The 143,324-nt window shown below is 48.6% G+C and overlaps 3 protein-coding genes across 3 annotated transcripts; all 3 read left to right on the forward strand.

Annotated features, from left to right (window-relative positions):
• The first annotated feature begins 29,106 nt into the window (after positions 1-29,106).
• LOC119399281 (WW domain-binding protein 2) lies at positions 29,107-118,861 on the forward strand. Its single transcript, XM_037666098.1, has 6 exons — positions 29,107-29,366; positions 49,052-49,154; positions 65,399-65,537; positions 90,819-90,911; positions 108,163-108,312; positions 118,581-118,861. Exons 1-6 carry the CDS (start codon positions 29,311-29,313, stop codon positions 118,844-118,846), a joined length of 807 nt encoding a protein of 268 aa, XP_037522026.1. The 5' UTR covers positions 29,107-29,310; the 3' UTR covers positions 118,847-118,861.
• On the forward strand, positions 109,905-110,716 carry LOC125759231 (tigger transposable element-derived protein 4-like). Its single transcript, XM_049417636.1, has one exon. The coding sequence runs from the start codon at positions 110,067-110,069 to the stop codon at positions 110,610-110,612; it is 546 nt and encodes a 181-aa protein (XP_049273593.1). The 5' UTR covers positions 109,905-110,066; the 3' UTR covers positions 110,613-110,716.
• A 17,894-nt stretch (positions 118,862-136,755) lies between the features above and the next one.
• Positions 136,756-138,300, forward strand: LOC119400574 (tigger transposable element-derived protein 6-like). The gene has a single exon (XM_037667636.1). The coding sequence runs from the start codon at positions 136,756-136,758 to the stop codon at positions 138,298-138,300; it is 1,545 nt and encodes a 514-aa protein (XP_037523564.1).
• The last annotated feature ends 5,024 nt before the right edge of the window (positions 138,301-143,324 follow it).

Here is a 143,324-nt window from a genome sequence, read left to right on the forward strand (position 1 = left end):
TGTATGGCTGGGTGAACGGAATTTAGGTGCAGTCTGAAGTTTTCAATTTCAGATGTCTTCACGACACAAAAGCAATCGTCCACGTAGCGAAGAAAGAGCTTGGGTCGCGGCGAGAAGGAGCCAAGTGCTTCCCTTTCTATATGTTCCATGGTCAGGTTTGCCATTGTGACAGAGATGGAGGCTCCCATTGCGGTTCCACTGTTTTGCCTGAAAATTGTTCCTTTGTAGGAAAAATACGTGCTGGACAGGCAGAATTCCAGTAGGCGGCAGAGTTCGTCAATAGTGAGCGGGGTCCTTTGACTCAAGCCATCGTCACCCTCAAGAGCAGCACGTGCACAGGATACAGATAAGGGTACCGGCACATTGGTGAACAAAGATGCGACGTCGAACGAGACCAGGCTCTCGTCTTCGTCGATGCTCACCTCTGATGCTAGCTGCACGAAGTGGCTGGAGTCGCGGACATGAGTTGGGGTCTTCCGGGTGAGAGGGGCGATGATTCGGTGCAGGAAGCTTGAAAGGGCTCGGCATGGAGAGGAAGTGAAGTCGACAATCGGTCGGAGGGGGGCGCCAGGCTTGTGAATTTTGGGTAGTCCGTAGAAACCCGGTGCGGAGCCGTTGCGGCAGATTAGACTTAGGTAGAGTGCTTTTAATTGTGGGTGGTGCTTGAAAATTTCGGAGAGTAGCTTGTTTAGCTGAGTCTGAGTTTGCTTCGTCGGATCCTTCTTTAGCTGCGTATATGCGTCACCCTCTAAAAGGGCCGAAACCTTCTGGTCATAGTTCCGGCTGTCCAACAGCACCGTTGAGTTGCCCTTGTCGGCGGGGAGAATGCTCTGATCTTGTCGGAGTTCCCGAAGGGCTTTGCTCTCTTCTGCGGTCAAGTTCTTTTTCTCTTGTGACGGAAATTTCGAAAGGATTCCAATTGATTTTAGTCTAATTTCTTCTCTGGCGCTTGGCCTCACACTCTGGACGGCTTCCTCTACAGCTGCGACGACTTTCGATAAACGGGGCGTCGTTGACACGTTATACCCGTGTCCCTTTGCCAGAACAGACGTTTCCAGATTAGTGAGTGGGCGGGATGACAAATTGGTGACAAACCTGTGATTTGGGTTGCCTTGGGGCGAACCCCGGTCCAACAGGTGAGAAAGTTTCCTATCCTGCGTGGTCCGATGCCTGTCTGCAGACGACGCCGCCACGGAGTCCGCGAATGCGTCGATCGGAGGCATCAATCCAGGGATGCGGTGCTGAAGTTTATGCTTGGCGAAGAACAGGTCCAATTCCTTTTTCCGTAGAGAGGCGCTGATTTCGTGCAGGCGGGCGTTGACCAGCCGTTGTTCTGCTCTCATGACGATTTCCATACCTTCGGGGGTCGAGACAGGGCGTTTCAGGTGTAGGCTTTGAGGGACGACTTGCCTATCTTTGCAGGTGCGATTGAAGTCCAGATGAGTTTTGAAGACTGATATTCCCTCCTTGATGCGTATGTAGCGCTTGACTAGCTGCATGGTATCGCGGCCGAAGTCCTGGCTGATTGAATTGAAGGTAAACATTAGACAGAAGTTTGTCTGGTTGGGTAAGTAAACTGAGATAACTGATATTTATTCTCCAACCAAAGTTACGAAAACACGTAAAAACCCGACGTTTCGGAACCAGCTCGGTTCCTTCCTCAGGGGGGACTGCGGCGGCTTGGCAGCGGCCTCTTTAAGGCACTCTCGCGGCGGTTAACGACCCCACGCATTACCGCGGAGCGTAGCCCATGCGCATACACCGGGGGGAGAGTTCCGAGGGAACGGTTGATATTTTGAGTGGTCCTCAATATGTGCCACGACTCCAGTAGCAACCTCCTCCTCCACTTGGTTTCCCTTTCGAGGATGGCGGTTCCGTTGAAGTCTATTCTGTGGTCGAACGTCTCCGCGTGCTCGGCGACGGCGCTGCGTTCTTTGTTGAGTTTACGGACGTCGTTGACGTGTTGCCTAATTCGTTCGGGGAAGTTTTTGGCCTCGCCGATGTATGACGAGGGGCAGTCGGCGCACGGTATTTTGTAAACGACGCCGGGCGCCCTGTCCTTTGTTGGTCGGTCTTTCGGGCGGGGAAGGAAGCGGCCCAGCGTGCATGAAGGCACGTGCGCGATGTGCACGCCTTCTTTTCTAAAAATCCGGGCCAACGCCTCGCTGGCTCGCTACTGGAACGCCTCGGTACTGGAATTCTGCCTGTCCAGCACGTATTTTTCCTACAAAGGAACAATTTTCAGGCAAAACAGTGGAACCGCAATGGGAGCCTCCATCTCTGTCACAATGGCAAACCTGACCATGGAACATATAGAAAGGGAAGCACTTGGCTCCTTCTCGCCGCGACCCAAGCTCTTTCTTCGCTACGTGGACGATTGCTTTTGTGTCGTGAAGACATCTGAAATTGAAAACTTCAGACTGCACCTAAATTCCGTTCACCCAGCCATACAGTTCACGGTCGAGTGTGATCGCGACCGCACCCTCCCCTTTCTCGACGTCCAGGTGGCAAGAAGGGGCAGTGACTTGGAGTTCTCCGTTTACAGGAAGCCGACGCACACCGGCCGATACCTTCAATACGATTCGTCCCATCCCTCCACCCACAAGGCCTCCGTTGTGTCCACATTACTTCAGAGAGCCAAAAAGATATGTTCCACTGACACGGAACGCCGGAAAGAAGAGGCCCGCGTAATTGCGGACCTCAGAAAAAACGGTTATCCCAGAAATTTCATTCGATCTGTCGCCCGCCGCGCAGAGCAAAAGAGGTTACGCGACTCCCAGCCAGCATTGACGAACAGCTCTCCAAAATGCGTGTCGGTCCCATACGTCCAGGGAGCCAGCGAGGCGTTGGCCCGGATTTTTAGAAAAGAAGGCGTGCACATCGCGCACGTGCCTTCATGCACGCTGGGCCGCTTCCTTCCCGGCCGAAAGACCGACCAACAAAGGACAGGGCGCCCGGCGTCGTTTACAAAATACCGTGCGCCGACTGCCCCTCGTCATACATCGGCGAGACCAAAAACTTCCCCGAACGAATTAGGCAACACGTCAACGACGTCCGTAAACTCAACAAAGAACGCAGCGTCGTCGCCGAGCACGCGGAGACATTCGACCACAGAATAGACTTCAACGGAACCGCCATCCTCGAAAGGGAAACCAAGTGGAGGAGGAGGTTGCTACTGGAGTCGTGGCACATACAGAGGACCACTCAAAATATCAACCGTTCCCTCGGAACTCTCCCCCCGGTGTATGCGCATGGGCTACGCTCCGCGGTAATGCGTGGGGTCGTTAACCGCCGCGAGAGTGCCTTAAAGAGGCCGCTGCCAAGCCGCCGCAGTCCCCCCAGAGGAAGGAACCGAGCTGGTTCCGAAACATCGGGTTTTTACGTGTTTTCGTAACTTTGGTTGGAGAATAAATATCAGTTATCTCAGTTTACTTACCCAACCAGACAGACTTCTGTCTAATGTTTACCTTCAATGTGTACCCGCCACGGTGAAAAAAAAAGAGCTTGTGCCCAACAGAACAGGAAAAAGTGCCGCTCCGCTGGGGAATCTCGCAGCTTGCCTGCGCCAAAGTGAGCGCACGTCCGTGAGCATCGTGGAGCTGTTGTACAGTGCCACCGCAACGCGAAAATGGACATCAGAAGCTTCTTTAAAAGGAAAGCTGATACTGACGTTGCGCCATGTTTGATGAAGAAGATACAACTTTCCGAGCTGGACCACGATCCCGAATCCGAAGATATTTCTACCACTTCCTCCGAACTTGAGGAGCCTCCAACATCAAGGCACCATCTCGACATCGGCTGCGCCCTCAAATCCTCTCTCGCAGGTAAGCTACATCACAGCAAATAGTACGGCTCCAGTCTTTGCCATACGAAACTTTTGGGCACACCGACAGTTCGGGGAAAAAAGTCATTAGAAGTTGATTCATAGCCGATTTCTTTTTTTTTCTTACTCTTTGAGGACAAGCACCTTGTTCTGCGTGGTCCCAGCTTTAACATGTCCCACTATGCTGGCCCGTTAACCTGCAGCATGCATGCCTTTTGTGTTAATTATTTAGCGTGCTTCTTGTTTTGACCCTTCAGTCGGTAAACCAGATTTAGGCTAGCTTCATAAAAGCTGGCCTAATAATTTTAACATTGCCCAGATGGGCCTGTCGGGCATCATACCGGGAAGCCAGATGTTGCACTGATGAAGATGTTGTACTCATCACAAGGAAACTGCAGCATGCACCGTTTTAGTTTAAAATAAAAGTTCCGTAGGAGTATGGCGTCCTTGTTCATGTAGGAAGGCTCATTCGTCACATTGCAGAATAGTGCACCGTCATTGGATGATGAGTTAACCGGGAATTCAAAGGGGTGCGACAAGTACCGCTGTACTTAGTTTCGAAGATGTGCGGGCAGTTTCTCATAATTAGACGTCATCTAAGAAATTTCCAATTGACTCTGCTTTTTGTTCCGGTCGACAAAGGACACCTTTTTTCGGTAACTCTTAAAATTACCGACAATAATATTGGCCATCTTTGTGGCCAAAATATAACAACGGGTCTCAAATCAGGCCAAACAATCTCCACCCGGTCTCTGTCAATCACCCAAGATCGTGTCCGAAGGCTAATGGATGGAAGTTGCTGTGCCAGTTCTCAAAAAAGGGGCGTACAATTTCGTAACTTTAACTTATTTGCAAATGTATTGACAGACGTAATGGATGGATGGTGGAACTTTATTAAATATAGTCCTGAGAGACGCGACTAGCGCGCAGTGGGCTTCTCCCACGTTGGGACGGGCAGGCTTAGCCTGATGCTATAAAAATTTGACTATCGGTTTCAACAAGGTGTGGGATGCCGTGTCGATAGAAGGACGCATCCCAACATAAACGTAACAACTGTTTATTAGTGAAGCAGCAGCGGGGTGAGCATACAGACGCTGCGCTCAGTCGGGTAGCGAAGGAAGGAAGGGGCACTTCCGAGCTTGGCAGCTTGGTTTTATAGCCACCGTCGGTGACGTAACCCTCCAGTGACGCTGCGGTGGCGCTGTCCCTTATCAGAGGCGTGGTGTAGCATGCAGCCGTGTCACGCCGGGCTAGATAGTGACGAGGCGGAGGCTGCGCCAGTTTGTGCGCAGTGTGTTGCCACATCACCCCCCCGCGGAGTGCAGAGCCCTCAGGGTCTGTAGAAATCTGGGAGGCGTACCAGACGTCCAGAGCGTGTCGTGACCGGAGCGGGCTGCGACGTCGGCGGCTGTGGATAGACGCCTGTGGGTGGAGTGGCGCTGCCCGGATCGTTCGCAGCGATGTATGCGGGCTTGAGCCGGTCAATCGAGACGCGGACGTCGTTCCCGTTCAGGCGCAGAGTGAAGTTTTTGTCGTCGCGATGGACGACCAGGTAGAGTCCACTGTAGGGTGGCTGGAAAGGCCTGCGGACGGTGTCGTCGCGGAGGAAAGCGTGCGTGCACGATGCTAGCTCCTTGAAGACGAAAGGTGTAGGCTTGCAGTGGTGGGCTGCAGGTGACGGGCGTAAGGCGGCGATGGTGCGTCGAAGCCGGGCGACGAAGTCGGTGGGATCTGACGTCGTAGTGCTGGATGGCAGTGCAGCGAGAAATTCCCCTGGGAGACGGAGTGGTTCCCCGTAGACGAGTTCTGCTGGTGTAGCCTGGATGTCCGGTTTGAAGGTGGCGCGAATGCCGAAGATGACGGCTGGGATGGCCTCGAGCCAGGTTGAGTGCGGGTGGCACATAATGGCTGCTTTGAATTGTCGGTGGAACCGCTCGATCATTCCGTTGGCGCAGGGGTGGTAACTGGTGGTCCTCAAGCGTTCGAAACCGATGGTCAGCCCGAGGAGCCTGAAAAGGTGCGACTCGAACTGTCGTCCTTGGTCAGTGGTTACGCGGCAAGGGGAGCCGAAACGGGCAATCCAGCCGGTGAAGAAGGCCGAGGCGACGTCTTCCGCGGTGATTCCCTCGAGGGGCCATGCCTCGGGCCATCGAGTGTACCGATCGATGGCGGTGAGGCAGTAGCGATAGGGTCCAGCCGGAGAAAAGGGTCCTATGATGTCGAGGTGGACGTGCTCAAACCGACCAGAGGGCCGAGGAAATGTTCCGAGTGGTGACGTGACGTGCCTGGTTACTTTAGCGCGTTGGCATTGAATGCAGGAGCGCGCCCAGGTGCGACAATCCCGCTGCATAGAGGGCCAGACGTAGCGGTCAGCCACGAGGCGTGTCGAGGCGCGTATGCCGGGATGGCTGAGGTTGTGGAGCTGGTTGAAAAGGCCACGGCGATGAGACAGGGGCACATAGGGCCCGCTTCGTCCTGTCGACATGTCGCAACAGATTGTGGTTGTCGACCCTGGGATGGGGACTTGTTGCAGCTGAAGTGAGGACCTGCCCTTGAGAAGTTGCTGCAGTTCGGCGTCTGTAGTCTGAGCCTCGGCGAGGACGTTCGCTGTTATCTGCACAGAGCTGATGGCTGCTACACGTGAAAGCGCGTCGGCGACCACGTTGTCTTTCCCGCTGACATGTTGGATGTCGGTGGTGAACTGTGAAATGAACGAGAGTTGGTTCTGCTGTACAGGCGGGAGTTTGTCGCGACGTTGAGAGAAGGCGTAGGTAAGAGGCTTGTGGTCGGTATAGATGGTGCAGTTCTGCGCTTCGAGGATATGGCGAAAGTGTTGCACTGCTTCGTATATCGCCAGAAGTTCTCTGTAGTAGGCTGGCAAACTTGTCGGGGCGGTGGTCGTGGTTTCGTCAGTGGAACTGGCGGTTGAAGGGGTCGTTTTCCGAGCTTCGAGCTTCTTGGAGAAGAACGCCAAGGGATGCCAGGTGTTGTCCACACGTTGCATGAGGGCGGCGCCGATGGCGAAGCTAGATGCGTCCGTGAAGAGTCCCAAGGGAGCGTCTGGCACGGGATGGGTGAGAAGCGTGGCGGTGCAGAGGGCGGCTTTGCAATCTTCGAAAGCTTTCGCTAACGTCGGTGTCCACGTGACGGGTTGGTTCCCTCGTAGGCCAGCCAAAGCATCATGGAGGGAAGCCTGGTAGTCGGCTGCATGTGGCAAGAAACGCCTGTAGAAGTTCAGCATGCCAAGGAAACGGCGAAGGTCTTTAGCGGTGGTGGGTTGAGGGTAACTTTGCAGGTCCGAGATGCGTTGGGGCAAGGGCCGAGTTCCCTCAGATGAAACTTCGTGGCCGAGGAAGCGGACGACGGAAGCGCCTAGCGTGCTTTTTTGGATATTGACGAGTAGACCGTGCTCATCGAGGCGTTGGAAGAGCAGACGAAGGTGCCTGTGGTGTTCTTCGGCGTCGCGGGAAAATACCAGTATGTCGTCAAGGTACACGAAGCAGAAGTCGAGGCCGCGGACGACTTCGTCGATGAAGCGCTGAAAGGTTTGTCCAGCGTTCCTCAGGCCGAAGCTCATGAAGGGAAACTCGAACAAGCCAAAAGGAGTGATGATTGCCGTTTTCGGGACGTCATCCGGATTGACGGGTATCTGTGTGTACGCCTTCACCAAGTCTAGCACGGAGAACACGTGGCAGCCATAAATGCGATGGGCGAAGTCCTGTATGTGGTGGACGGGGTACCTGTCCGGGATGGTGCGCGCGTTGAGGGCACGGTAGTCCCCACAGGGCCGCCAGCCTTCGGTCTTCTTCGGAACAAGGTGGAGTGGCGAGGCCCATGGACTGTCGGAGCGGCGGGCTATTCCTTCGCGGAGCATGGCCTCGAACTCTGCTTTGGCTATGCGCATGCGGTCCGGGGCAAGGCGACGGGCGCGGCAGAAAACCGGAGGGCCTGATGTGGTGCGGATGTAGTGCACGGTGGTGTGCTGCACTTTGCGTGGCAGTCCGCTGGGGCGCGTCAATCCAGGAAATTCGGCGAGGATGGCGTGGTACGGCGAATGATTGTCAACACTGAGTACCTTGATGCTTGGCTGTTGGGCGGTCGTTCGCTGGCCTGGTGTGGAATGTCCCGTTGTCGCGTCGATGAGGAGGTCGTTGCGGCAGTCTGGAAGGAGGTTGTAGTGGGCCAGAAAGTCTGAGCCGATGATTGGCTCGGCGACGTCGGCGATGACAAAATTCCAGCAAAGGTCACGGCGTAAGTTTCTGAGCTGGATGTGCAGGCGGAGCGAGCCGTACGTCTTGATTGTGGAGCGGTTTGCCGCACTGAGCTCGAAAGACGTAGGCGGACGAGGACCTTGAAGATGGGATCGCGGGTAGCAGCAAATGTCGGAGCCGCTGTCGACAAGGAACCGCTGCTTCGTGATTTGGTCGGTGACGAAGATGCGACGGCCTCCGGGTTGGCAGCTTGCGGCCGTCTCTACGAGCTGCCGTTGGCGTTTTCCGCATGCCCAGCGCAACACGGTGGTCGACATTGCCGGGCTCTGTCCCCGAAACGTTGGTGGTAGTAACACGGGCCATTATCGGGTTGCCGCGACGAAGTGATGTTAAGGTCGCGGCTTTGCGAGTGGCGGCGCTGGTGCATCGGAAGACGTTCCCCCAGGCGTTGTTGAATGGAGGTGAGCTGTCGATCGATGTCGTCGATACGGCGTGCAAGCTCCGCAGTGTTCAGCGATGCGGCGACAGCCTGGGTGGTGGGCGACAGCTGCGGCAAGGAGACCTCGACGACGCGATCAGCGATCTCCGCAAGTTCGTCGAGGGGTAGCCTAACCTGAGCCTGCAGAATTGCCTGGACGTACGGCGGGAGTCGTTGGAGCCAAAGCGCTCGCAGGAAGGAATCCTGGACTTGCAGCTTGCCCGCGAGCGCACGCATGTGGCGCAGGAGCTGCGAAGGTTTGCGCTCGGCAAGCTCTGCGGACTGAAGTTGTCGCACCTTCTGTTCTTCCGAGAGCGACAGGCGGCGGATGAGTGTGGTCTTCAGATGTTCGTAGAGGCTGGCCGTTGGTGGGTTGGCCAGTATATCCCGGACCTCGCTGGCATAACGCGCGTCCAGGTGGGCGACGACGTAATTGTAGCGGGTCCGGTCTTGCGTGATGCCCGCCAGGGAGAACTGGGCCTCGACCTGGGCGAACCAGACCTCGGGCGAGTCCGCCCAAAACGGTGGAAGCTTGAGAGCGACACGCCAAGTGTCGTATGAGGCAGCGTGCGGGGTGCCTTCTGCAGGGGCTCTGACATCCTCAGCGGCGCCGGCAGGTACGGCCAGGGGTGCGGAGACGTTGCCGGGATGTTGCTGCTGCAGGGCCTGCAGTTGATGTTGAAGTTCTTGAACGTGTTGGCGAAGAGCGGCAAGCGCTTCCAGGTCGGCCATGGCGGTGCGGTGCGTTCGTTTTCCGGGTCACCAGATGTGGGATGCCGTGTCGATAGAAGGACGCATCCCAACATAAACGTAACAACTGTTTATTAGTGAAGCAGCAGCGGGGTGAGCATACCGACGCTGCGCTCAGTCGGGTAGCGAAGGAAGGAAGGGACACTTCCGAGCTTGGCAGCTTGGTTTTATAGCCACCGTCGGTGACGTAACCCTCCGGTGACGCTGCGGTGGCGCTGTCCCTTATCAGAGGCGTGGTGTAGCATGCAGCCGTGTCACGCCGGGCTAGATAGTGACGAGGCGGAGGCTGCGCCAGTTTGTGCGCAGTGTGTTGCCACAAAGGCATATCTAGCATTGAATTTTGTAGTGACGATCACATAGAAAAAGCTGATAAAATATTTCCACAACTTCGGTTGAATGACGTTCGCTAAATTTATGGATGGTCCTCGGTTAATTGCGACATATCATGTGGAGCGCCACTAGCCTAGCAGTAAACATGTACCAACCGTATGTGTTTAAATGACGCTTTGATAGCGGCGCCACGTAGGGATATAAGCAGTTTATGTATACAGTAACAGTTTTAAGTAAAACGTAGTAAATATTCTTGGGAGAATGATACGGCGATTACATACTGAGGCCAGCTAATGTAACACTTATCGTTCCCGTTTTCCTTGTTGCAGACAATGACTTAAAACGGAAACTTCTGACTAGCCCTTGGACGCCTCCAGATACGTACAATTTCAAAGCGGATGCTGCAGACCTGAAGCAAGCCAGGGCGTTTCGACCAGCGTGGCTATCGCAGTATCCGTGGCTGGCGTATTCCAGTGTGCTTAAAGGTGCGCTCTGCCGCCAATGTGTCGTTTTCAAGCCAGTAACCGGGAAAGGACGACAAGGAGCTTTTATCGTCACTGCTTTCACCAAGTACAAAAAGCTTCACGAGTCCGCCAAGGAGCATGAAAAGTGCGAATGGCACAAGGACGCAACCGAAAGGAGCGATAACTTTCTTCGCCTCCTCAACAAGGCAACCGATGTCGCACTGCAGCTCGACACAGCCGCAAAGGAAGAAGCGGAATGCAATAAGCAGAAACTTGTCTCGATTACAGCGGCTGTGCTCTTCTGCGGCATGCACGATTTGCCTCTGCGAGGGAAACAAGCACAAAGCGGGATTTTTCAGGACCTTCTCAGGTTTCGCGTCGACGCTGGGGACCACGCGCTACAAGCACATCTCGACAATAGCGCCAAAAACGGAAAGTACACATCAGCAAGTATTCAAAACGAGCTGATAAAAATCAGTGAGGACCTCCTTCGGAGAGACATTGTAAGTGCGTGCAACAAATCCGGGCAGTATTCGCTGCTGGCAGATGAATCTGCGGACATATCAGGCACAGAACAGCTCACGATTGGTATCCGGTTTGTAGACACAGGTCTCAAGGCTGTACGAGAAGAATTTGTTGGCATGATTCCGTTGGAAAGCATGAACGCAGAAACCATTTCTGCCACAATTCTCAAAGCTGTTGACTACTTTGGCCTCAATCCTGATAACATCGTAGGCCAGGGGTACGATGGCTGCTCTTCAATGGCGGGCAACATATCTGGCGTACAGGCTAGAATCAAAGAAAAACACCCTTGAGCCATGCATTTTCACTGTGCTTCGCATCGGCTAAACTTGGTTGTGAACAAGGCAAGCACGGTGGCGGACATCAGAAATGCGGTGGCATCCATCAAAGCGACAATCAAGTTCTTTCGAGAAAGCCCCCTCAGGAGGAAGAATGCCCCTTCGCTGCCCTTGCTTTGTGAAACCAGGTGGAGCTCCTAATATAAAAGCATTCGTATATTTCGCCAACACTTCGTTGAAGTTATGGAGGCCCTGACAACACTGTCATCGTCTGCGAACAGGCAAACGCGGGAAACTGCACACCAACTATCGTGCAGTCTATGCTCGCCTTCATTTTTGGTTTGCCTGACCATTATCGCAAGATATTCTGCTCTCCTTGAACCGGTGACAAACATGCTGCAAAGCCCCCAGATGGACATTTTAAAGGTGCAGCAGCATATGCGGCTCCTGTCTGAAACAATTGGTGAGCACAGGGCAAAAGCGGAAGAAGTGTTTAGGGACCTTTATTCTGCGACCGAGGAGACCGCAGAACAGCTTGGTGCAGAAGTCAGTGTGCCGCGAATGGTTGCGCGCCAAATGCACAGGCCGAACGCTCTGGGAACTCCGGAAGAATACCACCGCCGTAACATCTTCATTCCTTACTTGGACTCTCTGCTCTCAGCGCTGGATGAAAAATTTGGAGACCGTAATACTCCCGCATTTGCGCTACTCTTATTACACCCAAACGCGCTGAGGAAGCTTTCCAATGAAGGTTTTAAGAAGCAGCTCTGCGAGCCTGTTAATAAATACTTCGACTTCGACAACTTCGACTGCGAAGTGGAACTGTGGCGTCGGTCATGGATGAAAACAGACTTCAACCAGAGTCCTTCAATGCTTTTCTGGTCACGAAACTCCGCCCGCAGTTTCATACAGGGACAGAAGCGGCCGCTAGGGTCGCCGCGGTCAACGCGGAGGCATTCGTGAGCGCGCGCTGCGCTCGGCTGAATGCTGTGCCGGTTGGAGGCAATGGTCTAACGGTGCATCAAACCGCAATATTTCAACTACCATTCATACTTCACCTGACATACGATGTGTTAGTCGCATACGCGTGTAAAAAACTTATTTCGAGTCTTTTTTTTTTTTTTAATATCAAGGCTGCGATGCATACAGTCGTGCAGACGCGGCAATATTAGCTGTACATGTTGTTCCAGCGAGGTTCCTTACCTCAGGCAGTGGAGCACGGGATATTTACCTAGACTTGTCCCACTGCACAAGCCTTACAAACCCACCAACTCGTAAACTGAAGTTTCGTGGCGGGAGTTGAGCCAACGCCGATCGCGCTATTTAAATCAGGTCGTCTACGCCGCGGGAGTTTAACACAGCCGCATTACAAAAAAGAAAAGCGCTACATTCCTGTGTTTACAGTTTATAAAAGCTAACTTCATTCCACTGCACCCTACCTCACAAAGCTTCGGCAACACTTGAAATCGGGAGTGACGAAGCTTTCGCAAGGTATAGCGTCCGTCTGCCGGGTGAACACCAGCTGATCTCTAGGACCTAACCTAGCCTTAACTCAGAGTTTGTAACCACGTTTTGTTCATTTTCTACGAGTAACTTTGACAATTTCATGTTACGTGGACATTGCACGAGCGAAAGTGTGCAGCACTTCACATTGTGCAGCGTCGAAAAGGCACTCGCGGGTATCTCCAATCTTCGCGCTCGTGGTACCTTCACAAATCAAAACGCGCGTTACTTTGACTGCTTAGATGGACTATGTCTGCACCGCGTGATGCAACGATTTTCTTAATGAAGACTGCACAAGGGAGACGTGATTACGTGAAACGAAACCGAGTTTCGCTAATCTAGAGAAAATAAGCACATATGTGGTCACAAGCAGAGCTCTGTTGCGCTTTCGAATTATTCAAAACGTGGAAATGTAACACGGGGCAAAATACCCAAAAACGTGTCAAGCTGAGGAAACACTAACGCCCCTTGAGTCTATACTTCACTATATATGCTTATTTTAATGCACATGTTTGAGAACATCCCACTGTCGAGCCACTGACATTATAGAGTAAACGAAGCAAGAATGCTACGATTGAAAGAGAAAGATAGAAGTACTCTTATTGCAAAAATACCTCAGAAAACAGAAAGCTATGAGCGTCATTTTCCTAGCGTGCTGCACGGCCGATACATGGAGGGACCAAGCTAATGCAAAAAACAAGGAAAACTCTGAAGTACAATATAAAAATAAAAAAATAGCTTAGTTGACATTCAGTCAATAAAAATGAAAAAAAAAAACGCTTTTTTAACAACGGCAAACAAGGAAAGAATGCAAAGCATTTAATAAGCTGGAAATAACCTAAAGAACTATTCTAAAAAGACAGGGCGTGCAAACACGGACGCAAGAAAGAAGTCACGACACCACAAACGCCTGGTATCGTTACTTCTTCCTTGTGTCCGTGTTTGCACGCCATGTCTTTTTAGAATGAATACTTAACAACTAGCTCGGCTCTCTGTTATTCTAAAAAACTAGCAAGGTGCGAAAGAAACGGCCCGCAACTTTGCCTTCTCGCGTCGCAAAGACACATTTTCTCCATTCACTATGAAGTCGTCCGTTCGAATAACGTCGATGGCGTCAAAATGTTTCTCGCACATTCTAACCCGTTCAACATCGAAGGGAAATCCGGCAGCTTCCTGTCGCGGTATTGCACGTTTCTATTCATCCCTCTCATCGCCGTCCATCGGCAAACTAAACAACGACAGCTTTCCGCTCGTACCTCGTAGCCGGAGCGACAACCCGGTACACAGCAAGTCTTCGGCACCGTCGCTCACGTACACTATCCATGCCCTCGCACACATTTCTCACACCTGTCGGTCACACAAATTCAGAAAAGGGGAAAACTGAACGCCGATGCCACCGGATTCCTCGGGCCCCCAGCTCTCCCTACATAGCGAAGCTCTCCTCAATGCCCACTGCGCGCTCCTAGCGCCGCCGCGCGGCCGCAGCGGCAACATAGCAAGCTCTGACACGGCCGGGCTAGACCGCGCGCGCGCGCTCGCTTCTTACGGCCTTCGCATCGGGTGTAGTACATGCCTCTCGCCGCTGCTTTGAGGGGGGCGCTGCGACCCTGACCCTCGGAGGCGGAGAGGACTTGAAAGCGATGGAAAGAAGCCGGCTCTGAGTAACTACCGAAAAGGAAAAAACGAAATTTTTATGATAATTCAAGGGGAAGCTACTGTTTGAAGCAAGGTCGGGCTGCCTGAAGCGTAGTTATAAAGCGAGATTTAGTAACAAGAAGAACAATGTATGGCGGGGAACTAAGGAAACGATGGAACATATTTGAATGTGGCTATTCACCCAGACTTGGGCACGAGTTACATAAGCCTGTTTTAGGGACAACAATAAAGCTGAACGTCCGCGAGAAATAAGTAAGAGACTTAAGTATTGGTGGCAGAAAAGTAGAGATAAAGAACAAAAATAAATAATGGGGGAAAAATAAGGTCATTCTGCCTTAAAGGCAACGTACCGTAAATATTTTTTGGTATAATAACTAGATTTAATCAATGTAGATAAGGTATTAGGCCGAAACAAGGAAGCTTTTTTTTTTTTTTTTTCTTCGACCTGGTGGCAGCTCCCTCCGCCGCTCCGTGCAGCGCGCGCAACGCCGGCACGTGAGTTCGGGCGCGCTTCTTCACTCACCGCGCGTTGAAAAACAGGTTGCCTAATCGTTGAAGACGCACAAATGGTTTATTCTGACTTCTTATATGTGTATCGAGCTTAAGCTTATCGAAAAACGTATAAATGCTAGAGCCGAAAGTACAGCTCTCCGCCATCAAACGTGTAGACGTTCTGAGGTTTGGAAATAAATATTTATTCCTCGTAAGCACTCGCAAATAGTTGAACGCTTTCAAATGAAAACTTTGCCGGACTTCACAAATGTCTCGTTCACAACCTAAAATGCTTCCTAGTCGGCTTGTGTGCGTAGGTGGAAGGCTTGTCGTTTGCGTCAGTCAGTTGGTTTAAATGATTGACGAGGAGAATACTTAGGAATTTTTCGGCTATGAGATCTACGGATCGTCGGGAGTGGCTGTCGTCAACGCCTTCAGGGCAGCTTAAGATGGGAGCGCGTTGCAAGTAGGGCAGGACTGCTGTTTCCAAAACTTCTAGTACATTCCTGCGTGTCAGGTGTTCAGAGGCCTTATCGAAAAAGACCACTATCTTGACCAAAAGAGCTATAGAAACTCAGTCCTCGGGTTGCGTAGTTCGTTCCTGTCTTGTGCTCGCAGTAGCGTGTACAGCTGATGCTGCCTGTTGCTGGTCGTCAGCAGCGATGCGCAAGAGTCAAATCCGAGGTCTGTATAATAATAATCAGTGACGAGGAGAGTCTGAAAACTGCGAGCGATTTGAGCGGTTGCGCGTTTTAGCGGTGCGATTAGAGCGGTTGTGCGTTGTTAGCAGTGCGGTTTGAGCGAATATGCGTATGCGACTTTGTGTTATGAGTTTTGCGTTGTAACCAAGTTATTGATAATTAAATGTAAACTTCTTTTTCCCTTTTAACTGTGTGTCGTGCGTTGCGTTTTCTACTGTGTCTTATTTTACGGCCCAGCCATCCTGACGCTAACAAAAGGAACGCAAAAGAGCTCGGGGTCCCCGGAATTAATGTTCCAGGTGGTGTTAACACCAGGTACCACTCTCGGGGCGTGCCGTCTGAAGGGGTTATTCAGCAGCAAGAGTCTTCTCGTGTTTTTTTTTACTTTCTTTCTCCCTATACGCAGTTATTTTCAACCATTAGAGATACAACTCACGTACGTGTTTCAAAGAGCTGTCAAGCTGCATACCGCAGCTTTTAGCCCTGAAAACCACTCCAAATGTATTTGGAAAAATAAAGAAATAGAAAATAGCTAGCAAAGAGAAGGCGACCTCTTAATTGCGGCCTCATTGTCCAACGAGACCAAGGGCCAAAGGTATTTGGTGCTCTCTGCTTGCAGAACAGGTGCAGCGTTGTTTATCTCTCTCTCTCTGGTCGTTGCCAGTGCTTCATGCCTCCTGCATTATGCCTCATGATGGTTAGCGCAAACGCAACACGGACGAAAAGAAGAAAAAACGACGACACAAGCGCTATCTAACAACTGAATGTTTATTGGAAAAATCACAACTATATATGTCTAAGAAAGACAACTGCGTGAGCTGCCCTTCTATCGCTTTGATTGATGAGGAATTGTCTTTCCTGGAAAGGGCGTAGTTTTGTTAGCACACACGTTTTTATCTGTCAATTTTCTTTGGCAAATGTGCGGGTTTGTTGTTTTTTCTCTTTCTTATACATATATATTTGTGATTTTTCCAATAAACATTCAGTTGTTAGATAGCGCTTGTGTCGTCGTTTTTTCTTCTTTTCGTCCGTGTTGCGTTTGCGCTAACCATCATGAGCATTTTCCAACTCGCCCAATTCGCTACCCTCCTGCATTATGCCTCGTTAGCCGATTCTTCCGCAGTTTTACTGAGTTTAAGCTTGTATTATCCACGAGCACATGCATGCCTACATTATGCGGCGAGCCGTCTGATAACATTAGTTTTTTTTAAAAGGAGACGATCCTCCCTCTACCCCCGACTTCTTGAATAATCCCCCTCCCTTTTCTCCGTCGAGAACCCCAATGCCGCGGTTTCACATCGAGCAACACTCTTGTGCCGTGTGCGCGGCGCAGGAGATGCACGGTCAGGGTCGCAGCGCCCCTACCGCCGCCGGGCGGCGAAAACATACTGAGAAACTCTCCCATTGCTTTCGCGACGGGTGAGAAGGCCGTAAGGAAAGAAGCGCGCGTGCGGTCTAGCCCGGCCGTGGCTCTGAGCACGGCCACCTGGATCGGGGCGCGCGGCGTGTTGCTCCGGCCGTCCCATTCGGACGAGGAGGCGTAATTGCAGAAAGGGGCGTGACCGCTCCTTTCGCCGCACCGCGGGCGCGCGCCTACTACCCCTCCATCCTCAGGACGCAAGCGTAAACCTGCTTAATTTTTAAAAAATTTTGCCCCTTTCTTTTCCTTCCTTTTTTGCCGCAAAATTTTGCCGATATACTGTTTTCTTCCATAAGCCACAGTTGGGTGTGTAATATTTCACTCAGTTTTTTGCTATAGTTCAGCTCCTCAACATTGTGAACATGTGCAGTGAATTAAGGTCTAGATAATTTCTCACTGTGCCGTCTACTTTCTATACATTGCTTTGAAGGTAAACTTTAATTAAACATGTGTTACTGTTTTCTGATTTCATGGCTCTGGAATCTTTCAGGCACTTCCTCGAGTGCGGATGAGGCCCGCAAGATCGCCAACATCATCAAGGGCCAGAAGAAGCACTTGTAGTTTTGATTATGAGAATATATTTGAACATTTCTCATTCATCCACTGTGATTATCATTGCAGGGGCGCTGCCACAGTGTGGGCCTTCTGCATGACGACAAGACACCCATAAAACACTTGCGCAAGACTAATTCTAATGGGGCTGAGAAGTGGGCAAATACAAAACTAATACAATGCCAGCAGGCAAATACAGAACCAATAGGCCAATGGCTAATAGAGAACCGGTCCAGTAGGCTGATATAGAACAATAGACCAATAGCCAAATACAGTTCCAATAGACCTATAGAACCAATAGACCAATAGGTGTCAATAACCCAATAGGCTATTGGTTTTTTATTGGGAATTTTTGCAAGAAGTTGTTGACTTCTTGGTTGCCGCGGTTTCACATCGTCTTGTGCCGTGTGCGCGGCGCAGGAGATGCACGGTCATCGCAGCGCCCCTACCGCCGCCGGGCGGCGAAACATACTGTATACGGGTGAGAAGGCCGTAAGGAAAGAAGCGCGCGTGCGGTCTAGCAGCACGGCCACCTGGATCGGGGCGCGCGGCGGTGTTGCTCCGGCCGTCCCATTCGGACGGAGGAGGCGTAATTGCAGAAAGGGGCGTTCCTTTCGCCGCATACTAATTCCTTTGCGCTCTATGCGGGAAGGTTTGCGGCGCCTTGAAGATATCGCTGTAGAGTAACCGTGGGTTACCATAGCACTTCCCCCACCCTCAAGAAAGCGCATAAAAGGATGGATGGCGGCTATCGCTATATTCTTTATTTTTGTGTGTGTGTGTGCGCGCCAGTTCTTGTCGTGATGATGGTGACCGAAGCGAAAACACCCGTGAGTCACTTTTCAAGAAAATTGTTTTGGTGTTCTTAAGTGCAGCATATCAGTAAAAAAGTATACATGCGGAGGAAAGCACGAGGTTTATTAAAAACTCCTTTTTTTTCTGAGTGCTTCCAGAATAGGGGAAACGATCCGAAGGTTGGTTCCGCTGCTTAAAGGAGGTTGGCGGATTTCCCTTAGGATGCTGCGGTCTTGAGTGCGCCAGCTTTACCAGCTAGAAGGAATGCCACTTTGGCGTCGAGGCAACGTAAGGTTTGTTGGTGTTGACATACAGTTAGGCACGCAGCACTACAGCACGTTTCTGAAAAACACGGTAAATTACACATGGAATCCCAACGCAGACTAAAAAACAAATTACTTGCCTGAAGTCAACGTGGTATGACAATGTGAAAATGCATATGAAAACATATATGCTAGTCGATGCTAGTCGCAGAAAGCCTTATCAGCAGCCGCTCAGCCAACGAACCGGTAGATTAGTTCGAATCTTAAAGGGCAAACTGCATGCACGCAATAATGGAGGCGGAAACTAGGGGACCCTTAAGCTTCGCCTTTAAGAGTTAAATGCGACAGCGATATCTGCGCGCATACACACACGCACACGAACGTGCAGACACACACACCGCCGCCGACACCGGAATTACTGCGAAACGGGCTCTTTCATGCTGTCGCGTTAAAACGACAAGCGATACCAAAACGAGAGAAAGTGGCCATTGCGCGACCGACCCTTAGCTAATTCGCAGGCGACAAGCGTCACTCATCGCTTTCGCGTTCAAATTCGCCTACATGCGGCCTGCGCTTATATAAGAACGTCTCATTCACATCAATGTCGTATCGTGGGAACTTCAGAATGCCAAGAGACGTGCCCACAACAAAATGTTGCCTATCATCGGCAAGGTGAAAACGACTACAGCATTATCATTACCGCAATTTAGTTTTCCAGCAACGTGATGCTCTTAAGACAGCGCTCGACCGCAGAAGATAGTTATGCAGTGCCGACGACGACGAAATGCATTTCCTTTAGAAAGAAGCATGGCGCGCGCCGGTCCAGGCGGCCGTGGGAGAAACGAGCGCCAAAACAAAGAATGAGAAGCACGGCAAATCACGTACTCGGCACAATACATGTGTCATGGCACTTATGTAGCGGCCGTGGTCATGGCATATGAACGCGCAGCGCCACATCCCAGGTGAAAATTTCCTGCTGGTTTTCTGCTGGTTTGTGCTGGTTTCTGGTGGAACCAGCAGGACAGCTGCTGGTTTCCTGTTGGTTGTACTGGTTCCAGCAGGATGCTTACTGGTCCTCTGCTGGTTCCAGCAGGGTGCTTGCTGGTTTTATGCTGGTCCCAGCAAGCATCCTGCTGACTGTACTGGTTCCAGCAGGGTGCCTACTGGTTTTGTGTACTGGTTCCAGCAAGATACTGGTTTTCTCCTAGGATGTTGCTGGAACCACCAGGTAACCTGCTGGTTTTCAGTTGGCTTGAACTGGTTCTAGCAATGCACATATGAAATCAGTGTGAATTAACAGCTGCAAATCCTCTTTCAAGCATCGTTTTCAGCTAGAAATCGCTCTGGCTTGGAATTTTCATTCCAAGCTGGCTGGAAATAAGAACCATTCCTAGCTTGTAAGGGCATTTTCAGAGTCGGGAAGTCATATTTCCAGCTGGAAATTTTTCCAGTTTCAGTTGGGAAATAATGTGCTAGCAGAAAATTTTCCTCTCTTGAAGTACAAAAACAACTCCAGCTGCATTACAGTGCGCTATAAACAAGTGACGTACATAGCATGGTGTGCATTCATAAGATCATAATCTTCATCATACTGTACAGAGTGCACATTTTACAACAGAGATCTAAAGTGCCCCGTACGACAGGGTTACAAAAAATATCGCCGGAAAAAAAAAACGCACTTTTATTCGACCTTTCCTGTAGATGTGCGTCCGACCGATCATATTGCTAATGTAAACGTCCAACTAAAGTTTGGTCATACATAACAGTTGCGCAAACAGGTAGTGTTCACGGCATAGCGGTTACTTCCCTGCGAAAAGGAGCTTCTTGTTATGAACATTCACCATATCCTCAGCTGCCACGATCGGACAGCAGCGAACTGAAGCGAACACCGCCGTAAAGAACGCGGCATTGCTAAGTGAGGTCATTTTTGTTGACATCTCAGTAGCATTAGTCTCGTATCTTTTCTTGATGTTTTCCGACGCTATTGCTAAATAGTGACCAACTTTATAATATAAATACTACATTGTGAAAAAGTTGAATTTTTTATTTACGTGTAACAGCATTACAATGGTGGCCAATACACTGTATAAATTATCATGACATCGCGTAGCGCCGTAGCTTCGTACAGCACATGACGGCTAGTCGTGATGCCTTCTTTGCATGTGTGTGCTCGCTAGTGCAGCGAAGTAGCGAGTTTACTAGCAGAACCTGTGCGGCATTAACATGTAATAGTTGTTCAGTTTCATCTGTGGAAAGTGTAACGAGTCAATAGCAGCATATCCGAGTGGTTTTTGGTGCTGTACTATGCGGCGTCTTGACAGTGCCGATCGAGGGACACCGATTTCCTCAGCTCTCATTCTTCCATTTGTCGGTAAGTGTTGCACTTATATATTTCAAATATGTAGCGAACGTTTGTCGCGACCGCTTCTGTGCTTTATTATAGCGCAGTGTCATTGCACCTTGGTGTAGTCCGCGATGTATATATATGCGCGAAGCACACATACCGGTTTGTGTAAGCAGTCTGTCTCCGTGCAACAAAAAGAATTAACATTGTTGCGCATATGGACGAAAACAACGAAGACCAGTGATCGTGCTTGCCGCTCCGGGTTAGAAAGGGAGAATACGAAGTGAAAATCTCTAACTAGCCGGCCGCTCCTGAGCTCACCTTCACGACGTAATAAACGGCCCCTTCTAGCCTTAACGGTCGCAAGCGTAACAATATGTTTAAATCTACTTTGTTGAGGGAATTAATGGCTATGCAAAAGTTAGATGTCTGCAGTCATGATCTGCATGGGCAATCAAACCTTTTATTTTGTTACAGATTGCCTGCGCGTCACTCGGGTGCCTTCAACACAAACACCACTGAGTGGATCAAGGCCTACTGCGGATCTCTGTCCAAAAAGATTCAAAATGTCAATCGCAAACTGAAGCCGGCAAAATGAACTATTTCAAGTGTATACAAAGATTTTTCAGATGAAATATATTACTTCAAATGGACCTTTTTGTGTTATACGTGTTCTTAATGGAATTTTGAAAAAGCTACATCAATGGAACTACAAGCTCTTGAGGGGAGCCAATTGCGCTGGAACCAGCAGCTATTGGTTCCGTGGCCTGCTGGTTCCATCACCTACTGGTTCCATCGCCTGCTGGTTCCATCACCTACTGGTTCCATCACCTACTGGTTCCATCGCCTACTGGTTCCATCACCTACTGGTTCCATCACCTACTGGTTCCAGTAGCTGCTGGGAATGTGCTAATAAACCATCACTACTGGAACCAGTAGCGAACCAGCAGGAAATTTTCACCTGGGATGAAGTCTCCTAAGAACGCTGCTTGGCTCTATCTCGACCGTAATATGCTACAGAAAACAACACTCACTGCGTAAAGCCCGATTAACAATACATAACAGCGTACCTTGATTCCAGTCACCACGTGCACGATGTCCAGTGTGCATTTTTCCAAACACATCTGCGGCTGTCTACGGCGCGGCCAGCGCGGCATCATCCACAAAGGGGTGGGAGGAGAGCGCCGCGTCGCGGCGCGCGGCTGAACTACCTCAATTACATTTTTTCAAAGGGGCGCGCGCCGAATGGGACGGCCGGAGCAACACCGCCGCGCGCCCCGATCCAGGTGGCCGTGCTCTGAGCTCACCCCATAGCGTTACGGAGGAGTTTCGTGACCAGAAAAGCATTGAAGGACTCTGCTTCAACGGAGACCTGATCGATCTTCTTGCATTCGCTGAGGGGATCTATCCCGCCATCAGTCGTGCTCTTCAAACGGCCATAACTTTCCCCTCGACAACGTGTTGTCCCGAACGTTCTTTCAGCACGATGCGGCGTGTGAAGACATGGCTTCGTTCGACGATGTCGGATGACCGCCTTTCTGGACTCTGCATGCTTTCGCTGCATCGTGAAAAAATTGAAAAGGAGGGACAAAGAGCTTTCGCGGAGAAAGTTGTAGACCAGTTTGCTATTCGTGCGCCTAGACGCATGCCGCTCGCATTTACAGACACCGAGTGACTGTAAGGACATTTCAGGCATGTACTAAATTTCGGTAATTCTGCCTCGCAACATCGTTTAACTGTATAGAAGACGCGAAAAGTTTATAGAAGAGGAAACTTTGAATTTCCTAGCAATTTCTGACTGCAATCGGTTGCATAGTACATGTTGTAGCCGGAAAATCTAAATTCAAGGCTGTCTGCCTAAGCAGCGGTAACATTCAGCTTTGTGCTTCGTGGTCTCAAAACTTTTGAAAATTCTATCTTGATGTCGGAGTTTTTTTTTTTTTTTTTTGTCAGTGTGATGCGTGAGCGTTAATAAATATTCTGAAACTTTTGTAACCCTTAGGAACAGAAAGATTTCTCCATTCTTCTGCGTGATGTCTTTTGGACGCTATGGAGTTTCACTGTTGTTATTTCAGCTCCCCCCCCCCCCCCCCGCGTCAACGTAACGGGTTCCCCCCCCCCCCCCAGAAAAATTCCTGCCGACGCCCATGGCTGTGTTTTCATGCGTGAAGCGGTGTGTTAGCGTAGCGTTGTCTGTGCAACTGGCCCGATTAATAATAGTTAACATGTCCACCTGTTTGTACATGGTTTTTACTAGGCACGCCCTACCAATAATGCATAACGAATAAAGTTTCTCCGTTCGCTGGCACAAGGGTCACTCGACAGATTCGCAGCTCGAAGCAAAGTTTGTAGGCCGTGGTCGCCCGGTGCTTCGACTTGCAATGACGAGACACCTGTATCCACGTTCTTTTTCAGCTCATTGCTGCCGTACTTCAGCGCAGAGAGCCATAAAGAAGAAAAAAAATTCGGCAGATCCCACGTACCGTGGGAATCGATGTTGTGCGAAGCATGCGCAGGAAGGTGACTGTGTCGCAATGTTTCATATTGAGCGAAACATTACGGAATGACGCTAGAGAAATGTGCAAATGGTGTACGTACACACATATTTTGAAGAGTCGCACACGTATTATATAAGCAGTTGTTTACAGTTGCTTAACGATGCGAACAGCAACATAGGTGTTACCAACACCAAACACAGTAAGCTGATATGTAGTGCTTACATTCTTCAATACTAGATAGCGCGAATTCGAATACGACAGTGAAGGAACACAGATGCACAGGACAGGCGCTACTCACAAATAAGCTTTATTCAGAAAAGTTTCCCTAGATATATACACAGCCGAGTGGCACGCGCAGGCGCACTGTACGTACGTTACAGTCACAGTTGCAATTGTTAGAGTTGCATTACAGTTGTTACGTTTATACCTATTCGTTCTGATGGAGAACGAACACACGTTTCACGGACCCGTGTGCATGTGTGGAAGGGGTTCTTGGCAGTTCTTGAACAAGGTTATCATCGCTGTGATCAGTGAACTGGAGAGCACTTGTTATCGGATCTGTTCGTGATCGCGGCTACGAACGGTCTAAATGTAGTGAAGTGCGAGGTATAGTAGAGCTGGTGGAAACCGCGAATGGCTTTTACGAAGAAATGATCTATTATGCCTTCTGTCCTGGGCGTGTCACCAAGGTCTTGTGATGCCCTGTCCACATCCAAACCGTCTTTCATGCCGTGTAAAGCTGTATTCTCACGACGGACGTGATCGCGGACGGATCAGTCACGTGACACGTGACGTGATTCGGATCTCTCCGCAGCCAGCATTCACACGACAGGGGAGAATTCACGCTACAAGCGAGGATTTCGGCATTGATCCCCGAGGATCCCAACTGTGATTTGGGCCTCCGTCGTTTCACGAATCGCTCCGCGCGGACCGAAGCGGGGACGCGGAAACGGCTGACGTATGGTGACGTAGTACGCAATCCGCAGGCTCGAATCGCGATTTCGTCCGTCGTGTGAATACAGCTTAAGGAACCAGACGTTGTTTGGTTTTCATAAATCAACGCTGAAGTCACCGGTAATCAGCAGAGACATGGTCCTCTAGGCAGAGTTATTGTAGGAACCATTGACTCCGGTTTTTGCGCAATCCACATGGTCGACGTTGTGGACCACGTGGACGAGTGGATGGCAGCCCAGCGTCTTCCAGGGGTGCTCTGTCTTCAGCTCCCTCACTTTCCTTGCGTCGGCCGCTGTGGTGTAGTGGTTACGGTGCTCGGCTGCTGACCCGAAGGTCGCGGGTTCGATCCCTGCCGCGGCGGTCGCATCTCGATGAAGGCGAAATCCTAGAGGCCCGTTTACTGTGCGATGTCAGTGCAGGGTAGGGAATACCAGATGTGTAAAATTTCCGGAGCCTTCACTATGGCGTCTCTGACAATTATATCGCGGTTTTAGGACGTAAAACCCGAACAATTATTCGTTCGCGGTTACTGCGTTGATTGAGATTATGTTATCACCTGTGGCACATACCCACATACCATAAACTCTGGTATGCGGGTATGTGCCACACGTGTCTGAGGGAAAGGGTTTCATGACGTACGCGACAGGTACTTTCAGGGTGTTGGTACTTTGCGTTATTCACGCCATCACCAGTGAATCGTGTTCGTCGTACACTCATCCTATGCTATGCAATTATTGGTACATTACAACCTATGGAGACGACCGGGAGAGCTCCCAGACGTAGGCGGCTAGATAGATACGTAGATAGAAACGCCCAAAGTGCCTGAGGTTCGCTAAGAAATGCTTCGCATTTAAAATGTCGATTGCAGCATGCAACAAAGCAGAAAACTGGGCGAGTTGGTATGTATTCATCGTCACAGCATAGTGCGTACTTACAACGGGGACAAAGGGAGAAGAACACGACAACACAAGCGCTAACTTTCAACTAAAGTTTATTCAAGAAAAAACGGAAGAGAAGAAAATAACACAAAATACCGCGCATGCGTCACTGCGCAGAAAACATAACTAAATTATAAGCCACATATAACATCAAAGCCTAACAACATGGTAGTTGATAACCAATCTGTTCACCGTTGAGTTCTAGGAACAGTCAAGCCTGCAGCATTAACCACACCTACAGCCACGTACCTTGCGCCTCGGGAGTCGTATATAGCATCCCGTTATCATGTGGCCGCGTTTATGTTGGCCAGAAGGGCATGTCTGAATCTGCGCCTCAATGACCATAGGAATGCAGTTAGAGGTCCTACATTTTCGACACACCTTGGCATGCATTGCAGGGACTGCGGGTGCTCCGCGGATTTCACAGGCACCACAGTTTTATTCCGTCACAAGGACAAGACTACAAGCGAGATCTGTGAGGCCTTCCAAATCAAAAAAGAAGGACATAGATGTGTAAGCCAGACGTCATTGGCACTAACAGATAAAGAACTGTCTTTTCTTGGCCACACTGATTAGCGTCTTGCAACGGTGAACAGATTGGTTATCAACTACCATGTTGTTAGGCTTTGATATTATGTGTGGCTTATAATTTAGTTATGTTTTCTGCGCAGTGACGCATGCGCGGTATTTTGTGTTATTTTCTTCTCTTCCGTGTTTCCTTGAATAAACTTTAGTTGAAAGTTAGCGCTTGTGTTGTCGTGTTCTTCTCCCTTTGTCCACGTTGTAAGTGCGCGCTATCCTGTGACGATGCAGCATGCAGCGGCGAATGTGAGTGAGGCGTCACCCGAAAGCTTCAATCAAAACTAATGATACACGGCACACGAAATTTTGTCGCCGTTAAAAAGAGGGAAAAAAAACTTCGGCTGCGCCTAGTTGCTACATAAATTTCAGTGCTTGTCTCATCTCTTCTTTGCCGTCCGTCCTGGTTTGCAGTGAAGTTTTCAGCTTGAAAGAAAAAAGGGCTGTCACATGAAGTGGAGTGGCACGTGGCAACAGAAAACGCACACAACGGGACACTATGACAACTACGAGATACACGACGTAAACCAAGTTTCAGGGGCTTTACACGACGCGCAGACCGGCGCAATCCGCCGCGATGTCACCAATCACACACTACACTCGCGTGCTCGAGTTGCTCGCGTACTCTCGAGTGTTGATACGGTGGCGCCATCTAGTAAACCAGCCTGCAAACGCTCCTTTCCGCGCACAGTAAATTGCATAAATAGCCGTCGCATTCTTGCGTAAAAGTATTCAAAGTAAACAAAAAGCAATATACGCGCGTTTTTAATTGTGCGAATGCTTCTTTAGGATTGATATGTGATGGCATGAATGACAACGTTCCAAGATGTCAGCGTTCTTGTGGTTAGCAGTCTCGCTACGGTCCCTAGAATATTCTAGGGACCGTAGTATGCCGTAGTCTCGCGGCCCAGCTTAGGAGTTACGGAGTCGCCCTCTATCGGACGCGCCTCGATTGCGTGCTAGGCAGGATGCCACCGGCGCGCGCCCCATAGGTTTTGCTGTCGGCGCTCTACAAAATCACCTCGCGGAAGCCCTCCGGGACATTTCTGCAGGTACTTTCGAAAAGAAATATATTCTTTCCTGTCAAAGGAATAATTTTCGACGAACAGAAAGCACAAGATAGTCTACAGTCGCTGTATCTCTGCAGAAAACCGAGCACCCGCTTCACGCGGTCACCGCGTTGGAGACCCCTGAACCGGCTTCTTGCGTGAAAGGTAGTCAGTCGCCGAGTGCAAAATACGTGAAATATCTCGTTAGAGTAGACTGCCTGTATAATCAAACGGAGCATAACAGAAAGAAGCCTCAAGCCAGCGATCGCACGGGTTCGCGACGACTGACGGTGCCTCTGCATGTATGAGCGTCTGCATGTATGCTCGTACTGATGGTTTCGCTTTTGCTGCGAGCACGTTTTGGCACCGAGCTGTGAACTTTAGGCCTCAGAATATCAGAATTTGTGAGTACACAAACAACTACTGTTGCGCGGACGCTATCAGAGCAGTTGAAAAACAATTTCGTTACAAATATATATACGGCTTCGGTGCGCATGGCAACTTTGTGATGTGCCGTCCCGACGATTCAGTTTTTTTTTCGGTCTAAATTCGTGTACGTTTCAATGTCATTTGACAGTTGTCTCGCACTGCGTATTGATCGGCCTTCTCAGCGGGAAAATGCCGCTGCTTCTGTTTCTTTAATTCGTTTCGTATCGTTCTCACACAAAACGTACGTGAGCAAATGCGACGCCTTTTTTTAATGCTCCTTAATTATCGTTCCCTTTGCATTCCAGTGAACTTGCCGCTCTCTGTAATCAACATATTCATAGACCAAAGCTTCACCACTTCGAGATTGCTGGTGGAAGGAGACGCAGCCTACGAGATCGAGCAGGTAGTAGCATGCAACGTCAAGGAAAACACAGAAAATACAGTAACGTTCGCCGGACTTGTTCTGCAAACGTCGGCTGTAAACTAGGACCCACGTGAACTTGAAATAGCGGTGAATGAAATAGAAGTTATTGCAGCAACCAGCAGGCGCGCAGAACAAGATAGTAAATATTTGACGAGTACCCCGGTAATTTTGGCAGCAGTGTCATGTTTAACGCCAACAGAGTGGCATATATCTTTCCCATGTAAATAAATGAGGCTCCAAGAAAATACATGGGGTTGGAGAGGCCCAACGTCAGTTTGAGAGTGACACAAATAAATTTGGGACATAGTGTTTGCGTCAGGGCAACGCAAGCTTGACTGAAAAAAATGTTATTGCCAACATAAATGCAGCCCACAGCCGCAGCATTTGACTCTCTCGCTATGTACGTCCACCAGCAAACGTCGCGTAGCTTATGAAGGCGAAAGCCAGATCGATGCCTCTTCAAACGGGAAGATTGACCGTCGCGGCGTCAAGACGAGTGACGCAAAAAATAATCGTCCCGTGATGAGGTCAACATATGACGTCATCATGACGTCACAGACCTCCTAAATTTGTAACTTCATTACAGGGGCGGCGCCAGTGGGGGGTTTGGGGGGCTCCAGCCCACCCAAAATTTCCGCCTGCCCCCCCTTTGCCCCCCCAGGAGCAAGCATAGTCAAAATACAATGCATATGTTCCCAGCCTCTCTGCCCCCCCCCCTGAAGGAACCCACTTGTCGTGGGTGCCCCCCCCCCCCCACTAAAAAAATCCTGGCGCCGCCCCTGCTTCATTATGACATCACCATGACGTCCCATAACGTGATGTCACATGGTGACGTATTCACACGACATGGTCCCTTTGCATTGCCTCCATGATCGGTTACGGAGGCCGTGCAAAACCGCGTTAGGTGCAGAACGCTTTTGGAGGGGGGCGCGAAGAAGAAGATGGTTTTCACCTTCTAGTCATCTTTGGCGAATGCATAAGAGACCCTGTGAGTTTTTTTAATTCAACGTATCTAAACAACGACTTGCGCATCTGCAGCCGATTTTGTGGATGCTGAGCACGGGGCCGGAGATCAAGAGGTCGCACGGGAGGGTTCTGAGATGGTATCGCACGTGGTAAAAGGTAGCGCCTTTTCCATCCTGTGGCAGATAAGCATAATTTGCCGGCGGGAAGCGCGCGTGAGCCATCGTCTCAGTGCGCGCTGTCTGCTACTCACCGAACATCGCAGGCCCGACGCAGTAACGAAAGTCTTCGTCGCGGAAGTGCTTGTTGCACACAAGTCTCGTAGCCGATGGCTACTTGCCGGTTCTTAGCTTTACAACCCATGCTTCACGCAGTTTCTTGTCCCGCGGGTAGCGGTGCATGCTGACACTGGGCTCCGTTGCGTAAGCCCGGCACTGCGGCACCGAGCGGTAGAGCCCCATGTTCGTCGCCTTCGGAGGCAACCACTCCATTAAAATGGTTTCAATTGAGCAGAAAATGTGAGAAAACTTCCGTGTTTGAACAGACCGCAGCGCATGTGGTACTTGAAACTCGTTTTCAAAGCACGCGGCAGCGCTCCACAAGCAGCCGACGCAGCCGCTGAGACCACGTGATCCTGCCAAGCACGTCACGCCGACGGTGGCGCCGGCGTTTCCAGTGGTGGGCCTCGAGGCCATACAGCCAATACAGCATTCATCCCTCCATATCTTGTATGTTGTACGTACCATATGACCATATTGCCAATGAGTGCGCAATAGCCGAGTAACAGCAAGCCAGCGCTGAGGCAGCTTGTTGTTATCCGTTTTGTGAGCAACCGTTCTTGAGTAAACATTGCAAGTGCCGAGGAAGTGTCGAGGAATACTACGAGGCGGCACCATGTCTCTGAACACTGCTCATGCGCCGGGCGGCGTTCTCATCTTCAAAGGCGAGTTGTAAGTTTCCGTACCTGTCATAAGCTTCTCATTTAATGAGTGATGACCGCTGTCGACGACGTTTCGGCATGGTGTTGGTCGATGGAACATAAGTGCGTGTGGACGGTTTTTACAAATGACGTGCCGTTGCTTCTGGATGCGTATTTTTTTTTTTTTTTTTTTTTTTTTTGTCGAGCGGCCCGACAATGCGAAGGATATGCCGCGCTTTGCAACCCATTGCGTCAGCTAGCGGATGCCGCCGCAGTGAACAGCAGCAGTCGGTTGCGTTTCGAGACTTTTCTGCAGACGGCTCGCTGTCACTGCCCCGTCGGTTGTCGCGCCAGGTAATCGCATCGGTCGCATGTGGAAATCCTTTGCCGCAGTCGGTTGGCGATGCGATCTTCGGTTTTTACCTTCGCGTGCGGTACGCGAACGTAGACTACAGTCGGTGACGATAGACCGTCATCGGTGCAGCTTTCTATGGACAACAGCAAGTGGGCGGCACGCCTCTCCGTGCCGCGTTTAGATTTTCATGCACCCTGCTGTGCTGAATGCAAGGCTCAGCCGAGGTGTCTGTTCGGGAAGCGCCATAAGCTGTAGACGTTTTTGTGTTTATCACGGCGCTGCTGCTTTTCGAGTACGTGCCACTCAAATGATGCGGCCGCTGTGTAGGATACGTGCTCAATGCGCGTCGTCTCAGCACCGTGGGCCCGGAAAAAGGTGTGCCCGAATAAGCAGCTGGTTGTGACTGTTTCTAATGCGTTTCGACGCCGGCTGCCAAATATGTCTACGCGACGAATGCAAAATTTTTTCGCGAAAGTTAATCCCTTGCTGTCTGAAACTGTTTTGCTAGCTTGAAGTACCGCGAGAAGAATGCACTGATGCGGAGAAACGCACGCACCATCCCGGTGTTTCGTGGGCACCGCATCTTGTTCTGACTCATTAGGGTTGCTGTAAATGAAGCCCAGTGTTTGCTCACACTGGTGGAAGGACCTTGCTTTCTGGGCATAAATATCCCTCTTGTCAACATAGTTCTTCATCCTGGCCTTGAGAGTCAGGGGGGACAGGGAAGTCTTGGCCCCGGGTCAAATGTAGCTCTGTACGTCCATTCGCAAGCACTGGAGTTTTTTGGCAGTAGTGCCGTGTCCTGGGAAATTCTGACTCTCCAATTTTCTGAATAACAATTTAATCGCGATTATTTGGTTGATGTGGTGTGAGCAAAACAGTCAAACAGGTGTCCTCGTACTGCTGCATGCATTTCCTCGAGACACTGCACATGACGGGCATGTTCAGCTAAGCCTCTTGGCACAGCATACTGTTTCATGAGGCACCAAAGCGTTAAGCTACCTGCTTGTGAATTCCTACCGAAGATGCATGCATTTTGACCACATTTTTAAATGCGAAGCATTTCTTAGCGAACCTCTGGCACTTTGAGCGTTTCTATCTACGTATCTATCTATCTATCTATCTATCTATCTATCTATCTATCTATCTATCTAGCCGCCTACGTCTGGGTGCTCTCATGATCACCTCCTTAACTTGGTGTAGACCAAAATTTGCATGGGAGGGTAAGAGGATTTGACGAATATGACTGCCGGGTCATGACATGAATAACGTTCAAGTCCTGTCGCGTACGTCGTCAAACCCTTTCCACTAGACACGTGTGGCACATACCCGTTTACCACGGGCCGCAGTGTACGGGTATGCGCCACAGGTGATTGACAGTTTATATCTACCCACTAACGGCGAGAACAGACATTGTTAACCTAAATGCTAGAGCGTTACGGAAAACGAACATCGGCAGCGTTGACTCAACGAATGGAAAGAATGAAAATTAGGATCCCAGCAGGAGTCGAACCCAAGCATTCTGCGTGGCAATCAGATATTCTACCACTGAGCCACGCCAGGTCTATAAATTGGTTTGTAAAAACAGCCTACGCAGGTGTAATATCGGTGCAACGTCAATTTTGGTTGTGGTGCTGGCTATCTAATTTTACAAGAAAGCAATAAACACTACATGATACTCCTACGATGTCTACTCCTACGATACAGGCGTCATATCAGATTAACACCTGTAGTTCCAGTGTTTGCTCCGCTTTTATAGCAGTCTAATAAACATTACGTTTGTATTCCTATGATTGATTCAGCAAGCTATACTGAAGCATTGCTCGACCCCGGAGGAATACATTAACGAAAGTTACATATGATATCCACAGCACCGCACCGTAAAGTGCACTTTGTCCGCCAGAACGACGCAGTGTCCGCTTCATTTCTTACGAGGCTGGGCGATGGCCTCATGCTGACCGAGGATGATGCCAGATTGATTGACAGCCGCTTTGTAGACTAGGCTACGTAGGCCACATACGCCCAGGTAGTCTACAAATACGACAAACACCATCCACTGATGTTGGTCTACGTAGCACTATCCAGGCCTACCAGTCTCGACGGCCTATACCTCACCAACGCAAAGGGTGGCTTCAGGTTCCGACATGTCGCCGGCTCTGTCGACAGACAATTTGTCGACGAAATGACCGAGGCATCCACGAATTCCAACAGCTCTACTATACCACAAACTTCACTACACATGGACCCCTCGTCACCACGATCTCGACCGGATCCTATAAGCAGTCATGACCAGCTGCTGGTGCTCACTGATCACGGTGATGATGCCCTTGTTCAAGAACTGTCAAGAACTTCTTGCACACATGCACAAGCGTCCGTGAAACGTGTGTGCGTTCTCGGGACACGTACTCTACATATATAATAATAATATTTGGGGTTTAACGTCCCAAAACCACGATATGATTATGAGAGACGCCGTAGTGGAGGGCTCCGGAAATTTCGACCACCTGGGGTTCTTTAACGTGCACCTAAATCTAAGTACACGGGCCTCAAACATTTTCGCCCCCATCGAAAATGCAGCCGCCGCGGCCGGGATTCGATCCCGCGACCTTCGGGTCAGCAATCGAGCGCCATAACCACCAGACCACCGCGGCGGGGCGTACTCTACATATCAGCTTACCGCTTCTGGTGTTGGTCATACCCACGTTGCCATTGGCAGCGTTACCCAACCGTAAACAACTGGTTATATAACACATATGCGGCTCTTCAACATATATAAGTGTGCGTATAAAAGTTATACAAATCTTTAGCGCCATTTTGTAACGTGTCGCTCAGCAAAAAAGTTACGCCACAGTCACCTACCCGCCGCATGCTTCGCATAACAATGACTCCCACGGTACGTGGGATCTGCCGAATTTTTTAGGTACGTTGGTGGGAAAATAGAATATAGCGTTGTTGTGCCTGAGGTTCTCAAGGCAATAAGTAAGTAATGTTCTGTGTTGCATCTAGAGTTGACTTGCTTCGACCTCACATATCTTTAATTCTCTACATCCAAAGTTATTTCTTGAAAATAGTTCCGAAAATGCCAATTTTTTTAGTGCTTGATTAGACCTGCGCATTGCATAAATGCCCGAAATTCACTTGGAATATTATATTTATTTGTATAGCATTCATTAGCATTTGTTCAATTCTAGAGACGGTTGGCTTCATTATAATGTGATCATCCCAAAGACAACTTTTGTGGCGAAACTGACTTCGCACAGCGTATCTAAGGGAGCCTCTGTGAGCATGCTCTGTGTTAGTCGCCACGACATGAGGGCTTCAATGAAAGGGGTCACAATTGGCACGAAGGGTGACGAAAGAGCGAGGCAGTTTTTATTGCACGTTATGTACAACACTGCGCAAAGGGTGAGGAAAATGTAGCCGTCCAGTTGAAACCAAACACGACGTGTTTTCAAGTGAGAGCATCTCTGTTTTTTATCTCCATTGCATCAGTGGTTTCCCTCGTGAGCTGGTCAGAATTTCTGGCTAGCGAATGCGAGCAGTTGAACAGGGGCTTGCAGCCGCAGCAAACACAATGCATGGTGAGGTTGCCTCACAAGGCAATTGTATTCGCAACTTCCAGGTACCGTGGCGCCGCCGAGTGGTGGCCGCCGGAAGCTCTGTTGAGATTATTGAAATGTTGGACCCGCTTGAGTCAGCGAATGTTGCCACTTGTTTTGTCTCATTTGGGGTCGTTTTGCGACGATGTGCACGGTCTCGATAAGTGACAATTTCGGTTCCTCAATGTGAACGGAAAATAAAAGAAAAAGGCAACTGATTTTACTGCGGACCTCGGTGCTCACAGCGTACAGCGGGAGGCAAAGCAAAAGCCTCCCCTTCAGATTAGCGCCTCGAAAACCCGTGAGTGGTTAAGCGGGTTAAACTTCGCAAGCAAATAACCAAGGCCCATGAATGTATGTAGAATCCCATTTTGTGTTTTAGTATATGTCTACTACCTCATATCACCTTTCTTGCGCTTCGTTCCTCCGCTCAACACAGTCGCTGTGCAGACAGTACCAGAACTGATAAGGAATGCGTTCCGCCTCTAGAATATAATGAAAAGTCCGCTTTCAAAGCGTCCATCCCACCATTCCACGTCTGAAGTGGCTGTGAAGTGCCTCCGTGACCTTCACATCTCCAGCTCTTTTTGTTCGGTATTACTTGCTGATGGCGCTGTTTTTTCGTCCCTGTCCCGTACGATGTTACTTATTGCACTTCTCATAAACACCGAAAGCGTAGGATGATAACAGGAACGTTACATCTTAAACGTGAAAATTGCGTCTTGTGCTGGTTTCATTCGCTGCTTGTCGACCTATTGTGGCATTCCGCTGTTTACTTTTTCTCTTTTTTACCAAGAAAGCGCAATAAAATCGTATTTCCGATAATCGCACATGCCTCAAATGGTTCTTGTGCTTCGGTCTCGAAGGGCAACACATCTTTTTTTTTTTCGTTTACTTACATTACTTCGTGCTTTGAAGGGAGCTGAGCTAGCTACGCGGCAGAATGCAATGCAAGCAGAAATGAGATAAAGCATGTCTCCGAGAATGTCTCTGATATTAGTGAGACATCTTTACTGAGTCTCCTACTACCATATCGTGCTAACAACACAGCGGGGGTTGCAACACGCGATTAAGCGCCGCAAGTAGCGCGACTAGTGTGTTTGCTTTATTTACAATTGTGTGCATATTTATCTTCCTAATGAGGTTCCAGTCACGTAACCGACATTCCTTTACTTATTATAATATGTCACCGCAACCCTGCTTTCACTAAAACATAAATCGGAGTGCAGCCGAAGCGCAAAGAACTGAACTCTTCGCCAAACATGTACGTTCCTAAATCGTCTGCAGCGGGCCGATAATCTCAACGACCGCCATGTTGGATGTACAGTCGCGCCACCTATAGGCCGTGAAAGTTGCGAATACTATCGCGCTGACAGTAGACGAAAGCTACGTAGAAGGAAGGACACGGGACAACACATAGCTACGTAACTTTCGTCTACTGTCAGCGCGATAAAGTATACACTATGAACAACCAACTGGCCCTGACCCTGGCTCTTCTCACAAGGCAAGTTTTTCAACATTATACCTTTGCTTATGTTAAAAAAATCAGTTTCACCGCACGGGCGAAGCAATGAATGCGATAGCAACAAATTGTAATGTTATACGAAGTAAGGCTGGCAGCTAACTCTTTTGGATCTGAGCTCGTGTAACTCTACAAAAAACGCTGGTGTAACAGAACACGGCCACTATAGGGAGAGCTGCGCTTTTCGCACAGACTCTTCGCGTTGCGAGCGCAGCACATAGAAAGAAGGGTATACGAGCCAACCGTTGATCCCTGCCAAGATAGCGCGGGCGTCAGCGATTGCGACCGAGCCCTTAGAATCAAAGTTCACAGTTGCTGCTCGGCTCCGTGAAGAATTTTTCTCTTTCTATCTTTCTTTCTGTCTCTCTGTTTCTTTCTCTTTTTCTTTCTTTCCTCCCTCTCTCTCTGTAGTCATTCTCTCACCCATCAGGGTTATACAGGCCATGCCGTAGCGGGATTTGCCCAAATTCTGTGGCACATACCCGTTCCTGATGGTGATAGTTTTCGGGCACGGTCAGACACCTTACGCCGTGCTAGAATAGCTTCGCTGTTAAAAAATAAGCACGTTATTGTCTCTTAGCGTTTCTCATCTGTTTGGTGCACTTAGTGACTCCATAACGGTGATTCACGTGACATCATTGGGGTACATACTCTCGATAGGTCCACATACGAGAAATATCATTTGTGAATTCTCTCATACCCTGCTTTGCCATGCAGTCGCCCACCCATTCTTTCTTGTTTCGCATGGCCACCGTGCGCGATCAACTGATTTCGCTCCATTTTGTGTGTTTCTGCCTGTAAAAGGGGAGATAATAGAGTGTAGCCGACAAGCGCGAAATCCTGATAGGTTCAACGCTTAGTTGTGACATTGTACGCATACTTTATAAAGAAACAAGTGGCGAGGAGATATCACCTGTAAGAAGGGCAGTGAAGGCGAGAACTAAACCAATGAAAAAGGCGCCGGATTATTTTATTCTTCCAACGGAGGCTAGCCCGCATCCATGGTTTTTCGAATTTTTTTATTGCGATAGCAATTATATGGACACTATGGACAGGTTTTCACCGTCGCCATCATGTTCCGTAGAAAGTGCAAATCGATAACATCCCTCCTTGCATCGCATGTTCTACCCGCGAGTAAAAGCTTGCGAGCACCGGCGAGGAACATGGCTGAAGCAGATGAAACAAGCTGGCCATCTCCGTCGCATGGAGGGCACATGCGATTATATCAGCCCGCGTGCGAGACCTGTTTTGAGGCCAGAAAGGAAACGCCCCGCTCTTCTTTCGCTGAGAGAAGGAGCACGAAGAGACGCCGGGAGAGGAGGGGCTGCGTGGCTCGAGTAGAAACCCTAAACTTTCACTATAAGAATGCGGTCAGGAGCACTGGCACGCGAGCTATCTTGGCAGACGTCAGCAAATTGCTCGTATACCCTTGTACGCACTGTGATCTCACCGCTTCATGATCGAGCACTGATATTACGAACTGCACAAAAACCGCTTCTTTCTCAGGAGCGGCCGTATTCAATACACCGTTTTGTAGAGTTATGCGAGATCGAATCAAAAAGTTAGCTGCTAGCCATAGTTCTTTATTCTTACATATCCCTGCTTTGCCTCAAGGCGTTACAGCAGAGGGTTACAGAATTGAAACAAAAAACACGGTTGATCCCTCCGTCATAGGAATCGTAATAACACAAAAGTAAAGCGTGCCCTTACAGAAGTAACTGAATGCTTACTGTACATTGATATAAGAGAGTTTGCACAATGTATATTGATGTCTGGCAGCTAATGGCGCCGTTTAACGTGTATGCACCCACTTTTATGATTGGTGGTACATCTCCATCCCGATGACTAACGTCCATGCTAAATGATTAAACAAACCCTTGTGGTAGCTGTAGTAGTTAACGGTGAAAGCATAGTCAGAGAACGAGGTGTGATAGCCAGAAGAGCGTCGCATATTGGATGTAGAACTTGGTCGCCATCCCGCGGCATGCTAAAATGTGATTGAACACCACGGCCGGACTAGAGGGAAACGCAAAGCGCGTCGTGCCGCCCCAGTAGCCCGGCCGCGATTTTTCTCGGGGTGAGCGCGTGAGCTTGGAACGCGGTGTTACAGCCAGGTGAGGCAGGCGCGCGTCGCAGAGCTATTTTTGGTTTGTATTGGCGTGATGCTGAGCGAGGCCGACGCTTTTACGACGCTTGGGCAAAGGTCGCCACCTCGCGGTGTGGTAAGGCATTGACAAAAGTAAACTTCTATTGAAAACGCGCCGAATGGGACGGACGCATAACGCGTTGCAGGTGCTAGTCGCGGAGGCCACAGCAATGACGAATTACTTTACCTTACCACTCCCAGAGGTCAACACCACCCAGCCGACCGTGAGAGTGGTAGATGTAAAAGGCGTGTTCGTAAAGCCTCCAGAGTCTGTGACCATGGCGCAGTGGATAGCGTGCCTGGCATCTGTTGTTGCGGGCCGAGCGGTTGTGGGTTCGATGCCCGTTGACGGAACCTTTTTTTCTTTGTCATCTGATTGTGTATATTTTTTCGACGTCATTTCCGTGACGGAAATACGTCACTGAAGTCTTGGTGGACCCCGGCATAAAACACTTTCGTGTTAAAAAATACATTTTCATTGACACTGGACACTTGCTCAGATTCCATTGGTTAATAGTTTTAACAAAAAACGAGTTGGCATACAGGTTCGTCCTGGCCCGGTATGGCCTTATTAGGTGTTCATGGTCTGTGCGTTGAGAAATATAATCTGGCTTTTTTAAGTAAATGCTACCGCCTATTCCCGTTTCTTTATGAAATATCTGGTATAAAAGCTTCAGACGAAATTGTTTACGACGGGACAACGGTGACTCCCAGTTTAACTCCTTTTTCATTTCGGTACAACTGTGATTTTTTCCATGCTGGCCCAAGACAAACCTGGCTGCTCTGTTTTGAATTCTTTCCAATTTATTAATCAAACCTACTTGTGATGGGTCCCAAAGAGTACAGGCATATTCTAAAATCGGTCAAATACAAGTGAGGTAAGCTGTGCTTCTAAGGCTAGAATCTGCACATCTCAAATTCCTTTGGATATAATTCAATGCTACTACGGCTTTGGAAACCACATAATCCACATGCGCCTTCCAGGAACAATCATGCGACAGTCACACTCCCAAATATTTGTACTTGAATTTTTTGTCTAAATTATTTCTACTTAAATGATAATTTGCATCAATTAATTTTTTTTCTTCTTTGTAAAACACACATGGACGCGCTTATTCGTGTTTAAATTCATTTGCCACTTAAGACACCATTGACGAATACGTTCCGAGATCAGCCTGTAATTCAAGGACATCGCGTTCATTCTGGATTTTTCTGTAAACAACGCAATCATCACCAAAGAGCCTTATACTTGAGCTTTTGCCTATGTTAATGTCACTATGGACCCATTAATAAAAATTATGAATAGCAAAGGCCCCAACACAGATCCCTGTGGGACCCCTGACATGACCTCAAGAAAATCCGATTTAATGCCATTCAAGACAACACATTGGCGGCGTGCCAGGTCATTCTCGATCCAATTAAAAATTCTTTCATCTATCTTGAGTATTCGTAATTTTTCAAGGAGCAGAGGATGGGAAACAGTGTCGAAGGCTTTGCTGAAGTCTAAAAAGATGCAGTCTGTTTGCCCACCTAAATCAATTGCAGATACTAGGTCGTTATAGGACTCAAGAAGCTGGGTTGTACATGAAAAGCCTTTACGAAAACTGTGTTGAGCCTTCTTATTAACTCGTAATCCAACAAATGCTTCATTATAGCTTTGTATATTATATGTTCAATAATCTTCACGATATCGATGTAAGTCAGATAGGTTTATAATTTGTGGCATCTTTTTTGTAACTTCCTTTGTGAAGCGGGACTTTGTTTGCTATCTTCCAGTCTTGCGGCACCAGTCTTGCGGCAACTGACCAGTACATAATGATTTTCAAAGATCAGATAAAGATAAAGCGCAATGGGGCGAGCACACTGTTTTAGTACTCTTGGAGAGACACCATCAGGACCGGTAGCTTTACTTTCGTCGAGATTCCCGAGCAAGGCCTCAATGCCGCTAACACATAATATCGAGTGGTTGCATAAGAGGAACACAACTACCTGGCAAGGGTGAGCTCAATGCACACTTAGGAAGAAAAACTGATTGAAAGTAATTATTTAAGCACTTCGCTTTTTCTGCATCGTCGGAAAGAGTGCGTACATCGAAAATAAGTTCACTTATTCCAACGGGATCAGACCCACGTCCCTTTAAATACTGCCAGAAAGGTTTAGAATTTAGTCATATTTTTATTTAATCATTTGAAGAAGTGCTACGTTGCATTTTCTGACGCGTGTTTACATTCCCGTGTTAGTTCCTGTAGCTTCTTATAATGAACTTTACCTTTTGTTTTTTTGCATATTTTAAATACGCACCTTCGTTTCTTAATTAGTTTCAGGATACCGTAAGTCACCCATGGCTTTTTACGCTTCTTAAGCTTATCCAAGTCAATACTCGGTATCAACTGCTCTGAAAATTCAAGTAACTTGTTTTTAAATATGTTCCACAAGTAATCTACGTTGTGTTCTTCTGCCAAACATTCAAATACAGGCAAATAATCGAGAAGACTTGCGGAAATTGACGAATAGTCGCCTTTATCAAAAAAGAACTCCTTTCTACTGGCACGCTTTCTTACTCTCTGAATTTTTGTTCTAATGCCTGCTACAACAACCTGATGATCGCTAATACCTGGAATAATATGAGCAGTACTTACTACATTTGGCGAGTTACAAAAGAGAAGATCAAGGGTATGATTGTCTTGTGGGTTCCAAAACGTACTGTATCAACCCAACAGTATCAACAATGTTTTTCATTTCTAGGTTAGTACGGCTGGCATGCAACACCTCGCACCAGTCCTTTTTCCACTCTGGATCGGGTAAATTAAAATCACCCGCTAATAATATAATACGGTCAGACGCCTGTGAAACGATATCACCTAATATTTACATAGCTCCGAAGTTTGCGCATGGTGGTCGATAAAACGCCCCAGCCACGAAAGAAAAATTGTTACCCACTGCAACAGTACACCAAACCGACTCGACTGCGTCATTATTGATGTGAAGAATACAGGATGAGAGGGACAAATGAACTAACAAAAAAACACCACCGCCAAGACTTGGCCTATCTTTACGATAGGCAGTTAGTTAGTTGGGAAACCCTTCGTTATCAGCGGTGGATGGATCGAGCCAGGATTCTGTACCGAACACGATATCTGCCTTCGCAGACTCAACCAAGCCAGCAAACTCATCTATTTTGTTTATTACACTTCGGTAATTTACCACTGCAATAATTAAATCGCGATGAATGCAAGCAGTAGAATTTTCATGTCATCGTTTAGACAAGGCAACGACTTCTTCCTTTTCATCGTCCGATCTAAACGCTCTGCCATTTATAATCAGTTTATCGGCTTTTAGCTTAACCTGGTTCTTCTTATCCGCCCTTTTCACTTTAACGTATTCCCAAAGTTTCTTTCGCAACGTACGCGTCTCAAATGAATAATCCTGCTCAACGCTATACTGTGTACCTTTGAAGTTCTTAGCTTTCTTTGGGATGGCCTCCTTTTCTTTATCAGTTGAAAAGTTCACAATGATTGGTCTTTTTCTCCGTTCATTAAAACGGCCTACCCAATGTGCCCTTTGAGCTGATGTCAGGTCATATCCAAGTTGGGCAGTGCAGATGCGTTTAACAAGGGTCTCAGACTGTTCCCAAGTTTCATGCTGGTTCGTATAACATTACGGCATGTCGCTATCACATTCACAGCTTCGCTTTTTCATTGGAACAAATCTTTTTCAAAATTCAAGGGACAAATTTCTCTCCCCACCAACCTCTATAATCTAACCCCCCCTCCCCTGCCCCACGCCACGCCGCCGCCGAACTGATGAACCCCGCGCCATTCACACACCGCCGCCGGTGACTTAGGGTCCCGCACACAGGTCTAAGTGTGGCTTGGTGAGGGGCCCCGCAGCCAGTCTTGTCAACTTGTTGAATGCAGAGCAAAGAGTTTTCTGTTCCCAAGTAGTGATGCAAGGCTCGCTCTCGTGTGTCAAGGCTAATAAAGCGGCGTGTTAATAAAACAGGGCCCCGAAGCACTTAGTGTGTTGTTCAATTAATCACTCGAGCAGCCAAATGCTTGGTGCTCCAGTGAGGAGGGTGCAAGTGTACAAGGTCTCGGCAGCCACTTTCGAGTTGCTGCTGAAAGGAAGGCACCCCTCACGATGGCTCTGCTGGCTGCTCTGGTACACGGCGGACAGGAAAAAGACGAGACAAGCGCTTGTCTCGTCTTTTTCCTGTCCGCCGTGTGTTATTTTCACGCTGTTAACCTTAAGTATGCACAACCAACTAGCCCAGTCAGCCACTTTATTATGTGGTAGCTAGTATCGGTTGATGACTTGTGCTCTGAGGAAGGAAATGTTTCACTTCTCAGGCATTATTTTCTTAAAGCTTAGCTTGTTTCTGATAAGCCAACTTTTGGCATCCAAATCGTTGTGATTAATATATACAAATGACTTACCCAATAACATTTCTTCACAAATTTGTTTATTGGCTGATGATTGCATTATACCTTGGTTAATTACTGACAGGCGAGCCTACTCATGAAATTAGGTTATTAACAGTGTACTTTGAGAATCATGTCGATGAGTGCGTACATACTAGGGGCGTGCAAATATTCGACCTTTCGAATATTTTTCGAGTACTGTTTGCTATTCAATTCACATTGGAATTTTACTGCTCGAAGTATTCGAACTTTCGCAAAATAAATATAATGGCTTCGTTCGCTTCTCACAGCGCTTCTAAATGATGCGTGCAAACGCAGTTCTCCTCGCGAAATTCAACATGTCTAAAGCTTATTGGCTGTCACCACGACTGGACGCTATTTTAGACAACGTAGCTTCAGTACTGCACACAGGCTATGAAGAGTGCAGCGTAAAAGGGCAAAGCGCAGCACCTGCTTATACTGTACTTAATCAATTGCAATGCACGCCCAGTTTTCGAGAGCTCTAAATAAATATACATCTACGTGTAATGTTACAGGATGCTTTAAAACTATGCCGTGCCGTTGTGTTGATGATCAGAAGAAAAAAAAGGCAGGCACATTGTACCCTCATAGAAAGGGGAATTTATTCTGGTAGCAGTTCCTTTCCTTCAGCGAAAGTCATTTCCTTTCCTTTCCAGCGAAGGTCATTTCCTTTCCTTCAGGCTTTAAGGTCATTTCTGGACATGCCTCGATCGTGTGCCGTTTCAAGGGTCGTTACCTTGACAAGCTTGGTCTAAATGTAGCTGCTTGAGAACGCCTGCTAGCTTGTCATCAAGATCCGGATATTCTCTCATTTTTGGCCCGTGGAAACTAGGCCCGTAGACAGGCAGCTGAATGTTTCCTTCCTTTGTTTGCACCAGTCATGGACACGGGTTTTGGGCATACAGAATAGGACCAAATGGCAGACTGATGGTCTAGTTGGTGGTACATAATGGAGGCAGTAACATTAAAGAATCACATGGACAACGAATTCTGACCAACTCGCGAGGAAAATGTCAAAATAGACATTGTAAGCTTGCCCATCAATCCGTTTACCGGAGAAGGAAATGGCAGTTTTCTCGCATCAGCTGCCCGTTTGATTTGGTGGGTTAAATGCTTTGTCTGCCCCCTCCCCCTTTTTTCTTTTGTGGGTTGTTCTGTATATATATTTATTTATTTGTGTGATCATGTACCATAAACACTGAGTTGTTAGCGCTGTTACCCGTCTTGCTTTCACCATCCATGTGATTCTTTGCACTGCTGCCTGAATCACGTAGAATAGACGCGACGTAGCTGTCCTCAACATGTGAAATAACTTTCCATTGATATGAGTGTTCATAATCAAAGGTGCGTGTCACCATGTACACTTGACTGAGAACAAGGTTGACACACTCAGACTGTAGTCAAGCATAAAGTGAGCCTGTGCGGACTAGAGGGCCCTGCAATGAGCGTGGTCAGAAAACGCTGCTGATCGATAGTCGAGGCTCCCGAGAGCATGTGAACCAAACATTATAGTGCAGCATGCAGTCTCATACTTGCAATTAATTCTCAGTCAGCTAGAAATTGTTCGTACCTCTCTTGACAAATCGTGCCATAAGCCCAAAGTCCACGGCCATTGGCTCGTTTGAGCATTGTGAGCTGCATAGTTACCGCAACCACTGTGAGATGGCACGATGTGCTCGCTCGTGATTCCAGTGAAAGTAAGCCGCACGTTCGAAGGAAAAAAATTGACAGATCCCACGCCTTGTGGGAATCGGTTTCACGTGTGAAGCAATCAGCAAGTAGTTGTCTGTGCTGCATTTTATGGCTTTCAGCCAAGCGTTATGAAGTGCATTGACGTGCTTTTATAAGCGAGTAGTTGTGTGCACATCGTGGCTTTGCAGGCACGTCAAGTACACTGGCGTTTAAAGGGTAACTCATAGACTGATGTAATGTCAGCACTCACTTTATAGCACATACATCAGTATTATCGAAACGAAGTGCACTCTACGATGCGATTATGTGAATATCACATGTAACTTTCGTTAGCATATTCCTGCGGGGTTGAGCAACGCTTGACTATAGCTTCCTGAATCATAGGAATACAAGTGTAATATGTGTTTGTTAAGCGGAGCCAACACTGGAACCACAATTGCCGTTAATCTGGCATGACGCCTGTACCAGGAGAACATATCTAATTTTTACTGCTTTGTTCTAAAATTAGATAGCCAGCACTGCAAGCACAATTGACTTTGCACTGACATTACGCCTCCATAGGGTCTTTTTCCAAAACAGTTTCAAGACGTCGTGTGGCTCTGCGGTAGAATACCTGACTGCCACACAGAATGCTTTAGTTCGAGTCTTGCTGGGATGATAATTTTAAATGCGAATGCATTTCTTAGTCGGGGCATGTCAGGCGTCTGTCGGTGTCTGCGCGCCGGCAGGTGTTATCTCTCCGCTCTCACTCCCTCACCCATAGCAACAGCTGCAGGCGTGCGTGCTTATCCTCGCCCCTAGCAACCGGAGCAGGTGCTGCGGGCGGAGTAGTGGAGAGTGAGTGGAGAGGAAGAGCGCGCTGTGGCGTGTGAGGGCGCTCGCATCGCGCGCTCGGCGGAGCTCCCGCGTGTGTGGAGAGAGTGTAGGAGAGGGTAGGTGCAGTGCTTTGCCGCTCCTTCTCTTGCCGTTCGTTCTCTCTCCTCCCTGCGCCCCACTCTCCCGTCCGCGCGCTCGCACGTATATATATATATGGAGTGAAGCGCACGCCTCATGGCTGGGTGCCTCTCAAGGCAATTACTACGCCTTGTACTCCCAGCGCAAGAAATGCATTCGCATTTCTTCACGATTCTCTTCGGGGAGGTGGGGGCATTTTTATTTTTTCCATTCGTTGGGCCAACACTGCCAATGTCAGTTTTTCTTAATGCTTTCGCATTTAAATTACCAATGTCTGTTCTCGCCGTCCCTGGGTAGATATGAACTGTCAATCACCTGTGGTGCATACCCACTTATACCATGGCTCGTGGTATACTGGTATGTGCCACACTTGCCTTGACGTCATATGCGGCAGGATTTTCGCATTATTCATGTCATGACCAGACAGTCATATTCATCAAACCCTCTTACCTCCCCATGCCAATTTCGGTCTACTCCAAGCTGAGGAGGTGATCACGAGAGCACCCATACGTGGGCGGCTAGATAGATAGATACGTAGATAGAAACGCTCAAAGTGCCTGGGGTTCCCTAAAAAATGCTTCGCATTTAAAACGAGAGAGTCCTCGTGACGTGTGATGCAGCTTCCTTCCCCCGTGCCATCCCTGCCTGCTTACGTCCCAGGGTGCATGTCAGGACAAGAGAAGGGAGAGAGCACTTGCAGCGTGCCAGAAATCCCTGTAACTCCGCGCATACTTGACGGATTTTTAAAAATTTTTGTGGCAGTCAATTTGTGGGACAGCAAACTCCTTTAATGAAGTTGTTCAAAGATTACCTTGAAAGGTGTTGCAGGGCCCCTTTGAAATGCATTTCATCGCCATTTTGTGAATGCAGTGTCACTACGTCTGCCACTGATGGTTGGCTGTTGCTAATGCTGTGAACGTGGTTTCAGTTTCGTACTTGATCGACTCGTTTCCGAAATAAGTTTTCCGGATAATGTCCTGGCGCTGCAAAATCAGCCTGTGATATCAAATTCATTAGTATCACTTGAAGTACAGCAAACTATTAAATGAAGGAAAGAAGATGGCTTTTAAGGGCTCGTTTTTCTTTGTGAGACACAATATAAATGAGAACTAACAGACAATAATGCCAAGGAATGTAATTGAGATGTCATTTGTAATAATTGGGATATAAATGTATCCATTTATATCCCAGTTATTACAAATGACATCTCCTATACTTTCCTTGGCATTATTGTCTGTTAGTTGTCATTTATATTGTGTCTATACATTTATATCCCAATTATTACAAATAATGTCTCCTATACTTTCCTTGGCATTATTGTCTGTTAGTTGTCATTTATATTGTGTCTATACACTTATATCCCAATTATTACAAATAATGTCTCCTATACTTTCCTTGGCATTATTGTCTGTTCTAATTTATATTGTGTCTAGCAAAATATTAAAGTTATTCAAGCTCGTGGCGATACTGTGCATTACGTAATCTGTGTCATACGCGACAGACGGCCTGCAACACAGTTTTCTTTTCAAGCAGTGGAGAGCATGCTGCCGCCAGGTCTACAGGCTACCGTGAAACAGGAATTGTTTTCTGTTTGGCTATGTTTTGCACTACGTTCTAACGTGAAATCGCCCACTCATCCGGCATCCGCAAAAGTCGTGTGGAAAACATTTGACCTCTCCCACTGGAACTGACGTCTACGCCAACTGGCACAGAGTAGGAGAGGGAAACAGCAGACACCTTTCTCCAAAAAAAAGAAGAGCTACCCTTCAAGAGATCATGAACCACTTTTCAAAGTAATGATCTAATGACCTCAGTATCGGAGTTTACTGCCTCCTGAATCTATTGCTGCAAATATTTCTGGGATCCGTCAAGAATGAGCGGAGTTACGGGGGTTTGGTGCACGCTCTCAGCGCTTTCTCTCTTTGCTCGTGCCGACGAGCGCACTGGAAGCTACATAGGGAGGGATGGCACGCGGGAAAGAAGTTACGTCAGCGCGCTTCATGCAACGCGATCGCTCTCCCGCTGTGATTCGCATGCGTGAGTGCGGCTACCGTGTAAAGTTAGCAGACTGAGGAGTGTGGTGCCGGCAAGTGGTGGCACCCCATGGCAAGAAGTGCATCTGATCCGAACGCCGCTCTCGATTTATGTCGGCTGTCGGCCAGTGAGGATGCTGTCTTATGCAACGCGGCGAAGCAGATACGCGATGTCGGCTGGCAGATGCCCCGCCCACCGACGAAAGTGAGAACCGGCCTTTGTTTGAAAAGAGGGCGCCTGAGAAAACAACAACTTTGCGCTCCGCTTGGTAGCATTGACGCGGTGCGCACGACTGCAATATTTGGCTGAGCAATTCATAGCCATGTCAGCTTTCCGCAGGATGTGTTTTTCAACAAACCCAAGGGGTGCTTCATGACCCTTTCAGGGGGGTAGTTACGAGAGATTAAGGTAATGTTGCACAACAGACATCATATTAAGTTTTCGGCATGCAGTGCCATTTAATGGGGCATAGCTTTCCTTGAGCAAGATAAACTTAATTAATGTACATAAAACCACAGCACGGAGCTAGCCTAGTCTAATTGTGGCATAAAAATACCCGTTATTGAAATTACCCTTGTACTAAACGTAAGTGAGGTTTTTCTTAGTGCCCTAAATGTGCTGCACTGAAAAGGAACCACACATATTTCTTCCATAAGAAGCTCTTCTTCGTGTCTGAATCCACCAGGCCAGTGATATTGCACAGACAAAAAAACGTTAAAATGTGTACCACACATATGCCACAAAGGTATCAGATATTCCTGTATACATACATGTGCAATAACATGCTCCAGTGATCGCTATGCTTGAAGGTATCTTAAAAACTGGCTGACTAATAGCATGAGAGTTTTGGTGATTGATGATAAATAGCTACCGTTGTATTTGAACTGACGCTTATAAAACACTCGAGAGAATAAATGATGGCATATTATGACATACAGAACAGCCATTGGCAGCAAATCTTAGGTGGGGACCGCCAACCGGCCCACTATCTAAAAAACTGGTCGGGCCAGTCTAAAACTGGGCAGGTGGCCACCCAAGCAGCAGATGAGGAACGTCTAACTCAATGCGTGCCCTTGTCCGCCACATCAGTTGGGCCTGGCCAAAAGAGATGCTTTTTTGCTCATAAAGATATGCTTAGGGATCCTGTGCAGTTTTTTTTCTGTGATTTCACTTCAAGGTATTCGTAAAATGTTCAAGAAATTTTCTATTCAATTTGCACTCAAACTTTATTATTCAGATTTTCTTTGCAACCAAAATTTTGCTATTCGCACAGCTCTAATCCATACACCTGATGCCCAATGACAGCAACTGTTGGTGCAGAAAATTTTAATTGCATGTAATGCTGTTGCACCAAATGTCTTTCCTTCATAAAATAGATTATACTTACTACCTACAAGTCTAGCCACTTGATTTTGCCCTTTCTTCAGTCTGTCGTCCTGCTGATGAGGGCTTCAAGCTACACAAATATTGATCTTATGTACAAAAAGTGATGCATTTTAGTCATAAATTGTGAGGCCCATCAGGAAGCTTTTAAAAATCTGCACTGACGTAAATCACCGGGGAGTCAGGGAGTCCTGACCCCTCTTGTGTTCAGGGTGAGGGGGACACTCCTTGCATTGTCCCCCCTTGAGATTTGTCTTTCAAACACCATATATTTGAATTGCTTGAGAGTTAAGTATAGTGCAATAACTGTTTTGTTAATGCCTGCTTATTTTGTAATGTCTGTGTTCCATACCCTTCAACTATGAATGAAGGAAAGAAGATGACTTTTAAAGGCTCGTTTTTGTTTGTTTTTTAGACACAAAATAATGTCTGTTAGTTCTCATTAATACCGTTCAGCTGTGTGTGACTATCGAAATCGCCACTTGACCGCTTTTGGAGAAGACTCGATGGAACATTGCAATTACTTGAGCTGGGGGAACCCATGCTCATTTTTAAAATATTATTTCAAAGCATGATTTTACTTTTTACGTAAATAAAAATAAAAACAAGATGGCCGCCATGGCAATATGTGTGTCACCGCTTGTGATTTAACTAGATTTACGCCACTGAAGTAGTCAGTAGTTAACCTGCCAAACTTGGTAACAAAGAGAGGAAAAGCTGAGGTAATCGCATATATAGTGCAGTTTCCGAAAGTGCACTTTCCTCTGCTTCAGCAGACACATTTGTTAACGTTATTGCAAATATCAACTTTGATGTGTAACGTGTTCACAATCCAGTGTCGCACAATTTACTTTGTATCTTCTTGAACTTACATGTGTGGAAAGCAACGTTGTGTGATTAATATTTTTTTGTATTTTTACTTATTTTCTTTTTTGAATGACCATGTGCAATGTTTGCCACTTTATGTATATGAAGATTTTTTTCGTCAGCACTCCTGCTTCGGCCTGAATGTGGCCTGCAGTATGTATACAAAAAAATTTTAAAAAATATAGACAGCTAGAAGAATGGTGGATCTCTGCTTGTTTTACAAAGTTATCCTGTTAAACTTGTTTAGCGGCTGTGTAACTTTAGCAAGTCTTGCATGCACGGGCAGCTGCTCCTGTTTCACAGCTTTTTTGGTTGTAGTGTGAACAGGAGCTTGTAAGGCTGGCATTTTAATGGAAAATTGTAATGCGCACTTGCACACACAAAAGGAAAACATTATCTTGCGATTTATGTTCACTGCTTTTCACAGTTAATTTTGAGAGAGGAATTTTGCACTGTCACTTTGACTGTTGTGGTCTTGAAAGTACACGCACAGACAACACAGATGGATGGCAGCCAAGCCAGAATAGTGTGTAGAGTCTCTGGTTCTTAAGCTTGTGCTTTGCTGCAGGATCGTGGGGTCCAGTCCAAGCTTTCACTGAAGGGACAGTGTAATGCCAGCAAGAATAGGATAAACGAATGTTCTGAGGCCAGTGGGGGAAAATCTGAGCTTGTGGAATCTGCTGTGACGGTTCTCTTGCATGCGTTCTCTTCTCTCTTGCCAGCATTCTGCTCTACTGTGACGGAGTGGAACTGACGTTCGAGGGTTCGGATGCACATCAGTTCCATGGCACCAAGAAAGGACGCATCTACCTCACCACACACCGGGTTAGTGTCTCAGCCTGTGTGAAAAACGTTGTTTTTGAGAACACAAATGTTGCCATTGCCAAAAGTGATGCATGATCAAGAGCATGAAGCTTCTTAACATTGAACTCTGAGATTAATTGCCACTTACAGCTGCCTCTAACACCCTACAAGATATCTCGGAGATGATGTAGTCGTATTTAAGTTTTATTGCGATAGCAATTATATGGACAGTCTCCGCTGGTTTTTGCCATCCCTATCGCCACCGTCATGCACCGTATATGTATAAGTATGTATATATACAGTAAAACCTCGGTAATTTGTACTCGGTTAATTGGGTATCCCGGATAATTTGTATTATTTGCGCGGTCCCAAATTTTTACATGTAAATTTAACCGGATAATTGGTGCGGCCAGTCTGCGACTTCCCGGTTAATTGGCACACTTGGCCGCGACTTCCAAGATATGCAAAGGGTGTTGCGAATCTCGGAGGCTGTAACTAAAACGTGCATTTTTTTTTTTTGATGTACGGATCTCGAAGGCCATGTTTTTTTTTACCGGAAATACGTCGTAGACGCCATGTTTTAGCAATTGCCAGGCGGCGATGCGTGCGGTTGCGATCATGATCATCATCATCTCAACAGCGATGTTAGCCACTCTAGCGAAGTGAATGTTTTGTGGAGTCTTTGTGCCATTTGGATGTCGGCTGGCGAGCATTGTGCGATTCGGTGCGACTGCTCCATTTGTCTCCTGTCTCCGCTTGAGTGTCTTCCCTGTGAATTAGTTGATTGAGGTGTGCTTGGAAGGAAGATGCCGAAGTACAAGAGCTTGTCCCTGCACGAAAAGGTGTGCTTAATTGAAGAGGCCAGCAAGTCGACGGCGTCGAAAACGGCTCTCGCCGAAAAGCACCACGTGCCTCTGTCAACGCTGTGCAACATCATCAAGAATAAGGAGAAAATTCTCGATGCTTACAGCAAGACGCACTCGTCAAAGCGTACACGAGTACGCCCGCCTACGTACGCCGACGTTGAAGCAGCTCTGATCGACTGGCTGCAGAAAGCCAACGCAGCACACCTTCCTGTGAATGGGACCATATTGCGTGAGAAGGCCAACCAGCTGGCGCTGCAACTTGGACATTCTGAGTTTAAATGCAGCAATGGATGGTTTTGCCGATTTAAGGAGCGCAACAACCTGACATTCGTGACTGTTTGTGGCGAGAGTGGCAGCGCGGATCAGTCTGTTGTCGACGGCTGGAAGCAGCACACCTTGGCTCCACTACTCGCCAAGTACGAAGCAGCAGATGTTTACAACCTTGATGAAGCTGCTCTGTTCTACAAAATGTTGCCTACGAAGACGTTCGCTTTGAAGGAGGCATACATTAAGGGGCGGAAACAGAACAAAGATAGAATCACTGTTTTGTTTGGTGCAAGCATGTGCGGTGAGCACAAGCTGCCACTGCTTGTTATTGGGAAGACAGAAAAGCCTCGTTGTTTTAAAAATGCACGACTGCCATCCAAGGATGACCTGATCTTTAAAAAAAACAAGAAAGCTTGGATGACGGCTGCACTCTTTGAAGAATACGTGCGGCACCTTGACCGCAAGTTTGCGGCCGCAGGGCGCAGCGTTTTGTTCGTCGTCGATAATTGCCCAGCTCACGGCGACATTCAGAACCTGCAGGCAATCAGGCTGGTCTTTCTACCCCCGAACACGACGTCGCTATCGCAGCCGATGGACCAGGGCGTCATACACCATACCAGGAAAATATATCGCTACAATCTGTTGAAGCGAATGCTCCTTTGCTATGACAACGGAAAGGAGTATAACATTGACCTCCTCGGTGGTATTTGCCTCATTGTTCACGCATGGAGGCAGGTGGAGGCCACCGTTATTCGATGGTGTTTTGAGCACGCAGGTTTTGTGAAAGAAGAGGCAACCTCCGCTGAGTTTGCTGTCACCGCTGTCACTTGCCCGTTTGATGAAGAAGGGGAGACTCTCTGCGCTCGATATGAGGCTTTGCACGCGGACGAGGAGTGCACTCCAATCGGATTCTCCGAGTACGCAAATGTCGAGTGCACAGTGCAGACGTGTTACGCCGACATCGACAGCGAGATAGCTGCGAGATCGACCGATTCGGCCTCTAATGTTGACAGCGATGACGAGCCCTCCCGAGCACCCCCTTTGGCGGATGTCATCGATGCCTTGAGTGTTGTGCGCAGCTTCGTCGAGTGCAACGGCGGCGAGGCTGAGATGCTGCGCCTCATTGACAGGCTGGAAAATATGACTTTCAGTGCTGGGAACTACCGAACGCGTCAGTCACGCATGGAGGAATTTTTCTCCAAGTAGGCTGACTTGCCACAATAAAGGTGTGACTTCCGTACATCACGTTTTCTGGCTGATTTCTTTGATTTCGCGTTGTTTCGGATAATTGGGAATCCCGCTTCATTGGGATATTTTTCTCGGTCCCGAGGCCTTCGAATTAACGAGGTTTTACTGTATACAGTGATTCCACTCCTGCGCCAACTGCGCCAAAGTGCGCCAAATTGTATTTACTGCGCCATCCTGATAATATCGACGAAAATTGCGCCAAACTGCGCCAAAGTCTTGGGTTTGGGGGCGTCTATCACCGGAAATCGCACGGCTGGCGCGTCAGAACATGTGCAGCTTGATCTTGGGGCTGCCAAAGTCGCAACCATGGACCAAGAATTATTCCGCTGAATAAATAGCGCTCGCGCGTGCGTCTCGAGTAAGCCACGATTCCATGCACGGTGCCGACGCAGCTTCTGTTCTGCAAGTCGGCTCGACAGCAAAACGCGCTCTCCGCAGAGGCGCGTGACGTCTAGGCCTATCGGTAGCGAGGAAGTGCGACGGCGGTTCATCGGCGGACGTCGTCTGTTCTAGAAACGCTGCTGATAGCTCGTTTCAAGCGTCGCACGGCACGTAAGGAAAGCAATGTTCAGTAATAACTACATGTGCGCTGCTAAAATGTCTGTCATCTTCTGTTTCCGGACATCGCGGAATGAAATCTGGGATCGCTAGCAGTAGATATATGGGACAGTATCGAATTTTCCTTGCTTCGCGTCTATGGAAGAGCACGCGAACGGTGGAAACGCGTTCACACTTTTCCTCAGATGTACTTTATCCATGGATCTTCATTCGGAAGAGCTTTTTCGTAATTGCTTATACCAGCACGTCCAAGTTTGTAATCACTCTGCGGTAAATACCCCCTAAAAGGCCCTGCCCTTTCGAGCTCACGTGCTAGGGTTCCAATTCGAATTTTTTTGCTTGCTTTTTAAAAATGACATCCCATTAATAAAAGCATATCTCCTGGTCGGAGCAGCCACAAGTGCGCAGCTGTCAGTAGCGGGCCCGTCGCTGACGGCCCACAGTGAAGCGGCTACCCCATGTTGCACGTCCGCCCCTCGCTTTCGGGGGTCAATAGCTGACGGTTAAAAGAACTCAGTTTCGCTTAAGGGCGAAGCAATGAATGCGATACCAACAAATTGTATTGTTAAACGAAGTAAGGCTAGCAGCTAACTCTTTTGGATCCGATCTCGCGTAACTCAACAAAACACTGGTTTAAAGGGACACTAAAGAGAAACAATGAATTGGTTTATATTGATAAAGTGTGCTCAGAGAACTCTTGTGTAGTTTATTTCACCACCATAGGTTTATTATTAGAGGAGAAAACCAAGTTCAAAGTTTCATTTTTAAATTTCGCGCCGAACTTTGTAATTCGTGACGTAAAAGGTTTCAAAGAGCATTTAACGTATTTTGGCGCCACTGGCTCGACGAAATTTCCACAAACTCGTTATGTCAAGTCTCTGGCCCCCTCAGAGGACAATGTACTTCGATTTAACCGATTAGGAACTACGTAGGTCCAAGCAGGCGCCGTCAAAAATATGTGACGTCACGGCAAATGGTGCGGGAAATCCAAGGTGGCGTCGCCACCTGTATTTTCTTTTTGCGCGTTTTCTCGCTTATTAAGCGTCTTCTCGCAGCAAGCGTGGTGTTTTTGGTATCGTGGAAGAGTACTTTACTAATGCGAGAAAAATCGTTTTGCTCTTTAGTGTCCCTTTAAGGGACTATGGCCGCTCCAGGAACCGAAGCGTTTTCTTGCTCTGAGTTCTCTAAACACGAAGTAAGCGTTGAGAGCGCAGCAAGTTTACGAGCCGTCTCCTGATGCCTCGAGATAGCGCGCGCGCAAGCGACTGCGCCCTTCGAACGATGCGGTCCCCTCCCCCCCCCCCCCTTTCCGCTCCCCTGGAGTCCTTTCATGCACCTTACGAAAGACGGGCGGGGCGTTTCCTCTCTGTTTGATGAGCAAACGAAGGCAGGCCCGCACGCGGGAAGATGTCTCATGTGCTGTCCGTGCGACGGAGACACGGCCGGCTAGTTTAATCTCCGCTTTAGCCGCGTTCGTCGCCAGCGCTCGCGAGCTTTTACCCGCGGCTAGAATGCGCATGGTGATGTTATTAACTTGGTCTTTATACAGAAAATTACGGCAATGGCGACGGCGAAAATGCGCGGAGGGTGTCCATATAATTGTTATCACAATAAACATTTGAGGAGCCATTTCACTCTCTGAAGTGGATGATAAGCGAAGCTGTTTCGCGCATGGCAAAGAGGTGACATGGTGGAGGACAGTTTGGTATGTAAGGCCAGGTTGTTAACGTTTAATACGCAATATTAATGCGAAAGCCTCAGATGCTTTATCAAACACGAAAATTGGCCGTCGGCGGCGTCAGTCGATTGATGCAAAAAATAATCATGTGATGGCGTCATGATCACGTCATAGATCGTCAAAACTTGTGACGTCATCATGGCGTCATATATCGTGATGTCACGTGATGACGCCATCGCATGACATCGTCGCTTTACACTGCTTCCGTAATCAGTCCGCCGATCATGGAGCTAGCGCAAAACCAGGTGAGGTGCAGAAAGCTTGCAGAGAGGGACGGGGAGGATCAACCCGTCGATCGAGAAGAAAAAGAACCTGGCTTTCGCATTGGAGTTTTCTTAGGGGAATGCATTAGAGATAGTTTGGCTCTTTTGCATTAAGGCACTGCTGTACAGTGCCGTCCACTCTTGGGGTGAACACGGCTCAGCGTGGCCGCGCTCTGCGGAGCGCCAGTGCATCCAGCGCGGCCGCGCATCAAAGCGCAGTGGCGCAGGCGCACAAGAATCCACAGGAGCGACTACATCGCATCGACTGCTGCAGTGCTGGCCGGTGCTGTCACGCCCGCGATTGCTTCACTGTAGTACAGCAAGAGCAGCGTGTTCCCGTGCGCCTGCGCCGTTTCGTTTCGATGCGCGACCGCGCTATATGCTCTGGCGCTCCGCAGAGCGCGGCCACGCTGAGCCGTGTTCACCCTAAGAGTGGACGGCACTGTACATCACGGCGTTTGTCTACAATATCTGCTGATAACCACATAGATGTATTTAGAATGTTATTTCATGAAGTGCAATTTTATTGATCCGGTATTCTGTTTATTTGCTAGTGTCGAAAATAATCGCCGAAGAGGTTAATCCAGAACACTCAACTGCATGAGCCCTTATTTCTTTTTTTTTTAGCGAGTGAAATATGGAGTTCTCCTGAGATGATTTTTTCCATGAGATTTGCAATGAATCGAAATATTTCTAGCCTTCATAAGAGCCCCTTAATAGTACTCAGGTGCTTGAATGTTAATGCAATATGCTTCTGTATTGCACTCCAGGATGTAAAATTCGCTGCTCCAAAGTGCTCCCAGATGCAAAATTATCTGCTCCAAAGTGCTCCAAGATGAAAATTTTGCTGCTCCAAAGTGCTCCAAAACGGAAATTTTGCTGCTCCAAAAATTGCTCCAAATCAGAAGTCCTCGGTAGCATCACTGTGTATATAAAAGCTCAAAAGAAAAATAATTCAGAAAAATGCTTGCGAAGCGCGGAATTGAACCAGCAACCTCTCGCTCCGCAGCGCGTGGCGCTAGTCGTTACGCCACAAAGAGCAGATCCTTCATGTAGCTAACGGCGACCGTTATAGTATACACACCCTTTACCGCTGGCAGGACTCAGAGACGGCAGGCGCTTATAAGCATTTTTTCATTACCAGCGAGATGGCGCGAGGAGCACAACGGGCGTAGGGAGCCTTCATGTGCGCGCCTCCGTGCCTCTGACGGAGGCGCTCACATGAAGGCTGCCTAAATGGACGCATTTAAAAGTCGTCGGCCAGCTCACTTGCTTCTTCTAATATTTGCGCAGGGAGAACCTTGCCCTTCCGCTGTCTGCTCGTGCGGTATACTCACGGACAACTTTTCTTGGCAATGAAGGGAAAGCTATGGGGCGGAGCGTCTGCGCATGTACTGCTACGCGAAGTAGTCCGGTTCGGCACGCGTCTTGTGGAAAGTGATGGCTAGTGTTGCATTTCGATGCAAACACTGCTTAGCTAGACAAACAGCACTGCTGTAGGTTTCTACCTTACTAGTATATGATAAACGAGGTATTCGGTATAAAAAATATTGCTGCACCCTACTGCTGCAGTCACATTTCGATGAAGGCGAATTCTAGGGGCCCGTGTACTTTTAGAGGTGCACATTAAAGAACCCCAGGTGGTCGAAATTAATTCGGAGTCTTCCACTACGGTATGCCCCTACTGATATTATGGTTTTGGCACGTAAAGCCCCAGGAATTATGTTATTGAAGAATTGCTGCCCTTGGCTTTTAAGGGCAAAGTAGGCTTCTATTTGCACCTAAAACGAAATCCAGGGGGCGCTGCGAAGTTAGGCAACACTCGCAGAGAGATGGCGACGGTAAGGAGGTCCGTGTGCGGATTGTTGCTGCTGGAAATACTGTGTTTACTAGATTGCGATGTGAAAACGCGGTGTTTTGTCGAAGGTGAGAGTGTGGTTAATGCCGAGTGCCTCATTTTGGTTGTCGCGAAGGGCAAGATCGACGATAAAATAAATGTTGTTGCACTGTTCATGTAAACAACAGGCATGTATTCGGATGCACAAGAAATCCCAGCGCGGTTGCGAAGTGTTTTTGTTGAGCCTGTGATCTTCGATGGCCAATCGCCCTTCACTGCTGGCTTTTTAGCTAAGTGAAAACGCATATCAGCCATTCTAGTCTACTGCTAGGTAAGTGCTGCTGTGCTGTCATGGGCCGTGTCAATCGGCAAGGCAGACAAACTGTTCGGCAGTGTTTTGAAGGTAGGTGGGCTAACGCACTCGGTTTTACCGGTGGGTATCGTTTATCGAATGCTGATTGCCTAGAGCATCACGGTGACGCGTCAGTATTTTGCAGTGACTTTGTCAGCCAGTTACTTCGTCGCGTCCTTGTATAAATGTGTTCAAATCCAAAGAATGAGGCGGTGATGGTACACTGAGCGAAATAAGGCTTTATGTAGAAGAAGCGGAGAGAAACAATTACTACTAACTGCTGAAGAAATGATCGCAGGAAACTTGTTCACCATTTTTTGCAATGCGCAGAGCCTTATTGATTTGTCTGTTCGTGCGTGTGTCAGCTGATCTGCGTATATGAGTGGAATTATCATGCCCGCAAATTCTTCTGCTTACTTGCTGCTACAGCAATGTATCATTATAGGTAGCTGTAAATTGGCCCTTTCGTACCTCCCTGAACCCTATGATGAGACGTCAGGCAGGCTATACCAACATTACTAGATTAGGTTGGGCGCGTGCCCACAAATCGAGGAAATCGAGCGCGCAACATCTAAAAGCAAGGCTTAAAGCTACTACATGTCATAATATAGCAAGCATCTCAGGCCTTCCTTGACGCTGCGCAGCAAGCACGCTGACATCAACACTACGTAGATTTCGATTTTGCCCGCCCCTGTGGCACAGCGGTTACGGTGCTTGAATGCTGACCCGAAAGACGTGGGGTTGATCCCAGTTGTGGCTGTCGCATTTCGATGGGGGTGAAATGCTAGGTGCACGCGTACTGCACAATTTCAGAATCCCAGCTGGTCGAGGTTATCTGGAGCCGTCCACTACAGCGTCTCTAGCTTGTGTCGCTTCGTCATGTTCCCATAAACCGATTCAGATTCATTCCAGCTGTGTTATCCTTAGTGTTCGATGATGTCGTTCGAAGAGTGTACCAAATCTTTAGAACAGCGGCGTATTGTTCCTGAAGTGCCGAGAACAAATCATCGTTGGAGTAACTTTGCCGAAGCAGAGGTTAATTATTTACGGCGTTCTTCGCCGTTCACTCAGTAAACGGAAACTTGTCGAGAGATACTATCCCATTGTCCTCGCCACGTACACCGCGAAACGCAGAAAGACTACTTCTCAACTAGTGTGTCGGAACGGAACGAAAATAGAAAACGAAAAACGAAAAAAAAGACATTTTTGACCAGAACGAAAACGTAACCAAAACTTTATCTATTATTTCGTTCCACAGTGAATTCGAAATTTTTTTATCGTTTTTCGGTTCACAATGTACCTCAGGCAGGAATTCCACAGCAAAGATATGTTGAAATTGTGTGAAAAACGAAAACAGTGGCAACCAGAGATGTTTATATTAACGCAAGTGGGCTTTTACGCGCCTGTCACGCAGGCCAAAGTGGAGAGGTCATTGTCGGCGCTGAAGTTTGTTGCAGCGGAAGCTGTTATAAGATCACGACAGCTGATTTTGGCGCCATAGTTGTCCGCCGGCGGCGGCGTCTGTGACCGCTATCGCGTGAAATAAGAAAAAGTTAAATGAGAAACAAATTTCTAGGATCGGATGGGATTTTAACCCACGCCCTCTGCGTGGCAGTCAGGTTTTCCACCACGGTGCCACGCTGGTGCTTGTAACTCCTTTGCAAAAATACTCTATACAGGCGTCATGTCGGGCAAGGAATCGTGTTAACATATGCACACCTGCCAAGTCTCCCGGATTACCCGGGAGACTCCCGGATTTTGAACGTTTCTCCCGGTTGTATGGGTCATAGGAAAATCTCCCGGAAATCTAATTTCGCCCCACGCGTCCAGTGCTTTGTCTGGCCACATGAGCGAAGTTGTCTGGCCACATCTGGCCACATTCCAAATGTGTTATAGGTTATATCAGCCGTTAATATTTCGTAGATGATGCGTTTGTGTACACACAAAATCTTGCCCGACGAAATAACTGGTAAGCAAGTGACGACAGGCCTCGCACGCAGAGCGATGTTATCGCATGTGCCCTTCGTGCGACAGTGACGGTCGGGTCATTTCATCTCTGCTTCAACCGCGTTCGTCCCTAGCGCTAGCGCGCTTTTACTCGCACGTGAAACAGACGATGCGTAAGCGACGTTATCGGTTTGGACTCTGTACAGATCAGCGGCGACCACAAAATCCCGCTGACAGTGTCCATATAATTCCTATCGCAGTACCCCCCCCCACCCCCGGTCAGCATTCTTTTATACCCCCTCCCCTCCCCCGCGGACGACATATTTTAACCCCCCCCCCTGAGTAGTAGATCTTTCGGATTCCGTTTCTTCAAACTTGGCAGGTATGCATATGTAATAAAGCGTGGCAAAAGAGTAAAATAACAACCAGTCATCACGCAATGCTAATAGCGCAAAGAGTGTGTGGTTTATTGCTTCCCACCAGTGTTGCGGAGTTGCCACTCCAGAATTGGAATGACTCAGGAATCATTCCGCATTTTCACGACACCGGAATGAAAGGGGGACAACGCTTCGTGGAATGGAATGGAAATGGAATTAAGCGCCTTTTGCTCGGAATGGAATGGCAATGGAATTACGTCTTTTTTAAAATAGAGCACGTTTTCGTCTACGTGCTCTTTTTCAAACTTAAAACATTAGTAAGTTAAAGCCTCGAATTTCACAATAAAGCAGTATTTTTAACACATTTATAAGCAACGCGCCTACTACAAACCGAGTCCTAAATTAGTGTACAAACAAATGCATTATCCTAGCAGATGCTGAAGGGAGAAACAAGTTACCCCTGCGCATTGGTTAATTCGCACTGATTTCACGTTCAATGCACCAAGAAAAGAACTGTCCAAAGTCTAAAGGCCTGAACACACGTACGCATTGCAGCGTGTCAGCGCGTGACTTTTTGACGCGGCGCCGCGCCCTCTCCCTATGGAGAGAGAGGGCACGCAGCTTCACGTAGCCACGCGCCTGCTCTTCCTATAGGGAGAGGGCGCGACTCCTTGTCAAAAGGTCACGCGCTGACACGCTGCAATGTGTCCATGTGTTCAGGCCTTTAGATAGACTTGACAATCGCCCATTGTGGGAAGGATAAGCTCTTGGGACACTGGCCGAAACCGTCCTCGGCACGGAAAGCTTTGAGAGCGTTGTTGCTTCTTTTGCGCACAACTAGTCTCAGAGACAGACCTTAAGCGGTGTAGTTTGTCGTATTGTTGTTTTTCTGTTCTTTTTTTGTAACATCTCTTTTCTATCATCTTTCACTCCCCCTTCCCCTTTCCCCAGCACAGGGTAGCGAGCCTGTCTGAGAACTGGCTAGCCTCCCTGTCCTTCAGTTTTTCTTTTCCTCCTCCTCCTCCCACACGAAAGTGCCGAATGCTCTATGCACAGCCGGATCTTTATTTCATGAGCAGTCATACCTGCGCACAGGCTTACACAGAAAGTTCTTTTCACCCCATCCATGCTTGCGAGGCGCTTGACAAGTGTGAGTGCTGACGAGCAGTGCGGCCCAGTGTTCCGTATTCAGTGCAAAGGCACAAGGTGCCCAAGCGGTGCACTGTTCCAAGTAATACCAGCACACCTAGAGGGTTTTGTTCCCCATTAACCAAATCTTAGTTTTCTCCATATTCACGACCGCTCCAGACTCGTGGCAAAACTGCTTAGTCTTCTTGAAGACTACTTTTGTCAGCATCAAAATGCGCTAAGTCGTCATTTTAGCATTAACACATTTAGGCTTAAACAATATTAAAACATCACCATTCGTTCAAACATGCTGACCATGGAAATACTATAGGTAGCGGGAGAATTACCCCTATGGGAATAAGTAGGGTGGTTTTACTGCACGAGATACGTCACGTAGCTACTGTCTCTTGACATTGGTACTGTGTTTTGCGTACTTTTGCAGTTCTTAATGCATCTGATGACATCAGCTTTATGGGGCATTCATTCTTAACTCGATAAAACTATCAGATACCTTTACTACGTTGAGGAATTACAGGAATGGAATTGAACTGCCCGGCCATTCCCGGAGTGGGAATGGACTAAGTTTTTTCATTTCGAGGATTTGAAAGGAATGGAATTGCGGCAAGTTCTAATTCCCCGGAATGGAATTGGAATCGAATGGAGGTGCCGATTTCGCAACACTGCTTCCCTCCCACTGCAAAGTGCTCAGTAATAATTCTTTATCGTCATCAGCCACACCACAAAATGCACATAACGCCTTACAGATGTGTAGCGGGTACCACGATTCTCCGAAGAATGACGAAAAATGGCATAGTTGGAACTACTTCAGAAAAATTACGATTTGTGGCGTAATGGGTACCTTGCATGTGTACTTGTATTAGTTGCCCCAAGAGACTCTACAACGGGCTCTACAAACTCCGCTCTTCCAGCTTTCACTGTGACTGTGCTGCGTGTTCCAGGCAGGCCTGGCGATCTTTTTATCAGAACAGCGGTCTCATACATCAGGTAGTACACTCAATGACGTGCTGCTTCTGAGATCGTACTCACTCCCTTGACACAAAGCATTGAGCCTACTAAAAAAATTCTGATTTGTCTTTTCAGAAAATAAGTACTATGACTTTGAAATTAATTTCGCTTGTGCTAGTTGGTAGGAATTCGTGGTACAGTTACTTATGCTCCTCTGAAGAAAGTGTTTTACCCTTGTCCCACTTTCTTAAAAGGAGGGTAGGTAATTACATCACAAATCCAATGTTCTTTATGATTACCTTAAAGGGGTACTGACACGAATATTTTCAGTTGTCCTTTTTTTGCGTCAGATGAAAGGTCAAGCACTCAAGAGCCTAGAAAAGGTAATGCTAAGCGCGAGTGCGCCCTGAAAAAGTAATTACAGTATGTTTTTAAAAGCTGGTTTAGGTTTCTACTGTACCCTGACGTCACAACACGGTATGAGCTTCTCGTCACGTGCTCGTACAATATATAGTGACGTTTCCACGGCCGCTCCGCACCGTGGCTTCATTGGTGACGCACAAGCGGCCATTTTGGAAGTTTTGATGACGCACAAGCGGCCATCTTGGAAGTTTTGGTACCTAACGTCATCACAACTAGCCATACTGCTGTGTGAAGTCACCAGAATTTGTACTGTAGCCTGACGTCAAGCTAGTGTCGATGTCAGTAGGTGCGCCATGGAAAAACTGATTTTAATATCAAAATAAAATACTTTATCAGCATTCACTGAGCTTAACACTTGCTCAGAGCCATCTCTGCATACAGCAGATTTGTATGGCAGAGTAAACTCGCCTTCGAAAAAAGGTGTCAGTACCCCTTTAACTTCAAATTTCTGCATACAAAAAAATTCGTATTTGTCTTTTGAGAAAATAAGTACTATGACTTTGAAATTAATTTGGTTTGTGCTAGTTGGTAGGAATTCGTGGTACAGTTACTTCTGCTCCTCTGAAGAAAGTGTTTTACCCTTGTCCCACTTTCTTAAGAGGAGGGCAGGTAACTACATCACAAATCCAATGTTCCTTATGATTACCTTAACTTCAAAATTCTGCATACAAAAAAAAAACCGTTACGAACCGTTGCGAAACATTTTTTGTTCGTTCCGAAACAGAAACGGAACGGAACTCTTTGCGGTGGAACGAAACTAATACCGAAACGAAAAACATTTCGTTCCGACACCCTGTTCTCAACGCATTTTTTTCTTCGCTGACAATGAATTCATCCCCCAAAACCGCTACCGTACGTGTGAAAGTGAATGTCGTTTGCTACATGGACCTCAATAGCCTGTTTCGCGCTCTCTCCCCTAGGTGGCGTATTGCCTCAAATTATTCGCGAATGCTGTAGATTGAATGCTTGGAACACGAAATCAGTTTCTCATTATCACAAATGTCCGTCGTTTGAAGAGCACCTATGTGGAGTAGCACTTTCTGCGATTTTTTTTCTTGGCTAAGCAGGGCTTTGTTGCCATGAAAAGTCTAGAAACTGCTTATTAGCTTTGTGATGGTCACTTTACTGTGAGCACTGTGGGGATTCACACACTTCGCTGGAAGCTGCTCGTATGAAGAGTGGGTTGAATATTGGCGTGCGTACCTGCATGATTGCAGAGCACTCGTGCAAATACTTGTGCAACGGGGCCAAGAAGCATGTTTTGCAGTAATTTCTGTCTCTCTGGTGATGTCCTTTGAGACCGCTCCGTGCACTGCTGTAATATATGATGCAAGGGATGGACCCTCGGTAGGATGCCCAGTGGTGTATGTCAGAGCTTACGTACCTTGCTGTCAGCAATGTAACTTTTCTTTTTTTCTTGCCTTATCTCGGAGTACGGGCAAGCGACGTGGAAGACTAATAGAGAACACAAGAAAAGACACACACAGCACTGTACTTTCAACAGAACATTTATTTTGATGAGCAGCTTTTTTATATTTGCCAAGCACTGAAAAAAGAAAAAGAAATTGCCAGTGGTTACAATACTCCCCAATGTGAAGTTTGAACGCAACTCTACATCTGTTTCCCGGGTCGCCAGAGAACGTAAATTCCAATGGCATGAATTGCGTGCATATCTGCACAAGTTATCTACTTTTAAAGTTACCAAACGCTACAATAAGAATACCGGACATGGTGGTCTAGTAGTTATAGTGCTCGACTGCTCACCCAAAAGTTGCGTGATCGAATCTTGGCCATGGGGGCTGCATTTCAAAGGAGGCAAAATGTGCTAGATGCCCGTGTACTTAGATTTAGGTGCACATTAAAGAACACCAGGTGGTCGAAATGAATTCGAAGCTCTCCACAACGGCGTCCCTCATGTTCATATTGTGGTTTTGGAACATAAAACCCCAGCATCTCTACAATAAGAATGTTTGTCATGTAATTATTAAATGTTGCTCTGTCCATTTTGAACACTATACAGTTACAGTAACAGGCGAAAGGTGGAGATGATGCGGGAATAGGCACTAGCACCACTATTGTCTTTTCGTTGTATGGTTTCAATGCACGCCGGCTTTACTGAGATGTGCCGAGGGTAGGGCCATAGGAGACATCAAAAGAAACCAAAATTCCACACCATCTGACTGCACTCTGAACTCTGATTGGTGGACATGCATGCGAGGCCTCACCCTTGCTAGGCTGTGGCACTCAATGCAGGAATGGGAGCTGCGCTCTTAAATACATGTCTACACAGATGTGCTTATACCACCATCATAGCTGTGGTCTTTAGAAACATCAGCTTGTTTTCACACAAGGCTGCCATTGTTGGTTCTGTGCACTGTTTTCCTGTATGATTAGTCAACAACAAGCCCTATTGGATATGCCTCTGAACTACAAAGCTCAACATCGGAGATGTTGTGAGAACATGAAAGGATGGCAAATTGTACTGCAAGAAGCGGCCATAACGTAGGAAACCATCTGGTGCTGACATGTTCATGGGGTGAGGCTGAATAGAAATGTGAAGCAGACTCTCAATAATTCAGACTTTCAGTTCATTCAAATAAATCTTTAATTTTTGGTTGGTCTGCCATGTTTTTAATGTATTTTAAAACCGCTTAGTTCAAATTGCCCATTGTGCAAAACTTTTTGCTTGTCCATGCCTAGAAATATCTGCTGCCTTTGTTGCTTCTAACTCAACATACACGTTTAACAGTTGCAAATAAAGCTGTTTGCCTGCCTACAAAATGGCCAAACTAGCCAAATCGCATGCACCAACAATCGCGTACTGACTGTGGAAGAAAGTCGTATTGTCTTTCATGCCTAAGATGACTAGAAGGCCGTCTTCTTCTTCCTCCGAGTCTCTTGTATTGCTTCCCTTCCCGCCCGCCTGAAAGCTTTCCGCACTCAGTGTAGTTTTGCACTGCGGAGGAATTAGAAGCTTTCTGCACCTCGAGTGGTTTTGCAGTGCCTCCATGATCAAGCGACAGTGTCATGCAATGGCGTCATCATGTGATGTCACATGATGTTATTTCATGACGACCTGTGATGCTATGGTGACGTCATCACTAGAGACCACATTATAAGCAAATGCCTATTTTGTTCCTTGTACTCCTATCGCACCACTTTGATATATGAGCATGAATTAGAAAATAAGAAGGGCTTTTATAGTGTTTTTATAGTGCCTAGAAATACCTGTTTTTGGCATTTCGAACCCCCTCCCCTCCCCCCGGTTACACCAGTGGTTCACTGCCAGGAGAAAAATTGCCTCCACGCTAGTCGACCGGGCCAATAGGAGGAATCTTTCCCTTCTGGTCTTTTAGCGATCTGGCTATCTGCTCCTGCTCTGCCCTTCTCAGTCATGCCAAAAAGACACCCAGGAGTGTGTTGATTCAACAGTGGACGCTTGACTCACCGTCAAGTGTCCACTGAACCATGCGGGACAAAGCACAATGGCACGACTATGTTCAACTGTTGGCACCTTTGTGCCATCTTAAACAATAAAATTTTTGTTTTCCTGTCGTAGACAGAGGTCGCGCACGTCTTCATTTGAAAATATTTGAATTTATGTGAAATTTATTGGGCCTATATTTACGATTTTGGAAACCTGAAACGTTGTGACTGCCTATTTTTGGTGCCTAAAACGAGCTTATTAATGCCTAAAAATCCGGCCTCTAGTCATCACATAATCGTGATTTTCGGCATCACTCGTGTTGATGTTGCCAACGCCGATGACAACTTTTCATGTTTGAGGAGGCTTTCGCCTTAGCAAAAAGAAAGCCTGGCCTTGATCTGCCAAATGCTTCTTAAAGTCACTTTCGCCGCAGTGCACTGGTGTCGTGTGGGAAAGTGTCTCGAGGTTGGGGAGGCACTACCAGCTGTCACATGTCCCTTAATTACACGCACGTGCACATGTTGTATAAGAATGAATACCAGTGTGATGGCTGATGCCTAAAAACATTACTTACAATCATGCAGAGCTGTCTATAATGTTGTTTTAGCACTGCAACAAACATCACAATGATAGTTGGTGTGTTGCCCCGAGTCATATTTATTAAAACTTCTAATAATTGAAAGTTGTGATAATATTAGCAAAATCGGAGAGTATTCTGTAGTCTAGTGGGGCCCGATGAAGCAGGTGCAGCATCTTCCTTGATGTTGCAAAATCAAAGCGGGCTCTGTGGTTTTGAGCAGTGCTCCAAATGGCTGCGTTTATATTTATAACCCACAAGGCAAGCGTAGCTTATCTCTGTCCATTGCAGATGGTGTTCACCAACAGCAACAGCAAAGACTTCCTGCAGTCGTTCAGCTTTCCTTTCTTCACCATGAGTAGCCTTGGCCTGGAGCAGCCAATCTTCGGTGCAAACTACATCAAGGGCACTGTCAAGGCCGAACAGAACGGTAACGCATTGTCTCTAGCGGCACTATGTTGAGATTGAAAGGAAACTAGCGTATTAAGCTGATGAAGAGCCCAATGGGATGTTTAGACTGTGTTTAGTTGCTGTTTATTGAGCACACAAGGCCTGCTCTTCACACTCATCTGCATGAGCCAATGATTGTACCAAGAGTGGTGTGCCTCATGCTTGTGAGAGTAAAGAATGCAGCAGTCATACTGGCGAAAGGTAAACTAGTAGAGTTTGGCCACAATGTAACGATTAACTTTGTTACATCAAAAATTAAATTTGTGCACCGTGAAAGTAAAGTGTGCTGTCAGGGTGTTGGTGTTACTTATGTCGATCGTGCTTAGACTGTGCTGAACTTTAGGGTACATTACACCAAGCATTAGAGGCACCTTATCTTGCAAACAGGCTATGACTGTGAGGTTAAGAAAGGGAAAATAGACAACCACCCGTTTGTAGCACGAAGCCACAAAGAAATCCATACGGATTTCTCAGAAATGTGTAGATCAGTCATTCTTTAGTCATTTGCGATGGCGTGTGCCACAGGTGCCACTTCCACGAAGACAAAGTGGTCCGACGCAGGGACGCGGGCGCTCATACGCCTTTGGGAGGAGCAAATAAGTGCTGCCGAAACACGCTCCAAACGGCCGTCACCACTACGCATCCCTTCTGCACCGGCATCCGCAATTTTTTTTTTCAGTTCGTCTTTGATATGACACTGTCTTGTCTCGGCTCGCGATGACCAATGATGTTATGTGGTTGCAACATTTACTTCATTTGCGCGCAAAGTTTATTGTAAATTATGTTCATGCCTATAATACGCTACTAAACAGCGAGCATTGCCAAAAATAACAAATATATGTTGCGCTACTAAACCACCAATTGCCACTGCCATCATTTCCAAAGCACACTTATCTTTCTCGTGTAGCAGCGCGCCGCCAAAGTGACACTCTGTGAGCGTAAGTGCACTCGCTCAAAATGACGCCAAATTTGCCAGTGTGACCGGGTATAAAACCTGGAGAGCTGGTGCGCTGAGCGAGGGTGCCAAGAGGCCATCGAGTGCAGCTCCACAATCGAAGTCTTCCAGGTGACCGCTGCGAGCCCCTAAAGCTTCTTGAAGGATATCCCGCAGGTTAAACCACACCTGTTACCCACTTGGTTGCCCTCCCAGACCTCACTCGGGAAAGTAGTGCAACCAGCGTGCCACTGGTGAGTTGCAGCCTCACAGGATTCCCTCGCAGGAAGGCTGGCCAGCTGCCTCAGATCTGCAGCGTACGGGAGGGTGCAGACGTCTGACGGCCTACATGCGGGTTTTTCTTCTCCTCTTCCTCACCTCCCTTCATGCTTGTAGTGCGCTGCCAGTGGACATGGACCAGAAAAAACGAGGAAAACAACACAGGGCGATTTCCTTGTTTTTTTCTGGTCCGTGTCCACTGGCAGCACACTACAAGCATGAAGACATACCAACTAGCATCTATTGCCGCCTTATTAGCTCACCTCCCTTCCTGTTATCATCATCATCGTCCCTTGCATTACAACATTTTTGCTGCCGTCTGTGGCATCCTGGGCGGCCTCCCGGAGGTGCATTCCCATTTACTACATCTGTGGGACGCCAGACAAGGGCTTACCCGCCGCTGGAAAAAGCAGAAGAACAATAGGAAACTGAGGACACGCATAGCAAAAATAACAGCGGAACAGAAGATGGCAACGCGTGATGGCAACTCGCCTCGGCGAAAAGGTATAAATTCTGTGACTCCCTGGATGGCACCCTTGGTACAGCCAAGACATGGGACATCCTCAAAGCCATCGCCGACCCCACCAAGACCAATGGAGAGGGACACAAGGCCCTGGAGCGCTTACTACACACCTACCCAGGCAGCCAACAAGACCTCATCGACGCCGTCAAGACCAAGTGCTGTGGAGATTCTGCTCCCACAGAGCCACGTACAACATCATACGTGGGACAACCGAACCCAACAATGGATGAACCTATAACTGAAAATGAAATGACAGCGGCCATCGCAGCTACTACAGTGAAATCTCGGTATAACGAACTTCAGGGGACCGCGGAAAAATGTTCGTTATTCTGAAAGGTCGTTATAGTGAAAGCCCAAAAATTTACCATAACAATAGAATTTCAGTAACGCAAACGTCCTACCTTTGCAACGGTACGTCCTTGAACTCGTTTCTCACAACAATGCACACGTGAACGTCAAACAAGGCACGTTTATTTGAAATAGGCCGTGACCGTTTTGACGGGTGCAGCACAAACTCTGCGTCACGAACGATTCTAGACCGTCCGCATTTTTATGCGCCGCTTCGGTCGCTGTTCTGCTTTTTTCTATGAATAAGCGGAGTTTCCTCAAGTAGTCCAACGCATCTGTGGCCGACACGGACTCGTCGCGATCTTCGGGTGCTACCGTGACATCGTCCTCCATGTCATCACTGCAATCCTCTAAGGCCCAACTGCATGCACGCGAGTTTTGAGCGACAGCCGACAGGATTTGCTGCCGCGGAGGGCCATCCATCGCCGTCGCTTGTCGCGTCGCAGGTTTCTGGAAAGCCAGGAAACATCGCTTGTCGCCCGGATTGGCAAAATGGCGGCATCTCTGACCCTCGCTTCGGTTGCAATTTGCTCGTGATGCTTCCAATCGGCGCGTACTTCAAGGAATACAAGTTATAGACTACCTTCTTTACAGCCCCATCTCACGCGGAGAGCGAGGCAGCGGCCGTATTTTGTCGTTAATATTGATCGACGGTTCGTTTTGATGTTTCGATGGTAGCTTGCTGCATTGGTGGTCGCTTGCTGCAATGTCAACATCGTCGTCGTGTGAGGTAGCCCTTCTCCCTGCGAAGCAACGATGTGAGACGCTGCGGCTTTTCTTAAACGTTCTATGACAGCAAGAGGAAACGTTGTCGAGATGCGCCTCGTGGACTAACCCCAACATAACGCAGTTTGCAAAGTGCGACGTAGCGTAGGCAGCGTATGCTTCCGGGCGCCCCATGGGATCACAGCAGACTACTGTCGCGGTTAAACATAAGATTGCGAAAAAAGAAAGTCACGAAACGCTTTTATGGCATCCTTATCTCAAACAAGACAATAATAAATTTGGCATGTCGTCATTCATGTACTCTGTAATTCTTTTTCGTAATTTGCCCGGTCGCGACAGCGCGACGAAGCCCGTTTCTCGCAGGCTCGCAGCCGCCTTCGCTCGAAAGTCGCATGCAATGCATGCGGTTGGGCCTTTACAAAACCTGATGCGTTGTCGCCTCCGCAACGGAGGGGAAAAAAAAATTCTCCGCCCGCGTCTTTCTCCTCCTGCGCCATCTCTGGTTTTTGCGGGAGGGCGTCCGCTCTTCGCGCTGCGTCGTCTGCTACCTTAGAGCTCCGACTGCCATGGCCGATACACTGAAATCTAAGAATCCTCGCATTTCGGGACATAAGTTCGTAGTACTGAGGTGTTGTTAAGATTACACGGGAATTAAATAACGATCGTTATTCTGAAATGTTCGTTATTCTGAAATTCGCAGTAGTGAAATATTTTTACATTGAAACTATAAGCAGTCGGCACGGGATTTCTTAAAAGTTCGTTAATTTGAAATGTTCGTTAATGTGGTGTTCGTTGTAACGAGGTTTGACTGTACTCGTAACATGGCGGCGGGCACAGACCGCATCACAAACGCCATGATAAGAAATCTCAGCGACAAGTTTATCTCTGCACTCACGGCCTTCATCAACCAACACTGGGAACAAGGCACGGGGCCAGCGATGTGGAAACATGCAAGAATAATGATGATTCCCAGACCAGGCAAGAAGCTGGCAATCGAAAACCTCAGACCCATTTCGCTGACATCCTGCCTCGGCAAGGTGTACAAAAGAATCATAAACACAAGACCGCAGAAGCACTTGGAAGATAATAAGCACCTGCCCGACATCATGTTCGGTTTCCGTGCTGGCCTGTCCTCGCAGGACGTACTACTACAACTCAAGGAAGAGGTTCTCAGCAACGTTCCCCGCAATGGTGAAGACGTCCTCTTAGCCATCGACATTAAAGGGGCTTTCGACAACATCAGCCACGAAAGAATACTGGAGGGGCTCGCAAATACCAACTGTGGTAAAAGAACATACAAGTACATTCAGAGCTTCTTCAGCCAACACACAGCGGAGCTGAAGATCGGAGAGCTCCAGACTCCTGCATACCAACCTTCCAACAAGGTCACGCTGCAAGGAGCAGTAACATCACCCACGATCTTCAACGTAGCCATGATCGGCCTTGCCAGAAAACTGCAGGAGGTAGAAGGCCTCCGCCACGCCTTCTATGCAGACGACATGACACTCTGGACCACAAAAGGATCACTCGCTGAAAAGGAAGAGCACCTGCAAACTGCAGCTCACGTCATCCAAGAATATGTCAGCCAACGGGGTCTACAGTACCCCCCAGAGAAATCTGAAGTCTTACGTGTATGGCGAAGCAGACGTAACCACGTAGCCCCCACAGACCCATCACAAAAACTTGAGGTACAGCTCAGACCACTTATAACGTAACCGCTTACAGTGCAGCGCCGGCTATACTGCGGTTTTTTCGGACTCCCGTTTGCCCTCCCATAGAACTCCATGCATATGCATACCGCTTATTGTGCAGTCCCCCGAGATGAGAGACCGGTTATAATGCGGCTGCCGGAACGTTCTCAGAGATTCGAGGGAGCGAGCGTGCTTCTCAGCGGAAATGCGCTGGTGCGGGAGAGAGAGGCGACGGCGTTACGAAGGAGGAGGGGACGTTGAACAAACAAACAAGGAGAAAAAAAAGGGGGATGGTGGTGGGAGGCAGCAGCCCGGTGCGGGTGCGTGGTGTGAGGAGGGGGAATGGTTGCGTGGCAGGCGGAGAATCCTTTGCCCCCTTTACTTCGGCCGCTTGACATGCGTGCTCCGCTACGAATGGGCGCCCGCGTCTGCATCAAGAGCGCGTTACCGCTGTTTGTCTCCGTCGGGAAAATAGTTGCTTCATCGTAGAGCGCAGATATCGCGCGTGCAAGCTCGATTCCCCCGCAAGTAACAATGCTTTGAGACGCGATTGAGCTTTCGCCTTTGCTACCAACAGGCGGACTTACAAGCTTGGAAGACTTTTTCAGGATAGTTGCCGCGGCTGTTCTCCCAACTGCGAACCGAAACTTTGTTTCACGCATGATGCTCCCGGTTTAGCTCGTGAGTGCGATCTCTTCTATGCCCGATCTCAGTGTTTTCTAGGGCTAGCTTCTCACGACAGCATGCCATGTTGCAACGTGCACGCTAGGCCTAATGAGCCAGCTGCCATATGTCGGTGGCCACGGACTACAGAAGTGGTTTGGTGCCGAGTCAGTGAAGAATTTTGCAGTTGTTGCATTTAGAAGGGGTGACTTACACCTTTAACGAAAACGCGGGCGTGCATGTGAAACACTCAAGTGGTGGTTCGTGGTCGCCACCGTTTTCGACATCGCGCACGCGCAGTGTGTTACCGTGGTGACCTCCCGTTACGGTGCATTTTTTGCGTGTTCGTTATGTTGGCACCGCAGCTCCGCGGACGCTAACTGTTCAACATTTTCAAATGTAAGCGGATGCAAACTTATGTCCCAGTCTCATGCCTCGATAGTCGGGATCGTGCAACTGCCTGTTGGTCATATTTTGCACACGTGCAACCTTTCAAAAATGTTGTTTTGGTTATAGTGCAGTACCACTTATAGTGCGGATATTCGCGGCTCCGGCGACTTACGTTATAAGCGGTCTATGCTGTATACCTCAATAAAAACCTCATACAAGAGAAACCATTGATCAGGATCCTGGGCATGTGGCTGCAGAGTAACCAACGAGCCACCCACACCCTTATGCTCCTCCAAACCAGCGTCAGGGCTATATCACGCATGATATCTCGGGTGACATCTAAGAACAGAGGGATGAAGGAAGGAGACACCCTTTGACTCGTTCGAAGCCTGATGGTAAGCCGAATAACATATAGCCTACCTTATTATAATCTCACACAATCTGAGACCAGACGGGCCGACACCCTCTTGAGAATGGCATTCAAGACTGCTCTCCGCCTGCCGACGAGTACATCCACTGAGAAATTGATGGCACTCGGTCTTCATAACACCCTCAGCGAACTTGTTGAAGCCCTTCACATATCACAACAACAGAGACTTGAGCGTACTCGCACGGGCCAGCAGGTCGTACAAACCCTAGGATTCCAAGCCTCGACAACGAGAGCCCAGGAAACCTGCGAGATACCTCGTCATGTCCGGGAGGGCTATCACGTTGCTCCAATCCCACACAACATGGACCCCAACCTACACGGCGGCAGAAGGAAAGCAAGGGCCCAATACTTTCTGAAAACCTATCGATTCCAAACTACAGCCCGTTTTACGGACGCCGCCATGTATGGGACGACGACTAAAGGAGCAGTGGCAGTGGTATGCAACCGCCAAGGCCACATAATCTCTGGAGCATCAGTCCGCCCTTGCAAGATCACAGAAGCCGAAGAGCTGGCCATCGCACTTGCCATCCGTGAAAGCCTGCATGCAAACAAGCCGCTGACAGTACTCGCGGACTTCCAGCAGGCCTGCAGGAACTTCCTGCAGGGCAGAATTGGTGTGCCTGCTGCACATGTCCTTGCACAAATACCAAGGGAAGGCAAGGATGACTCCTACATACAGACCGTCATATGGATACCAGGACACTCTGGCATCACGGGTAACCTGCGCGCCAACCGGGCAGCTCGACGCTTCGTACACAACCGAGCGCTCCTTACATCGACTGCAGCGGACCCGAAGCCAGTTGACCTCCAGTACGCCACAATACTGAATTACGACAGAGGGCGACGCCTACGGTATCCACCACCTCATCAAAAGCTTGCGACGAAGGAGGCCAGTGCATGGCGTAGACTCCAAACCAGAACCTACAAAGACCTACACACACTACACCGCATGCACCCCACATCTTACAGGGATGAATGCCCATGGTGCGGGGCCACACCAACCCTGTACCACATTACGTGGGAGTGCACACTACACAACCTCGAACATCACAATATGAACACCTCGTGTGAGCAATAGGAGGCACTGCTGTCCAGCCTGGCCCTCATTGACCAGATCAGGCTCGTTCAGAGAGCAGAGCGGATGGCAAGAGCCAGCGGAGCCCTGGACTAAGGACCCGACCATCAGCAAGGCCCCTTCGAGGCACTCCACAGGAGCTTTGCCTGTACATAAATAAAGTTTGTCTTCATCATCACCGCCCTTACGAGGGGGGATGAGGGGCTAAAAACATGATTTTTGAAGAAAAAGATATGCATTTTCACATTTGAGTTATTTTGGATAGATGGTTCATTAATGAACATGCTCACCAAGTTTGGTTGTCATCTGTACAGCAGAAATGAATAAAAAAATTCTTTTTACGAGAGGGTGGCGTGAATTTGCTGGGGAGAGTGTCTCTGAAACACCCCTTTCAAGACACGGCTGCAAAGCAGGCAAGAAGCCGAACGCGAAGTGAATGGCCATGTTAGATTGTTTGTTTTTCGCGCTTTTCTGTCAGAGAATACCTTCTGTCGAGAGTACACCAGAGGGCAAAGAAATAAATTAAAAAGGCACATTTTGAGCTGCGCGCCGACAGAGTCGTTGGAAAACTGGAACTGAGGCTCAAATTGGTGGAAATACATCGTGTGACCATCCGACGCTGCTTTCGCACCAATTCTGAGTTACTCCTGCTGTGTTTGTGTGACACTCGGCTTATATGTTGGTTTTCCTGGGAGTTCATTGATCAGTGCGTGGTCCGTATTGTGACCAACACGTGTTTTGAGCAACCATCACAGCTTGAAAGCTGTGAAAAATTGAAGACAAGTGCATGAAATTGTCACAGAACAGTGTCATGTTGATGGGGAAGGCCGTGTTTGTGCAGGAAGTCATTTGGATCAATTTTTTTTTACTATTGAAATAAATATGTTGTGAAATCTTTAAACTCATTTTTCTCAGCTCGCATTTTTGGGGGGAATGAGCCTCTGAGGAAAACTATCATTTCTAAACTGCTTTGCCAAACGCTGCTTACAAGGCTGTTTGTAGACTGAAATTTTGTCGGGAACAAGATAAGGTACTTTTCTGATCCCTAAGTAGTTTCTAACACACCAGAAAATTCAGTAGTCTGACATGCAGTGACAAGGAAAGAAACAATGTTAGCTTTTAGAGTGATGGCATTTTTACAGAAACGTCATAAAAAATGCTTGACTGGCCTTATCATGCACTACAAACCTTCTAGAGGCCTTAAAATGGTAAATAACTCTTACATTTTCATTATTTTTAAAATGATAGTTTTCCTAAGTTAACTTACATTATTGATCATTATAACAGCTCTAGGTTTTTTGTAATCATGCTAGGGTGCTGAAAATTGGAATATGTCCTAATATCAAAAAGGTGGGGCATCCCTGAAATTTTCATCAAAGTTAGTGCAGCATTTCAAAAGTTGCTATTTAGGCCCGCATCCCCACTTAAGAATGTTTGTGAATTACAGATGCCTTCTCACTGCAAGTCTACGAGCATGCGTGCCCCATTTTTTTTTGAAACCAGGATGCTTGGGAGAAGTCACAACCAGGTGGCCAGAGAATTGTTGGAGGCCTTCTGCATAATGATGATGATGATATCTGCTGCCTCTTCCCTTTGGAGCTGGAGATCAACGGGCCAAGCCTGATCGGGCAAAAGGAAAAGAAAAAACAAAGCGACGGTTAAGTTTAGAAGAAATGTAAAAAGTGGAAGGAGAAAGGGAAAGAAAAAGATTGGTCAAATCCAATGCACCTTCGGCGCATCATAGCCGCCGCAGCGCGCACGTTTGCTTGACCTGTTTTTTGCACCAGTATTCGAGCCGCCGCTTCGTAGCCTCCACCGCTTTCCAGCTTGGTGGCTCACCAGCTGCGCGAAAAGAAAGAGCCCTTGACAATGCGCTGTTGTCGTTTGTCGCGCCCGTTGCGTTTTGTCCCGAGGTGCCAGAGTCCTGAGCATCATGTATCACAGGTCGCAGGCCAGTACACTTCAGCACAATGTGCCGGATTGTCTCTTCTGCGTCCTGGCACAAGGGGCACATCACGTCAAGCTCGTCAGTGTACCTGGCGCGCAGCAAGCGTGTCCTAAGTACACCACTTTGCGCCTTGCACAGTAGCCCACTGCCCCTGGAGTTGTCATAAAAAGCCTCCTTAGCAATATCCATCTTTCCCTCCTGATACAAGGCCAGGGCCCTCTTCACCCATTCCGGCTCCCTCCACCTCTCTGTCTCCACCGCGTTGACTGATTCCCGCACCTTTTTCCTTGTGTCACGCTGGAGGGGGGCCATCAGCCGGATAGCCTCCACCCTGTATCACTCCGACAGCGAGCGGGTTCGGGCGACCCATTTTGTCTGTACCGACCGGATGTGTACGTATTTGTACGCCTCCCGGGCCCAACGGCCATCTGGCAGGCCGCTGAGGTGCGCCTGCCGTAAGAGAGTTTGGTGACTGCCTCCCTCGCCTCGAACGACGACCACCCAAGGTCACCCTGTACTGCCTCATTAGGAGTGAAGGCGTGCACCCCCAAGGCTGTGTGACCTGCTTCCCTTTGGCGAATCTCGAGCGCCTGCCTAGTCGCAGATGAGAGGCACACCACAGCGTTGCCGAAAGTCAGGGCAGGGACCGCAACACCCTTCCACAGTTCCCTGGTGACCTCGTATCTGCTGAAGGCCCACAGAGCCCGTGAGCCCAGGGAGGCCCGGCGCTTTAAGGCCTTGGCACGCAACTCCTTCTCGTATCCGCATATATAGTTTGTCGTTGACGTCACAGTTACCCCGAGGTACTTGTACCTGTCCACCCATTCAATTTCCTTGCCCTGTAGCAGGAGGGGCGGGTCCCGCACCTCCTTCTGTGGTGTGAACCGCATGGCCACCGACTTCCTTGCACTGACGATCAGCCCAAGATCCGTACCCTCCCCCGCACAGATGTCAAGCAGAGCCTGCATCTCGGCAGCATTGTCCGCCAGCAGGACTGAGAACCGCATGGCCGCCGACTTCCTTGCACTGAAGATCAGCCCCGCACAGATGTCAAGCAGAGCCTGCATCTTGGCAGCATTGTCCGCCAGCAGGACTATATAATCTGCGCAGAAGAGGGCAGGCAGTCTTCGTTCCCTCTGAAAACCCTCCTCTAGGTAGTTCAAATTGAACCCCAGTCCAGACTCAAAGCTTCCTCTCCATTCCGGCTACATGCAGCATAAAGAGCAGTGGGGACATCGGACAGCCCTGCCTGAGTCCCCTAGATACCTGAATCCGGGGAGTGGTCAAGTTTCCCCACTGAACCATTGCCTTGGCGTCTGCATAAAGGCGCTGCAGTAGGTTGCGCCACTCCTCTGGCATATCAAGCACCTGCAAGATCTGCCATAGCCTGTCCTGCTCAGTGGTGTTGTAAGCCTGAGATATGCCGAGGAAAGCAAACAGGAGGGGGCGCTGTTCCTTTACTGCAATTTCCATCACCTGGGTGACAACAAATAGGTTGTCTTCCAGGCAACGGCCAGGCCTGAACCCATTTTGCAGCTCCCCTAGGACATGCTCCTCCGCCCATCGCTGTAGTCTTGCCTTGATAACGTGGCAAAACAGCCTATACATAGCTGATGTCACGGTGATGGGCCTGTAGTTGTCCAGCAACGCCCTATCTGTTCCCCGCTTCCATATCAAGTGTACCCGCATACATCTCCAGGCCTGTGGTATTTTTCCTGATGTTAGTACCACGGCCGCTCGATGAAAAGTACACGGTGCAGCCTGCCACGTGGAGCGGATACTGTGTCGCGCGCCTAGTGCTCCTGGCTGCCGCCGCGGCGCCACCAGTGGGGGAGCCTCTGGGGAGACCGAAAGCGAGAGCGCCGGAATTATTGCGGCGGATCGCGGCTTGACAGCGCAGCTGCTATGCGCTTGTTAGTTTTTAAAGGGTTACAATAAACTTGCTATAGTGTTAACTATATTGGTAATCATCCTACTGAATGTGCGCCAGCAATGCTTCAACCTAAATATAGCAAGTGTTACTTTTATCTGAAGTGGTTGCTCGTGCGAGTTGCGATTTTTTGCGTCATGTTTTCTCTCTTTTGTTGCCGTTGCGCTGATCACCCTCGATAATGCATGTTTGTGCTAGTTATTTTATCAACAGGAGAGTCGCTCGTTGACAGGTGTGGTTGTATTTCCGGAATGACTGTTGCTCACACCTTAGAAACAAAAGCATTGTGAACATCAGGGGAGTCATAATTGCTTTATTGCTTGTGCGTGAAAAAAGGATCACTGTGTTATGGGAATCACGGGCACAGCACTTTCCTGGCCAGAGGATTTTGCGCCAAGCGTACGAGACGCTCAACAGACATATTAACATTTCCTGCCCAGTTGGCAAGAAGCGTTCGTAAGAGCTTTCTGATGAAAACTTTGCAGACTTCCATGGCGTGGTCGTCCGCCCCGCAAGTCCACTTTCAGCACTTCCGTGGTCATATAGAACAGCTGGTCACCTTTCAGACATCTCGCGAAAAAATATCCGACAGGAATAATATATGATGTTGACAAGCCTCTTATTACAAAAGATAGTAATCAGTTTGCCACTTGGGGTACCGCTGTTGAGTGCTCTTCTTCACCACGGTCAACGAAACCAAATATTTGTCGACTTGTCGGTCGTATATGATCCTCTGCTGTATGGCCATTCCGTCAATGATCAGAGAGCAGAACGCTTCTTGCTCTGCAGTGAGACCCTTGAATTCGATGCACAGCCGCTCCTTTATCAAAGAAGTGACGCCGATTCCACCTGATAAATGGCCTACATATTTCTGGAGCGTTGAGCGACAAGGGAGCTGAAAGATATTTCTGGACCTTGCATGCTCATGACTTTTGTTGAAGCATGCCTTCCATATTACACATTCCCTTAGAATGACGTCACTGTAGTGGGGCTTCTTCGTTGAGAAACTGTGGACTTGGTTTCTAACGAACTCGGCAGTCTTGTCACCTTGAGCAGCACCATTGAGCACCTTCATAAAACAGGCAATGTCCATGTTATTTTCATAAAACTGCGCGCGCTACTCAGCCTCATCCACTTTTTCTTGAAGGGCCTGCAGTGCTCCTTTCGTACGAACGATCTTCGCTTGGAAGCAGCGCATTTTTCTTAGTTTCTTCTGTCAGTTTAACAAGGTCGAATGTAGTTTGACATGATGCATCTGAAAATGATGCCATTTCTACAGAGGTTTTATTCCCTAGTTCAAAGCTGTTGGTCATCGTGGCTTCAGTGCTGTCACTTGACGAGCCGTTTTGGCTAATGACAAAACTGCTATTTTGAAGCAGCATTGCCCGAGCACTCGGCACGCGACTGCGCATTATCGGCTTCTATTTCGGAGCGTGGCCGCTTCTTCCTCGGAGCAGGCGTGCTCCTTGTGCTCATGTAGCTTGGATAACCGGGGAACACTGTCGGCACAGCCGTTGGCAAAGGTATCTTCAACTTCTCGGTCTGCTTGTAGTCCTGCTCCGTAAAATGCAAGGCGCACACCAGGGACCTGTCATTAGGCTGGCACACTGTTCCCTTCCTGCCAGGTCCTTCACGCGAAATGTTTCGCAGCCATGCTGCCCTGCGTTCTGCGTTACTGGGAAACTCGTGGTAGCGTATTTGCTGGTCCTTCGATGCATTCGTGGAACACAACGGCACACAACAGTTATGCGGCATTTTGCCTAACGTATGAAATATCACACATGCGGAAACTGTCTTGAGTGACACTTAGTGCGAGCGATTCATGTGGAGAAAAACAAGCACTACCTCGACCTACCCGCTCAACGCGCACTCCTTCTCGCCCGCACGTCGCGTGGAGCCCTCTCCTACTACTGGCGCCCTCCTAGTGAAATGCGGCGACAACTGTCAACTCCGCTTCCCCACTCTCACCCATTGCCTGCGCCGCGACGCGGCAGGCTGCACCGTGTGTTTTTCATTGAGCGGCCGTGTTAGTACTCCATTAAGTGCTTCCAAAAGGACCTCCCGAGTCTGCCTTTTGGTGCGCTTTAGCAGCCCAGGAGGAATCCCGTCTGGGCCATTCGCCAAACTGCCCGCCAGGCGACCTATTGCTCTGTCCAGCTCCCGCTGGGTGATGCTGTCACAACGAGGCAGTGCCGATGCCAGCTCGTCCTCCTCCCGGCGGCCCACCGCAGATTGAAGCTTGGAGGCTATGCCCCTTCGTATCAGGTGCAGGCACTCCTCGCCGTTGTTGTGCCAGAGCACCTGACCGAACGGGGAAGCGAACAAACACCTGCACTTCGTTGGAAGTTCACGGCATCGCGGTCAGCGTTTGCCCTGCGACCAAGAAAAGGGCCAACTCCTGCTACCTAGAAGCAGGGATCAACCCCTGCATGCTTTGTCTGCAATCTCGGACAACGGCGTCTTCGCCCAGCCGGCCCCGTCGACTGATGCCAGTCGTTCTTCCAAGTTACCCAGCTACGGAAAGCAGCATTCCTGAGGATGATGGAAAGGCTGCTCGACACCTGGGACCAAAGAGCCTCCCTGTCCACACCTGGGACCAAAGAGCCACCCTGTCAACAATGGACTGGTCCCCTATTTAAGACCGGGCTGGTCCGTTGTTGAGAGAGACGCCCCAGCTGACTTGGTCGAGCTGGCAGGCTCTGTACTGCTATAAACTGCGATAACCTGCTATAACCTGCTATTCCTGCTATAAACGTTGTTACATTTTCTAAACGTTTTGCCTCCCTGCTCTGCTCCTCAGCGATAAGTTCGATCTCCGGCATCATCGGCTCGCCAGCCTCCCGGCTTTCAACGTCACGAAAACCCCATTCGTAACAGTGGTGGCAGCGGTGGGATACGCTACCCTCATCTCAACGTTTGGCTTCGCTGGGATACGCTACCCTCATCTCATCGTGGGACAGGCTGGGATGCGCTACCCTACGTTTGGAGAGCCGGATCGGATCCCTGCAGGCCCAAGGAGCGAGGACGCTCACGACAGCGCTCGACGGCAGCCACGAGTTCGACCGGAGTCAGCCGCTATGGTTGGGTGAGTGCCCAACGTTTACTGGTCATTTCGCCAGACCTCTCTAGCACAGGTAGATGTTAGGAGAGAGTTTTGTTTTTTTGATTGATTCCTTTTACTCACTTTGGACCATGGTATTCGTTTTAAAGTAGGAGTAAATTTTGTAGGAAAGCATCACGAGGGACGAGATCGCGATGGAGAAGTACCTAGTGCAGGACCTCCTTGAAATTTGTGAGGACTTGGGCATTTCCGCTGGGCCCGCAAAAACAAAGGAAGCGATTCTCAAGGTGATGCGGGCGGAGAACGTGACGATCGAGGAAGCTGAGGAGACGTGGGAGGAGATTTGTGGCAAAAAGCGGGAACGGGAAAGGCGCGAAGAAAGGCGTCGCGAGGAGCATGAACATGCTCTCAAAATGAAAAGGCTGGATCAGGAAATTCAGGCGATTAAATGGCAGCGAGCGCAATACCAACTCAGGATCTTCGAGATAGGCGTTGACATTGTGTCTTTTCTCATTAAGTTTGAAATGGTTTACGAGGAGGTTGGTGTTAGCCAAGGCCTTTTGGTGGAGAGACTTCTCGCGTTGCTCCCGTGCCAGGTCGCAGCTCTTTTGGAGCGCTTATCCGCTGAGGAAGCGCAAGACTTTGATAAGGCCAAAGAAGCCTTGTTGTGCCACTTCGCTGCTCCAGGTCCCGCTGACTGCGAAAGTCGAGACGTTAAAGCCCTAGCGCATGAAGCGCATCGAAAAGCGCAGGCGGTCGATTCGCGCCGCAGAGACCAAGAGGTCAAGAAACGTCGCGAAGCGCTGGAGGCCGAGGCCTGTCGTAAGGCGATAGAGGACGCCGAGGCCCGTCGTAAGGCGCTTGAGGACGCCGAGGTCCGTCGCGAGGCGCTAGAGGCCGAAGCCCGTCGCGAAGCGCTAGAGGCCGAAGCCCGTCGCGAAGTGCTAGAGGCCGAAGCCCGTCGTGAAGCGCTAGAGGCCGAGGCCCGTCGCAAGGCGCTAGAGGCCGAGGCCCGTCGCAAGGCGCTAGAGGAGGAAGCGCGTCAGAGAGAGCGTGAGGATGAGGCGCGTCGCGAAGACCAAGAGGTCGAGAAACGTCGCGACGTGCTAAAGCCTGAAACTCGTCGCGAGGCGCAAGACGCCGCTGTGCGTCATAATGATCAGGAGGCCGACTTCGAAGGCCTGAGAAAAGGGGCTATCTACGATAGCGATAGATCACCCCAAACTAGAGAGACAGCTCAAGGCGAGCCGGCTAGGTTAGAAAGCATCGGGACTCCCGTTCTTTCAGAGACACAGACACCTAGCAGCACGCCCGAGAATCAGTTAGTTGAGTTGTCTCAAGCCTCGGCAAAGAAAATAGAATGCAGCGTACTTGCGAGTACGAGTGCCGATGCTGCGAGCATTCCGAGCAGTACCGAAAAGACGAGGCGTCGGTGAAAACGCGGGAAGGCGAACGCGAGAGCGACGAGTGGCGTTAAGCGCACTAAAGTGGCTAGGCGCGATGACGTCATCTCTCGAGACGCCAAGCTCCAGGTTGGGCCTAAGAAATCGAAAAGGCCCGCTAAGAAAAGATGGAAGTTGAGACAGCTGCGGAGATCTAGATTTGGCGTCAGGCACGCTAAAGTGGCCAAGCGCGATGACGTCATCTCTCGAGACGCCAAGCTAAAGGCAAGGCCTCAGATCACGAAAAGGCGCACCAAGAGAAAGGTCAGGCAGGATATTCCGAAAATGCCTGCTAGAAAAAGTGTCAAGTTGAGACTCCTGCGGAAACCGAGATTAGGCGTGAAGCGCGTCGCGAAGAAAAGAATTTCAGTGAAATTCAGACGCCGAAGTCTTCACCTGGTCTCATCCTTTTCACGGCCTAGTCGGGGCAGGAGCACAGCGAGGTGTCGCGTACACCTGAACAGCGACAAAGGCTGTTCCCCACAGTCACGAAAGGGTACCGGCTTAGGCCAGAGGGGTACAATGGGCAGACAAAACCGCTGGTATTACGGTTTGTCTGAGTTCACAAAGGTAGCCGCTACTAAGTGTGTCGGACAGGTTTATTCCCTGTCCCTTTGTCGAGATCGGACCCCTCGAAAAGTGTGGAATGTGCGGCTCCCCAGAGCTCGTCTAAAAGGGTGAGTTTGGAGACACCCTGGGATAACCGCAGCATAAAGATGGATTGACATCTTGAAAGAACTTAGTGTGTTAATGTTTACTAACGAATTGACCTCTTGAAAGAAGTTAGTGTGTTAATGTGTACTAACGAATTGAGGAGTGAAATTTTGTAATTTGTTACTTTCCTCCTCATTGTAGCAGACATTGAGATGTTTGTTTGGTTATTTATTTGTTTTAGTGTTTAGAAACATAACTGTTAGCACTCGAGTAGAGGAGAGCTGTTCGTAGTAGTTACAGAGACGAAGGCCAAATGATAAAAGCCTCTGTTTAACGTACTACTAATTTGTTTTTCAGTACGTGTTAGTATGCGCGTCAGTGTAATTTTAGTTTCTCCTTGATTTGTGTTAAACGCGTGAGTTTGATTTTCAGTTTATTTCGTTTTGGGTTAAACGCGTGAGTTTGATTTTCTGTTTTACTTCGTATTTAGTTTGAAGCGCTTTGTTTTCTTGATGTAATACTCATTTGCCGAGTGCAATGAGCGAGAGCGTTTTAGCGAAAGGCTAGTGTTGTTTATCTTGAAATGTTTGTTGACAAACATTTAGAACGCTTGCGAGTGGTGCCAAGGCGCACGATTTGGGGAGCACTTAGTGAGGTGCTTGTAAGGCGCACGATTTAGGGAGCACTTGGTGAAGTGTTTGTAGTTTTGGGGCAAAATTGAGTCTTCCCCAGCTGCTCCGATTGTCCCCAATCTGCCGATGTCACCATTGAGAATCGCTCGCGAAGACATTCTGATTGATTTTAGCAGTGTCACGTAATGACACTTAGCTAGAGGCACGTCCTCACTTTGGTATTCTTCCTGAGATACGTTGCTCGTGATGTTTTAATTTTAGCTTAGCGTAGTCTCTAGGAAATGTTTTGTTCTTTTATGCTGGTCTGGCGATTTGATCAGCATTTGGAGGGCACTTGCTTTGGCCAGAGTGGTTTGGCTTTGTGTTGCTTCTTGGCAGTTCCAGTAAACCGCTGTTGAGCCGTGGAGGTCACTCCTCGAGGAAAGAGTGGTACAACCACAGTTGACAACGGTCAACCAGCATCGCATCATCCGAGCTGCGTTTGACAGCTCGCACTCTGGATGCATTGTCTTGTGGCGGGGGTGCTGTTGTGCCAGAGCACCTGACCGAACGGGGAAGCGAACAAACACCTGCACTTCGTTGGAAGTTCACGGCATCGCGGTCAGCGTTTGCCCTGCGACCAAGAAAAGGGCCAACTCCTGCTACCTGGAAGCAGGGATCAACCCCTGCATGCTTTGTCTGCAATCTCGGAAAACGGCGTCTTCGCCCAGCCGGTCCCGTCGACTGATGCCAGTCGTTCTTCCAAGTTACCCAGCTACGGAAAGCAGCATTTCTGAGGATGATGGAAAGGCTGCTCGACACCTGGGACCAAAGAGCCTCCCTGTCCACACCTGGGACCAAAGAGCCACCCTGTCAACAATGGACTGGTCCCCTATTTAAGACCAGGCTGGTCCATTGTTGAGAGAGACGCCCCAGCCGACTTGGTGGAGCTGGCAGGCTCTGTACCGCTATAAACTGCGATGACCTGCTATTCCTGCTATAAACGTTGTTACGTTTTCTAAACGTTTTGCCTCCCTGCTCTGCTCCTCAGCGATAAGTCCGATCTCCGGCATCATCGGCTCGCCAGCCTCCCGGCTTTCAACGTCACGAAAACCCCATTCGTAACACCGTCCATTACCCTCCCTGATTCCGTATCACTCAGCTGATGGCTAGGGAGATCGGAGTTCATCTGCTGGACCTTTATGTGCAGCCAGAACTTCCTGCTTGAGTCACGCCCCGCTTCCTTTATGGTACACAGCAGCTTCTTGTTTACCGTACTCATTTTACATTTTACCATCGAAGCCATTTCATTCTTTGCCTCCAGGTATAACGACCACAGTGCAGAAAGTTCAGCTTCATCTGCTCCATGCCCCAAAGCATGCCGGTGTCTGCAGCATTGTTTGCGGTGAGCCAGGGCTTCGGCAACCTCTCCATCCCACCAGGCCTTCCGTTGGTGCCGCCCCTTCGTCACTCGTCCGGTCCCCGCTTCATCTTGTATTGTCCGCCTGATCCACTGTTGCAGCTCCTCGTATCCCTGCCCTTCCGTACGAGGTGCATCTTCGTCGAGCTGATCCACCACCCTTTCCAAGGCCTCGTCAGACAGAGGCCTCCGGGTACCTGCATGGGGATCGCGTTTCGTTTCTGGGGGGTTAGTCCCAAAAGACAGAAAGATGTTGTGGTGGTCACTCCCCAGGCTTCGTTTACCAGTGCTATCGAGGCTCATACACCAGCTTTGGGAGTAGGATAGGGGACAGGAAGCAGTAGTCAATACAGGAGGACATACCGCATACCGCCCATGTTATCTTCCCATACACTTTTCAGTTGCGTTGAGCAAGGTTAGGCCCAGCCACTGAGTCCATTCAAGCAGCAGCCTGCCCGCCCTGTCAATGGTACCATCCAATGCCTTTATGTGGGCATTGAAATCCCCCACCACTACCACTGGCCTGTTTATCTGTGTAATGTCCTTCTCCAGACAGGCCAGGGTCTCTCTGTTGAGGTACACCAGCCCCAGGGCAATCTCAACACCCCCAATCTCTCCTGTGACGTGCTTCTCACAGTCTCTTTGGACTCTGTCCCATTGGGTGTCTACCTTGGTGAGAAGACCAAGGCCCCCACCTTTTCTTTCTCCCTTAGTGCGGTTTAGGCCTTACCAGACAAACTGCCTCTTTGGAGGAGGTGTCTCCTCGTCACGTAGGTGAGTTTCAGCCAGGCAGGCCACCGTAACATTCTCTTTCTGTAGTAGGAGAAATTCCTCCCACTTCGCCTCCTTTCGCCCTCCTTGCAGGTTAAGGTAAAAGACCATGTCCTGTTTCCCCCCACGCTTGCAGCGCCTCCTCTTGCGGGTATGCCTCTCGTGGCAGGCCCGCCCAGAGTGGCTCCCTATATCTACCACCTGTGGGGGCCCCCCTGGGAGCACCTCCACCTGTCCTCATGGGGGTGATGGGGGTGCTGTCTCTCCGCCATCTGTATGATGGCCTGTCCCAGAGCTGTCATCAACGTTCCCACGGCTGGGTGCGATTGGCTGGGCGGCCCCCAGTGTCTGGTGGGCATTCGTAGGCCTAAAAAAGCACACAACCTCCTCCCCAGGTGCTGTCCCAGCTCATCAGCTATGTCAGCCCAGTAGGACGGGCCCTGCTGTCCATGCCCTAGTCGCCAACTAGCGCCCAATAATTCTACTCGCAGCCCCTGTTCCTCGCACATTTTCTGCACAGCCACATTCCAATCCCTACATGAAGTACTATGGGTCTCGCTGCCAGATCCCCTCTCCGTTAGGGCATACACCACAAACCGATGCCTCTGGGCCTTCTGCAGCCACTTGGTCAACAGGGCTCGGAGCTGAGATGTTGAGCTGTCTGGGGTTGAACTGCCATTTGACATTTCCAGAGAGCCAGCGCGGAGCACTGCTATGGCTGCTGGGGTTTGCCATATGTCCTCTGCCAGGTCCACCTCTGAGCACAGCTGTTGTAGAGTGGCACCTTCCTTCACACGGAACATCACCCTTTTGTTCCAGCCTACAGCTTTAAGCACTGCCCATTTTAGCCTGGCGGCGTTCCCGTCCCCATATACGAAGGCACATCTATCCTGTTGTGCCGACATGCCCAGCTTCTCCAGGTGCCGCTTGGGAGCAGCCTCGGGCGTTACCTGATCCTTAGGTCTTGCCAGGCCTTGTTCTTCTCCGCCCTGGAGAGAGGTTTCCTCATGTCCCCCACGAACTACGTCGGACTTCGCAGTCTGAGCCTGCGCACCGTTTGCTCCTGGGCGCCGTTTCGCTCTCCTCTTTGTTTTGGTCTGCACATTGCCTGTCCCACCCCTGTGTGTGGGTGGGGTTTTCTCGGGTTCCCCTGCCACCATTACAGTCCCGCTCGAACTCGACGCATTCGCTGCTCCATCCTCATGGAAGGCCGTACCGCCTCCCCGAGGCGCCACCGCTGTACTGGAGGGGACCACCGCCGATCGGCACGCAGCCATCTCCTCAAAAGCCAGTCTTAAAGCGGCGATCTCATCTCGCAAGATTTCGCACTGCTTTGTTCCTCTTGTAGCGCCTGCCTTAGCGCTTCACATTCTGTGGTGCTCCCCTCCTTTTCCTCCCTCTTCTCCTGGAGTGTAACCCTCAAAGCCTCACACTCGTTCTTGTAGGCGTTCATTTCACGCTCGAAACGTGCCTCCAAATTGGCAATCAATAGTTTGCTGTCATCGGCCTGTTGTTTTACCAGAGATGTTATCTCAGCCTTCACAGTGTCGATCTTCTCGCACTGTCGACACGTAGAAGCCGGCACAGCTCTCGCCTTCTCGACAGTCTCGAACCGCGTACACTCCAAGTCGACCGAAACCTCACAACCCACGCAGAAAACTCACTCCTTTGAGAATGACCCTGAGCCCGTCTTCCTGTCTGCCTTCCTCCCTATGGCGCCTAAGTCTTATTTGATTGAGCCTGATGCGGCTGTGCAAAACAACCCCCACCATGGAGAGACAAAACACACACTGTTCCTATACACCCCCAAACGCTTCAGCTGGCATCAGCCGAGAGAGCAGGAGGAGCGGGCGAAATGCAAGGTAAAAAACAATCCGATGCAAGAGTACACAAAGGCAACCTCATACTCGCTCACCTACATAAACACCAAAAAACAGACGCGTGCACCCGCATGCGGAGTGTCATATAAGCTCAGAAAGAGTCTGACTTAGCTTGTCTGTAGACCTTCATTGCTGTCCACCTGCCATTCCCTTGAAATCAGTTTGATTTGCCGCACCCGATTCAGCCCATGTGCTCACCAGCTGCTCCCGTGTGCAGTCTGTGAATTTATATCGCAATGAATTGCATTTTTTAGGCAAGTCTTGCTGAATAAAGTTCATTGGTCATTCCGCTGTGGTGCTTATCAATGTGACTTGCACATGCGCCTGAAGTTACCTCCTGGGATGCACCGGTCCTCTCATTTCTCGTCCTCATTTCTTTGTGCCTCCAAATTTTGTCAAAGAGATTGAACATTGTGGATGACGTCTTCTGGGAAGGCAATAGTAGTACTGTGCCTTGTTCAGAACAACACGGCACCACTAATACCATATTTTCTTAGTAGATCCGCGTGTACTATTCGGAGCCAAACTTAAAATTGTGGGCCATGTGGGAATTTCAGCGCGGAAGTTGGCTTGACGGCACGGCTTCACGTTAATGCAAGGAAGGTAGCTTCACAGCAGTATGCATGTATCTTTAAAAAATTTTTTTTTTAGCTGTGTGTGCACTGCGCATTACACGCAGGGCTGTGTGATATGTGAGAAAATGTAAACCATACTGTAACACGCTACGAGACTGTGCTGGTGCCGCAGCATGCTGTCTCATTTCATGAACCATCACAGGTGGCACCACAGATCAAGCATTTATTAATCATTTTGTTGCCGCTAGTCATTGAGAAGCGTTTTTAACAACAGTGAAGCACAGTGGATGAGACAGCAGCAAAACTAAGTGGATGGGACAACCGCATGGATTGAACACCGGCTTCTCTTTCATCTGGTCTGTTGCTGTTGACCATTGTTAAATGTGGTTCACTTATTGCTGGAGGAGATCAGTAATCTTTGTGGAAGGTGCGCCTCTGAATTTTCATGGGTAATGAAAAACAAATGTGTTCTGCCAGATCATTTGGCCGTACAGGCTGAAAAAGCGAAGGCAGAGAACCAGAATCTGTTGCATGCTGGCATCTGTGTGGTTAGGCTAAGAAAATGGGCTTCGATTCAATCAAACTGGGGAAATGCCTCTGATGCAAGCCATCTTGAGAAGGCTTTCACATTCTCTGGTTGACACGAAGATGCGATTATGAGCTGGATTTCGTTAGTTGTGAGGACGTGAAGGGAGCTGCTGCCTTGAGGTGGCTGGCCCACGTAGGTTGATGTGTTGTGTAAAATCTGCACACACCACATAAAGACGCAAGGAAAAAAGTACACAAGGTCCTTGTGTGTTTTTAAAGACGATAGTCTTTCCTGGGGAACTTAAACACAGAAATTTTGGTTTGTCTTTTGGTCTGTCTGTCTGTCACACGATTCAGCCACCCAGCCAAAGTTTAACCACTTGCTGAATGCCCAGCCATCTTGAACTGGTAGCGGGGTTCATACTTGTGAACATTGAAAGAACGTAAGAATGGGCTTGTTGGTGGCGATACATGGTGAAACGTATGGTGCACAAAAATGTACACGGACAAAGAAAGTGACGACTGGAGGATGCGCTTACTTCCAACAGAATGTTTATTCAACAGAAGCGGAACATATAAGTTGAACAGTGCGCGCAGGCGCTGAGAGTCCTGGCTGGCCAACAAAGGAAAATCAAATGCGATGAAAACTTGGGACCAGCAGAAGGCTGATTAAAGCACTGGAAAACTATACATTGACACGTGCGGAGCCACGCCACTGCGTTTTGTTTTAAGAATGCAAACTCTTTTTCTGTTAGGTCAATCGATGCTGTGCTAATACAAGAAGCTCCCGCTTTCGTGATTTCCCCTGCCTAAAAAATCTCGCGGGCTGTCTTATTGTTGCTAGTGCCGATTACGACGCAATTATCAAGTGAAGGTTCACAACCACAGGCTCTGCAATGCTGACTAAGATGACCGGCTGCTATATTCCGAGAACTGTTAAAATGCTCACGAAGTCTGTTATTTAGGCACCTGCCTGTTTGTCCGATGTATTTCTTTTCACATGACAGTGGGAAAGAGTACATGACACCTTTTCGACACGAAACAAAAGGATTTCGCTGTTTGGTGACGCATGAGTAGCTGACCTTTTTGTAGCTTGCCTTACAAAGCCTCGAAAGTTTGTTCGGTGCAGAAAAAACTACCCGTATGTCCGCCTTGCTGGCTGCCTCCTTGAGACGGTGTGATATGTCGTGTATATATGGGATAACAGAGATGCGTTGCTGGTTGATGTGATCATTGGTATCATCTGGGGATTTGTGCATGTTCCTTTTGACTGTCCTTAAAAGTTCTTCAGCTACTGAAGTGATGCCATGCTGGGGGTAGCCTGCTGTGATCAAACGATTTGTTTGGGCGAGAAAGCTGGCCTCACGTGCGTGCAAACAGGATTTATTTAAAGCATTTCTTAGGGTATGTTTGGTGATCCCTCGTTTAACGAGCTTGGAATGGCCTGATGAGAAAGGACAGAGAGGCTTGCTACCGCGTGGCTCATATTGCCAGCAGATGTGGTCAAGTGCGAACGTGAGCTTTAAGGTCAAGAAGCCTCAGGGAGTCTTTCACTGGTGCTTAATGTGTGATTAGCAGTGGATTTAAACACTCAGTGAACATTCGAAGAGTCCTAGTCATACGAGTCTGGAACGAGCCATTGTCGAAGTCTTCCTTGGAGCCCCCCAGTACAACCAAATAGTCATCTACATATCTCAGAATTTTTACTGACTTATTTCTTGCAAAAAAGGACAGAGACATTAATTGCAAGTTCAGTCGCTCCATTGTTGTAAAAATTCTGAGATATGTCGATGACTGGTTGTACTGGGGGGCTTCAAGGAAGACGTCGACAATGACACGCTCCAGACTCGTATGACTGGGACTCTTCGAATGTTCACTGAGTGTTTAAATCCATTGCTAATCACACATTAAGCACCAGTGAAAGACTCCCTGAGGCTTCTTGACCTAAAGCTCACGTTCACACTTGACCACATCTGCTGGCAATATGAGCCACGCGGTAGCAAGCCTCTCTGTCCTTTCTCATCAGGCCATTCCAAGCTCGTTAAACGAGGGATCACCAAACATACCCTAAGAAATGCTTTAAATAAATCCTGTTTGCACGCACATGAGGCCAGCTTTCTCGCCCAAACAAATCGTTTGATCACAGCAGGCTACCCCCAGCATGGCATCACTTCAGTAGCTGAAGAACTTTTAAGGACAGTCAAAAGGAACATGCACAAATTCCCAGGTGATACCAATGATCGCATCAACCAGCAACGCATCTCTGTTATCCCATATATACACGACATACCACACCGTCTCAAGGAGGTAGCCAGCAAGGCGGACATACGGGTAGTTTTTTCCGCACCGAACAAACTTTCGAGGCTTTGTAAGGCAAGCTACAAAAAGGTCAGCTACTCATGCGTCACCAAACATCGAAATCCTTTCGTTTCGTGTCGAAAAGGCGTCGTGTACTCTTTCCCACTGTCATTGTGAAAAGAAATACATCGGACAAACAGGCAGGTGCCTGAATAACAGACTTCGTGAGCATTTTAACAGTTCTCGGAATATAGCAGCCGGTCATCTTAGTCAGCATTGTAAAGCCTGTGGTTGTGAACCTTCACTTGATAATTGCATCGTAATCGGCACTAGCAACAATAAGACAACCCGTGAGATTATTGAGGCAGTGGAAATCTCGAAAGCGGGAGCTTCTTGTATCAGCACAGCCATCGATTGACCTAACAGAGAGTTTGCATTCTTAAACAAAACGCAGTGGCGTGGCTCCGCACGTGTCAAGTGCTTTAATCAGCCTTCTGCTGGTCCCAAGTTTTCATCGCATTTGATTTTGCTTTGTTGGCCCAGCCAGGACTCTAAGTGCCTGTGCGCACTGTTCAACTTATATGTTTCGCCTCTGTTGAATAAACATTCTGTTGGAAGTAAGCGCATCGTCCAGTCGTCACTTTCTTTGTCAGTGTTTTTTTTTGTGCGCTATATGTTTCACCATGTGAACATTGTCAATTAAAAAGTAAGTATTACGCATATCTGAGGCGCAACATCAATACTACGTAAGAGTTAGGTGATGTGTTCCTTTAGTAGAAAGTATATAGATACGTAATTCTGAAGACCATAGTATTTGTTAGGCTGTGCCGAATATGCTAGTGTTTTTTGGGCTGCACTGAAAATGTGACTCTGTGAGCCAGATGCGGCGATTCAACATAGAGGAGGAGGAGGACTGATGTAGTAGGGCCGGCAGAAGACTATCGTCTTTCAACAACATTTGTAATGAAGCATGCAGATACGCGGCCAATTTTTTCTATTGTGTCTTTGTGTGGTGCGCACAAAGTTTCCACCATGCAGCCAAAGCAGCTGGCCCGTTTTTTCGTCTGATGTGTTTGTTGTGCAGGGAACTGGACGGGCAAGTGCACCTTCAAGCTGAAGTTTATGAAGGGAGGTGCGATTGAGTTTGGCCAGGCCATGATGGAGGCTGGAAAGACGGGTGAGTGCCCTGCTGTTTTATTCCACTTGTTACCAATTTTCAGATGCTCATACTCAGACAAATCCGGCATCAAAACATAAACCAATAATCCAAATAAAAACTGTACACTCGGAAATGCAAATATACAGATATGTAAGATTAAACTTGCTACAGAAATACCACCAGAGCAATCACTAAGTTCATTGGAAAGCTAGTTGAATTCAGTCTTTCAGCAACTCCTCTGTTACATTTTACTCTGGAACACATTTGTAGTCTGGCAACACTGGCCTTTTCAAGTTGGTCTTACTTGTTTCTATAGAGTTAACATAACAGAAGAAAAGCTGGGCCAATGAAGCAGCGAGCACAAGACTACTGACATGTTGGTACAGTGGCATTGCTTCCCGCAGGGGCATCTGCGCAAGCAGGGGTTTGGTGTGTAGCGACACCACGGACTCGAGCTAACAGGGAGTTTTGACCCCTTCCCGCACACAATGCCTGCTGCGCGTGGTTTTGCTGTATCCGGGGTAAAGGGGATCCTGGGGATTGAGCCGATGCCGGGTGATTGGACCTTCCCCTTAGGTACCGGCCTCTCGTAGACAGCAGCCCTGGGCTGACCCACCCAGGGGAAAGTCACCTTTTCCTGTATCTTCTCCCCTCATCTTCGTCTTTCTCTCTCACTTCAGATCTTTTCTTTCCTCTCTTCTGTCTTCCTTTTACTTCCATTTTTCTGGTGGCAAGGATTGGTTATCCCTGTGTCGGATAACACACCTGGTTTACTGATATTTGGTTATAGCAATGATGTACTGCTGATGTGTATGCATGTTCCCTTTGCCATGTTGTCACGTCCCCTTGTTGGGTGGCAGGCATCATTGCCGAACATACATTATCTGTGCGTTGGGATCAGCCTGCCCTCCACTTCCTGATCGTCCCCCTCCAAAGAGGTAGTGCACCAAAGGAGCACCAAACATTTTCTCTAAAACAAAAAAGTTTCCGCAAGTTCCATGTTTTGCATAGTGAAGACCCGGAGAAGACCGTTCGGGCATTTCACTATTCCTCGTGACAAAATCTCTTTCTGAAGCAATAGGTGCTGCATACAAGGCAACAAATATGGCTTCTGGTGACTTGCTGCTGGAGCTGTGTGACCCTACACAGTACAGCAAGCTCTTCAACCTCGTAGCATTGGGAAAGGTTCCAGCTTCTATTAGTACTCCTCACCGGTCACTGAACACAGTCCGTGGCGTAAGATCGGATGAAGATCTCTTGGAACTCACTGAGGCAGAACTTTTTGAAGGATGGAAAGAGGAATATGTGATTAATGTGCAAAGAATTAAGATAAGACGTGAAAAGAAAGAAATTTTAACAAAGCATCTTATCCTGACCTTTGCGATGAACAACCAACCAGAGTTTATTCAGACAGGCTACATCCAGATTTGTGTCAGACCATATGTTCCCAGTACCCGCCGGTGTTATAAATGCCAAAGGTTCGGCCACGGCTCACAGAGCTGCCGCGGCCGGCTGACGTGCGCTAAATGCGCTGCAAATGACCATGCAGCAGACAGCTGCCAGGATGAACTTCACTGTGCCAACTGCAACGGCGGGCACCCCGCTTACTCGGGGTCATGGCCCAAGTGGAAACTAGAGAAAGAAATAATATTCTTGAAGAAAAAAACAACATATCGTTCAAAGAAGCACGTCAGCGTTGCTCTATTCTTAAAGGCAGATCTTATGCCAATGCGGCGTCTCAGGGGACTTCACCGCTACAGCCAAAGGCGGCTGCTCATTACACGGCCAGTGAACCGGCAGTCCCGCCATTAGCCCCCGCGGGGGGAACAGTCGTAACTGCCCCACCCTCCCCGCACTCATCGGCCACTGCAGTGGCTCCTGCTAGCGCTAGTAAGAACCACCGCAACCCGGACCCTAAAGCAATCCCGTCGACCTCCGGGTTGGAGGGGGGGGGGGGCAAAGGTCTCATCGTTCGCGGCAAGACTTTTGTGAAAAATGTCCCGCTTGCAAGAGCGCTTGTCCGGTGCCTCTCAAGAGGTAATGGACACAACACCAAGCCCGTCAACGCTACCAGCGCCTTTGGAGCGGCGCGACTCTAGCAACCGCTCCAAAAAAGATAAATCCCACATTACAGTGCCTGGGAAGGGCCCTGTGAGCTAAGCAACTCTATCTCCCCTACACACAGCACAAATTCACTATAAATACGGATATAATGCTACAATGGAATGTCAGAAGTCTTATCAGTAACCTCGATGATGTCCAGGAGCTTTTATATGAACTTAGTCCTAAAGTGCTGTGTATGCAACAGACACACTTAAACTCTAAACACACGAACATTCTCCATCACTATGCTGTTTTTCGTAAAGATCATGACGATGGTGCTGTAGCATCTGGTGGTGTAGCCATTATACAGTAGAACCTCGTTGATATGTTTCCGAAAAAAACACTGAAAATAAACATATGGTCTGGGAAAACGTACGATCCGAATCCATTAAAGATTGAGGCTGACAAGCCCATATTGAGGTGCAAGAGCAAAAAACATTTATTTTTCAAAAAACATGGAGAGACTTTGATTTTCGAACTCCTGGCATCTCGCTGGCAGCCAGAGGTCAGCCAGCTAGTTTCGGTCCTGACAGGAAATAACATCATGGTCACGTGTGTTGAAATCCCGAGACAACCCGAATATTGCAAAATCGAACTCTGGGACAACCAACGGAAACGTAAAGAAACGCTACCACCGTGTCAGCAGACGAAACTTTGCGCCGCATGAGCGTCGGTTCTTTCTGCATTTCCACTTGGAAATATGGGGCTAGGTTTGCCGAAGAGCGGCAGTGATATTCTCGAGCATAGACATTTGGGATACGATCACGTACGTTCGCAAGATCACGTGCGACTCGCCCCGTCCATGAAGAAAACTGCCGCCCTGCTAAAGGCTTAACAAGCTGAGATCTTCCCAGTGCACATAATAATCGCGGTACAACACGATTTGCGAAATCTCGCAAAAGTGATAAGCGTCCCTGAAAGCGACAGCTGCTCGCGGCTATCGCATACTACGTCGCACACTCGCGCTGCTCATTTTGCGTTCTGTCTTAACTTGAGACATGCGCTGGCACGTTCGCCGCCGCTCGTAATCGCACCATCTCACATGGCGGAAGGGGCTTTAAAAGATGGCGCCTGGCGTAATGGCAACCGAAGGTGAAGTCTTCAAGCGCCCGCATTGCGATCCGTCGAGTCCTCACAAAGGTGGCGGCGAGCGCGCATCATCTCTTTTGGCGTCTGATAACCAGAAGCCTCCCAGATATTGTTAAAGTATGTACCAACAGGCCCAGCAACAGATTCTACCAGATATCTTCGAGAACAAATTTTTTCTGGCAGCTTCTGACGACCCGCTGGTAGGCAGAATTGTCCAGCTAGAGAAAAACGAACGCCGGCTGGAATTTCGCCACGTGATGGGCTGAGCAACCCGAAAATGAACGCGCTCGGGAGAAAAGTGTGGGTATAGTGCCTGGAATTGTGTGGGGGAAATTATCGGCCATATTCACTGGGCACAATGGCAGCGTTGCTATGGTTATGTGTCGCGGCGTGTTGTGCAGCGGCGGCGATGCGGCGGCGGCATGTGCGTTTTCGTAGTACCGAACCGTGGCGGACTGGAGGAGCGATAGCCTCCATTCTTTGGGCTGCACTGTTAGTTCCTTCGGTTGTTGTTGCAGCCATGGTGTCTGAACAAAGGTGTGTGGAACAAGTGTACATCTATGTACCGTGCTACGGATGAAGGATTTGCAATGCTCAGCAAAATCGTGCCAAGTGCTACAGAAAATACTCTTTTTTTTTTTTTTTTAAGCCGCTTGAAAATTTTGACGGCCAGCGTCGCCGCCTGCCTTAGGGTCGGTGTGTAGTTGACACAGAGCAGCGATCGAGCACTTCGGAGAAAACGCCGAGGGGACAATTGAGCAAAGCAGAGAAAGTGCGGATAGGGGAAAGGCACTGTGGAGAAGTCGCCGCCACCACCACGCGGCGGTTGTCTGCCACTTCGCTCTTCACAAGTACACGAGAGGGCCCTTTTTGCACACACCTGAATGACAGTTTCCGAGTACAAAACATATCATACGACTGCAGTTTTCCGTGGTGCTGAACGTTGCTGCCGAATAATCGTATTTTTGGGGAACGTATTAACCGGAATGTGTTACACACAGCTGTATTGGGTTATTTTTAATTTTCGCGATTTCGAGCGTAGGAGCCGGGAAATCGTACTAAGTGGGAACATGTCAACGAGGTTCTACTGTAGTTGATAAACATGTAGCATTTCGATGTGTGCAACTACGAACAGACCTAGAAGCAGTGGCCGTTTGAGCTGTAATTTAAAATAAACTCATCACCCTTTGCTCCCTGTACATACCACCACATTATCAGCTTCACAAACACAATTTAGAATCACTAATCGCGGAACTCCCAGAGCCCTGCATGATTTTCAGAGATTTCAGTGCCCACAATAGTTTGGGGGGCGATTCTCGTTGCGATGCATGAGGTCGCCTTATTGAACAATTTCTCTTTTCCTCTGGAGCATGTTTACTGATTGAAAAGGAACCCACATATTATAACCTTTCTAATAAAACGCGTTCTTCAATAGATCTCAGTATCGTATCCCCAACTCTCTAACCTTAACTTAAATAGTAAGTGATTAAAAATCCTTATGGGAGTGACCACTTCCCCGTACTGCTTAAAAAGAAGGAGAGATTGAATTCCCACCACAGGCTCCTCGGTGGAAGGTCGATAGAGCTGATTGGGAGCAGTTCCAAACTCTCAGTAGTATCTCATGGGATGACTTACCTGGGTTAAGCGTTGAGGCTGCTGTTGAGTATTTTACAGCTTTCCTGGTCGACGTTGTGTTGAAATGTATCCCTGGAACAAATAGTCTGGCTTGCAAACGACGTGCCCCGTGGTGGAATGGTGAATGCCGAAAAGCATGCAAAAGGCAAAACAGATCGTGGAGGCTACTCCGAGATTCCCCGACAGTGGTGGATCTAATGAATTTCAAACATATAAAATCTCAAGAAAGGAGGACGTGCCGGCAGGCTCGCAGGGAGAGTTGGAGTAAGTTTTTATCAGGGGTCAACTCGTACACAGACGAGGCTATAGTCTTGAACATGGTCAATAAAGTGAGAGTGCGAGAAACATATACACTTCCGTTGGTAAACACACAAGGCGACACCTTGGAAGATCAAGCAAACTTCCTGGGTGCGCAATTTGAAAATGTGTTGAGTTCATCGCACTACTCTGAAACTTTCCAACGGCACAAAATAATAATAGAAAAACAGAAACTACAACGAAAATGTGCGAAAGCACGAGGCATACAATGAGCCTTTCTGCCTAGCTGAGCTGCAGGCATCTCCGAACTGCTGCAATAAATCCGCCCCAGGTTCCGACCGTGTATTATACAAAATGTTAAAACACCTACCCTCCATAAACAAAAAACCCTCCTTTCTCTCTACAATGCTGTATGGTCTTCCGGTGAAATCCCCTCTGGCTGGAAAGAAGCTATAGTAATTCCTATTCTGAAAAAGGGCAAGGATCCATCTTTGGTCTCAAATTACCGTATATACTCACATAATGATCGCACTTTTTTTTCAAAAAAATTGACGCCAACTTCGGGGTGCGATCATTACGCGGGGTAAATTTTCCGTGAAACAATATTCTGAGCACCGAAAACGCAAAGAAGTCGCTAATCTGAATTCTTACGATAGCTATCATGAACATAACCAAAAATAAAAGTACAGTAAGGCTTACCTTTGTAATAAAATGCACGCATTACGCAGGAGCTACATGCATGGAACACTGCCCTTTTATTTTTGAACTCTCTGACCCCCTAACGTTCATTCTGAGTCCGAAGCGTCACTGGCGTCAGTGTCGTCGCCGCACGATTCCCTGTCGGAATCGGCAGTGTCTTCACTGTCCCACAGACGGTCATCTTCTGTCCCGTCGAGCGCGTTGGAAATGCCAGTCTTCTTAAAGCTCTTGATGACCACCTCGTCGGAAATGGTACTCCACGCTTCGAGAATCCATGAGCACAGGACTTCCATGGAGGGTCTCCTGATTTTGCCACTTGGCGTGAAATCGTGGTCGCCCGCCGCCATCCACTCTGCGTACAGCCTCCGGACGTTGTCCTTGAACAGTTTGTTCAGTGACACGTCCAGAGGCTGTAGCAGCGAAGTTAGACCCCCAGGCATCACTGCGATTTCCGTGCGCCGCTCCTTCAGCTCGGTACGGACACTGTCAACGAGATGGCCCCGGAAGCTGTCCAGCACAAGAAGTGAAGGAAGCAGAAGCGCTCCTGCTCTTCGCCCCCAAACCGTCTTGATCCGATCGTCCATGAGGTCTGCCGTCATCCACCCTTTTGCTTGAGCGCGGATGTGGATGCCACGGTGAAAGTTTCCCTTCGGAATTGTTTTCCGCTTCAGAATCACGTACGGCGGCAGCTTCCGCCCGTCTGCCGTCACTGCGAGCATCACGGTGCACCGCTGCTTCTCCGCACCACACGTTTTCACGAGCACACTTCGAGCACCTTTCTCGTTCACAGTAGTGCTTCGAGGCATGTCAAACGTCAACGGCGTTTGGTCGGCGTTGCCTATCTGTGACAGCAGGAAACCGTTCTTCTGGCGTATCCTCGTGACGAACCTGTGAAAATCAATCACTTTGTCTTCGTACGTGGATGGAAGTCGCTGGCACAACGACGTCCGCCGCCTCAGCGACAGTCCATTCCGCCGCATGAAGCGTGTCGTCCAGCCGGAACTGGCGCGGAAGTCCTTTGTGGCTATTCCAAGCCTCTGGGAAACTGTGCGTGCCTGTGTCCGTACCATGTCTAACGACACGGCACAACCGTCTTTGCGCATGTCCCTCACGTATTCGAGGACTGCCTTTTCGATGTCAGGGAACTTGCCCGTTTTGGGTCCGCGGAAAGCCCGGCGCGTGCTGTTCGTAGCCATGAGCTTCTCGCGCTGTTTTTTCCAATATCGGATCCAGATTTCGTTGACGCCGAAATGTCTGCCGGCAGCACGGTTTCCGTGCTCTAGCGCGTAATCAAGCGCCTTCAGCTTGAACGCGGCAGTAAAGCTCGCATACCGCCCCATGGTGAAACGGTGCTTCAACAGACGATCACAAAGCACAGCCAAAAAAACGTGGTGTCGAGTGACGCCGTGACGAGCGACTGGGATGGCGGCGACACGGCTTTTTCAGGAATTATGGGAATGCGTCGGCAGCTTGTTGCTGCGGGATGACAACAGGTCGACCAACAGGCGGCCGCCGCTGTAACAGTGCGGGATAGCAAAACAAACATGGCGGCCCACAGAGCGAAGCGACCGCATTTTTTTTTTCTTCTTTTCATCAGTCACGGTGGTTGTGAGTACGTCACGCGCGTCAAAACAGTCTCTTCTGTCTAAATAAGGAATGCTTTCATTTAAATCAGTAAATTTATGGCATTAGCGTAGTGATGCCTGCTTTCAGATCACAGAAACAAAGATGGGCGCGTTCAGCTGCCACAGACATAAAACACATGGCGGGAATTCAGTGAAAACTGCGGCATTTGCCTTTACTGCAATCCTAAATGGCACGTTTCCACCAACGGTGGGCAAAAATTACGAATATGTTTGGTGCGTGCAGTTCACTTGGCGAGTTTGGAAGAGTTATTAATGCAACATTCAACAGATAAACGTGATGATCATCGGCTAGACTTGGCACACGACATATCGATGCGGCAAGTTCGGGGTGCGATCATTACGCGGGGAAAAAGAAAAATCGAATTTAGACGACAAAATTTAGGGGTGTGATCATTACGCGAGTGCGATCATTACGCGAGTAAATACGGTACAGGCCTATAGCCCTAACGAGCTGCCTCTGTAAATTGTTCGAAAAAATGTTAAACTGCTGGCTACTACACTTCGTAGAATCAAACAAACTGCTTGACTTGTGTCAGTTCAGTTATTGAGAGCGCCAATCGACAATCAACCACCTCATACAAATCGAGGCACACATTCGTGAAGCTTTCGTTCACAAGCAACATTTTCTATCGGTATTCCTTGATATGGAGATGGCCTAAGATACTACATGGCGGATCAGAATCCTCAGAGACCTTTCAGAATTAGGTACTGTATTTACTCTAATCTAAGCCGATGATTTTTTTTTCGAAAAAACGATGTGCGAAGGGGGGGGGGTGTCGGCTTAGATTCGAGTACCATGATTTGACGACAGCCGCCACCTACCTAAAGGCCAGGCCGCGCTAGCGACATCGCGGCTCACCATGCGCCGATCTTGGGCTACCGTATGCAGACGGCTCTGCATGCACGAGCGAGGCTCATTTTCACAACATCCTACGTAGCTGCATGGTGACGAGGTCGCTCCGGCTCAGTGGCAGAGTGGTGGTTGGTCCCCATGGCTACTTAGGCCAACCGCGTCATCTGCTTCATACTGTCCATTTTTCCGAAATCTCGCTGTCCCATGTTCATGCTGCGAGGGTCGTCGAGCCGGTGAGATTTCACGCCGGCAAAGGTGGATTGGGTCATGTGTGTTGTGTCAGCTGGCGGTGTCCGACGGTGAGGGCCCGACGACTGGACGCGGGACATAACGCACGCCGGCATGGCCCGCGACATGAGCAGTAGAAGTGAGCAAGTGCGGAGCCCGCGGAAGCCCGACAAAGACTGAGCTGGCCAGCAGCCGTTTATTCCATAGAGTTAATATACTGACTCTGGAGGAAAAGCTCCTCATAGGGCCCATGCATTGAAACCTATAACTGCATAGGTTCCGTCATGATGGAACAAAATGAACGTGGCCAGACCCTGAGATGCTCGCTATATTTGACGGTAGTAATCAGTTTTAATCTACAAACCTAAACCAGCTACGCGCTGTTCAGGGAGCAAAGCCGTGTGTTAGTGTAGCATTGTCTGTGCAGCTGGCACGATTGATAACAGTCAACATTTCCACCTGTTTGTGCGTGGTTTTTAGTAGGCACACCCTACCAGTAATGCATAACGAATAGAGTTTCCCCGCTCGGTGGCAGAAGGGTCACTTGACGGATTCGCAGCTCTAAGAAAAGTGTGTAGGCCGTGGTCACGCGGTGCTTCGACTTGCAGTGACGAGACACCCGTATCCACATTCTTTGTCAGCTCATTGCTGCAGTACTTTTCAGCGCAGAGTGCCATAAAGCAGAAAAATGTCCATTGCAGGATGCAGCGGCGAACGTGGTTGGGACGTCACCCGAAAGCTTGAATCAAAACTAAAGATACACGGCACACGAAATTTTATCGCCGTTAAAAAGACTAAAAAAAAACTTCGGTTGCGCCTAGTTGGTACATAACTTTCAGTGCTTGTCTCATATCTTCTTTGCAGTCCGTTCTGGTTTGCACTGAAGCTTTCAGCTTGAAAGAAAAAATGGCTGTCACATGAAGTCGAGTGGTACGTGGCAACAGAAAACGCACACAACGGGACACTATGACAACTACAAGATACACGACGTAAACGAAGTTACATGGGTTTTAACATGACGCGCAAATCAGTGCATTCGACCACGAGCCCTCTCTCGAGTGTTGGCGTTGATACGGTGGCGCCATCTAGTAAACCAGCCTGCAAACGCTCCTTTCCGCGCAAAGTAAATTGCATAGATAGCCGTCGTATTCTTTCGTAAAAGTACTCAAAGTAAACACAACAATATCCGTGCGTTTTTAATCGTAAAAGTATCCAAAATAAACACAAAACAATATCCGCACGTTTTTAATTGTGCAAATACTTCTTTAGGATTGATATGTGATGGCAAGAATGACAACGTTCCAAGATGTCAGCGTTCTTGTGGTTAGCGGTCTCGCGGCCCAGCTTTTCCTCTAGAGTCAGTATATTAACTCTATGGTTTATTCGAACTACACACAACGGACGCATGCAATCACGTGTGCCATTACAGACGACATCTGTTGACATTACTGCACACTAACGCGCACTCAGTGCACGCGCCATTTACTATACCACATCACCCCCCCCCCCTCGGCAAAGTAAGCAATCTCACAGGGTAACACTGAAGCCAGTCCCAGGATCCACACTAAGGGTAACACTGAAGCAAGTCCCAGGATCCACCTTAGAATGCTCTCAGCACACGAGCGGCGTGGATGAGATCAGTTCGCGCACACCCATAATGGGCACTAACACAACACACACGATGTGAAACGAAAAGACAACGGAGCAAGACCGCTGCAACACTTTCACTGAAGCTTGGAAGGAGCCAATGATCCCGATGCACTGATCGGAGAAGTTCCGCAAGTCAGCTACAGCTTTGGACAGGCTGTGCTGTTTGCTGAAATGACGCTAAAAGTCTTCTTCAGTCATCAAGGACACAGATGCTCCGGTAACCACCAGTAGTTGCAGGGTAACACCATCGACCACTGCGTGGACGACTAAGTCTTCTCTGGACGAGGTGCTATGTCAGCACGTATGACGAAGGACGATCCGAAGATAACACTGACGAGGTTGAAGATAAGTTCAACTGTGTGGAGGCCTGCTGTTCCAGTACGACGTCGACAACTCCCCTCGAAGAAACGCGCTGTACAGGGGCAGTCTTGCGGCACATCGACTCGAAATGTCCCCCAGTGTCGCATGTATTGCAACGTCGACTTCGGTCTAGACAATTTCGAAAACTTCACTGGTGCCATCTGCTCCCGCAGCGGTCACACGATTGAGGCTGAAAGTCGCCATCTTTGCTTGCCGGAACTTCAGTGACGTTGTGGCCTCCCAGAAGTGTTGACATGACGTCACGGCCTCCCCGCCTGCCCCGGCCATTTTTTCTTCGCAAGCCGCCATATTGGGCGCCTTGCCCTACGGCTTGAACACGTTCAGGTTGACTGGGAGCAAACGCTTGGTTGGCCCACGACACCGCCTCGAGTGTCCAACCGATTTCTTCTGCCTTTTCTAAGGACAACTCTTCCCCGTATGCCAGCAGCTTCTCCCGCACCCGCAAGTTGGACGAGCCGTGGATAATCTGGCCGCGGACGCGTTCCGCGTACGTCAGTCCAAACTTGCATCGTACGGCTTTCTCCTTCAGAACGGTCACGCAGTCCAGGAAGCTCTCTCCGGGGAGTTGATGCCGACTTGTGACGTTCAACTAGCGGGTTGGTGGATGCTGTGAAAAGCCGGTCAAGCTGCTTGACCAGGCTGTCAAACTTCGAAGCGGTGGGAGCCGAAGAATTGGGGTCAGACGCCGCGTTGCTTCGAGTCGTTCGGGCTTCTTCCTGTTCTGCTGGCGCAAAATATTTCCTCTGTCCTTCCTGTCCCAGCAGGCTGATGAGCGCCGACGCTTGACGCGCGTCGTTCCAGTCGCTGCCGCCAGCTGCCTCGAGGTGGGTGGGTTCTTTCTGCCGCGGCCGGAACCGAGGCGAAGAACATCCTCGTCGCCTTGTTGTTGTGTTGGCGGGCGGTGTCCGACGGCGAGGTCCCGATGACTGCACGCGAGACGCGACGTGCGCCGCCACGGCCCGCGACACGAGCAGTAGGAGCGAGCGAGTCCGGAGCCTGTGGAAGCCCGACAAAGACTGAGCCAGCCAGCGGCCGTTTAAGTGCGAGACAGACTGTACGATTTTCCATGCGGTGCGACGTCCTACCCGGCGGTGCGGCAGCCAGAATGGTGGCTGTCCGATGCTATGAAAGGTCACCACTCCAGCTGCCTCACCGCCGCGTCGGCGTCGCATCGCATGGAAAATCGTACCGTCTGTCTCGGCCTTTATTCGAACTACACACAACGGACACGTGTGCACATGCAATTGGCTGCATATAATCACGTGTGCCGTTACAGACGACATCTGTTGACATTACTACACACTAACGCGCACTCAGTGCACACGCCATTTATAGATGGCGCCACTACACCACAACGTGATTACGGCACCGGCGAATGCCACACAGCCTCTCTCCTCCTGTCGCGTGACGCGGTGGTGGCAGAGGCGCGAGCGTGGAGTTGGTCAGTTTTGTGGAAGCGATCGCGCAGTGTACCATATTTTCCGGTGTGTAAGATGCGCCTTTGTATAAGACGCACCCCGCAGTTTTCGCAAGTTTTTATGATAAAATTAATATATAAGACGCACCTACATTCACTCACTTTCCGCAAAGAAACTTCATAATGTGCAGTTGAGCGGGGTTTGTTGTCGGGAGTTCTCCATTTCGATGGGTTGCGGGATCTTGGAGGAAAATAGGAGTCATTGCGGGGTGCACTCGTTGGCGTCAGTCAATATTCGGGTCAAGAGACGGAGCAGGCGACAGGGAAACTGCGATTGGCAATTTCTTGCCGCACGACGGCCTGAATAACAGAGACCGCGGCGGGGTGCTTGGACAGCGGCTTGGTCAAAGGGAGGTGTGTGGAAGGGCGCTAGACTTGCCGCTTGAAGCTCCTGTCAAACGATGCGCGTCGCATTCTCCTTAAAGGGTGGTTGTGGCGCCGAAATCAGAGCACGTTGATGTGACAGCCTTTTTCGGTAGCCGAGCGAATTGAGGCACAACGCGGCGGCTTTTGGCCCTTTCGAAGCGACGGCATTCCTTAATGATGAAGTCGATGGTCGACACATTTGTGTAGACCAGCAGATTGAAAGCGTCGTCCGCGATGCCTTTGAGTACATGGCCCACCCTGTCAACCTCGGACATTTGCTCGTCCACTTTTCGGCATAGCACGAGTACGCCCTGAATGTACGAGACGTACGACTCGGTCGATGACTCGACACGGGTGGCAAGTTCTTTTCGTGCTGCCATTCGGCGACCAGACGGGTCCCCAAAGATGTCGCGTAGTCGCTCCTTGAAAATTTCCCAGCTGGTGAGCTCGGTCTCATGGGTCTCGAACCAGACACGCGGGGTGCCTCCCAAGTAGAAGATTACGTTTGCAAGCATCATGGTGGGGTCCCATCAGTGAGTTTGGTTAACACGCTAGTGAAGTTCGTGTGTCCCTTTCTCCGGTGTGAACCGAGAAAGCCGGCTCTCGTATGTCGCTGATGAGAGGAGACTTAGACTGGGTAAAATGCAGTTCGTTTATTCCGATGCGCACTCGGCGCGTTCCGAAATTCGTCTCTCCCCGACCCTCCCTCCAGGTCTCTTAAAACACTGCTGCACGGGGTCTTCACAAGTTCAGGCACGGCACTCTCGAGCGGAGGTCACGTTCCCACGGTTCGAGCACGGCGAGCACAACACCGCAGTCGTCGGGTCATTTAGCTCGGCAGAGCCGCAGTCCGTGGTGAGCACTTGAAGTCGTAAATCTGAGCTCCGAGCTCGTTGAGCAGACGCTCGCTGCCGTCGCTGTCCGAGTCCCCCGCAATGGCTTGCGCCCACCGCACGGTCGTACGAGGCGCTGACGGAGATGTTCCGGCCAACACCACCACGCGTTTCCGCAGGCGCGCTTCCAGGAAAACGCCGCCGAAGCCAGCTGATATACGTGCCGACCCCCGGCATTCGCCCGCAGCTCGGTTTTGTTTATACGAGCCGCAGGCGCCGCATTGCTCCGTCCGACAACGCTCGTACATGCTGAGCCAGTAGTAACATCAAGGCCAGCTTGGGCGGAAAATGTACCGGGGTCGCGGGGGTGGGACACCGTAAGGTACGTTGTGGTTGGCGCCGCAGCTGTAGACGGAGACGGGCGGTTGTCAGTGGTAGCCATGGCCGGAAACTGGACGGTGAGGCCGCTGCGAAGCTTCGTGGTTGTCACGAGGTTAGTCAACCAATAAGCTTTCGTGTAGGTTCGGATACATACAACTCGATGACAAAACCGACATCGAGAAAAGGGACACTAGACCGTTTGTGCACAGAAAAATAAAAAAACAACTGAATATATTTTAATAAACTAGATAAAAAGAAAGAAATAGGAGAAAACACAAACAAAGCATGCAAATGAGGGGAGAAATTAACTGAACTAGTCAAACAACCGCGACATGCTAAGTGTGCATAAGTTCAGCATATGCGAGAAGCGACGGTCACCGTTCAGCAGCGGCACTCGTGCAGACGTCGAGGGTTGATGAGGCGAGATGCATTCAAGGTAGACCTGAGGTACAAGCGTCGCTCAGTCGAAGGTAGTGTTGGGAGAACCAGGGTCAGCGCCCTTTCAGCGTTCGTCCTCCGACGCTGGGACATGGAACCGGATACTGGACGAGCCTGGCCAACGCCAGACGAAGAACAGCCTGGCCACCGCCAGACGATGAGAAGCCTGGCCAACGCCAGATGACAAGCAGCCTGACCAACACCAGACGATGGTTGACGCTCGGGTACACGGCCAGGTGGGAGCCCGCAGCGGCCTTGCCTCAGGAACTCAGCCGCCACCCCCGCGCCATGGTCGCCTGCTTGCCTCCGCCGCGTCCCGGCCACGTCTGCCCCGTTCTTCCTTCGGGCTTCTTCCAAACCAGCGTGGGGGCCTCTCATTGGTCGGAACTTCACGCGCCCCGTCTGCCCATTGTTTCCTTCGCCGAATACACCGCGAAAGCGCGCGTCCACACAATCGGTCGTCGTCGTCTTTCCCGCGCCGGTGCACTCGTGCACTTTTCAAACCACACACTGGTTGCACTCGCACACTTCACACAACACGCACTTCACTTATCACAACATGCCCCTTTTTCGAAAAGTTCTTTTCAACGGAAAAAACTGCAGGATGCGTGTTTCGCCACACAGGATACGTTGAGTTTGCACAAACACATGCACACTTGTATCACTGTAAGAAGTCTTAATGAGCTAAAATATTTACAGTAAGTACACCTCGATGGTCCGCAATCAAAATCCAAAAGGAGCAACCGATTATTTGAATTCGACACTGAAGTTATAGCGTCCCAAACAAGCCGAACAGCCCTGATCACCTGGCTAGAGAAAAGAAACTGACGCCCTTGGATTAATTTTCCACCGTAGGCTCGTCTGTACCTAAACCTGTGAAGTATCGGATTCTCATCCACCAAATTGCTAGCGTCAATACAGGAATGTCTGCATCCCAGTCGGTGGCGTTGTTTCCAGGCGCACCAACGCAGGAGCGTTTGAACGGCTGCTTCCATCACGAGAATGCCTTGCTTCGGCCCATTAGCTTCTAATGGTTCAGAAACCTTAAAAGAAGTGACTTGTGCAGCCCAAGACGCCATAGAGCAAAAGTCGGCTTCCTTACTGCTCCAATACCAAAGAACTGGTGAAATAGTGCTTTCTTGGGGATCACTTTGTACCAGTCCAGAGTCTTGTTCTTCAAGACTACTGACCCTTCCATCTGCGTCATCTTGCCGGCCCTCGTCATCACATTGTGCTGACGGAGCTTTCGACTCAGCTCTCCGTTTTTCGACCATTGCTTCTACACTCTGCTTTAATTGTCCCACACAAATCGGTTGTGCATTTACTCGAGACGTTACTCTCACTCTCTTTTTGGAAAGCTTACTTATATGGTTCTCGACCATATCCGTACCATCCACTCTCGTGGCCTGTGTTAGACGTGACTCTGCGGCGACCGACTTGCTTCCTGCACTGCTTCCGCGCAGAGCTATGTTGCATGCAGAAGCACACATTGTTGGGCTAGTCGGTTCATGTTCTTTCGGAAGCCACGGAAGTGGCTATTTCGCGCAAAGAAAACACAAGGGGAGGGTTAAGGGGAGCGCAAACTTTCGACTGTTTATTCCATATTTATTGCAGTAGTATATATATATGCAAACGCATGCGCAGAAAGCGAGGCAAACAACGAACAGATAACATTTTGTGCAATGCAATACAGAGGTATAGACATGCGCAAAAGGGCAGGCTCACAACAATCAGATACCATCTTAATCACAACCTGCGATGCAAGAACATGCTCTCTGCCTGCGAAAGGAACAATGAAGTGTCACTAATGCATAATAAACCTCGTGCTTTTATGTGAAAAGCTTCCAACAGCTCCCGAGCAGTGGTGTCCCTGCTTCTCCCAAGAATCTGAATTTTATGCAGATACGGCTCACACTTGTGGGAATTGCAGTGGGCCGGCAAATGTGCCCCATCTTTACCTTTTAGTGACAGCTCGTGTTCAGCTCGTGTTGTTGTTTACGAATTTCCGCTCTCCTGCGGCAAGACATATGTCGGCCAGAGGGAAAGGTGCGTGAATGAGCGTGCGCGGGAACACGAGCTGTCACTAAAAGGTAAAGATGGGGCACATTTGCCGGCCCACTGCAATGAGTGTGCACGTACCAGTATCTGGGGGATATAAAGAGTGGACTGACGCAATAAATAATGTCAGTTGAGAGTAGCGCTGTGTTCTGTCTTCTTTCTTGTGGCGTCGTTTTTTGTGCTAAAAAAGCACTATGGAATAGGAGAGGAACCCGTTGACATAGTCCATGGATCCTGGTTTTGCAGTTTTTGTAAGAGAGCACCCTCTCACAGGGTCTTCCTGCCAACTCTTTCGAGATGTGGGTGATCTTTTTGTCCTGCAGCAGTTGTTGGACACATCCAGCTGAGCGTATACGGTCCACTCCAGTCAGACCTGGACATGCCAGCGATTTACATACAGGCGCGTAGAAGGAACTGTAGTGTGCATGCGCAGAACAATTGTGCAGGCAGGGGAACGTAGAACACTCTCGCTCCGCTTGTGAAGTCACATGAGCGCTGCATGAAGGTGTGTCCAGTTGGTTTCGACGCCAGTTTGTAGCTAGCAGAGCTGATGGCGTCTCGACAAGACGAGCTTGTTAAAAACATGCAATCTACGCAGTTCTTTGCACTGGCTTGGGCCATTATCTCTGTGCAAAGTGGAGCGTAAGCGGCACTCAGCCAAAACTCTTTATTGTCTGCTGCACGCCTGGTGCTTCCAGGTCACGAATGGTGTGCACACTGCACTGTCGACATGATACTGCATTCTTGATAAGACAGTGGCCAGCACAGAACTCTTCAAGAAAGTGAATGCAAGCCAGCCAGAGGATGAGCTTTCTTTGCTCAAAACCACAAAAGGGTAGTGGACGCGACGAGAAAACGAGATACACAGAATGCAAACTAGGAGCTGTTTGTGGCAGTGATATGGAAGGAATAGTGTATACGTAGGCTTTCCTGGGCAGCCAGTGCCATCTAGCATTGCTGATCTTTGCCCGAGTGCCATCGAGAGAGCAGTGGCAAGCCATGCTGCTTCGATGACCTCGTGTGCACAAGTTGTTCTCTTCCTTCCAGCACTGGATGGCAGTGCATGCCCTGGAAGGCATGTATGCACCAAGAAACTCCCCCGAGAACTGTTTTTGTGGGTGTGCACACATCAGAGAGTGTACTAGGCTCTGCCTCATTTGCATATTCCCTGCAGCATCCCAGCATGCGGCTGGAATGGCTCCCCCGCCGTACTTCCCGCCTCCGGGTCCCTACTACTGCCCCCCTCCGCCTGCGTACACGCCAGGCCAAGGGGTGGACTACGGCTTCAACATTCCCTACAATGTGTTTCCCGACGCACCTCCAGGTGAGTGAGCGCTAAGTGAACAACAAGCAAGGTGAACAAAAGTGATGCACGCGTTAATAATTGACTCTGATGCAAAGAAACTAAACCATAAAAATACTGCATAACTTTATGCTTTATGCTTAGTTAAGAAGCGTGAAGGCTCATATTTAGGCATTGGGAAAATTCTTGCAAGTCACAAACAGTTTTTTGGACTAAATATTCGGAGCTTATTTTGCACTAAGAAACTAACTTAGTGTTTACTTGCGAGCTCTGAAAGGCAGTACACATTATGTATGCATCTCTGCACAAAACTTTGCCAGCTATGCGGGAGGATAGTTTTCAGTCATTATGCTTGCTGCACGTAAGAGCAATGTCACTAATTTTGGTTTCATCATGAAAGAATGTGATGTGCACAAGTGTACAGTTAAGAAGTGCGATTATCTGAACCAATTGATTCATTATGGGAACAGCACTAAAAAACAAAAACAAATGGACAAAACACAGGAACATTTAACGGCTTGTTTTTTGGACTAAAGTTTAATTTGAAAGATCAGCACCTGTTTGTGTTCTTTGCTTTTCCTATCTTTTGTCTTTTTTTTCTTGCTGTTCCCACATGGATACACATTTCATTTGCAGATGAATGGCTTGCCTCATTTCATGTTTATGTTGTATGGTTTCTTTTTCTCTCATTGCTTAAGGAGGAAGCTGCTTTTTAAGACAAGAAATACTAAAAAAAGAATTCCATTTTTCGAAAATTTCGTTGTTGTTATTCTCGGGCATAACCTCACCAATTTTTCATGCATCCTATAATATATTATCTGGCAACAGCCTTTTTTATCACATCAGTGACTGACAGAGCTTCTTTTCTTTCGGACTGTTTATTTTGTTTAGTATTTTTTTGCAACCTTACATTCTAGATACAAGCTTTTCTCAGCCTTGGAACACTCAATTTCGGTCTTTTTTGATGTGCTAAAAAGCTGAATGTTCAGAGATTGCTAAATGGCGGCAGCTGTGATGTTTGGAAGTCATAAATGTTTATAAATCACGAAGAAAAGAATGAGTACATTTTCAAGTGATGGCTTGCCAGCCTTTGTTCTAGGGAAGCTAGAACCATATTACTACACTTTTATTTTTCTTATTTTTTTTATTTTGGATGCCCTAAGGGCCCGGTGGGCATTACATAGGGGGGGGGGGATTAATTGGAAGTGAAAGATACAGTCACAATTCAGGCATACAGTAATTGAATACGTAATACAGTAAACCCTCGTTAACTCGAACTCGCTTATCTCGAAATCTCGGTTAAGTCGAAACTTTTTTTCGCCGTGCATTAACCTCCCATAGGTGCTATGTATTTGCCCCCTCTTATCTCGAAACGTTTTCCGGAGGGAACAGCGGATATCTCGAAATCTTGACCGGGAGGGCCGAAGGCAAAGTCCACTCCCAACAGGAAACGAGGGCTCCATGCGAACGCTTAGGTCTTACTATACGTGCCGAACGCGGTCGTGAAGGCCGAATTTGAAATTCCCGCGGACGCAGCCGTTTCCTATCAGCCTTGTCAAGCAACCGTGGTAGTGATCACATGTGCGCACCTGCGCGCGACTTATGCGCCGTGGGCGGCGTGTGCAAGCGTGGGCCAGTCAGTACGCAACCTAACCCTTGCATGTGCGAGCTGGTATTCTTTGTTTTCCCCGCGATCTGCGCACGACGCATCTTGAGTTCAGTTTTGCTGAGTAGTGAGTGGTGTGTGCAACGGACGCTTCCGAATATCGACCACGATGTCCCGCCCAAAGCAGTGCAAATCTCTGACGTTGGAGAGAAAAGTCGAGCTAATCAAGGAAGTAGAAAAGGCAGGTCGAAGCAAGTCGTGCATCGCCAAGGAATTCGGCATCCCTTTGTCAACCCTCTCGACAGTGCTCAAGAACAAACAAAAGGTTTTGGAAGGCTTCGAGCAAAGCTTCTCAAGCAAACGGAAGCGCGTTCGAGCGTCCAAATTCCCGGACGTCGAATCAGCACTTCTGTTGTGGCTCCAAAACGTTCGAGCAGCCAATCTTCCCGTGACAACCCAAATGATGATGGAAAAAGCAGACGCTTTGGCACTGCAGATGGGTCACGCGGACTTCAGCTGCAGCAATGGCTGGTTCGAGCGGTTTAAGAAGCGAAATAACGTGTCATCGAAGCCTATCCACGGCGAAAGCGGCATTGTCGACGAACAGGCTGCAGACGCATGGCGCAACCTACGCCTCGCCGAGCTGCAAAAGGAGTACGCGGACAAGGACATTTTTAACCTCGACGAAGCCGCTCTTTTACAAAATGCTGCCTAACCGCACATACACACCAAAAGGCGAAGCGTGCTCGGGCGCTAAGCAACGCAAAGACAGGATAACCATTCTTTTTGGTGCCAACGCTACCGGCGATGAAAAGCTGCCCCTCCTCATTATAGACGTCAGACTCTGGAGTTTCCAAGACGTGTGGCGCCACCTGTCGGAGAAGTATTGAGTAGTGCATAGACCGACTCTCTCGCACAGTTTGCTATGGGACGAGGTGCAACTAGCGAGTGCGAAACAACGATTGAGCTTAATATCGCGTGTGTTTGCGCATTTAGCACTCAGAACGAGAGCTGTGAATTGCTCTCCGCTAGTCGGACGCGCCACCGAACCGTCGTGAAGTGCTTGCTGGATCACTCGCCTGAACGACGGCGAAAACAGCAGCAGACGATACCCCTCCGTACGCTACGAAGAAACTCCGCAAAAGACGCACTGTTGCGTTGTGAATTGCCACGGACGTAAAAAACTGAATAACAACGTTCAGTTTTACCGATTTCCATAGTTGTCGTACGAAGAAGAAAGACGAGAGCGCTGGATACGGGCCGTTGCGAGCGTGTTGGGTAAGCGAAGTACCCGCGTTCTCCACAGCCGGTGGCATGAATGTGTGGCTCTGCTGTTGTTTTGCGTAGCCCTGATGCAAAACCGTGGTAACCTTGACTATGAAGCTCAGTAGAGGCTCTGACCGCGGTGCTTGTCGTGTAACACGAAGTGAGCAGCTAGAGGCAGACTGGAGACGCGTGATACGTACACCGCGACGAGTTGGTCGTCACAACACAGCATCGCGGACGTACGTTTTGAAGGCTCAGAGTTCTGGTTCTAACTAGCTAACAGCACCACGTGCGTCATACAAGTAAATCGCAGAATGTTGGTCGCGACCCCCTTCAGGTTTGTTTCGACCGTGTCCTCCGCTGTTGCCGTAGCTATCTCGGAGGCCACGGTTTTGCCTTTGGTTGTACCCCGTGAAAGTGGACATGCACGTATCCCCATTTGCAGTACATACAAACGGAAGACGACCATGAAGAGACCATTTGAGGATGCGTAATAAAACACTCCAATTGCACAGAAAGCGAGAGATGAATAAGGGAGAATGTAACTGAAAAGGCGAAAATCGCCGGAGCCATTCGTCCCTGATGAACCGAGTTTTGTACCACTGATCGTAAGATGCATAGCTAAGTAAATTGATCGTGTATGTAGGTACTTTATCGCTGTGGCATACGTATATACCCGATTTTAACGCATTTAGGCTCTAGAGAACGGATGTCGGAGGGCTTGCCTCGAACTCGGTGTCGTGTGATGCTCGCTTGTACTTGCGAGTTGCAGCGTGTGGTAATAGCTAAAACTAATTTTGCATTGTACTCGCAGTTCGCTTTGATCAGCTTCCTTTGTTTCTGAAGCGCGGATTGGCGGAAGAAGCTTTCCAGGTCCTTGATTTTGAGGAAACAGCGCCTCGACACCAACGAAAGAGGAGGGTTATATTGCGGCCTATGCACATTCGCTTGCGGACGGCTCTCTTTGCACTACCCAGTTAGTGCTAGGGCTACGATGAGGGCGCTGGTGGCGGTGTTTTTCGCAGCGCCGCCTGGGCAGAGTCTGACGTCTATTGGCAAGTCGCTTAATCCCAGGTGTTTCCGAAATGCGCAGCTCCCGAGGGATGTGACATACCGCGCCAATAAAACGGCCTGGATGACGGCGGCGCTTTTCGAAGAGCATGTCCGTGCGCTTGACCGGAAGATGGCAAAGGACGGTCGGAAAGTGTTGTTTGTTGTGGATAACTGCCCCGGTCACGGAAAAATCGACAACTTGGCGGCTGTTAGGCTGGAGTTCCTGCCGGCGAACATGACGTCCGTTCTCCAGCCAATGGATCAGGGAGTCATTGAGATTGCCCGCAAGTATTATAGGAAGAGCCTGCTGCACCGAATTCTGCTGTCATACGACAATGGGAAAAAGTATGAAATCGATCTGCTGGGTGCAATCAATCTGATGGCCGAAGCCTGGCGCCAACTACGCCCGCTGGCGATTGCTAACTGCTTCGCACATGCAGGGTTTTCTCGCGCCCCCGAATCGATCGAAGAAGACATTGGCGCAGAATTCAGCGGCTGTGATGAGCTGTGCAATGAAGTGCGCAAGGCAACTGGCTGCGTGAACGATACTGAAGACGGCGAGATGGCCTTTGAGGAGTATGCGCTCTACGAGGCGGACGTCCCCGTTACCGGAATGCTGTCGGACGCCGATATCGTTGAGATGGCCGTGAACGACGCAGAAGACCATGCAGACGAGGAAGAGCCCCGAGAAGTGCCTACGACGACAGAAACACGTAACGTGCTGCGCTTGCTCCGCAACAAGGTCGAATGCAGCGGTGGCGACCAACGGCTCATGCGATGTGTTGAGCAACTGGAGAACGCCTTTCTGGGACCGAACGCGAACGCGAAACAGGCGAGCATCACGCAGTTTTTGGTCCTCGGTAATAAATTTTTTTTTTCGCTCTGAATTCTTGTGCTTTACTACGGTTGCCGTCTCGTGCAGTGGAGCTTTTCCTGGCAGCACTGGCTTTTCTTTTACAGTGACCTGGGCAAACATTTTCGGCGTTTTGCTTAACTCGAAATACCGCTTATCTCGAAATTTTCCCTGGATTTTACGGCTTCGAGTTAACGAGGGATTACTGTACTATTAATACAATGCGAAAACGTCTAATTTGGAAGTGAGAGATACAGTTACAATTGAGGCATACAGTAAGTGAAAAGGTAATACTATCAACACAATACGAAAACGTAAAGATGATAATTCAGGCATACAGGAAAAAAGAAATAATATAAATACAATGCTAACCACATGATTAACAAATATCAGGCATACAGGAAAAAAATGAAATATTATTAATACAATGCAAACCACATGATTTACAAATATCAATGGTGTCGGGATGATTATTTTCCATGTTTGTACAATTTCTGAGATGATCACAATGAATGAATCCATGCGGTATAAGTACAATAAAAATGATTTATAAAAAGTGGTATCGTGCTCGAGAAACGAGTGGAGCGCTGACTGGAAGGACTGGTGATTGTTGATGGTGGCAATGCTAGATGGAAGTGAATTCTATTGATCTATTGAGAGTGCGAGAGGTGAATTGCAGTATTTATCGGTGTGAGAAAAAAATTGGTTTGACTTTATAGGCGTGGTCTAATCTAGAAGAGATGTGGTGCGCGGGATAAATGTGAGATCACGAAAAGGGCGTGCCGCTATGGTAGAGGGTGTGAAAGAAGGATAACCGGGCAAGTGTTCGGCGCAAGGCAAGTGAATGCTTATCAAGGGTGCTTTTTAGTTTTGTGACACTTTGAAATCGAGAATAAGATGGTAAGATGAACCGGGCTTCTTTGTTTTGGACCGCTTCGAGCTGATCTGTCCAGGTGATGTGATGGGGATGCCAAATAACAGATGCGTATTCTAACGAGGGACGAATGAGCGAGTTATAAGCTAATAACCTGGTGTCATGGTTCGCGAGATACTAAAGGCGTCGCTTCAAGAGACCGAGCTTTTTTAAGGCTTTAGAGGTTATGTATTCTATGTGGTCATTCCATGTCAAGGTCGAATTGAATATAACACCTAAGTATTTATATGTCAAAATTGTGTCAATTATGATATTGTCAATTGTGTATGAATTGGTCTGAGAATTTGTTGTCATGCTAAACTTAAGGTGTTTAGTTTTACAGTTAAACCTGCTTATAACGAACCTCCATATAACGAATTCCTGTATATAACGAAGTTTTTCTATTCCCCACCGTTACTCCATAGAAGCACATGTATTTGAGACCTCTACGTAACGAAGTGGCAGCGGGAGACCCCCTCGAAATAACGAATTTTCCCCGATAACGACCTAAAGATTTTGGCCCAAATTTTGTCATTTTTGCGCGAGCAGCAACCCGAAGCACCTTCTTCGCCGCGACGGAATGCGAAGCGGCGGCATCGTGCTTGGCGCGCTTGAAGGCACGGCGAGAGCGAGCGCACGTGTGCATGCGTGCAAGCGTGCGCGAGGCGGGCCTGCATCTCTCGACCCGGCGAATTTGCCGCCGCGGGCCCGCGGGCGTGACCTTTACCCCTCTCCTCAAACGTAATCCCGCCACTTGCTGCAGCTGGCCTAGCCTGCCAAGCCGGCACGCTGCCTTTTGCCAAAGAGAGAAAGAAAAAAAATGTTTTTTTTTTTTTTCAGCGCGCTGGCAGCGCCACTCTTTGGTTACTATGCAAGTCTCTGCGCTTCACTTCGCTAACCTGACACTAGGTGACACTACTTAAAAAGAAAAAGAAAAAGGGGGAGCTGCAAGCAGCGCCGGCAGCGCTGTTGGCGCTGTGGCTTTCTGCATTCTCCGTGTCTTTCTTTGTTTGTTTTCTTCGGTACGACGCCATCGTGTTGCTCGCTCTTCGTTTCCGACGCCTCGCGCTTGTGCGAACCGACACGTGGCCACGCATCCAGTACCCGTTGTGACAATCCAAGGATGAGTGCTTCGACGAAGAAACGCAAGATACTGACTCTTGAGGACAAAATGGCCATCTTGGACGCCGTTTCTGGAGGCCAAAAAAAGAAGGATGTAGCTGCCAAATTTGGCATCGCAGCTAGTTCTTTGTCGACGATTTTAAGCGCGAAAGATGCGATTCCCAGCGCTGTGGAGCGTGGCACGGACAGCAAAAAGAAGTTGAAATCTTCAACATACGCCAACGTCGACAAAGCTGTGTTCACATGGTTTATGGACATGCGGGTACGAAACGTACCCATCAGCGGCACTGTTTTGCAGCAAGAGGCAAGGGATTATGCTTGCATCCTGGGCTGCGATGATTTAAAAGGCAGTAACGGGTGGCTCGAAGGTTTTAAATGCAGGTACAGGATCGTCGGCAAAGTGATCAGTGGCGAGTCCTCCTCTGCGGATAGAGATGGCGCCGACTCTTGGATCCAACACAAACTACCAGGTATTTTGTAGCACTACGCATCCGATGCTACGAAGCATCGGATGTGTACAACGCTGACGAAACGGCGCTTTTCTACGAGTTGCTTCCGAACCGTACCCTTACCCTTAAAGGCGACGTCTGCCACGGTGGTAAGCAGAGCAAACGTCGTTTGACTTGCTGCTGTGCACAAATGCAGACGGAAGTGACAAGAGAGTTCCGCTGGTCATCGGCAAAAGCGCCCGACCTAGGTGTTTCAATGGAACCCACAGGATGCCCGTAAAATATGTGGCGAACACAAAAGCCTGGATGACGCGCGACATATTTAGTGAGTGGCTGACGGATTTCAACAACGACGTCAAGAGGCAAGGATGCAAGATTTGTCTGTTCATAGACAATTGCACTGCTCACCACGTAGAAGGGCTCGAGCTCTCCTACATTGATCTGGAGTTTTTACCCGCGAACTGTACATCGCTCATTCAGCCCCTTGATAAAGGTATTATTATCAGTGTCAAGTGCTCATATCGTCGGCAACTAATCCAAAAACTGCTCCTGAACATTCGTCTGCAGCGAGATACGAAGGTGGACATTGTGCAAGCAATTGAGATGCTTGAAGCGTCCTGGCGAGAAACAAGCGCTGAAATTGTTGCGAATTGCTTCCACAAGGCCCGAATCTCAAAAGAGGTTCAGGCTGAGGAAATCGACGCCGGAGAGGAGGAGCCTTCATGTCCGCCCGATCTCGCCGAAGCTTCGATTTCACTGCGCACGAATGGAGGAGCCCCGGACGATGTGTAGATTTGCGATTTTTTTTATATGCGGACAACTGCGCTGTCACAACTGAGGAGATGACGGATGAGGCTCTGGCAGAAACTGTCCGAGACCGCAGTGACGACAACGGACCTTTGGAGGACGACTCGGCACGCGCTTTTCCCTCCCCGAAGGAGGTGCTGGACGCCATCGACCTTTTGCGCCGTGCCACCGGCTCGCTGGATGATGACGGAGCAGCGTTGTGTTCATTGATGTCGTACGAACGGTCAATGCTGCCGTCCATTATAAACAAACAACAGAGCAAAATCACGCAGTTTTTTACCATGAAATAAATGTTTTGGGTGAGTTCTGCTGCAGTTACTTTCTTGCTTAAAGGGACCGACAACCAACTTTTGCGGTACCCGTTTTCTTGAGTGCAACGGGAAGCTTACCGGTCAGAGCTTCTAATCACGGAGTGGTAACGCGGAGAACGCCGTAAAACATTTGTAATCAGAGTTTTTCGATCTGCAGCGATTATGCAGTCTTAATATCACATGCTGCAATCAGGGAGAGGTGAGCGCGATAGCGATTATACGCCAGCAGTGGTGACAAGTTATGCCCTAAGTATAAAAAGGCAATGTTACGTTTGCAAAGCCTGTGGTGCCGCGACTACTGCTTTCTAGCCTATTAAATTATTTTACAATAGTTATAGCGCTTTTCTGGGGCTTCTTGTAGAAGTACTTTGGCCGTACACAGGTCGCTTTATCACATTTTAGTCAAGCCAAGCCAAGCTAAGCCTTCGAAAACGAAACAAGTGGTAGGATACACGAGCAGTGTTGTTCATGAAGTGGTAGCAATCCTCCACAGAACAGTAAGTCGATGGCATTTTGCGAGCAGCAGCGCAAACTCGCGTGCTACTCTTCAAAAGTCCGATACGACGAGAGTCGAGCTACGCGGGAAACGCCGCCGGACGCCTCGCGCATGCGCCGCAGCCTCCGTTTCACTGGAAGCCACGAAAGCAGCGCCACATCTCATGGTTTACTTCTTTTACCTTAGAAACAAACGGGATTTGACAATAACATGCATATTCAAAATTTCAGCCCTCGTTCTGGTGCGTGTAAAAGCATTGGACTACGTACAACAAAGTGCTTAAGACTGCATACGTCTAGTTCATGGCGCTCGCGCTAGGCTGCGCGACATACCGGTTTTTGTTACTTTTAAACGCGATTTAAAAATATAAATCCTACCCAGATCGCGAAAAGTATTCTGGAATCGGTCACTATAATTCACGGCCTTTTCATTTCCACTAGGATCTAATCACCCGTTCTGGCCAGTTGTCGGTCCCTTTAAGCTTTTCTTTTTTCGAATTTTCGTGCCGAACCTCCGTATAACGAAATCCTCTTTATAACGAAGTTTTTCGGGAATTTGTCAATTTTGTTATATCCAGGTTTAACTGTATCTATGTTGATTTGCATCTGCCATAAGGAACACCAATCTGTTAGTTTACTGAGGGCAGACTGTAAGTGAATAATGTCGGTAGAAGTCGTTATTTGTGGCACTCCTAGGCATGTATAGCATTCAAGATCTTCTGTGTTGCCAGTTCAATGAAACTCTGATCACATGTTTTCATTAATAGCTAATTCTAAAATTAATGGTGCAGTGTACATAAAAACTGAGGTCATATCAGCAAATGAATATGCATAGTCAAGAATGTTTTATATAACCGTAGCTTCAATATTTAATAAAACACTTTATGTCAACAAACTGCTTCCCCCTTGATAAGCACTTGAAGATAAGCATGAATGATTAGGGGAAATCACCACCTCACTGGAGCAGTGATTTCTGCAAGATGGCTTTTTGACGTGCTAGGAGATACACACAATCCATCAGTTATGCGACTTGTCGCTATGATGTTGCACTGTTGCATGCACTGTTCAAACCCCTTATTATTGGAAGAGACACGTGGCAACTTGTCTGCACTGGCGTCAAGTGCAGTGTACTGGTGCAGCTACGCTAATTAGACCTGTTCTGCTGAAGGTGGCTTAATTGTTACAATGCTAGGCTGCTGAACCAGAAATCGGGGGTTTGAACCCGGCCATGGCAGATGCATTTTGATGAAGGTAAAATGCTAGGGATATCGGTGCACCTTAAAGAGGGGTTAGAAACTGTCTGAAGCTCCCGGCTGTAGCCTGATGTGCTTTGGGATGTTAAACCCCAGAAGTGAAAGAAGTGCCCTGCTTCCTTTCACCGCTCAGTGTGTGTCCCTGCTGCGTTTGTTTGCAGCCAACTCCGTGTTCATGAGCGACATGCCACCCCCGTACCCCGGTGTCAATGGTCCCCCCCAGTACTACCCTGGCGGCTACCCGGCAGGGGCGCCCCCGAGCTACCCCAATGGTGTGGTGCCGCCCAGTGGTCCCGCACCTGCACCGGGTTTCAACGTGCCCCAGGCTGGATACTCGGGACCCCCTCCTGCACAGCCCTCCGGACCCTATCAGTGTATGTGTGCTTCACCTATCATGCCTAGGCACACTCTCCCAAATGCCACATGAGGTTGGATAATCAATGTCGCATCCGGTTGTATGAAACGAAAAGAAAACAATGGCTTTGAACAAGCAGAGGTGTTAAGAGCTGGGCCAGTGCTGCTGCAAAATGTAGCGATAATTCCTGCACCATTTTCTGAAGGCAGCTCACGATGCCACGTAACCTCAGCGTGATCTCTCATATTTTTTCAATCTGGAACTCCCTTTTATCTGCCTTGCCACCTGGTACTCCATGAGGGATGCCAAAGATGAGTCATCATTAAACAAAATAATGCATCCTTCCAGGTTCTGGTCATTCGGAGCATTTTTCAAGCAAATAGTTATTTTGCTTTTTCTTCCTGGAATGGCTTTGCCGATTGTTGCACTGAGTGGGTGGTTCAACACTTGCCCAAAAAGGTGGCCAAAATCTGGTCTCAGGTTTCGCTGTGCAAAGCATTGTGTGAGCGTAGAATCGTTCACCGAGTAGTGGGAGTTTTGGTGTCACCACCAGGCAAGGTGTGCACATTGATCTAGTCCAATCCTGGACCCAGTGCAGTGCGTGGCTGACTTGTGAGAGGCTGACAAAGCGGACGCAGTAAACCTGGGAGCCAGGCACCCAGAAGTTTCATTTTCAGTAGCACTGATAGTTGGGCGAGTTGGTAAGGGATCATGATTACGAAAGGGCGCAACGAAAGGACTCGTTGCACAGACGAAGATGACAAGACTGCGCTTGTCTTCGTGTCATCTTCTTCGTCTGTGTTACGTGTCCTTTCATTGCGCCTTTTCATAAACACAGAAGTTTGCATGAATAAAATAAGTGCGCTCTTTGTTGCACATATTTGTTGCTCTGAGTATACAGTCGAACCCGTTTATAACGAACTCGAAAGTGTCGCGAAAAGTGGTCGTTATATCAGTAGTTCGTTGTATATGGACTCGCCCTTAAAAACGTGTGCTAGCGGCCAAGCCGTTTTTTTTTTCTTTGTGCACTTTTATTAAAGTGCTAACAACCCTTTCGGTGACAAGCTAAGCCTTTTCGCGTCTTGAAGCGACGCCCGCTGCGTGCTCATGAGTGAATTAACCGCCTTTGCAATGAGCTGACACCGTTTCACCGAAGCGCGGTACCGCGACGTGGAGCCGATCATCCCTGGGTAGTTGCGTGCAGCGCGTCGCCTACTCGGGTCGCAGAGTCACTGCCGGGCCGCTTGCTGTATGCTGTATGCGCGCGTTTGTACGTTCTTCGTGCATGCTTCAATGCAGACCGTGCACGGGTGCGGCGACTAGCCTCTTCGTTCAATGCGGCGAAAACAAGCATTTTCCAAGCAACGCGCACTCTACGTCTCCGCGATGCTCTCGCGGCCCTGCACGACGATGCGCGGCGCACTTCAGTTGTCACCTAGTCAAACACGCTGTATACGCTCGCTGTCAGTGCATCGACGTTTCTCGGTGCCCGCGCCGCTCAACAACAGCGAGCTACTTTCGTTTCTACAAAGCGACACGCACTTAAAAAAAAAAAGCGGTCTCGCATGACGCGGCGGCGGCGAACTTGCAAACGGCAGCATGGCGCGCTCGTACCGCCGTCAATCCGCAGTGTACGGCGTACGCCACACGCAAAGCCGAGTATCTACAGATGACTGTGATAAGGTTGTCGGCTATAAGGCATAATTTCACGTTCATCGACGGCCGCCACCTCGCCTTCGTTCTTTTCTGATGCTTATCCACGAAGGCATCGCCGCAATCGCGCGGAAGTTATCACCGTTCGACCGGTCTCTGGTAGACGGACAACTTTTCGCGGCACATTGTGGCGTCGACGAGTTTAGGGACGCAGTGAACCTTTTTGCGATGGAAAGCTATCGCGGTTATCACTTCTTGCATTTATGCCTTCTTGCGTTCCAAGGCATTGTTTGGTTCATCGCAGGCGGTCGTAGCTGCAGAGGACGGCGTCAGGAAAGGTTACCGTGCGAAAGCTGACCGCAAGGCTTCATGCTGCCTACTATTTTTTTTCCCTCACTGCCATTCTATCACTGAAGAAATGCCTGGAAAGTGAGCGACCTCGCTCGCAGCATCCGAAATCTGCGTGCGGTGCTCGCCGATCTGGGTATCTTAATCGCGAGTAAACTGGAGCGGGGCACGCGCGAGCGCGCGCCCCTGTCACGCTTTAGAAGGCATGTCTTCACTTTTTTTCGCTTCATATGCGCCATGTTTTTACCGCGACCGTGTCCAAAGTGTTCGTTGTAAAAGTAAGAGGCTTTGAAAAATGTTCGCTATATCTGGACGCAGCTTCAATGGCTAGCGTAGGAAAATCGTAAGTGCACCCAAATATGGTCGTTATAACCGATAGATCGTTATATGTGGGATCGTTATAAGTGGGTTCGACTGTATTCATGTATGCTTCATAGTTTTACTGTGCAGCTGTGCAGAGAAGAGCAGTGATGCAAGTGCTGCTCCAATTGCTCTAAACTGATTTTGATTAGTAACTGCTCCGAACCTGCTCCGAAAGGGCGCTGGAAAACTGAAAGCAATGAACTTTGACCGTGTGATCATCCAGCGAGCCTAAACAAAAGCAAAAACAAGCTGTACGCTATCATACTAGTATGCCGCTTGTATACCAGCTGTATACCAGCATTGTTAATATATCTCTCATTTAGCTATATATATGTACCTGAGAAGCAGACCATTTTGGTGAAATGTGTGTGAGATTAGTTCAAGATCATACTGATCAATAACTGGTGCTGTGACGAATGTGGTGTGTGGCTTACTTTTATCACTTACTTAACTTTGACCTCACTTATGCCACAAGAGGTGGCATTTTAAGTGTATAGCTAGCTCATTTAGTTGCCTTTTTTAATTTTCAGTGCCGGCTGTTTTGGTGTATGAAAGTAAGATTGCCTTGATCTCATACCGTTTATAAACTGCTTCTTTGGTTACATGTGATTGCGGTTACTTTTATAATTTGGTGTTCAGCCTTATCGCTTGATTTCTGCCAGAAGTACTGGTATCTTAAATACTATAGCTCATCTTACTTAGTGTTCAATGACCATCCATGTGGTTAATTATGTTTCTTCACTGCAATCACTGTAATCACTGCAATTAGCAGCGATTGTTGTATGTGCAGTATGTTTAATAATAAATATTAATATTTTTGAAATGCTTAAATTATGTTTTAAACTCCAGGAGTCACACGGAATATTTCGCCATTTTCTCCAAAAACACCAATTGCTGTTCCAAACTACCATCTTTTTCTGCTCCAAAAGCACTTATGGCTGCTCCAAGGCAGCATTTTTTCTGCTCCAGAATTTGCTCCAGAAAGCAAAATGTCACTTCCATCACTGGAAGAGTGTGCAACCAGCGCACCTACGGATACAGTTCAGATAGGACTGCAGGAGAACCTCAATGATACGTCCCCCGGTCTCGTGATGTCCTACATTTTACGACGAATCGGTTTGGTCTCGACAAAGCCCTCATAGCAATGATGTATTAAAAACCTCGATTATGCGACACAATTATGCTGACTCCACGTGGTACGACAACCCTCTGGTAGCGTCTGAAGAAAAAATCACCTTTTTACTCAATTCTAGTGTCCAGTGTACGTTCACGGGTTCAAAATACAAATGCGTGTAATGATGACATCTCTTTAAAACTTTCATGGACTTCTTTAAACGCTCAGCGACAGTGGCCACTGCATCACGGGAATAACCTACATCTAAAAGACGCGTAAGCTGTGCGTTCAAGCTATCACTCATTTTGTGCTCGCACGACTTGGTAAGGGCAGACGTAAGGCAAGACATGGCGATACCTTTTTTTACAACCTTCAAGTGCTTCGACAAAAAATTTAACAGCGGTTTTGAAGATCTAGGAGCATACTGCCAGCACACGTGGTTCTTCTGAAATGTTAAGGAAATGTCTAGAAATTGTATTCCATTATTCTGAGGCAACTCTTTAGTAAAGTTCAGCCCTCGTCCATTTAATTCAAATTTTTCGCTCACTGAGGTTACTACGTTTTCAAAGCCCCCACCACTACAAAAAATCAAGTAATCGTCCACATAACGAAATACCTTAATGACAGAATTACCTAAGGCACCTTCCAAAAGTTTGTCATTCTCGCTAAGGTATAAATCACTAAGAACCGGAGCAACCTTAGAATCAATACATATCCCTGATTTCTGCACATAAATGCCTTCCTTCCAACCTACCAGCGTCGACTTTAAATACATGGAAAGAATTTCTAGAAAAGCCCGGTAGAAACATCACATTTATGGTGAAAACCGTCTCGTGCCCTTGTTCATTAATACATTCATTAACACATTTTAACAAGTCCTCATGCGGCAAGGAGTAATAAAGGTCTTCAATATTCATACTAAAAGCTTTACAACAGCGGGGGTTCTCCTCTGAGAGAAACTGAACTAGCACCTGAGAATTGCGCATACGAAAAGGGTCTGAAAAACTCAATGAAGTTAAGCAGTTCTGCAAATAACTAGATACAGCGACTTGCCAGGTGCCTGCCTCTGAAACAATTGCTCGAAATGGAATCTCGTTCTTATGTGTTCACTGAAAAAACAATTCTAAAGTAAATGATTTAGCCTTCTTGACATTACAACCTATTCTCTCGAGATTATGTCTTAACAAAAGGTCGACAGCACGTTGCCTGACTACTGATGGTTTAAGTTTTACCGTCCTAAAATTCTTTGTTATGGCTGTTAATGCTTTTTCCGAGAGCAAGCTGTCCGGCATAATTACAAAATACCCTTCCTTATCTGAAATTACTGGCCTGAGTTTCTTCTCCAGGCAATAATTAACCAAAGGCCGGATAGGATCAGGACACTTGAGGTGCATATTAGATCCCTTGATACTAGCAACGCACTCTAAATGCAATGGGAGCGCTCTTCTTCAGGAACTAGTCTAGCTGTTTTAAGCCGAACCTGAAACCAATAGACGTTCCGCATACAATCACTAGACGAGTTCCTGAAAAAGAGCGCTCCCACTGCATTTCAGACTGCGTTGCTAGTATCAAGGGTTCTGGCCTTTCGTTGATTATTGTGTGGAGAAGAAACTCAGGCCAGTAATTTCAGATAACGAAGGGTATTTTGTAATTATGCCGGACAGCTTTTTCTCAGAAAAAGCATTAACAGCAATAAAAAAGAATCTTAGGACGGTAAAACTTAAACCATCAGTCGTTAGGCAACGTGCTGTCGATCTTTTGTTAAGGTATAGTCTTGAGAGAATAGCTTGTAATGTCAATAAGGCTAAATCACTTACTTTAGAATTGTTTTTTTCAGCGAAAACACATACCATATTTACTCGAATAATGATCGCACTCGTGTAATGATCGCACCCTGAACTTGCCGCAGCGATATGTCATGTGCCAAGTCTAGCTGATGATCATCATGTTTACCATCTGCCTACCCTTACGTTAAATTTTTTTTATTCGTAATACCTCAAAGGTCCCACCTGGGACATTGCATGAGGGGTGTGCGAACGAAAAAACTGGCGGTTCAGGTTAGGTTTCATGACTTGAAAGATGGTCTTCAATGGCAGCTTTGAATTGAGCAGTGTCGGTGATGAGGGCAATATCGGATGGAAGGGCATTCCATTCTCCGGCGGTATGGAGGAAAAATGAACGTTGATAGGTGCTCGTATGTGCACGTGGTAGATACACAGCATTTTGGTGCGAGTGGCGAGAGGAACAATGTGCAGGGATGATGATTTGGTTTCCTGGAGGCAGCGAATGGAAAAATCTAAAAAATAATATTAGACGAGCAGTCTTGCGGCGAGAAGAAAGTGAGGGGAGGCAGAGCTGGGATTTTAGGGCGGATACACTTGACCAGTAGGAATAATCGGAAAGAATGAACCTGGCAGCGTGGTTCTGGACCGATTCAAGGGAATTGTTTATATTAACTTGGTGATTGTCCGAGCATCATTAGATGTAGCTTGGACCCCGAGCGAAACTTAATTAGAATTGCTTCGCACGCGCGTCTGTGACTTTTCTGTGATGAATATTTCGCCAGACTGAGAAACCCTTTGTTGTTGCGATATATATAAAGATGTATATACAGGGTGTTTTCCTTAACCAATACAGACTTTTTATAAAAATCCTATGACAGTGAGGCTCCTGTCGTTTTCGCACACAAACTCCACGTCGAGGCGGAAATACTTTACCGCAGTTAACGTGACACTGTAGCATACCTGCCAACCCTCCCGAATTGTCCGGGAGACTCCCAAATTTGGACCTAATCTCCCGATTGTACAAATGTCATCTCGAATCTCCCAAAAAGTGGCCACCACAACAGAGGCGGGTTTTTTTTCTCTCTTTTTTTAAAATCACGCACGTACGTCAGCCTTTCCTGCTGTGGCGGTGCTGCGGAAGAGCACTTGCCACCACACTTCTATTTCATTGTAACCGTATCGTAGAGTACCGCTGAGTACATTCTAGGCACTGTGCATCTGGGCGAAGGCTGGCCGGCTGGCCGTGAGAAGCGCTCGCCACCGTACCAAAAGAAGGCGAGGGAAAAGATACAGTCTCAACGGAAAAAGATTGCCAAATGTGAACGGCGGCCGGAGCCGCGGTGCTGCATGAGCGCTCCGATAATGAGACGGCGAGACTGTCGAGCACATTTCATTTTCCAAAGAAGGTGTGGCCGGTAGACTGGTGGTAAGTAAAGCCTCTCCATGCGTTTTCCGCCGGCTAGGTTAAGTAGCACCAACTCGTCCGCCCCCTCTCCCTTTACACCGGTTCCCCGCCTAGCGGAAGCCGAAGTGCCGCCATGATGTTTCTGCTGCTTTTCCGGTTGATGCACCTGCCCCATGCCTGCCAAAGCCCTCGCGACGCAGAAACACCGAGCGAAAACTTGCTCGGCGGCAGGCAGTTTACGACGAACCTCAAAACAACAACACTTGCGAAACGGAGAAGCAAATACAGTCGAACCCACTTATAACGATCCCAGATATAACGATCTATCGGTTATAACGACCATATTTGGGTGCACTTACGATTTTCCTATGCTAACCATTGAAGCTGCGTCCACATATAGCGAACATTTTTCAAAGCCTCCTACTTTTACAACGAACACTTCAGACACGGTCGCGGTAAAAATATGGCGCACACGAAGCGAAAAAAAGTTAAAACATGCCTTCTAAAGCGTGAAAGGGGCGCGCACTCGCGCGTGCCCCGCTGCAGTTTACTCGCGACTAAGTACCCAGATCGGCGAGCACCGCACGCAGATTTCGGACGCTGCGAGCGAGGTCGCTCACTTTCCAGACGTTTCTTGAGTGGCAGAATGGCAGTGAGGAAAAAAAAAATAGTAGGCAGCATGAAGCCTTGCGGTCAGCTTTCGCAGGTAACCTTTCCTGACGCCGTTCTCTGCAGCTACGACCGCCTGCGATGAACCAAACAATGCCTTGGAACGCAAGAAGGCATAAATGCAAGGAGTGATAACCGCGATAACTTTCCATCGCAAAAAGGATCACTGCGTCCCTAAACTCGTCGACGCCACAATGTGCCGCGAAAGGTCGTCCGTATTATTGGTAACGGCATGCAGAGACCGGTCGATCGGTGATTACGACTTCCGCGCGATTGCGGCGATGCCTTCGCGGATAAGCATCAGAAAAGAGCGAAGGCGAGGTGGCGGCCGTCGATGAACATTATGACTTATAGCGGACAACCTTATCACAGTCATCTGTAGATATCTGCTCGGCTGCGCGTGTGGCGTACGCCGTACACTGCGGATTGACGGCGGTACGAGCGCGCCATGCTGCCGTTCGCCGCCGCCGCGTCGTGCGAGACCGCTTTAAAGTGTGCGTCGCTTTGTAGAAACGAAAGTAGCTCGCTGTTGTTGAGCGGCGCGGGCACCGAGAAACGTCGATGCACTGACAGCCAGCGTATACTGCGTGTTTGACTAGGTGACAAATCAAGTGCGCCGCGCATCGTCGTGCAGGGCCGCGAGAGCATCGCGGAGACGTAGAGTGCGCGTTGCTTGCAAAATGCTTGTTTTCGCCGCGTTGAACGAAGAGGCTACTCGCCGCAACCGTGCACGGTCCGGAGTGAAGCAAGCACGAAGAACGTACAAGCGCGCGCATACGGCATCCAGCAAGCGGCCCGGCAGTGACTCCGCGAGTCGAGTAAGTGACGCGCTGCACGCAACTAGTCAGGGACGATCGGCTCCACATAGCGGTACCGCGCTTCGGTCAAACGGTGTCAGCTCATTGCAAAGGCGGTTAATTCACTCGTGAGCACGCAGCGGGCGTCGCTTCACGACGCGAAAAGGCTTAGCTTGTCACCGAAGGGGTTGTTAGCACTTTAATAAAAGTGCAATGAAAAAAAAAAAACGGCTTGGCCGCTAAGCGCACGTTTTTAAGGGCGAGTCCATATACAACGAACTACTGATATAACGACCACTTTTCGCGATACTTTCGAGTTCGTTATAAACGGGTTCGACTGTATGTGCTTTCTCGCGTGTGCACATGCGTGCGCAGAAACAAGATGGAAGGAAAAAGCGGAAGGAAGTGGCTCAAGAACTTCCTTCCGGAAGCTCCGGAACCGGAAGCGGGCGTCGTCGTCGAACAATAGATGGCGGTACTTAAAAAAGCGGCAGTAGACGCGATGGAGGGGCTTTAGTGGTAAGTAAGCGGCCCCCATTGTGCTTTGCACTCTCGATATCGGCGTGCTTGGGAGAAACAGCGCCCCGTGTCGCAATCTTGCCGCTCCGGCCACCGTTCAGTTCATTTGCAGCAGTCGTTTCCGTTGAGCCTAGCCAGAACTTTTGCGTCTCCATCTTGGCCCCCGCATTTTGTACGCTACGCCGTCTGCCTTGGGGGTTGCGTGTTTCCAGAGTTCAGTTAGAAGGTCGATGACGGCGTCAAAATCAAAGTACTTGCAAGTGTTTCTGTACTCGTACATAGCTGGTGTTCCACGCTTTGTGACTTCACGGAAAGGTGACAAGTACGGATTCTGTACCACGTGCGCCTGTGAACTGCCTTGATGCCTTCACAAGTAAAGAAGTTTGGTTCAAGCAGCTCAAAACAAACATCCTTACCCCTTTCTGATGTCAGTCTCCAGTCTCGGTAATTTCCACTATGTAAAAAGGCCCCCCCCCCCCCCCCCCCACACACACACACTGCGGTCTCCCGAATTTTCATGCTGTGAGGTTGGCAAGTATGCTGTAGCGACTAATGAACATAAATTCGTTTATTTCACTTTTTCATTATTCACTTGAGGGCAGGTGTTTATATTACAAAGTTGTAGTGCGTGCCAATTTATGGCATACTTGTTTTTTAGAAATCGCAAAAGTTGCACGTAGTTTGAGATATTCATCATCGAATTTGACGGGCGAAACCGAAACTGATCGCCTCAGAACATGTGCAGACGCTCCACGCAAAAAAAGAAAGAAGGAAGAAAAATAAGAAATGGAAATTATGTCAGAAAGCAAACAATAGCAAAAAGAAAAGTGGCTTTGCCTCCGTACCTCAGTGCACCTCTGGAAAGGTAGACCCGAAAAACTGCAAGCAGCACTTGGCGCCGGCAGCACCGGAATGTTTGGCCAGCTTCGCGATTGTTATCAATTGTTCTGTTAAGATTACACGCAGGACACGAGTAGTAAAGCTTGTTCTGGAGCTTACGCGAGCCCCAGAGATTACTCTGGAAGGTTCAATCACTGATGTATAGACGATTTTTCATAAGAGATATGGGCACCACCACCTTGAGCTATTGAGGAATGTATTAACACGAAAGTGTTTTATGTTGGGGTCCACCAAGACTTCAGTGACGTATTTCCGTCACGGAAATGACGTCTAAAAACTTTACACGATCAGATGGCAAAGAAAGAAAGTTCCGTCAACAGGCATCGAACGCACGACCGCTATGTCCGCTACAACCAGGCACGCTATCCACTGCGCCACGGTCACAGACTCTAGAAGCTTTACAAATGCGCCTTTTATATCTACCACTTTCCCGGTCGGCGGGGTAGTGTTGCCCTCTGGGAGCGGTAAAGTAAATTAATTCGTCATTACAAAATGTTAAAGGGGGACATGGCACTTGAAAAAAAGTTTATTTCTTGATGGATTTTGATGAAACTTCCTGAGTTTATGTATATTTGCGTGCTAACTTCAAATATGCAATTATGTTTCTAGTATGATGTGTAGTTTTTAAAATACAAAATATTTCATGTGCCTTTTGGAGAGCAAGATTTTTTCTAAACTAAGTTAGCTACACAGTAAATCAGCATATCACGGTAATCTGCAATCAGAACTGTGCGCAGTGCAACAAAAATGGATGTTCTAAACACATTAGAACAAAAGTTATGGTATGCTGAACATTCACAAGTGAAATTCTAGCGTGAAATTGACTCACTCGCGAACGTTCAACGTACCATAACTTTTGTTCAAATGGGTTTAGAACATCCATTTTCAGTGATTCCACTCCTGCGCCAACTGCGCCAAAGTGCGCCAAATTGTATTTACTGCGCCATCCTGATAATATCGACGAAAATTGCGCCAAACTGCGCCAAAGCCTCGGGTTTGGGGGCGTCTATCACCGACAATCGCACGGCCGGCGCGTCAGAACATGTGCAGCTTGATCTTGGGGGCTGCCAAAGTCGCAACCATGGACCAAGAATTATTCCGCTGAATAAATAGCGCTCGCGCATGCGTCTCGAGTAAGCCACGATGCCATGCACGGTGCCGACGCAGCTTCTGTTCTGCAAGTCGGCTCGACAGCAAAACGCGCTCTCCGCAGAGGCTCGTGACGTCTAGGCCTATCGGTAGCAAGGAAGTGCGACGGCGATTCATCGGCGGACGTCGTCTGTTCTAGAAACGCTGCTGATAGCTCGTTTCAAGCGTCGCACGGCACGTAATGAAAGCAATGTTCAGTAATAACTACACGTGTGCTGCTAAAATGTCTGTCATCTTCTGTTTCCGGACATCGCGGAATGAAGTCTGGGATCGCTAGCAGTAGATATATGGGACAATATCGAATTTTCCTTGTTCGCGTCTATGGAAGAGCACGCGAACGGTGGAAACGCATTCACACTTTTCCTCAGATATACTTTATCCATGGATCTTCATTCGGAAGAGCTTTTTCGTAATTGCTTATACCAGCACGTCCGAGTTTGTAATCACTCTGCGGTAAATACCCCCTAAAAGGCCCTGCCCTTTCGAGCTCACGTGCTAGGGTTCCAATTCGAATTTTTTGCTTGCTTTTTAAAACTGACATCTCATTAATAAAAGCATATCTCCTGGTCGGAGCAGCTGCAAGTGCGCAGCTGTCAGTAGCAGGCCCGTCGCTGACGGCCCACAGTGAAGCGGCTGCCCCATGTTACACGTCCGCCCCTCGCTTTCGGGGGTCAAGAGCTGACGGTTAAAAGAACTCAGTTTCGCTTAAGGGCGAAGTAATAAATGCGATACCAACAAATTGTATTGTTCAACGAAGTAAGGCTAGCAGCTAACTCTTTTGGATCCGATCTCGCGTAACTTAACAAAACACTGGTTTAAGGGACTATGGCCGCTCCAGGAACCGAAGCGTTTTCTTGCTGTGAGTTCTCTAAACACGAAGTAAGCGTTGAGAGCGCAGCAGGTTTACGAGCCGTCTCCCGATGCCTCGAGATAGCGCGCGCGCAAGCGACTGCGCCCTTCGAACGATGCGGTCCCCTCCCCCCCCCCCCTTCCGCTCCCCTGGTGTCCTTTCATGCTCCTAACGAAAGACGCGCGGGGCGTTTCCTCTCTGTTTGATGAGCAATCGACGGCAGGCCCGCACGCGGGAAGATGTTATCTCATGCGCTGTCCGTGCGACGGAGACAGACGGCCGGCTAGTTTAATCTCCGCTTCAGCCGCGTTCGTCGCCAGCGGTCGCGAGCTTTTACCCGCGGCTAGAATGCGCAAGGTGATGTTATTAATTTGGTCTTTATACAGAAAATTACGGCAATGGCGACGGCAAAAATCCGCGGAGAGCGTCCATGTAATTGTTATCACGATAAACATTTAAAAAAAGTCGAGGAGCCATTTCACTCTGTGAAGTGGATGATAAGCGAAGCTGTTTCGCGCATGGCAAAGAGGTGACATGGTGGAGGACAGTTTGGTATGTAAGGCCAGGTTGTTAACGTTCAATACGCAACATTAATGCGTAATTAATGCGCATTAATGCATCAAACATTAATGCGCATTAATGCATCAAACACGTAAATTGACCGTCGGCGGCGTCAGTCGATTGATGCAAAAAATAATCATCATGTGATGGCGTCATGATCACGTCATAGATCGTCAAAACTTGTGACGTCATCATGGCGTCATATATCGTGATGTCACGTGATGACGCCATCGCATGACATCGTCGCTTTACACTGCTTCCGTAATTGGTCCGCCAATCATGGAGCTAGCGCAAAACCAGGTGAGGTGCAGATAGCTTGCAGAGAAGGAGGGGGAGGATCAACCCGTCGATCGAGAAGAAAAAGAACCTGGCTTTCGCCTTGGAGTTTTCTTAGGGGAATGCATTAGGGATAGTTTGGCTCTTTGGCATTGAGGCACTGCTGTACATCACGGCGTTTGTCTACAATATCTGCTGATGACCACATAGATGTATTTAGAGTGTTATTTCATGAAGTGCAATTTTATTGATCCGGTATTCTGTTTATTTGCTAGTGTCGAAAATAATCGCCGAAGAGGTTAATCCAGAACACTCAAGTGCATGAGCCCTTATTTCTTTTTTTTTTAGCGAGTGAAATATGGAGTTCTCCTGAGATGATTTTTTTCATGAGATTTGCAATGAATCGAAATATTTCTAGCCTTCATAAGAGCCCCATAGTAATATTCCAGTGCTTCAATGGTATTCAAATATGCTTCTGTAGTGCACTCCAGGATGTAAAATTCACTGCTCCAGAGTGCTCCCAGATGCAAAATTATCTGCTCCAAAGTGCTCCAAGATGAAAATTTTGCTGCTCCAAAGTGCTCCAAAACGGAAATTTTGCTGCTCCAAAAATTGCTCCAAATCAGAAGTCCTCGGTAGCATCACTGCATTTTTGTTGCACTGCACACAGTTCTGATTGCAGATTATCGTGATATGCTCATTTACTTTGTAATGCAGTCAGCTTAGAAATAACCTTGCTCCCCAAAAGGCACATGAAATATTTTGTAATTTAAAAACTACACATCATAATGGAAAAATAATTGCATATTTGAAATCGGCACTCAAATATACATAAAGTCGCCAAGTTTCATCAAAATCGATCAAGAAAAAAAAAAGTTTTAAGAGCAGTGTCCCCCCTTAACAGCGCATAGAACGATTAGGAAGGGATGAGACAACAAAGGTAAAGAGTGCCGTTTGAAACATTTTGAAATGAATCCACACCAACTTGCCCAAGCGTCAACCCTTACAAACTATAATTCGTCATTACTGTGGCCTCCGCGATTTAACACCTGCAACGCGTTACACGTCCGTCCCATTCGGCGAGTTTTGAATAGAAGTTCAATTTTGTCAATGCCTTAACATACCGCGAGGTGGCAATCTTAGCCCAAGCATCGTAAAAGCATCGGCCTCGCTCATAGCATCACGCTAATCCAAACCAAAATGGCTCTGCGATGTGCGCCTGCCTCACCTGGCTGTAACACCGCGTTCCTGGCTCACGCACTCGCTCCGAGAAAAATCGTGGCCGGGGCGGGGCGGCACGATGTGCTTTCAGTCCGGCCGTGGTGTTCAATCACATTTCAACATGCCACGGGATGGCGACCAAGTTCTGCGTCCAATATGGGACTCTCTTCTGGCTCTCTTACCTTCTTCTCTGATTACGCTTTCACCGTTAACTACTACAGCTAGCACAAGGTTTTGCTGAATCATTTAACACGGGTGTTAGTCGTCGGGATGGAGATGTACCGCCAATCATCACAGTGGGTGTATCCACGTTAAACGGTGCTATAGCTGCCAGACATCAATATACATTGTGCACACTCTCTTATATCAATGTACAGTAAACATTCAGTTACAGTATAACCTCATTACAACAGACCTTCATAGTGAAGAGGATTTTGGTCTGTTCTAAAGGGAGTATGTAAAATCCAAGTACTGTTACAACAGACTTTTATGTAAACGCTGAATGGGTCTGTTATACAGGAGAGAATTACGAGTCACAAACATGGTCTTATTTTTAACGGGGGAACAAAAAAATATGCGATTTTTGGAAAATCGCATTTTCAGTTTCTGTAGCCCATTTTCTATCTGGTTTCAAAATATCTTCACTGAAAACTACGTAGAAGTGCTATAAAATTTTATATTGCGTCTGCCGACTTGGCGAAAATTGTGAAAATAGCAAAAAAAAAACAGCGTTCTTGAATATTATAGCTTGGCAACGGCGCAACCAGTCGCCACCATTTTGGACTCGTCGTAAAGAGCATTTCTCAGTGTTCAAGTTCTCCGTTTCAGCTGGCTTCTCTATTCAGTTACAAGCGTACAAAATGCACATGCTTGAAGTTAAATTCAAGGATTGGCTGCTTCTGCCGTGATGCTCGCTTCGGGATCGTCGTCTGCTGCTTGTGCGTCGCGAGGTCGTAGCTGTCGAACATTGCGCTACTTAGTGACGCGTTCGCACTCGTTCTGTGTTCACGGGTCGACGATGCTGCAAGTGGAAGCTCTATCATCATATTACGATAGCGCGCCGCACTCGTCGCAAACGTCGCAGACGTGCGACTGTAATAGCGTTGACTCGTACCCGCTGTTAGAGGTTCTTCTTATCAGCACTTCGGAGCTTATGACGATGACCACCGCGGGACAACTCTTTGTACTTGCAATCGAGCATGACGTACTTTGAAACATCGGGCACCGCGGCCACGCACATCGCAACCGAGCTTTCTACTCAATGTCGTGGCTAGGCCTAACTCCGCTCACGGTGCCGATGTACGAGACAAATCCGAACTTTGCGGGCAAGAACATCGCGCTAGCGGACATGCAAAAACGAAGAAGCCGCAATGTCCTTCGTCGCAAGCAACGAATCGCATCGCCCACTGGCTCCTCAAAACCGCGGATGGGCATTTTGCACATCGGCAGCGGACCCCCCGGCCAAGCTCGCCGCGCAGCGACCGCTCGGAGAAGCAGTGGCAGCGGATAGCAATTTCGCGCGTCAGTGTCCCAAAACGCAACACCAAGCACGCTGCGCGTCGATTTTTTGTCGCTTCAGCTAGGCATAGCTGATCATTTACAGACCGGAGATCGGCGGTCTTCGTTCTTAAATCGGTATGTCGACATCCGCGGCGCACTGTTCCCGTCCCGAAAGTATGCTAAACGATGTTTGAAGTTGGAAGTTATTGAATTTGGTATGTCCTGGTAGAAAAGTCCGCTCTAAAGGAGACCTGACCACCTTGCTGGCCTGACATTTTAGTCAATTATATCCGAATGTCCGTTGTACCAGAATCCGTTGTAAATGAAGCTCAATCAATGGAACAAATACGGAGGTCGGCATAACGCCGCAAATTGGCATGTAATATCCGAATGTCTGTTGTAAACAGATCCGTTGTAACGAGGTTATACAGTCAAACCCCGCTACAACGAAATTGACGGTGCTCAGAAAAATGTTCGTTGAAGCGAACATTTCGTTGTAGTGAAATCGAAAAAAATATGGCTGACCTGAGCTAGTAGAACAGTGAAACTTTTATTTCCAATATTCAAAAAAGTGTCTGCTGCTTCCTTTGCGTCCCCAGCAGCGTTACGACGCGATTCTCATATATGCATAGCGACGCCACGTTGAAAAGCACGCAGAAACAACGGCTTCCGCGAACGAATCAAACAAGCACGGGCGCGCAACACGAACTGCACAGTTGCACCAACACGCTAACACTAACTATTCGCCGACAACGGCGACATGCAGGCGTGCTATCGCGGAGTGATGACTTACGCATTGTTCTATGCTATTCTTATCCACCACTCGCGGCTGGCTGATCCCGTTGATAACGCGGACGAATTGTTGCTCCGACCACCGGTCGCACTGGCCAAGCGCGAAAAGCACGAAAAGCACGAAAAGCATTACCATTGGAAAAGGCACCATTCCACGACTGCACCACAGGGCTGCTCGCGTTGCGGATGTGGCGGATGTACATACCGTCGCTCTGACCACTAGCGAAGCGCGAAAAGCACGAAAAGTATTGGAAAGGCATTGGAAAAGCTATCGTTTCGCGATTGTACCCCAGTGTCGACAACTGAGCTTTGGCTTCGGATTGTCTCCGACTCAGAAGCAACTCAAGCCAGTTGCGAAAGCAGGGCAGTCTGATCGCCGTCGCTATCAAGCAATGGCGGCCCCCATGCTCAGTCAACAGCGGCGGTTTCTGGTGGTTCCAACACGCGATTCAGACTTTGAATTCGTATTTTTATGTTCTAAAATGCATCAAAATGTCCGAGATTGTGTTTATTGCACGGTAAATTAAATTTTTGAGCCCCGAATGGCATCGTCAAATTTCGTTGAAGCGGAACGGCAGCAGAAAAAGTGTTCGTTGTGGCGAGCATATTTATGCATTGACGCCTATGGACTGTTGACGGGGAACCGAGAATTTTTCGTTGTACCGGAAATTTCGTTTAAGCGGAGTTCGTTGTAGCGGAGTTCGACTGTACTGTACTTCTGTAAGGGCACGCTTTACTTTCGTGTTATTCCGATTCCTATGACAGAGGGATCAACCATCTTTTTGTTATTTTTATGCCTCGTGACTTGTACTTATGATAAGGTCAGAAAACGTCGGGTGCACCGTGCCAACCGTAGCGTATGCGTCCACTGCAGCACTGTTCGTTTAGTTGTTCAAGATACAAACTACGAAGTTAGAAAAATAAAAATAAACCACGATATGATTATGAGGGATGCCGCTGGAGCGCTGTGGAAATTTTGACCACCTGGTTGTGTTGAGCGTGCGCCTAAGTTAGTATTTCGCATCTATCGAAATCGCCGCGGCGAGACTCGATGACCTTAGGGTCAGCACTCAGCACCATAGCCACTAGATCATCACGGCGGGCAAAAAATAGCAAGGTTAACATCTCAATGTGGCCGCATCGAAACCTGTATGTACACACAGGTCACCACCCTATGGGTGCTACCCCTCTGATAAAGGGAGACTGAAAGCCCTGAGTGGTGAAGCGTGGACGATAAATTCCGGCGCTATTTGTTCGGGCGCAGATTCACCGTAGTAACTTATAATGCTGCCTGAACGTGGTTATTTTCCAAGTAATAGCTCAAGTAGAAATTTTTCCGGTTGTTTATTACGCTACAAGAATGTGATTTCGACGTGCGTCATCATGCTGGGCTCTCAAATAACATCACCGATATGCCATCTTACGCAACCCACTCGCATCATGGAAGGAAACCGGCAAATTGCATATACAGCATAGACCATTTATAACGTAACCGCCTATAGTGCGGGACCGGATATAATGCGGTTTTTTGTGACCACCAGTTCACCTCCCATTGAGTTCAATGTGTTAGCGTACCGCGTAGTATGCGGGTGCGCGCGACGACAGACCGGGTACAGTGCGGTTTCTCCGAAGAGCGCACCCCGCTGCACCCTCTACAAAAAGAAAAACGCAGCGATGGAACTCGTCGCCAACCCCTCTGAAAGGGGGAAAAAAGAAATGCGCAAAGAAAAGAAGCGCGACCGGCCTCTCTTTTCTCTCGCTTTCCTTTTTTTTTTTTCCCTCCTTCGTGCGGCACCGCTGCCGAGCCGACCGGGAGGCCCACGCGGGCGAGAGAGAAGTCGTCGGGAAGGTTCATTCATTCGTGGGGGGTGGCCGGTTGACAGACTTGCCCCGACAACACAGTCCAATCCTTCACTCTTTGGCTCTCTACGTGCATGCCTCGAAGAGTGTCGCCAGTGTCGTAGGCCTAGCCACCGGAAAACGTGTTTGTGTGCGTTGTGCCTTGTGCCTTGTGCGTGGCCGGTACACATGTTGTGTTATCGATCTTCTGGCTTCTTGTGTCGCGCTGCACTGAGCTGCCATGCCGCCTGGTCCTTCCAACCCACAAAAGCGGCAAGCTTTATCTCTCGAGGCAAAGCAGAGCATCATAAAAGATGTTGCAAGTGGAATGAAGAAGGTTTCCGTCGCCCAGAAGTACGGCATCGCCGACACAACAGTGTCGGCGATTTGGAAAAACAGAGAGAAGGTGCAACAGCAGCTTCAAGGGGATGCTGGATCACTCGCAAGAAAGCGGATTCGTGTTTCAAAATATGAAGACGTGGACGCCGCTTTGTACAAGTGGTTTTGCGAGGTGGGAGCCCAAAATGTGCCTGTGAGCGGTCCGATGCTGCAAGCGAAAGCCAGGTCATTTGCCACCTTACTGGGAATCGATGGCTTCAACCCGTTAAACGGGTGGATTCAGCGCTTTAAGGACCGACACGGAATCAGCTGTCGTGTTATCTCCGGGGAGAGTGCAGCAGTCGATGACTCGGCTGTTCAGGCGTGGCTCAATGTAAACATGGAGACCATGCTGTCTAAGTACGCCGAGAGGGACATATACATTGCGGACGAGGCTGGTGTATTTTATAATCTCCTTCCAAACCGAACTCTCACACTGCCCCACGAGCGTTGCTCCGGTAGAAAGGCTTCGAAGGTGCGTTTTACCGTTCTCTTCTGCGCCAATATGGATGGCAGCGACAAGAAGCGCTTGTTTGTGATTGGGAGGTCGGCGCGGCCGCGCTGCTTCAAAAAAAGGGAGTGCCTTCCAGTCACATACAAAGCAAACAGCAAGTCTTGGATGACACGGGAGCTGTTTGCGAACTGGCTTCAAAAATTTGATGAAGACATGATGTCAGAAAAGCGGCAAGTCGTCTTGGTCCTTGACAACTGCAGTGCTCATCATGTAAATTTGAAGCTGAAGGCGGTAAGCCTCAAATTCTTGCCCGCAAATACGACTGCCAAGAGACAGCCAATGGACCAAGGCGTGATTGCGCCAGTGAAGGCGCATTATAAAAGGCGCATATGCGAGAGGCTGCTGATAAACATTCAGCGAGATCAACCAATGAAGGTTCATCTGCGTAACGCCATTGACATGGTCACGGCATCTTGGTGGCAGATAAAACCATCGACCATCGCCAAGTGTTTCGCTAAGGCTGGGTTCGTTCGCAACACCGCAGCAGGCGATCGGGATACAACGAACGATGATGACGACGAAGCCGTCGATGTGGATGATGTGTGGTCGGACCTAATGAGAAACAACATTGTTGGTCAGGACGACACCTTCGAAGGCTTCGTGAACGACGACTGTGACGACATTGTCTGCGAACAAGCAGACACGGACGAGGCAATCGTGGCAGCTGTGCAGGATCGCGGTGACGAGGTATCGGACGACGATACCGATGAGGAGGACCGCACACCAGAACTTTCATCCAGGGATGCTCTGGATTATGTCAGTAAGCTTAAGTTGTTCTGCGTGCAGAACTTGAGCGAGAAAGCTCTCCAGCATATCATCGCCGTTGAAGACGAAATGGTGCACAATGCAGTGAAGGCTCGGCGCCAGACAAAGATCACCGCATTTTTCCATTGAAAAATAAATTTTTGTTCGTTTTGGTGTGCATTCCAATGCCTTATTGCGTGTTGCCTTGTCAAAAACTTATTAAAGGTGAGTTTACAATAGTACCTGCATATGAATAAGCTTTTAAAGTGACGTTTTGGTTATAGTGCGGTACTGCTTATAATGCGGATTTTCCCGGCTCCCGCGACCTACGTTATAAGCGGTCTATGCTGTATTTCGCCCGAGTACATATGCTCGAAGCCCAACAAGAGGACAGACGCTTGTCGCCAATCACTGCCTGTATAACAAGCACAGATACAACCCGATGTTTGCACTACACAATCACGTACACACTGTACCATCATGAATGGCACAAGGACTTCTCGGAAGAACGATACCTCCTCGCCGTACAGAAATACTAGAAGCCGTTCGGGGTGACTCCAAAGGAGGGCACATCGGCCAATGATCCATGCTCCATGAGCTACAAGAACCCTTCAGGTGGCCGAATATGTAAAGCAATGTGCACACTTATGTCGCCTGCTGCGAAGCGTGTCAACAGTTTAAGCGACAGTCGGGGTGCCATTCTGGGCTGCGAAGACCTGTACAGATAATGCCCGATCACATGTTCACGCGGTTGGCAGTGACTATATAGACCTTTGTTTCGTGGGCGCCGCCATATTGCCTAGCAGGCGGCACCGTCTCTGGTCTGGCAACCCACTGGCACGTGCGAAGCTCCGCGTTTGTATGGAAGGTATGCATGCGGCTGCAGTTGCAGTGGGCCTTTTTCGTTCTGGCGCGCTGAATTTCATATCAAGAGATACGGTATACGTAGAAAATGGGTCTGTGAGACGTCTTGAAAAGGTTTGATCTGTTGAGGGTCAATGATGTTAATAATATACGGCGACGCAAACATGTCGCAAGTGGTCGATGTCATATATTTTCGGCACTGTCTGTTGGAAAACCACCTCAAATATTTGGACTCGTTCTAGCAGGGCAAGCAAGTTCTGCCACTCTTAAGGTATACAATGAATTTTTTTCTTGGACTGTAATCTTTTAGTTTTTTTTGTTTTTTTCACGGTGTGTTTATGCTGTCGCACCGACTACTGCTCGTACATGCGGTCGTGCGTAAACACGCAGTCTCGATGTCATGGCGCGGCACCTGTTTGTTGCTCACAAACAGGTGCCTATCTTGTTTCTCAACTTTTAAGTGACCGCTTATTACTCGCTTGTTTATTGCCCACCGGTGTAGACGAAGTTAGAGCTGTTTACAGGGAGGCACTGGTACATAAAAACAATGCTGACGTTGACATGCCGGTGCGCTTCTTTTTCTTTTTTCTTTTAAGAGTCGTGATATTTGGTTGGCATTCAGCGGCAATAAAATGAAGATGGTTAGAGTTTCTTCTGCTGTGAGGCACGAAGCGCGCGGGTTCGAGCCTTTGATCGGCATCGGAGGTGTTTCACATTGTTTTTATATATAACTTCGTATACCAGATGTACTGTTCTTGTGAAATTCTTGCTGTCATTCACAAAGCTAAGCAGCAAAATTGGCAGTTCAAGAAACACTAGACAAGCGTAACAATGTGGTTTCTGTATCTTGCTTGGAAGAGAATTAACTATGTTGTATATCATTGCGCGATTTGTCGGACAGGGTTCTTGACCACATAAAAATTTGTCTTCCTGAGGTAGTTGTTCTACACACGAAGAGACAGAATTCTTTTTTTTTTCTTTTTTTACTATTCAGCTTTCATATCGCACACTGTATGCGATACACTCCGCTGTCTTACGGAAGTTGTAACCTAACGGCACAGATCTCGCCTTGTCCTTTTGATGTAGTGTTCATTGAATGTTCGGCTTTTACAAGGCTGGTACGGAGCAATAATTAAATGTATGATGCCGGTTACCCCGCTGCGAAGTGAGGGATTTATCGTCCGTGCTAATACAGGTATACATCAACTGCAGCGATCACCATGTTGAGCCGAGCTACGAAGGTAATCTTTAGACCATATACCTCATAATGAAATAACATAATAAAACGAAGCGAGAACTCAGGTGGCTACTCAAGTGGTGCTTAGATGTTTTGCACTTTAGCGTACATGGCCGTACTTGACTGCTTATGTTTGTTTGCAAATCTGGCCATCCAATTGACATTTGACTGCGTGGAACACTGGGAATTTCGGATGCCGATTTAGAACCTGTAACGTAACACAAACGATGTACAGGCTGTTTCACACTTAGGGGAAAGAGCGCATTGCAATGTGCTTCGAGTTTTCCCCTAAGTGTGAAACAGCCTGTACCTTGAAGAGTTTGCAACCACACGAACTCCACGTTTGGTGATGCACGTCGCATACTATTCAGACAGCATTTTCCTTTTTCAGCAGTTGTTAGAACGACCAAAAAAGACACACTGGTTGCTCGTTGACCTTTCGCTGGCTGACATCGCAATAAAAGAGACCAAAATCTGCAGGTCGACCTAAAACATGCAAAAATTGTTCGAAAACGCCACTCATCCAAGCACCAGCCCGCACACTCCGCGCCGTCGAGCACAAGCCAGAAAGGAGGAAAGCGCTGGTTGCCAGCCCGGTCCTCCTCGCCCGATGCAACGGTCTATACATAGGGCCACTACCCACCACCACCACAGCTCGAAACCACTACATCATTGTAGCTGTGGACTATCCGTCCAAATAAGTGGAAGTGGCAGCCATACCATCTCTCGCCTCCGTTCATTTAGTCGATTTATTGGAACTCAAATTTGATTAGACATCGCTTGCCGAATCTGATGAACATCTATCTGACCTGAACAACATTTCTGATGTCAACAACATTTCACAGCCTGAAACTACGAAGGAACCTTTACAAGAATGTATCCAGCACCGCTACGAATTTGTGTTCCATCCCCAGGCAAACTATCTTACCGAGCGAACTAATCTGAGTACTCAGAAAAGACTCGCTCCGAATAATGCAGTTGAGCAGAAAGGAGAGGACGATTGGGACGTCCACTTTCCGGCAGCTGGCATTGCAGTTAATACATCGCTGCAGACGTCTAAGGGTGTGAGGCCGTACATAGACGTGTATAGAAAACTGCCCAAACTGAAAGCGGTTATCAGGCTAGATAGCTAGATACTCCTGTCAGCGTCAAATTTATGTGCACGTTAAAGAACCCCAGCCGATTAAAAATTCCCGGAGCCCTCTACTACGGCGTCTCTCATAATCACGCCGTGATTTTGGGACGTTATGACACGTTATGACAGCCGCAGCGCGTGACAGTCTGCCAGAAGATCGGAGTTGCGGCGATGAAAAAAGCCACCCAAGCGCGAAAAAAAAAGACGCGTTTTTATGACTGCTGCCGGCTACTTGCCTCGGCGTACAACATTGGAGACGACAAGAGTTGCGTAGCGGGCTTGTTGGTAAGTTGTGACGAATTTTGGTTGCAGCGCGAACTTGGCACAGGGACACGAGAAGGAAGACGACACACGCAGCGCTACTAGCAACAACAATGTTTATTTTTCCAGACCCGCACCGCCCTAAGTACCCCTACCTCAGCAGCAACCACAGGTCACGGGATCATAACAACCGACACGTGCGAGAGAATCACCTATCTAACAACAACATAACATGTGATAACCGCATAATAGCAGGACGTCAGCATTTCCGCAGGAACCTTAACCAATTAGGGACCGGTTTCTTTTTTTATGAGATTTGTCAAAACAGATGTCATTTTTATCGTATAAGCATCTAAATAAGTCGCACTGAAAGTTTCATTGCGAACGGGCTCGCAGTTTACAAAATACGGCCCGTGACCATATGGTCACGCTGGGCCCTTAGGCTGCAGCAAAAATCACAAAGTGAGAAATTTTATTTCAGGCCACGATACATTGCGAAAAATGTAATTAGTGATTTGTCAGTCACTCAATTATTGTGATATGGTATGAAACACGGAATGCACATGCCGACATCACATTTTGTGCACTGTGTGCGCACCAAACTGTTGCAGCTGTCTCCAGCGCACCTGCGCTTTTTGCCGTTAGGCACGGTTCCAACGAAGTGGGCTGTTTTGTCATATCGTGGGCCACAAAGCGCACTGTCACCAAGCGTCGACGTTCTTCTGCGGCCAGGTCCTTTTGGCTTGTTTTCCCATCATGTGAGGTAGCTTTGAGCGATTTGTCTCCTGAATTCAAGTTGAGTAATGTTGGATCCTGTGCTGCGAATAAGTGCCCAACCATTGCTTATGGCTACGTCGCAAAGCCAAGTGAATATCGGCCACCACCATTTCTTGCCGCGAATTGCAATTCGGTAGGCACCTACGTTCGCGTCCATTTGGTCAGTGCCTCCCATAAAGCAGTTATATTGGGTAACGGCAGTAGGGCGAGGTACTTTGATCCTCTTCTTCTGTGCACGGGAATACCTGTCTGCAGATGACATGGGCTCTACGCCGTGCACGGTGCTTGCGATTGTTACAACAGAGTTATCCATCCAGCGCACGATGATTATCCCGTCATCCGAAAGCGCGTGCTCTTCGTACCCACGGGTCTTGCGTTTGATGAAATCAGGCCGAGCGATGGGGCATTCCTTCGGCACACGGTTTTGCCTCACTGTGCCCGTGGCTTCATAGTTCTTTTCTTTCAGGTGCCTGAGTAGGTGCAGGCTGGTGAAGAGATTGTCGAAATAAAAGTGAAATGGCAGATGACGAACATCGACCGGAAGTTCATCCGCCATTTCAAGGAGAGGTGCTGCTGCTTTTCCGACGACCTTTTCATACTGCGTGCTTGTTGCAGTGTCTTTCTGCTTTCCTTGATATACTTCAAAGTTTGCAAGGTAGCCATTTTTTGCATTCAGGCACCACACTTTGTAACCGAAGCGAATTGGTTTTCCGCGTATGAATTGCTTGCAGCCATGACGACCATAATATTCTATCATGCTTTCGTCATAACTCAATTGACGCACAGGCTGAAAGTGCTGCAGGAACTTTGCCTTCAGAAGTTTCATCAGGGGGCGCAACTTTGTCAGTTTGTCGCTCAGGGTGAGGCTCGTATTGTCGGCACAGTGGAGAAACCGCATAA

This window comes from Rhipicephalus sanguineus, chromosome 7 (assembly GCF_013339695.2).
Source record: "Rhipicephalus sanguineus isolate Rsan-2018 chromosome 7, BIME_Rsan_1.4, whole genome shotgun sequence".
Classification (NCBI taxonomy): Eukaryota; Metazoa; Arthropoda; class Arachnida; order Ixodida; family Ixodidae; genus Rhipicephalus; species Rhipicephalus sanguineus.

Coding starts and splice junctions, on each gene's coding strand:
- LOC119399281 (XM_037666098.1), top strand. CDS start 29,311: ATGTCTCTGAACACTGCTCATGCGCCGGGCGGCGTTCTCATCTTCAAA. Junction 29,367..49,051: donor CTCATCTTCAAAGGCGAGTT/GTAAGTTTCCGT, acceptor CTCTCTTGCCAG/CATTCTGCTCTACTGTGACG. Junction 65,538..90,818: donor TGTCAAGGCCGAACAGAACG/GTAACGCATTGT, acceptor TTTGTTGTGCAG/GGAACTGGACGGGCAAGTGC.
- LOC125759231 (XM_049417636.1), top strand. CDS start 110,067: ATGTCCCGCCCAAAGCAGTGCAAATCTCTGACGTTGGAGAGAAAAGTC.
- LOC119400574 (XM_037667636.1), top strand. CDS start 136,756: ATGCCGCCTGGTCCTTCCAACCCACAAAAGCGGCAAGCTTTATCTCTC.